We start from the raw sequence: 143,605 nt of genomic DNA, 5'->3' as shown, positions 1-143,605 counted from the left end.
CTTAACATCTATTTCTCCTGCTGCAGAGACCAGAAATGGCCATTGACAACAGCTGGCTGAACTCAGTGTGTTGCTCTTTTCTTGTCCAACTCCTAAGTAAATTTTTGTTGTTTATAAAAATTCTCTGCATTTGCTGTAAGTATGAAATTTGTCTCTTTATTAGGAAGTTTCTTCATTCTGGAGAAAATGTGAAATATTTTTATTAACATTTAATGGAGAATTGAGTTTGATATTGACACTAGGAAATGGACTGTATTATTTCCATACTGCAATATGCAAATATACTCATTGTTATTGCAGATTAGGAGACTGAATTTGCTAATGCTTTTTAATAATGCTTATTATATTTCTCTGACAAAGATACGCATTAAAATACCACTTAAAGAGCATGAAGATTGCAGACATCTGAAATTAATTCTGATTTTTTTCCTAGAAAGCAAGTTTTAAAAATTCAAATCTGCATTTTTCTGTTTTTACAAATAGCCCAGCGAATCAATATTTCAGGAGAGTGAATCAATATTTCAGAACACTCTGATGTAAAATAAAAAAAAATGGTCTATTAAGATCTTTTTATTAGCGTGTCAATTGCAGTGCACAAAATTTGCACATATGGGTAAAGAAATTGTTTCCTGAAAATGTGCAAATTGCTACTTCACTGAATGTAAATGAAGTGCTAATTGCTCTTTGCAAACAATATTTATGCAAATCATGCCCTACCATTACATTGCAGAGTGAAGTTTACATTTACATTTGATGCATTTTTTTCTCCACCCATTTGACAGTCCCTGGACAACAGGACTTGGGATATTATTCACTTTTTTTTTCAAGACATTTTATGGAGACATGAGTGGGTGAAGAATGGTAAAGGACCTGCAGGCAGTAATAAATCATGACCTAGAGGGGCAGAAGATCTAAATCCATTCTGTTATTCTAGTTCATCATTCACTAAGCAAAGTATTTGCAATAAATTATTTATATCAAATTTGCCTTTTATTCTACTTGCCTTTTGACCTATGATACATTTGGAATTTCTCTGCAAAAGTAATTCAAATAAAAATGTCTGCTCTCTAAAACAGGAAATAAAGTAGCTGCTGCTGTCAGATAAAGCATTGAATTCAGAGAGATATGTCTGATCATTGATTATTGATGGGGGGTTATTGATGTTAACTTGGTTTTAATAGCCTGGTTCTTTCTTTTTTTATTTTTTTTCCTGTTAATAAATCTCATTAATTTGGAGAAGTCAACACATCTTGTCTATAAATTCCCAGTCATAAGCAAGGAGAACCTTGAATCAGCTGAAGGACATCTGTTTTGTAATATTCATGAACACCAACTGAAAATTTTCACTTTGAAACCTTTAAAATACCTTATACCCTTATTAATATTGTATTTCCTGAGGTGAAATTCTCCTACATTTGATATTATTAGTTTTCCCACCATCTTCACAGAATCATAGAACAGTTTAGGTGAGAAAGATCTCTAAATTCATGAAGCCCAACCATTAACCCAGCACTGCCAAACCTCTCCTTGGGTTCAGATTAGCCTTTCATAGTTTGGTTTCCTAAAATTTGTCCTCTGCTCTAAAGTCTTCCAATGACCTTAACAGTGTTTAAGTCATTAACTATTTTGGTTTCTCCTCACACCCAATCACTTCTTCCTCTCAGGAGAGATGGGAAACAGGAAACTTCTTCCTTTTTCAGAGAGCTTTCCATGATGGGTTACTTGAATTTTCCTTGAATATTTCTGTCTCTCTCTTGCTGGTAGAGGAGGCTGTGGAATACAGTTCTTTTCAGAGCTACATAAAACCTCTTCCCCCAGCCTTAGAGATTGCTTCTCTGTCTCCTCAGGTGCATTCCAGGGAAATTCTCAAACATTCCTCAAATTTAACCCTTTTCAGCAGCTGGAATTTCTTAGGACTTGGGCACAGAACTAAATTCCTCTGGCTCAGTGAGTTGCCTCACCAAACTAAGCTGCACCAGCCACATCTGTCCAAACCCTTGAAATGCTTAAATTCAAATTTCCTTGAGAGTGCTTTAAGCTGATGGGTTTTACATCAAACACATCTCCCTCCTTTTTCCCAGTGTCTTTGTTACTGATGCTGAATGCAAACTCCTGCACCCTTGCCTGCACCAGGGACCCCAGGTAGGTGCTCACCTCTGAAGCACTGCCCTGACTTCAGTTTTCCCCTGATAACAACAATCTGCCTTCAGTGAGTCAGGCTCTGTTTATGATCACATTTTTAATTACTCCAGGGAACATATGTTAATGCTCATTCATCTTCAGTCTGAGGAACGCTGTAAGTCAGGAGCCATATGGCTCCCATCTAGAGAGAAGGAAAAGGTGTGTCAAATTCCTCACTCCATTAGCTCCCAACAAGATTCAATTTACATCCCAGGCTGGGCACAGCTTTGGTGCCAGCAAGAAGAGGGCTGGAAGCTGCAGCCAGCACAGCATGGGCATCCCTGTGAGCTGCAGGGCTCTCCAGGCATGGCTCAGGGCCACGGGGCACTGCAAGGCCTCCCTGCCACCCCCAGGGCAGAAAGCACAACCTGGATGCCAGCAGGACCTGTTTCAACAAGTTATTAAATTTGAGCATATCATGTCTGAAATGCTCATGAGCTGCTTGAGCAGTCTGTGTAATGGGGTGTCTCAGCCTGTTTTCTGTCGGGGTGTCACAGACATGCTTTATGAAAAATCTTTTCCTTGGGATTTTTTCTCCTGAGAAGCTGAGATGCCTCAGAAAGAAAATATAAACATTTATTTTCTGCTGCTGTGGAATGCAACAGGTGGATCTGTGATTGGTCTTATGTGGTTGTTTCTAATTAACGGCCAATCACAGCCCAGCTGTCCGGACTGTCTCAGTCAGTCACAGGATTTTGTTATCATTCTTTTTCTATTCTTAGCTGTCCTTCTGATTAAATCCTTTCTTCTATTATTTTATTATAGTTTTAATATAATATATATCATAAAATAATTAATCAAGCCTTCTGAAACATGGAGTCAGATCCTCATCTCTTCCCTTTTCCTGAGACCCTTGCAAACACCACCACAGGGGTGTGTGGATATTTTCAATTCAGTCAAAGAAAGAACAGAGATCATTTCTCCCAGGCCAAGCTTGGGAAACTTAGAGAAAAGAATTAAAAGTAATATTATCCCTCTTTCTGCAACCATTGTTGATAGATATGATTCTCCAGAGTGTGCTACTCATAGCTGACCAATAGTATGAGAGGTTTTTACTTTGAGACCAATGAAGTCTCACCTTAGTGAGTCGCATTATAAAAATATGTGCTACTTTTCATTAAAGCTTCTGATTCACCTTCTGAAGACTGGAGTCTTTTGTTGCCATCCCTGACTCAACAGCACCAGGGGTGTCCTTTTGGGGCCAGGAAAGTGGTGTGAGGGGAGAGAATGAGCTGCAGCCTAAGGGAGTGTCACCAGAGTTTGAATTCCTCAGGTTTAAAGCCATGGATTGGAGGCTTCAGAGTTCGTTTCCTCTGCTCCCTGGGTTTAAATGAAAATTGTTGGGAACAGCAACTTTGGCATTTGTCAGTTCAGGTGCACTGAAATGCAAAATTTTTCCCTAAAGACAAAATCAGCACTTTCTCAGCAGGTCAACAACACTGACATAATATTACACCCAGTAACAGTGAGGTATAGCACGTATATCCCCATCCTTTTGATATTGTCTTGCACTTGGTTTTCTTTGGCTGTCGAGGAAGACAAAACACAAGGAGCAATCTGGGTCCTGGCCTTCCTCAGGCACCCAGGACAGAAGTGCTGACAGGATTCCAGCTGAGAGCTGATCACTGCAAATAAAGAGGTTGCAGAGGTGCCACCAAGGGCATGCTTTGATCTTTAGGTTTTTATTGCAGCTGAGGATATGTGAGAAGACAAGGATGTGGTTTGGTCTCAGAACTGAGATTGAATTTCTAGTGTTGGCACTTAGGGAGGAGTAAACTCAAACAAATCCTTGGGAACACAGAGCATCTCATCTGGCAGTCAGAGGAATACAAAGGCATAATGCTATTTTTAAATCAGATTTTCCAAGAACAACTGCTGTTTAAAATACATGTATAAATAGCAATCCCTAAAGGCTGGCAGTGGTTCTCCTCCCAAACCAACAGGTTCCAAACAGTTTGTAGAAGGCATCAGATTCCCTGGTACCTCTCACACTGATGCAAAAAGAATCTCACACACACATTCACAGGCAAAGCAGCTGTTTGGGATTTGTGCCTCACCACTGAGAACAAGCTCTGACCTGCAGTGCCCAAGTGTGAGGGAAATACATCTCTCAAACATGAGAATATTTTATTTATTCCATGACAAGGCCTCCAGCCTCGTCATCCTGGAGCAGGGAGGATGCTGCCAGCTCCCCTCCCAGAGCTGGCTGCCAGTGCCCCAGCACATGCCAGCTCTCAGCACCATCACCCCTCTGCTGCCAGGATGGAGGCAGGAAACTCTGAAGTGATAAAGCATAAAACAGGCCCAGCTCAGTGGATATTTGATGACACTTTGCCATTAGGATTCTCTAATTCAGCCTCTGAGAGCTCTGTGGGTGAGGATGCTCTCACTGCATGAGTTTCAATCTGCTCCCCACAGTGCACCAGGAAAGCAGCTTCAAACCAAGGCAGCCTCACCTTCCTTCTTGTTTTGCTAAAGTGATTCAGAATTTCGGGTTGTGGATACTTTTTTTGGAAAGAAACCAAGAGAGGGACCTAAAGGAGCAATGTTCAGCGATCCAGGCACTGTGAGGGAGGTGTGGGATGCCCAGCCAGCAGTGGCATTGCCTGCTCCATGGCAGGGGCTGTGCTGCCTCTGAGGAGGGAGCAATGGGATGCCTGAAAGCTGAGAGCATTGAATTTTTTGAGCTGTTTGAGCTAATGACAACACCCTGCACTTCGTTGCTCTTGTGTCAATTCCTGACCACTGGGAGAAGAATTACATGGCATGGCAAACACCTCCCACCTCCTCAAAGGTATTTTTCTAAATGGACACTGTGAGTACTGCAGAGATTGTTCCCATTGCCTTTCTTTCTCCTGCCATGCTGCATTTTTACTGCTTTGTTTGACTTTGCACCAGAAATTAACAAAAATATGATGCTGGTAATGTTGTTTTGCTGATGTGACTCAGGGTCTTCAATCTAGTGATAACTTTTCAAGTGTAGTTTATAATTTGGAGGCCAACCCTGTCAAAACCTAGCACAAAAAAATTTACAAGATATTATGTAATTAATGTAATTTATTCAAATGTCACATTAGACCACAGGGGTTTATTTATTCCAGTAAAATCTGCATCTTTTCTCCATTTCCATTTGTGAGCTGAAATCCTGGAGATGTTTTAAAACAAATACATAACCTACTCATCACTGCTGGCAAACAGCCACCAAAATCCAAATTTAGTCTTGGAACAAACATACAAATGACCCATTCCCAAAGGATGGTGTAGCTTTAATTAGCCCAAATTTTTAGTATTTAACAGGACATCATTTTCCAAAAGCCACTGTCTGTCTTGTAACCTTTTAATTTCCAGGCAATGATCATAGGCTAGAAGCCATTTGCCTGAGCTCAGAAACTTCGACTTTCCCCGTCACAGATGTCTTTTATGGAAAATCCTTTCCTTAGGATTTTTCCTCCTGACAAGCTGAGAGGCCTCAGGAACAAAATGTAAACAATGGTTATCTGCTGCTGTGGAATGCAACAGGTGCATCTGTGATTGGTCTCATAGGGTTGTTTCTAATTAACGGCCAATCACAGTCAGCTGGCTCGAGACAGAGAGCTGAGCCACAAACCTTTGTGGCTATTCATTGCTATTCTATTCTTAGCTAGCCTTCTGATGAAGCCTTTTTTCTATTCTTTTAGTACAGTTTTAATGTAATATATATCATAAAATAATAAATCATGCCTTCTGAAACTTGGAGTCAGATCCTCGTCTCTTTCCTCTTCCAAGAGCCCCTGGGAACACGGTCACATTTCCCCAGTGTACCCAGTGAAGACTGGGCAGATTGATCCCATACAGCTCCTTTAGGGCACAGTTTGTTCTTCCCTTCCAGGCACTTCCAGGAGAGATTCACCAGGACTGGAAAGGGCCACAAGGCTCAGTAAAGTCTCTTCTCCCAGTGCATTTCCTTGGCCATCAAAACAACTCCACCACAAGGCTGCCCCCAGCATCCCAAAAGTTCTGTTCTCAACTAAACTGCTCAGAGGTCACTTTTTCTCCTCCCCAGAGGGGAAGAAATTGGAAGGAGAGAAAAATATATAAGCTACAAGGACTGTCAGTGGCTAAGGGGCAACTTGCTGAGATGTGTAATGGAAAATTTGCCTCATAAAATCATATTGGCCATATAGAGAAGCTATAAAACCTTGCTAGGCTTCCCCCAGCATCCTGCCTCACTGTGTTTTTATTTTCTCCATAACAGTACATGGCTGCACTTCAGCCCCACATATGAAGCATTTAAAATAATGTTGTGATGATTTCTGCTAGCTGAGGTTTGTGTTTTATAAGTTTTTTAATCTCCACAGTCAACTGCTTGTGTTGACTTTACTCAAACCACATAAGGATGCATTAAATTTAGAATATTCCCAATTGACATATATGGGGTTTTGTTTGTTTTACATAAGGCAATCCAGGCAGGTTCCAGTCTATTTAGCTGTTTTTCTACTCTTCTTTTCTTTGTATAAATCTTCCATACTCTGTAGGATGCAGGGCACAAATACAAAACCTTTCATGCAAAGTAAGACAGCCTGGAAGGTTTTTTCCACCCCAGATACCCCAGCAGTGGCAGCAGGGAGACAGAGGAGGGGAAGAGATGTGAACAAGAGGATGGCACTTCCAGAATCCCTCCCACCTTCCCCATTTTCAGTGAAAAATTCAGGGTATTTGTTACCCACTCTCAAAACAGAAATGTCATGGATGACAGCAAGTAGATTTTCCAACCTGCTCTAATAAGCAGCACAGAGGTAACTACCTTTGCTAGCTGGGGACTGAGTTCCTAAAGTGTCTCCCTGTACTCCTGGCAAAGAAACAATTTTGCTGTCATTGTTCCTGCAGCAGAGCTCAAAAGAAAAATGCTCTGCAAGCTTCCTCAGCGTGAGTTGGATTTTTGTACTTTTTATGATGCTGTCTTCATTTCAAATAAAAAACATTTTAGCTGAAAACATGGAGCTGTTCTTTGTGTCTAGAAAACATAATGCTACAGCACTTTCTTTGACTATAATGTACACCTATAAATACCTTTACCAGGCACTCAGCACAGGCTATTGTTTCTCCCACAGCAGCAGAAACTGCCTCAGATTTGAACCTTGGAAGCCAGGGAAATGTGAAGTGGATACAGAAAAGCAACATATTTCTCCCCAGCTGACAACTCAAGGTTATTTCTGAAGTAAATAACGTGTTGCTAAAGAGATTTCGTTCTGTTTTCTGATAATAAAGTTGCAGCATGCTGAATTTGACTGCTTCTCATTCCAGCAGAGCTGCACAGGTCAGAGGGTGGGCAGGTTCAATTTGTTGTTTTGCAGTGTGATGCCAAAGAGCTTCTTCCAGCTCTGCTGAGAGTTAAACCCTCAACCCCCCCAGTGCAGACCACACAGGGCCCCTTTGGCAGGAGAAAGGTGAATTCTGCAAGCCTCCCTTCACACAGAATATCCCCTCATTTCCATGGGTTATGAAAGTTGGAAAAAAGGACTGAAGATCAAAATTTCAAAGCTCTGGGAGCCTTTCCAGCTGTAAAGGATGAAGAGAAGCACTCAGAGTCAGTGTTATCTCTGCTGCAACAGGAGAGCTGTGACAGACTCTTCAAGCATAGCTGAGAGACCCCAGGTCCTGTTCTGAGCATTGGGCAGCACCTGACTGACTGACACACATCCTTTACTGATGTCCAGAGCCATTGAATGATTTTTCTTTTGCACCCTACAGGCTTTTCCTGTAAAAGGAGGAATATATAACCCTTCAGGTTGTGGTGTTGTGTTCAGGTTGAGGGAAGAGACTTTCCAAATTTTCTCGGGGTCACTCTGACCAGGCAGAGATCCCCACACCCCACCAGGGGAAAAGGCAGAACTGCCCTATTCTGAGAAAGCAATGAGGTTTTCTGTGTAATGCAGGGCTGATGTTCATCTGGGAGTTGCCATCTGGGGAAGAGGGCCAGGGGACAGAGCAGCCACGAGGCCACCCCAGCCCTGCAGTGTGGCTGCTGCCACAGCCCTGGCCAGGGTCACCAGGACAGGCTGCTGACACCTGGGCTCCCTCCCTGCCCCAGGGCTGAGCTCCAGCACTGCGGGGGCTGAAGGACTCTGCTGTCAGTAAAAGGTCAGATCAGGAAGGGCTATTAAATTTACAGATAACAATGAAATGGAGAAAGGCAGGATCACTGGAGGTCAAAGATGTGGAATGAGCAATTCCTTACTGAATCTTTTTAGAGCATTCCTAGGCTGCATGGAAAAAAACAATTATGTGGTCTACCTCCAGTATCTAATGTTTTAAGTTTGCTTTAATAGTCCTTTAGATCATTATGATCAGTGCTGCAAGTGCATAAATATCCCCATCTTTTCAACATTTTCTTCTTGACAGGTTAGTTTTCTACCCACAGAGATATTGATGAGACACTTTTGTGCTCCAGATATGTGCATTTTTCTGCATTTTCAAACAGGAACCACCATTATCTTTTTGCAAGCTGAATATTTTTTATACATCATTTACTGGTGACTAATGTGTGCTTCAGCCATGGGCTCCAAGGACTGTCATTTATCTTCCATAATGACCACAAGTTCTTAAAAAACCAGCAACACACTGGCTGCAAAAGATGATCATAGAAGACTCTTAGAGCCCATGAAAACAGAGCAAAATGAATATTTTGCTTTGAAAACAACAAAGAAAGCTCTTATTTCTCTTGTATAAAATGCAATACAAAATAAAAGAAGGTTTCGAATAATGCCAAAAATTTAAAGAGCTTTTTTTTTCTGTTCCTAAAGTCAGCTTGTCATCTGAAAACGCCCCAGTGTAACCCTAGTGAAAATCAAAAGCAGCCTATAACACTCAACTTTCCAGTACACTGACTACCTGGGATTTCTTACTGCCACTGAATACTTTCTATATCAATTTTCTCAGCAGCTGAGTTTGTGTGTTATACTCAGGAAAAAACCACTGCAGCCACAGGACACAAAGTGCTTATGCTGAGCCAGTGCTTCCACATGAAAGCAAAGTGGATTCAGTTTTCTTCAGCAGAAGATGCATCCTTTAAAGCAGCCAGATTAGCCATAGAGTCCTCCAGTGCCGTGCATTGCAGCAGCTGGCCAGGGCTGTGCCAGAGCATGCTGCCAATCTCCTGGATGGAGAGTAATGGGCAGGGAAATCTCCCCTTGGGCTAAACATGAGCAAGAGTGACACTACTGCAGGCACAGCTCACCCTTCAGGCCACACAAGCTGAATTTTGGGAACTCTGCCCCAGCTATGACAATCAGAATGCTCAAGAAATAAATCCTGGGCAGTTCCATGGGTGGCAGAAAGCTTTCGGGTCCTTACAAATGTGATTACCACAACAAACAGGTTGTACTTCCAGTTGTTGTCTGAGTCATTCCAGTGACAATATGACCTGTTCTTTCACTTATTTCTAATGATTTCAAATGCTCTATTTGACCTTGATTTTCATGGGAAGGAAGCTCAGTGCTTGTTTGGATCCCTTCTTATAAGCATTTCCTCTTCTGCAGTTTTACTGGCAGCTCAACAAACATTTTCCCTAGTGCCAAATAAGTTCCAGCTACGCAACAATTTTTCCACATGCTTTCAGCTGCTATAAAACAGCTTTATCTCCATTCTGTGTCTTGGGGTTGAGTTATTTTTTAGTATCTTACCTCCTATTAATAAAAAGCAATGGAGTGATAAATGTGTGTTTTACTCAATACACATCACTGTGCATGTGTCTTGCTGCTTCCAAGGGCTCAGCCAGCTCCTGCTTCATGCAGGCTCCACTCAGCCTCCTCCTGTCAGCAGGAAAACCTGCTGGAAGCATAACCCCAAAACCCCTTTGTCAGTGCCATCACCTGCTGAAGGGGCAGGGTCTCTACAGGGAGAGACCACAGCCAAATTAACAGAAATCATTCACTTCTTTGAAGATGTTACCCTTTGGTAATATTCACAGAAAGGCAGCAAAGCTTTCCCTGTCAGCTGTGCCTATAATCAGTAGCGTTAAAAATAATATTCACATCAGATTGTTACAAAAATGGTCACACTTTACCTCTGTAAACTTGGCCAATTTCTGGTTTCAAGTACCTCACAGTTTGATTGCTGATATCCCTAAATTCTCACCCTCTCCAGCTTTCCAAGCCTGTCCACTGGAGCAATGTGTCTGATCAAGACTCTTTTTGTCCTACCTACACAGACACCTACCTACACATTCATTGCCTCTTGGTGCAGAGATCCACAGTAGTAGATTAGGATGGACATTTCCTAAGCTGATTTGCAATTCTGTATGATTCATTTATGGATTATATACCCACAATACCTATAAGAGATCAAAGAGATCTGATTTTTAGAGCCTGAGAATTTGGAAAGTGGAAAATCATGGCAATTCAGTGTCCCTGAAATAAACTTTTCCCATCTTTAAAAGTTACTGATTGGAAAATGTAATTGCAGTGAGGCATGTGTTCATATCAGAGCTCGTGAGTGTGTTTGCCCAGGTGTGCTCCTCCCAAATACAGTCACTGATAAAGATGGATGACTTCTGACAGGGAACATCAGTCATTTTCAGAAATCTGATGAGGCAACTGTGTGCTCAAATGGCTTTGCAAGAGCCCAACAAATGCTGAGCTTGGAGAATATCCTTGTCTCCTTGTGCATTTTGTAACATCAGTAACACGTGCCTTGGGAGCATTTAATCTATAGTATCAACTGTATTTATGGTGTCTGGAGTTTTACATGGCTAAAGTAATTACTATGATAAATGCCAGCAATATTTTAAAATTAACATTGAAGTTTCTTTCCATTTAGAAGCAGAAGACATTTAATTGGCAAAGATGGGATTAGAGTAAATTCTTTTGCTGTTTAGGGTCTGGTTTTGCATAGATGATGCACAGAGGGAAATATGCTTGAATTCAGTTGGTTTTATTGATTTCTGGAGTGCTGTAGTGGCCAAAAGATCAGGTTTGGTGACTGTTTTCCTTGTTCTCCTCCTCAGTGATTTCAGCCTACTCTTTTCCTCGTGGTGGGAGAGTCAAGAAGTCCTCTTTGCTTCAGAGTGTAGCCTACAGCTTAGCTGCCAGATGGACAGAGAAATCCCACTCCAGCCACTCCTCCTCTCCTGTAACACCACCCAAGCAACAGCAGAGAAACCCAAAGATGGTCCCCAGTTTCCTCCAAGCCACTTCCAAAGCACTTGAGTGTAGCCCTAACTCAAAGCAAAGAGGATTCTCATCACCCAGAGGTCACCAGAGGACTGGGACAGTTCCCTGGCATCTTGGAAGGTATCACCACCATCAATGAGAGAGCATGACTGACAAAGGAGCAGGCTCAGCCTCTGCCAGGACTGCTCTGGTGTTCCAACAGATCATTTGCAATCCGGGAGAGTTTTTCCAGATAAAATGTTATAGTACCTCAGTCTGATTCTATTGGTCATTGCATCCTGTCTCCTTTTTCCCATTCTCCCAGCTATGTGTTCCTCTTCTTTGTGACTGGGGTGGTTTTCCTTGTTGGACTGAGTGAATTCACCATCCTGGCAGAAATGAATGCAGCAAAAAAGCTGCACTGGCTCATGCAAGGGTCAGGCTGGCAGACCAGGTCTGCTGCTGGGCTGCAGGTAGGGGTGAGGAGAAAACGAAAAGAGGGAGAAAGGAAGGAGGGAGAGGTCTCCTATTAGTGAAAATTAATAATTGGGTCAGCTTGATGCGATGTGTGACCATGCCTTCCTTTGGGGAAGGGAAATTTCTGTTTCGGAGAACAGCCAAGGAGTGGAAAGTCTTTTCCAGCTTCATGATTTCAAATCTACTGTGAAGTCAAATGAGCTAAGAACTGTGTTTTAGCAGTAAGATAATTTTGGGGAATACTCTATTATTTCTGCAAAAGGTACAGATATTAAAGGCAGAACAGGGAACTCTTCACTGCTCTTAGTTCATCTCTTCCCAGGAAGATCTACAGCTGCTTAAAATCTGGGGAAAAAAAAAAGAAAAAAATTGGTTTCTTGATTTTGTCAAACATTTGATCCTGCCTATAGTACATCCCTGTCCCATCCTTTAGGGTCACAGGCTGTAGGCACAAAATCCCTTGAAATCAAGGGATTATTGCTGACATAAAACCTGCATTATAAAGTGGATATTAAATTGTATAGAGGGATAATTTTCATTATCCCCTCTCTACCAACAGTGAGTAAAAGGAGCCCATCTTTCACAAGTTTGTCAAAGGCTATAGTTCATGCCCGGGAGAAAATTACAGGCCAGTTTTTATAGCAATTCAGGAAAGGGATCCTCACGATGCAAACAAAACACAGCACATCCATGCAACACTTAATGAGAGCCTCAGCTCCTGCAGAGTCATCAACATGCTCCAGGTCTCCTGGAGGTTTCTACCTGGAAAAACCTCAGCCCATGGGAGAAGGCAGGCTGAAAAAAGAGGGAGAAAACATGAAATGGACCTGATATCTGCCATGTCCATTCCCTGACCCCGCTCTCTGTGCTGCCTGAGCTCAACCAAGAGCATTAAACATGAGCTGGCCAAGTTACAGATTGTGCTTTCTACTCAGTGTCCTCCATCCCTGAGCCCTGCTCACAGCCCCTGGTATTGTTAACCAAGATCTGTCTGTGCTGTTTCAAAATGAGTGAAACTTCAGGTATTGAATGGAGTCAGCAGACACCTGATATACATTCAGCTACAAGGTCTTCATTTAACCTGAACAGAAACTGCTGGGCCTTTTCCCCTCTTCCTCAGAAATTACTCCTGTTTTGCATTCCAGAACACTTGTCACTCTGGTGAATATTAATTAAAACTTGTAATTAATTAAAATGTCAATAAATTCCTTTATTTTATTCTTCAGGGTAATCTTGCATTCTGTGCAAGAGAGAGCATTGAGTTTAACAGAATGAAATAGAACAAATTTCAGTGTAAGTGCTGCTCTGTGGATTCTGGAAGAACTGATTGTCTGGCCAGGGGGAGAGAGAGGTTTAGAGAGTGCATCCATGACAGCAGACAGACCAGCACATTGCAACAGTCTGGGGACCACCTATGGCCAATTTAGGGATTCCAGCTCTGATTTTATGAGCACTCTGTGCATTCATGAGCTGGGATGATCATTTGTTGGAGGCTCACATCTTATCCTGGAGGGATGAGATTGCAACTCGATGCCCATCTCTGAAACAGGAGGTGGTCAGGACCATGAAAACCCTGATGCAGCAGAGCAACATCTGTTTGTGGCCTCAGCAAAACTATTTTTCCAGTCCTAAATCTACCAGGGTAGAAACCAAGCAGGAAATCACCATTTTGGCCACAGTAATCACAAGGCAGGAAGGGGGTAGAAACTGAAACTACAGATTTTTTGTTTTCCACTTGAGCTGAAAACTTTTTGAATCAAGGAAAACATGAATGAATGTGGGGGGAAAACTGCAAGAGTCAGCAGAAGTGCAGTAGTTACACCAAAAAGCAAAGGAGCTCATTTTGGGGTAGCCAACAGCTTTGCTCTGTGGTATAGGCTTATCCCAGGTGCTGCTGAAACAAAAATAATCATGAAGATATGTTTGCACATGGAAATTGAAAAGAAATTAACTTTCTATCCAGACTATCACCATGAGAATCATATTTTTGTATTTAATATGGGAATTCTGATCAATGCCTTCCACAGACACTACAGCTAATCTACCTTGATTTGAAAGGAGAAAACAAATCACAGCATTAGCTGTGGGACCTTAATAACATACACATGAAAATTCCCATATATATGTAAAATCAACATATTGACATTTTGTTTACCAAGAACTGTTGAGCCTTCTACTCTGTTATTGTTTAATTTCCTTGCAAAGTTTCTCAGAAACCATAGTTATTGTGTCTTGCTTCCTCCTCTTCCTCTCCAGGGACAGGTCTTTGCAGATCAAGGCAAACAATTAATTTGCACAGTATCCTCACCAGACACAATGAAAACATGATGAAATGCTGCTCTGTAAACCTTTCCTGTCAGCTCACACAGATGATTCTTTTGAGAGACCTGAACTGCTTTTCAAAACATGCATCTGCCTTTAATAATAACTGACCACAAAATGCAGTTCAATATAAACACAGCCTTTCCTTCTCTGTTTTGTGCTTTGCTACAATATTTTTCTAAATCCAGTCACATCATCACCACAAACAGGATTGTTCTTGCCAAAGAAAGTCAGCAATGTGAATGTTGTATCTAAGCAAGTAACCTTGACTCTGTCTACAGGCACAAAAACATTTTTAAGACATCACTCATCTTGTTCTGAAAGAGATTATATGAACATTTGTCTTCAAGATCTTCTTTCCATTCACTGTGGCTTTGCATGAGGAGCTCTGAGGAAGACTCAGGCATTACAGGCCAGGTGTCAGGGAACCTTTTCGAGGAGTCTTTACTGGACAGAGAAAATCCAGGAACCAGCTTCATTTTCGTTTCTGATTTCGCATCTGTCATGTCAGTTCTCTAATGCTGGGTTTCCCACAATACAGGACATTAATTTGAGTAAAAATCCATAACTACTTTTCTTTCTGCTCATTTTGGCTTTTATTCAAAAATGAGGACATAAAAATAATCTGAGGTTTCTAAGGTGGTTTGTTCTCAAATTCAGACTGTCCAATGCTGTGGTTACAGGTCAGCAAGCAGAAATTGTGTTGGGTTTGTCCATGTACAATTTCAATCAGGAAATTCATCTCACAGAAAAACAAAGGGGCATCATGTCCAAGGGGGCATTAGTCCCAAAGAACACTTGTGAGTTTCTCTCATCAAGGCCAGCTCTGTATATTTCCAGACAGGAAGGAGAGAAATTGCCCTTACAAATGGTGACTTTTTAACTTTCAAAGCTGTGGTGGTTTGACCAGGAAGGAGTGGGAATTCTGGGATGCTGTGGTCAAACCAATGAATGTTCTGAGTTTGATACTGACACCTGGTGTAGCCAGTGGGGTTTGGACACACCTCCGAGAATACACAGGGGTTAAAAAGCAGGGCTCTGCCCCTGGCAGGCTCTCTTGGGACGTCGAGGCGAAGAGGTCAGATCTCCCCCCCGTCCAGCCGCTGCTGCTGGGCGGGGGAGGGGCAGCCACGTGGTAGGCCCTGGGCCTGGACAGAGATGGGAGGTGAGGAGGCCCTCGAGGATGGAAGGGTGGAAGATCCCAGGGAGTCAGCCCTCGGGCAGCCATCCCCCCCCAGGAGGGAGAGAGAGAGCCGGCGACACCGAATGTGATAGCAGCCGGCCCAGGAGGAGCAAGGGGGGGGAAGAGTGCCCGGCCGGAGCGGCAGCGTGTGTGGGAGTGCCGCAGCTCCGGGACAGAGACTGAAAGTTTTAACCCCTTTCTTTCATGATTGGGGCCTTGCAAAAATGCTAATCCTCCTCGAAGCTGAATAAGAAGGGAGATAAGAGATGAGATGAGACAAGGACCTGGCCCGAAGAACGTGGAGATGATTGAATGGGGAGAGATGATTTGGAGTGGCCTTTTGGCTGGACTTTTCTTGTGGCCATGGACTCAGTTGTTCCTGTGACACAGAGACTGCACTTAGGGGGAAGCAGTGGCTCAGAACCAGGAGGGTTCATCATGAGGACCCCCCGGCCCCAGGGGGTTGGAAAAATATGGGGGGACAGATGTCCCAAAGCAGAGACTGTGCCTTTTTGGAGTGAGACAAGGCATCCTTAAAAGACAACCCTAAAAGCAGCTCTGGTCCATGTGCAGTGGTGAGAGCACTGGGCATGGAAGGAAGATGTCACAAGCGGCAAAAGGACTTTTTTTTCCGGGCGGTGCCGAAGTGACAGGGAAGCACACGAGGTTTCAGTGTGTTTCCAGGGGAAGCCTATGGAACAAGAAGGACTCCTTTCCTCTTCATGAACTGAAGTTTGAGTATACTAAAGTGTGGTGCCAAGCTGGGCAGTTGGTGTTTTTGGGAGAATGTATCGGATTGAGAAAGTCAGGTAGTGGGGAGGAGGAAAGTGGTTTTTTTGTAAGGTTTTCAATATTTTTTTCTTTTCCTTATAGTTTTTCCCTATTTTCCTGTAGTTTAGGTAATAAAGTGTTCTTTATGTTTAAGGTAAAGCCTGTTTTGCTTATTCCTGGTCACATCTCACAGCAGACACCAGGGTGAGGGCATTTTCATGGGGGGCACCGGCTCTGTGCCAGGCTCAAACCATGACAAAAGCCTGGATTGGGAGATCTGGTCCAACCAGCACAGCTGCTGAGAAAGCCACATAAAACTGGACTATATTAGGTGCTGCTTCTGAGTCTGAGTTTTAGTGGCTGAGCATTCATAGTTGCTGTATGTAAAATTCCAGCTGGGATGCCAAAGGATCTCAGGAGCAGCTAGCCCTGTGGATTGGCTGGCAGATCCTTTCTCATATAACTAAAAGCATAATGCACATACAAAAATATGGTATTTGCAAGTTATGCCACAATTCACACCAATCTCCCAGCAAGCTGGAGGCCCAGGTAGCTGGAGATTTCTGGAGTGCAGTTCAGGCTGTGTGTTCCTTTTGCTGTCACCTCTAAGCAGCCTCTGTCTCCCCCCCAAGGTTTCTTTCCTGCTCTTTTGAGGCAATCCACCCTGACAATGCCCAGGGAGTAGTGGGAAAGCAAAGCGTGGATTGTCTTGACAGAACTCTTTAAATAGAGTCAATTGACTGGAAAAGTGAGTATCTGCCTCAGGCTCCTCACTCTGGAAGGACCCAGGCAACTTTGATGCACATTCTTATCACAGCATTTGTCCAAGCTTCCTCCTGTGATAGCAAAAACCGACTGTAATTGGGGAGGGCAGAGCAGCAGATTAGCCCAGAGCACACTGAACAACATCCCAGCATCTGCTGCCACAGACTTGCTGACAGCTGTTTCTGCAGAGTAGCTGGAAATCTGATAATCCTAAACGTGACATTTCTTTTTATCTGTGCAAGGGCAAGTGCCAGCCTCTAACATGACCCTAAAGGACAATCTGCAGTTTTGGGCAAATGCTGCCAGCTACACCTGGGCATCTCCTTTAGCACCTCCCTGAGAGCACACAGCTGGACACATCTGCACCAGGGCTGCCTCCTACAAGGTGACACTTCTAGCAGCCTTCCCATATCTACAGAGGCTAAAAAACAACCAAAGACAGACTTTTGGCAAGGACATGGACTAAAAGGACAAGAGGTAATTGTTTTAAACTTAAAGAGTTTAGATTTGACAGTAGGAAAAAGTTCTTTGCTGTAAGGGTGGTGAGAAAGTGGCAGATTTTTCCTAGAGAAGCTTTGGATGCCCCATCCCTGAAAATACTCAAGGTCAGGCTGGATGGGGCTTTGAGGAACCTGGTCAGGTATGAGGTGTCCCTGGACATGGCAGAGTGGGCTGGAATTAAAATCTTCAACCTCCCTTCCAACCTACACCATTTTAAGATCCTAGGATATATGGAGAGGCACTCTTGGTCCCCAAGGGAGTTTTTTTTCACACTCCACAGTTTTATCCTACTGGAAGCTTCAGAGAGGATCCAGGTCAAAGGCTTCTGCCAAAGTGAACCCAGGAAAGACATGATTGATATGGAGAATCCATAAAAACCTCTGGAATATTCACAAAATCTTTCCTTTCACTGAGTCCTGGGTACCATGGGTGGGAATAAGTCAACTGCTCTGTCCTCAATGAACCCATGCCCAGACTGTAAGGGACAGTGTAATTAAGCACAAACTACAGCCAGATTTATTTTGCAGTGAAGACCCACTGTTGCAGGCACTCAGAGGGTGCATGAGGCAAGGTTGGAAACCAGACACAGATTGAATTCTGCTCCCCCAGCCCAGGTTTAGCAGAGATGTGCTCATGGAGTTTAGCAGGGCATTAGTACTGTCAAACATTTGCTTTCTCATTAACCCAGTCCTGTGCTGAAACCTGGTATATAAACTGGTGTATTTAACTTATTTTAACTTCAGGGGTGAAGAATGAGAGCAGGAAAAAACTCTGAAGCTTTTCCCTTAATTGGCATTTTAAAATGCCAATTAAAATGCCTGCTCTTACTGTAAATGTATTTTTACAAACACGAATAATAGCAAGAGCCAATCCTGACAACAACTGGGCACCTTTGCAAATCACAGTTCCCTGCATGGCAGCCCACAATCAGCAGCAGCCCCAGACACTGTGAAATCCTGACTGCAGGCATTTCTGAACAGGCCCATTAAACACAATTCTCATTCTTGGTTTCACAGATTGGTGAGTAGCTGCCATGCCCAGATGCCATTTTATAGCCAGGTAACACCAAGGGAAAAGCACAAGTTCCCCCTGTGGTGGATGAACTGGGCCCTGACAGCTGAGATCATGTGTGACACTTAAAACCACAAAAATTTATAGAAAAAAGTTTAATATCCATGAAGAGCAGTGTTAAAAATTACCAAGCACTGTTGCAGTAGGTCTGTCAGAGGGCAGACAATGGAATTAATTCTGCTCTTGATGTTTTGCCAGTTAAGGCCACACTCCTGTAGAGCTGCCTATTTCCGCAGTGATGTAAATTTTGGATTTTTTACTGGGGAACCACAGGGATATTGCTCCAAATGCAATTTTAACAAACAGGTTGATGCCACAGGCACTTCTAAGTGTGGTTTTAAAGACAGGATTTGCATGTTACAGATCCAATTTATGTTTCTTCAGGACACACCTCTTGAAAGGAGATGGCCAGTGCCCTGTCAGCTGGTGTCTTTGTTTCCCCAAACACATCAGCTCCTGTCAGCAAGGTAAATCTGACTCTGCCTGGCTGCATTATCAGTGAAAACTGCTGTCCTCATTACATTTATAACATCCAGTGCATGCAGAAGAGACAACAAGCATAATATTTTGTTGCTCCAACAGGTGCCAATTTCAGAAGTCTGAATACTGATTTTTAAAACTCAAATGCATGAGACTGATGTAGTAAAGCCTGTTTTTCACAGACAAAAAAAAAAAGCAAAACAAAACAAACAATTACAATAACAACAACAAACACAAACTAACAAAAAGCAAAATAAACCAAAAAACCCAAACAAATAAAAGCATTTCAGCACCCTGTCGTTGCATACACAGGCATATTTCTCATTCCCTCCTTTTGCCAACTCTCCAGCCTTTGCAGGGGTATGAGACGTGGAACAAAACAGCTCACATAGGTGTCCCCTTCACAAAACAAAGGACTAAAAGACAGAAGGAAACTGCATTTCATGGTTCCTGTATAGAAATCATCATTGTCTCCAACACACCTGAATACTTCCCATTCGAGTTCACATTATAGCAGTGGCAGCACTGACCAACTCACAAGCTCCACACGGCTGCTACAGGAGAAGGTCCTTGCAAGGCGGATGGTGGCTCTCTGCATGGAGCTCCTCCTGTGGCCTTACAGTGACAGAGATGGCACCTGCAACATGTGCCACAAGTGACTTGGGGAATGGTCCCACATGGTGCCCCATGGTCATTGTCACTGCAGAGCTTGGACCCACATCCACAGCACAGGGCCCAGATCCACATCCACAGCACATGGCTCACTTCAAGAACACAACAGAAGAGGATGAGACAGCTGGGAGTGTTGGAGTGGTGATGCAGAATCACAGAATCACAGGCTGGATCAGGTTGTAGGGGACTACAGGAGGTGATCTGGTCCAGCCTCTGCTCAAGCAGGGTCATCCCAGAGCACATGGCACAGGATTGTGCACATTTCTGGGGTCTCTCCAGTGAAGGAGGCTCCCCACCCTCTTTGGGCAGTCTGTTCCCATCCACAGCCACCTGCACAGCAAAGTTCTTCCTCATATTCAGTGGGAGCTCCTGTGCATCAGTTTCTTCCTCTTGCCCTGTTGCTGGGCACCACAAAGCAGAGCCTGGTCCATGCTCTGGCAGCTCCCTTCAGGCACTGACAGACATCAATGAAGTCCCCTCTCAGCCATCTCCTCTCCCAGCTCACTCAGCCTTTTCCCATAAGAGAAATGCTCCAGTCCCTTCAGCATCTTTACTGCCTTCCATTGGATCCCCTCCCCACACAACAGGAGACTTTCCATGTAGTCTCCGATTTTCCCAGGTCTGGCTCACTGCAAACAGAATCATAAAGTCCTAAAACTTTAGAATATCCTGAGATGGAAGGGATCCACAGGGACCACTGAAGTCCAATCCACCTGGGCTGATATCCCCCAGCAGTGGAGGATTTCACATTTCACACAGACAAATAAAATTGTAGGAAGCGTTATGCAAACAAGGAGTTTTTTATTCCTCATACAATTAAGATCTGACCTCAGAAGCAGAGCAGTACAGCAGAAGTCATCATTACCATCCCATACCTCGCACTGTAATTAGTCCCCCCACACAGGTTAATGTTTGGATTTCTCAACTTCTTTAATTTCAGCAAAACATATTTCACTTCACTAGTTTATTACAGTAATTATTTTTGTTATTTCACATTTTTAGTGATTTTTAATTAACTCAGGAGCTGTGAAAGAGTGTAACTTACAGCACAGCACCTCATGCTTGTGAGTTCTTAACTGGGAGCCTGAAGACCAAGTGCCACTGAGTGTGGGAACTATGAATTTATTGGGCTTTGAATGATACCCTTGTGTGTCTTATTGAGAAGATAAACCAGCTCACAAAGCAGAACTTTTCAGCACTAAGGATAAAAACCTGCACTGATCCCTGGACTGAACTCTGGAGCACAAAGAGTCAGAAGGCATTAAAAGGATACTGCTGCTTCCTTGCTGCCCCAGAAGCATTATCACAAACTCCTGATTTATGCTTTTTTTCAGTGGTATACCCAAAATACTCTACGGAAGTAAAGTCATGAAGTTTCAACATTCCAGAATTTATTTATTGAGCTCTCTGTTTTTCTATCAGAAACTGAGTGGCCCTGGCCATCCATCTGGGAGGAATATGGTGACAATATTTCCAGCTGTGAAGTTAGACTGATTTTCTAATCACAGTCTCACAGACCTGACAGAAACCAAAGGAAATGTAATTTTAAGGCACATGGACAGTTAAATCCCATTTAAGGTTTAAGTGTCTGAGCCTCCCCAGCCTCACTGGCAGTTTGGGCTCAGATCCTGACAGTGACCATCACTTTATGTGTTCCCCTTAACTTATGCAGCCAGGGGTTTGTTTAGCCATATTAATAAAAGGTATACTTTATCCCATTGATCTAGGATGATTCTCAGTTTCCAAATCAAATCAGTGCTTAGTACTTCAGCTTGATGACTTTGCAAAGGTTAGAAGTAAAGCAAACTGACCCTCTGTGTGCTTTAACCCATTTCTCATGTGAGATACAATCAGACACCTAATATATCCTTCAGGGGGACCTGTGTTCATATATTTTATTTGAGATTTGTCCCAGTTAAGAGCATGGACACACTCAGACAGACCCTGGATTCCCATGGTCCCAGCAATATCCTTTCCACACCCCTGACTATCCAAACCACAGCTTGGAAATGAGGCTAAGCCTCCTGGCTGAGCTAAGAAGAAATCATTATATTGCTCTGAATGAAATGAAAAATAACATTGGAAAGGGGATGGGATGGGATGGGAGATCAACTCCTCTGAAGTTTTGGCTGCTTGTGTAAATATGAAGTAAAATTTTAGCACTTTGTGATTAACTGCAAATTTTGCTGCAAAGGTCAGCAGCATCTGGGAGCAGCATCTCCGTCAGCCACACAGGCAGTGCAGGGATCCCCAGGATCCCTTCCAAGCAAACAGCCTCACCCATGTGCAGAGCTGGAAGGACCCTCCTCCCCATCTCTAGGTAATTTCAGCCTTGCCTTGACAAAACCCAAGACAAAACCAAGAAAAAACCCCGAAATTAAACCCAGGTCTTGCCCCTTCACTGCGTCTCAGCAAGTGGCTGTCAACACTCCCCACCACAGAGCTGCCTTTGTGGCTTTGGGAAACAAACACCTCATTTATGCTCTTATGAAGTATCCCTGTTTTATATATGATGCATTCAGACCAATCAATCTTCCATCTTGGTGGCCTGCTCAGAGACTTAGGGAGCTGGCATTGATTAAATGCCTATAATAGAGAGCATTAATTCACCCGTCAGTGGAAAAATCACCATTGTAAATTGTCCCAGTCGGTTTGTACATCACCAAAGGATGTGCAGCATGTTCTGGGTGTGAGCTGAACTGCTCCTGCACATAAAGCACGTTCAATTAGCAGCACCAGCATTGCTTCAGCAGCACCAGCGCTCCTTACCCTGGCCATAGGCAAAGGTCTGGGTTTGATTCTGCTGCCCTCTTTAGGATTTGTGCCTGGGACTCCACAGTTTAATAATAGATTAAGTGCAAGATCACTCAGTGTCTCAAGACCCATAGGGAGACTATAGCATCCCATGGGACTGGAGAAAAAATCAGCATATTCCATCCTTTTTCTTATCATGCTGCACCGTTTGTAACAGTAATGTAGAGAAAAAGATTCTGTGGTTTTGGAACTGCTGGAGGTCCCTTCATCTGTTGAGTTCATGGTCACAGCTGAAATATCACATATTATGCCCTTGGAGCATGAGGAAGCAGATCACAGTGCTGTAAGGGGAGGTAGGAACGAGTTTTCTCTTGAGCAGTGAGGCAACATTAGATTTGCATTGCCCTAATAAAAATATGTTCAGACTCAGACTGTAGGTAGCTATCTCAAGAGAAGGTATCCAGATCCTTATTGTGGCTGTACAGGAGGGCATGAGGGTGAGACAGGAATCAGCTGAGTAAGGAATAACTGCTTTTGACAGAAGGAAAACCAAGGAATTGCCCTGTATAGGTGACCCCCAGGTCACTGAGGACAGAGATGCTCAGAAGCAGTGTTGGGGGACAGGTGAGGAGAATGAATGAACCATGGCAGAAAGAAAGAGGTGATGAGCAAAGGAAAAGTTCCAGCTGCTCAAAACTCTCACCCTGAGCCTCTGTCCAGGAAGGTTCATGCCCCCTGTGGCACTTGTGACACTCTCCAGCTGCTGCAGTCTGACTCCCTCCTCCCCAGCCACAGCAGCCCCTGGATTGCAAACCTCCATCTCTCAAATAGGTAAATATCAAACAAAACAGGTCAAATTCACCCTGCCTTTATTTTCCAAACACCCACAGAAGGAAGGGATATTCTTCCTGTAAGCAAATGGATTGTTCCTGTCTCAGTGTTCCCTTTACAAACACAATGACTCCTAACCCAGCTCTGTTTCTCTTCCCAGCCTGACAGCACAAGTGGTGCTTCCCCAAGCCCACCAGCACTTCCCACCCTCAGGCATGCAGGAGCTGTGTGGGCTTGAGGTTTTGGGATTGCAGAAGTAAAGTTGGTTCATCCAGCCCTTCCCTCACTCAATCTCCTGGCGCAGGAGCTGAGATGTGATCTTTCTGTCAGCCCAGCAAAATTAATCAAAGAGATGAAAATCCCCCCTGCCATTCATCACTGCTGATAAAGGTCCTGCCACCAGCACTGAGCTCCCAGTTTTGCTGCTGATGCATGAGTGAGGAGTGACCCAGCACACTCTTGCAGAGCCACTGTGACCCTGTCCCACAGTGCCACACACACACAGTTCTGCATGCACAGACACAGCTTCCACCCCACAGACCTGCCAGGACTGCCTGGGCTATGCAGAAGGCAGCGTCCTTTCAGAGATTAGGTCAAGGCTTTGAAAAACAGCTCATGACTTCAAGTGGGTCCCTGCCTGGGTGAGCAGTTAAACAATTTTTAAAGGCTTGTATTTTCACAGAGAACCTGAAGGTTTTGGTAGGTTCTGGAAGGAAGATCTTTCCAAAGCAGAGGAAATCTTTGGGTACAAAAACTATTAAGCTCCACCACTCTCAGCAGGTTGGTGTAAGTCCAGCCTGAGGCTTGGGAGCTACTGCACATCACTGGGTGCTGGGAAGCAAAGGGGATGGCCCAGCATTGGACCAGCACTGGACCATCCTGTTACAGAATATGCCTGGAACAGCTTCCAGGCTAGGGCTGGTCCCTTCCCACCAGCTCTGCCCTCTCAGCTTGTGGTGGTGTTCACAGGGCTCCCAGGAAGAGGGAAGAGACGAGGATCCATGTTTCAGAAGGCTTGATTTATTATTTTATTATATATATTACATTAAAACTATACTAAAAGAATAGAATAAAGGATTTCAACAGAAGGCTTGAAATGAAAGAAAGGAATTGGAATCATAACAAAACCTTGTGTCTGACCAAGAGTCTGAGACAGCTGGGCTGTGATTGGCCATTAATTAGAAACAACCACATGGGCCAACCACAGATCCACCTCTTGCATTCCACAGCAGCAGATAATCAATGTTTACATGTTGTCCTGAGGCCTTTCAGCTTCTCAGGAGAAAAAATCCTAAGGAAAGGATTTTTCATAAAACATGTCTGTGACATCAGGACGCTGGGTCTGGCTGGGGAAAAGATGAATATCTGAAGCTCGAATTGTGCAGTATCTACCCTTGGGCTTCCACAAACCCAGCCCAAAACTTGAGAAGCCTCACAGAGGTGCCAAGCATCTGCTTCACACTCACCTCAGTTCTTGTTCAAAAGGTTAATTTTACTTGCAGAGCTCCCTGCTATGCACAAGTAAATCCCAGTGCCAATTTACCAGCATGATTTATAAACCAGGTTGAGAAAACTCTGGTCTCTGAAGTGTGTTGTCAGAGTTAATGGAGCAAGAATATAAACTGCAGCATCTTAGGGTTACAGTCACCTCTCAATAGTGACCTCTGACAGTTCCAGACCCAGATCTCTTCTGCTTTTTTCCAGGCTGCAGTCATATCCCCAGCTGTGACGTGGAATTGCCTTTCCTTGGGGACTGCCAGGCCAAGGTGGGGCAGAGAGTTATTCTTGAACTTTCCACCAAAAGGCTGAATCACCAGCAGCAACCTGTTTTATCTTGCAGAAATTAAGAGGAGATATTTAGTCTATGAACTGCACATTCTTACCCAAAGTGAAGGAATGGAGATGACAGGCATGGAAAGGGGAAGAAAGTGGTGTTTTTAATTGCCATGCCTTGTTTGTACCCATGGAGAGCAGCATGGCTGCTGCCAGGCCTCCCAGGCAAGGCTCCCACCTAACAAGAGCAAATGCTCCTAGAAGAAGGCACTCCTGCTATATCTGCACTTGAGGGTGCCTTAAAGAACCTCACAGAAACCCACCTAGACAAGATTGTTTCATCAGCTGACAAATTCCCAGAGGTACTAAAGGATCTTATGCCTTCTTGATAAAGGTTTCCATAATAAAGAAAAAAAAAAATGAAACAAAAGCGCTCTATTTAAAAGAAAAGCAGAGATAAACTGAATATTTTGTATTATCCTCCAACTTTACTCTCTATCCCCAAGAAGCACAAACAAGATGTAAGCAGACAAAATGAAGATATAAGACAAAATCAAACAAGCATCAAAAAGCCACCTGAGTACCAAGAATGAAAACCAAAATTCTGGCTAATAATTAAGTCATTAATATGTCATTTTCTGAATAATCCAGGAGGAGAAAGGATGAGAAATGTGCCAGTTTGCACATTGTGGTCCATGTTGGGGAGCAGGGGCAGGGTCTCCAGCATCTCTTGATAGTGCTCTCCCTTTCTTGTGAGGATCAGGAAGCTGACCATGTCCTGGACTTTAAAATCTATTCAGTCCCCAGCCAGCAGCAGTAATAAAATGAGTACATAATGCCACCTCCTGGATGTAGTCGAGGACACCATAAAAGTGCTGGCAGAAAGATAGTGTTGTGTCCCTCCCACACTCGGGTGGATGATATATATCACTTGCTTGTGGAAGTCAAATTTCTTTTGCTGACTTAATCCCAGAGCCAAAATTAATCAGACATCCTAGCTAACAGGATCAGAAAATGCCATAAATTATGCTGCCTGCAACCTAACAACAACATTAACAGCACGAAGAAGGTGGAGGCTTTTTTTTGATTAATCACTGTTTAAGTTGCCTAAAGGACCTATGAAACCTCCTGCTGGCTGACACAATGAGCAACATTTTATATTAACCCATATAAGGGAACATCTATAAGAGTGATGGATTATGCAGATGTAAGATGGGGCTGTGTGATGTGGTTACCCAAGGGCTGCAAGCGGCGTGACAGGCTCTGCTCTGCTGCTCCCAGCCCTCCCCATCATCTCCAGCCAACCCCAGAGACAACACTTGTCACCCCAGCACCCCCAGAAAGAGCCCCACAGCACAATGGATTGGATGAGTTGGCTCCAAGAAGAGCTGGGGAGTTTATGCAACCATCAGCAAATTTTGGTGCTTTTAAAAAATTTTTTTGCACAAAACGGCAAGCTCAGTACCTAGGGGAGGGATAAGAAAGGGACATTTCATCTGTGGCTCCTCTGGCACCCTGCAGGGCAGTGCCACTCTTTTTTGTGCATGGGCATGCTGAGAAGTCCATCAGCTCCCCTGAGCCCCAGCTGGTGCACACAGAGGGAACCTGAATGGGCATCACAATGCAGCCCCAAGGAAATCAACATCCCTTTCTGGAGCCATAAATCCAGCATCCCTCAGCAAACCTGCTCCTGTCTCTATTCTGCAGGAGTGTCTATACCGGACAGACCCTGGTCCCTGCTGCTACAGGGGGTGTGTTGATATTCCCACCTTTGGTCAGGACTTTTCAGAGCACCAGACACCAGTTCACTCCACTCCCACTGAAATGAGCTGCCTTCCATCCACCACTCCTCCTGTTTGTTCTCCTGAGAGGTCTCAGCCCTTAGAAAACACACTTCTATTTTCATTCTCTTACTTAAAGAGATCCACTTATTGGGGTGATGGGTTTTCAGAGCATTCTTCACCGTGCTGATTGCACACCATCATTTTAAATCTACATGAAATGGGTGACTCGAGCTTCTCAGGTGGGAAAAGATGCATTTTACACTCTGTTTGCTCTGGTGCTATCAAACATAATGTACACAAAACGCAGTCACAGAATCAAGACAAACAGTTATTGTCGCCAAAAGCCCACTGTCAGATGAGATCATGGGTGGACAGACTCATCAGGGATCTGCAAAACTTTAGGTGCACACTGATCAATACTGGCAACCAGTTTTCTCATTCCTCTTTACTGGTGAGCATTTCTACACAGGCTGAAATTTTCCACCAACATGATCTTTTTATGGTAATTTGTCCAAAGTGACAGAGTGAGAGTTTCACAGAAGAGGTAGAAATCACCAGTGGACTTGAACTCTGAAAAATATTTTCAAAGGACTTCTAGTTGAACTTCATGATCCAGGGATAAAGAAATTGTCTTGGTTTCCCTCCTAACCTCCCAGTCTCATCTTCCCTTCCCCTCTGGACACAAGACAAGGCTAACACCTTAATCTCTGATTCAATTCCTTTTCCATGTAGGCAGGGGTTCTGAAAGACACATTCCTGTATTTGCCACTTTTCTGGTATGATTTCCTGACAATTATCTGCTCCTCGATGCCAAGAGTGCCCCTGCTGTGTCTGGGCAGCTCTGTCTGACAGGCAGCCCCTCAAACAGCCCCTGCTTCCCCCCTGGCTCTTCCAGCCATCCTGACCCCTGCACCAAGCTCCCACCCATCCTGCCTTTGGGACCAGCTTCAAACGCCTCTGGCAGATTTTTGCACACCCCAGAGAGGAGAATATAATTACACAACATTCCCAGGCTGTCTGGGAGCTTGCTGAAGGTGCAGGCTCAGACCTGTAAAGCAACCAGACCTTCCTCCTTTCACTTAAGGCAACAGCTCTGGGTGCAGCCAGAAGGATCATGACAGATCCACAGCAGGAATTATTTTTATCCTGTGAAGAAAGTGAAGCGGCAAGGAAATATGTCACTTGGAGCCTGACTGAGAACATCTCCACAGGAACACAACGTGCCTGAAAGGATGTGCACCTGTTTCAGACCTGACTCATCTTCACTTTGCTGAGCACTGACAAACCCCAGAGGCTGCATCCTCCACAGAGAAGTATCTGCTTCCTTTTTGTTGTGGGTGGAATCAGGCACTTTCAGGAGAGGAGCAAAAACGCATTTTATTGATATAAATAAAGTTCAATGGTAAATGCAACAGGGGTTTAACAAAATTTGATGGCAAGGTACAGTTGATCATTTGCTGCCTAGGGGACAGGGTCAGACAAAGCTGTCATGTATGTACTCCCATCACATCATGAGGTTCAGAAAGGATCCCCTTGTGCTGCAAACAGCTTCTCAAATGAGAGTTTGTGTGCAGATCCATGCTTTGTCAACACTTATGTCTAAAGCATTATATAAGCACAATCAATGCTTTGTATCATTTCACACTTTCACTGCACATATTCACAATTCATTTAATGACTATCTGATGTGACAAGGAACCTCTCAGCCTCAAGAAAGCACCTTGAAAGATGTTCCTACTGAAGGGAAATCCTGGTACACACTCTGCCCCAGTGCAGGAGAGCTCAACAGGGCTGTCACTATTTGTGGAGTAAGATAATGGAGTCATAGTCATATTTGCATGCAGACTGCAGATGTTAGTTTCTTCCAAGCTTGGCTTGAGTTGCACTTAGACCAGCACTATAAGTAGGTGGATGCATTGCTCAGAATAGTCCTTGGCTATTGGGTTCTTATCAGTCTCCCCCAAACTCACTTTGAGCCAGATGCAGCCATCACAACCAGACACAACCTTTAGGACCACCACTGGGGGTTAGCACTTGAACAGGTTGGGAAATAAAGGTCAGATTGAGAGGTAGAGGGAAATATGTCATTATTTGAGGCTTGGAATACCCCAAGTCTTCCAAAAAGGCAAAGAAAATAAATCAGTGATACAACCTGCACTTGCATTAACGTTGTGGAGGAAAGGGAAGTGCATTTTGTTTAAAAGACTGACCTCTCCCTTCTGGAGCCTTGGTTTACAAATCCCATATTTCACACTGTGCACATTCCCCAGCTTTAGGAGAGCCTTTCCAGAGCTCATGGCCAAGGCCTGCACGGAGCTCTCCTGCTCCCAGGGCAGCAGTGGGGAAGCAGAAGATGAGCTGTGCCTCTCCTCCTGGGACTTTGGGTCATTTGTGTTTGCCCTGTCCCCAGAGAGGCTGAGGGTGCCCATGTCAGCTGCCCTCCTCCCTGGTCCTGCCAATTAAACCAGACAGCCCAATGCCGCTGTCTTTGCTAATTGATGCAGCACACAGTAATTAAAGGACTCCCTGTGGCTTTGCAGCCCTGCCTGGCTGTTTGTGCAGGTGCTGCCCCACCAGGGCTTGCCTCTCACTGGGTACCTGCCTTTCCAGCTGCCAGTCCTGAGCATCACCCCTGTGCCAGGCTGGGGATGATGAAGGGATGAATTCTCTCCCCCCTGCCCTGCAACCAAGAGCAGGAGCTCAGATCCCCTCCCCTCTGTGACAGTGTTCACAGGAGTCTTAGGGTGAGGGAAGAGATGAGGATCTGATCCCATGTTTCAGAAGGCTTGATTTATTATTTTATGATATATATTATATTAAAACTATACTAAAAGAAGAGAAGACAGGATTTCATCAGAAGGCTAGCTAAGAATAGAAAAAGAAAGAATGGTAACAAAGGCTTGTGGCTCAGACTCTCTGTCTGAGACAGCTGACTGTGATTGGCCATTAATTAGAAACAACCCTATGAGACCAATCACAGATGCACCTGTTGCATTCCACAGCAGCAGATAACCATTGTTTACATTTTGTTCCTGAGGCCTCTCAGCTTGTCAGGAGGAAAAATCCTAAGGAAAGGATTTTTCATAAAAGACATCTGTGACACCCCTCCTCACCTCTGATCCCGCAGATGGAACCCTCGGGGTCTTTGCCCTGACCTACTTCTCCCTTTCTGTCTGCCAGTGACTCTCTGGGGTGTCTGACTCACCACAGATGTGGGGATGCTGCCCACATACATCTCCTCTCTCCTGGTGGCAAATTAACCCTTCATTTGAGCTGCGGGGGTGGCCTGCAGCTATTTCCCCTGCCAAGCTGGGATCCCTTCCTCTCTGAAGCCAATAAATACCTGAAACAATTGCCCTCAGACCACCTACAGCATGCTGCTGATGGCTCTCCCATGCTTCTCCACAGGGTGGTAACCTCGGGACAAACAGGATGCATTGTCTGGGAAGACTGCTGGCTGAGGAATCCCAGAGTTTGGTCATCCTTCCAATATCCGATTTACAGGAGGGATGAATTTGGATGGAAGCGTCTCTCACACCCTTCAAGACCATTTGGTATCCTGGAGGGTGTCACTGAGGTGCAGGGGACACTGCAGACAGCTGTGGTGTCAGATCCAGACTGGTCCAAGGCAGTGCAGAGCAGAGGTCCCAGGGCAAGCCTGGGGCACTGCAGAGGAGCTCCAGCTGGGGATTCCAGCAGGCTGGCACCACCACAGGGAGCCTGGGCCAAGCCATCAGCCCAGGCTACAGCTGTGGGAACACTGAGACACATGGCTGGGCTTTTTCTGAGGCTACCAGAGAGGTCACCCATCATCCATCCTGCTGTGGCACCTACAGGAGCCCAGGCATCCCCTACAGCCAGCAGAGAGAGGGGCAGGAAGCAGAGAGGTGCCACCAACCTCTGCACAGCTCTGCTTTGGCTAGCAACCAGCCATACAGAGCCTGCACTGAGCTCACCAGCTGCATTTAGATGGCAAGGGGAAGTGCTGGAGGAAGGAAGTCATTCTTATGCTTTTCTGGCTGTCTTTGATCTATGCCACACAGTTATTTTGGGCAGCTGTGGACCTGAGGTGCTGCTGCTGTGCCTCACTCTCCGCCCCACAGGGCTGTACTGTGTCTGGACATGGCCTTAGAGGACACTGTGCTGGGTGGCCTCTGAGCTGGGTGTGCTGCAGGATCCATGGAAATCCTCTTCTCCTTGCAGACTCCACCATACCAGGGGCTGTTCCCAGCAGCAGATTTGGATTCTCTATAAAGAGAGGTGGGAGGGCAGGGGGAGGGGAGGCAAGGATGAGATCTCTCTCCAAGCCCATTGGATTAAAAGGCGATAGGAATGTGTCCTAGGGTGACATTATGATGCTTGTATCCCCATTTGTGTGCTCTGTTTATGCTGAAATATTATATTCTGTACCTTCAAGACTGGCTATGAAGAGTGAAAGTTTTGTTTTGGTTTTGTTATCAGCCGCTCCCCCATGGCTGGTGGAACACACAGACAGAGCAGTGCATGGTGCTGCTTTTGCTTTTTGCTGGGCTTTTTGCTTTGCTCTCGCTTCTGCTTTGCTTCTGCTTGCTCTTGCTTCTGCTCATTAGCTAGTTTAGCTAAACAGTCCAAATTTCCAAATTTCTTCCTGGACTGTTTTACCTTTCCTTTTTTTTGGAACTACTCGAACCTTCACCGGGCTGGGCCCTGGCAAACCCCAAGAGTTTGCACCTTGAGGCCCAGCGGGGCCTACTCTGGGCAGCAGCTGCCCCAGCGCCGGAGGGACTGAGAACAGAGCGAGCACCCCCAGAGAGACTTTCTGAATTTGTCATCTTTTTCAGTGTTGTCACCCAGTATTGTTCATTTTGTGTTGTGGGGATGCTGTGCCTGTTAAATGAACAGGTTCTTTCCACTTTTCTCCAGGGAATCCTTCCCAGACCGGTTGGGGGAAGGGGCCGTGTGGGTTTGCTTTCTGGAGGGGCCCCTTTGGAGATTCTCTACCAAATTTGCCCTAAACCAGGACAAAATGCCTTGTATTAAAAGGCTTTGAAATGCTGCCTGGTGATATATCCTAACACAGAGAGAATCCATCGAGATGGTTTTACCATCTCTCAGTATTTACCAGTCATTTTAGCACACATTTTACCAGTCTCTGAGTGTTTGCACCACTGCCATTAAGGGTGGACACTGACACATGAGCTGAGCTGCAGGCACTGAGCCAAGTCTCTGAAGGATTCATGCAGGTCTGGGCTTCATTTCCTCTTGCTGAGAAGTGCTTGTGTTGGGTCTCAGCACAGACACATTTAACAGGAGAGCAACCAGGCACTCCAAGGCATAATGCATAGTGCACAGGGAAACCAAGTGAGAAGAATTCTGATTAATTGCCATGTATTCATTTGCTTCTGCAGTGGATGGAATATTTGCTTCAAGCTTTTCAGAGACAGACGGCACAGAAATGCTTCACATAGCTCACCAGCCTCACAGTCCAGCCTATTTGCTGCTGGTTTACTTTCAGCCCCACATTAGTGAATGAGCAGGACAAGTAAAAACATCTTTTCACCTCCTAAGGCAGCAAAGCTTGATGGTCAGGCATAAAAAGAAGTGAACTGTAACATTGGCTAGTTTAGATAGACTCACAGAATGTACAATCCCCTTTTAAAAGCTTCTCTATTGCACAAATCCCCGTTTTGTGCCTTTTTATTTTTCCCAAGGAACATTCTTATATTTATACCCAAACTGTCTAATCAGAGATGGTGTCAGGTGTCAATAAGGAAGCACAGGAGCCTAAACTGAGCCCAGACAGATATGTTGAAACAAACACTTTCATCTTGTCAGGAGTGGTTTGTTTGTGTCTCACACAGAACTGCGAGGAACCATAACCACAAATACTTCACATGGTACTTTGAATTTAATAGCTCACATGGGCTACTGTCTGAATTACTGCCTTTTATTTTATGACTAAATTAATATTATATACACAGGAGCACATTTAAAATACCCAACAGTGTGAAAGAAATGATTGCTGTGTTGAAAAATATAAATTTTTATGCACAGAAGTTATTAGTAAAGCCACATTCCCCAGTCCATTAATGTGCACACATTTAAATTTTCCTCTTTTTTTCTTCCTTTTGACCTTTCTTTTCAGATACTATAGCATGTTATCTTAAAGCTTTAATAAAACACTAATTCACTCATGCTTTTTATGGCCTACTAATTTGTCTGTTGTGCCATATATTTCGTTTCATAACTTTTATATGCAAATCAATAAAAACTCCTTTGATATTTCATTTAAATCATTGAATAATTAACACATCCCAGCCCCCAAGTTAGCTGTACTGTAAAATAGAGAACTAGCACTCACAAAACTTCAAGTAAAATGGAGTAAAACTAAAGATATGGATAAATCCATACTATTTTAAAATATCATAAGAGAAACTGCACGTCTAAAAAGAAAAAGAGGGGAGAAAAAACTCATACCAGGGGGAAAAATTACCCCTGAATATGTATCATATTGGAGATGGGGGGAAAAAAAGGAAATGGAAGTGAACAAAAATATTGGTATGAACCTCTTTGAATATGTTATCTGAGTTCTAAGAAACGGAAAATGAAGTAGAGTGTTCATGGTTTGGGATTTTCCAGCCCCACTCCGCACATCAGAGCTGTGTCTGGGCTTTGCTTCTCCCAGTGCAGCCCCAGCTCACAGCAGGGCACAAATCCAGGCTCCAGCATGTGGCTCTCTCCAGACGTCAACAATCCTCCGTGCGAAAGCAAAACTGTGACTGACTCCTCTAGGGATCACTGTGCTCCTGAGCTCCTTTTTAGCCTGGTTTCTCACAGAATCAGGGCAACTACAATCCTACCACTGCATATGGGTCTTCTGGTAGCTTCTAAACCCAGGAGCCAAGTTTACATTTCAGAGATCTCAAAAAAGAATGCAAGTTCCTGCAATTGTCATGCAAAATACAAGGAGAAGCAAAGGCAAGAGAGGTGATGTGTCCCACAGGCAAGAGCTGAAGTCTGAGTGTGTCAGTGTTTGTGGGTCCCCAGGATGAGGGAAGAGATGAGAATCTTGACTCCATGTTTCAGAAGGCTGATATGATGTTACGTTATGTTATGTTAATATATTAAAACTATACTAAAGAAAGAGAAAGGAGAAATCAGAAGGCTAGAAAGGAATGAATAGTAAAAACACATGACTGCTCAGAGCCTCAACACAGCTGGACCATGATTGGACATCAAGTAAAAACAATTCACATGAGACCAATCAAAGATGCACCTGTTGGTAAACCATCTCCACATTCCACAGCCATCAGATAATTATTATTTACATTTCTTTTCTGAGGCTTCTCAGCTTCTAAGGAGAAAAATCCTAGCAAAGGGATTTTCATAAATTGTGTCAGTGACATCTGAGCTCATGGAGAAGCCACATAACCCATGTGAGGGCAGGAATCTGGTTCAGGCATGACTGGGTGCTGGAGTCACGGCAATCAGCTTTCAGCCTTGCTCCACAGAGCTGTAATAAACCCCCATCTCCTGGCTAGTGACACCCCACTAATTCTGAAGACAACTCTGGGAATGTGCAGCCTGTGTAAAAGTGTCCTTGAGGCATGCCAGAGTTTGCAAACAGCCTGGATCCCAAATGTCAGGAGCTGACTCTTGGGTATGCTCCATGCTCAGGTGTTGTGCTGCCTGCACAGCTACACACCTAGACAGGATCTAGGTGTGTGTCTATATTTTTATTAGAGAGATCTCATGGATGTTAAGCCTCAGCCACTTGGGAATCTCCGTCTGAGCAAGGGACAAAACTTCTTTCACACTGCACAAAGCGACTGAAAGATGCTCCCACCCTGTGCTCCCTGGACCCCCTGTGTCAGCCAGAGCCAACTACCCCTCAAGCAGGCAGGGAAGGAGGCAGCAGAAGCTGGCAGTGCTGCCATTGCTCTGAGCCTTGCTGGGAATCACACAGCAAAAAGAGAGAGCCTTAATCCCACTGCCTGAAGGACTGAGGGTCTGTGAGCACCAGCTGCCAGCTGGCCTGGCTGCACAGGCACCAGCTTGGCCATCAGTGCCAAGCACCTTCATTTCTTGTCTGTTCAAAGGTCCTTGTTGGGTTCTGCCAGTCCAAACCTGCCTGAGGAGCCCAAAATCCAGCACAAGACACCAAAATATTTTGAATTTTGCACACCAGAATCGGTGTAGTCTCCTGATTTTTACCTGCTGTAGCTGCAGAAAGAAGAGTTAACTGAGAAGAAATTAAGGACAGGCTTTGTCTTGTTTAAATAACGAATATTTGTTTAATGAACATCTGCAACATCCCATTAAAAGGGGAGCACCATACTGAAATAAACATTTGATCAATGAAGAATGCATGGCAATGCCACAACATCTTGCATTTGTTGATGTCAACCACTGACAGAGAAATCCATTTTCCAAAGGAGCAGGGCCTTACTCAGGGGATGCTGATTGAATTCTCTGTCCATCAGGAATTTTGCCATGGTCTCAGAGGAGCTGAGATGGAGCCAGCCCCATGTTGGCCTGTCATTCCATCACCTAACAGTGAGGTCAAGGACAAGACAAAAAAACCCTGATCTAAACAGGCTGCTCCATGCATTAGTGAATGCTAATATTGCCCATAGAGAGCTGGGACAGGAGGCTAATGGTTAAGCAGATGCATTCAAGGTTGAGGGTGCACTGTAAAAGCTGCCTGGTTTTACATGAGCATTAGAAGAGTGCTTGACTGTTCCCCTCACTCTCTTGGAATAATTTTATGTTAATTCTTTAAATGTCAATTATTTAGATGTTTCTTTGCTGCACTTCTAACTCCCAAGTAATTTCCTTTAAATTGTTGCATACACCATTTAACAGGTTCTGTGATAAAGGTCCCATTTTTTAAATATTGATTTTCTTTTCTATCTTTGCAGTACAGAATTAGCCAGGGCTTCAGTTTGGACTCCTATCACTGGTTTGTCTTTATTACTTCTGGTACATTTTCAGTGTTTTACATTTAAATTTGTGCACTTTGTTTTATTGTGCTTGTAACCAGCTTAATTTATTTCCTATCTCTGTTTCTTCCTTCCACTTAAAATGGACATGTTCAATGGCCATTCCACTATTATTGACCCAAACACAGGATCCAGGAGAGTTCACTGGGGAGGTACCTGGGGCTGTTGCACAGAACCCTGAGTCATGTACTTGTCTTTTCAGACCTTAGAGATTGCTAATTTCAGAAAGTTGGGTGAAACCTGGCTGGGTTTAATCAACTCATGGCTTTGTATGCTCCATCAATCTCAAAGTGGGTAAGAAAATTGCTTAATAAATTCTTTAACCAGTAGTGTCCCTGTAATTAAATGAGGCCAAATTAAAAAGCACTGCAATAAATGTTTTATCTGCTCTCCATCCTTATTAAAGCCCTGAGCCTTCAAAAGATTTTCCAGGTATGTCCCAGGGAGCACTGGGTCTCACTTTTTTATTTCCTTACCTACCGCACACCATGGGCTGGTGAATCACAGTGGGATAGAACTGGGAGGCAGACCCTGACTCCCCACCAGGGTGAAGCTGATTAATTTGCTTTACTCCAGGTTTGTATCGTGAGCTTAAGTCCATAGTTACTGGCTTAAAAGAAGAAAGCTGCAAAGCCCAAATCCAAACCCAAACCACAGGGCAGCTGCACCTCCCTGACTGCCCCAGAGCAGGGATGCACCACAGGCAGGAGCACAGCTCTTTGCATGAGATTACACAGCAGTGGTCCCATTTTGGCTGGAATATTTTCTTTTTCCTTTAGAAATTCATAGATACCTATAAACCTCCTTTTACCCATTGGTGTGTTCAGTTCCCAGAGTCTCTTTGGACAATTTACCCCACAGATGTTTGTGGCACCACATGGAATTTTCACCTCATGTCACACCACCCGAGGTCAAGTGCTGCTGAAGCCACAGCTCAGCAAAACCACCCCTTTCCAGCTGTACCACCAGCCAAGCTCTTTAGTCTCAGGTCTCTGACATTCACATTTCCTTCACCTGCCTGCCTCACCTGAGCCTGAGCCACAGCCCAGGTGCCCCAAACCATGGCAAGGCATCAACAAGAGCCACATGGGAACCAGGAGGGTTTCAGCCAGCCTGGATCAGAGGGAACAGCTCAACCACAAACCCTCAAAGTTCCCCAGTAGGACAACACACAGAGGAAACAGCAGAACTGGAGCAAGCAGTGAAGCAGTGTGAGAAAACGCAGGGCAGCCCCAGATCTGAGCCATGGCACTGCCAGGACTCACCAGCTTTCCATCCTCCCTTGTTTTGCAGAAAAAAAGGAAAGTTCATCCCAGAGAACTTCCTTCCCAGGTGGCTTTAGCAACGTGCATCAAAAAGTGATACACAGGGACATTGATGCAAAATGACCCACAGTAACCTGCAAAAGCAGCAATTGCAGGGGAGCCTTTGGGCTGCCAGGAGACACATGAACGGAAAAGTACCACCACAGGCCAGACAATCAGCTGCTCTAAATGAGGACAGCCACTGCAGGCTGATGGCTGAGAAGCCATCCTCCTCCTCCTCCTCCTCTTTGTATTGGAAATCTGTCAAATATGTAGCAGGGATGCACAACTGGGAGTCCAGCAATGCCCCTGTTTTGCTGAGGGCTCTTTTTAAATTTGTTATCATCTCCTCGTGGGATGTAAAAAAAAAAAAAATAATTAATTCATCCTCTCTTTGAGCAATTGCAATCAAAGGGAAAAGCATGATTAATCCAGGTTGTCCCCTGCTCTAAAATTGTATTCTTGTCACTGCTTGACCAAAGTCACAAACAAACCTAATTGTCCAAACAAATAATGATGGCTTCAATACACACATTTAGCAAATACAGGGGTTTTGCTTTGCTATTAAAATTTAATTAGTAATTAATATTTATGCAGCCATTGGCTGGAATTCTGCAAGTTACATAAATAAATATTAACTTGTGGATGATTTAAAAAAAAAATCCTTGCATCTGTAATTTATTTGTGTGACTCTCTATTACTTATTCATTAATTCATGTATAATTCCAACTCCTCTTCATTCCAGATGGAGTGGGAGGGAAGAAGGAAACTCCCTTGGGACTGATGTGCATGGTTTTAATTCTCAATTTAGTCTCCATCACTACAAATTAAACGTTTAAAAATCCTAAACAGAGTGTTTAGCAATGCTGGCATGTTCAAATCCATCAGTCTGCAAGAAGCAGCATTTCTTTAGTTATGTAATGGTACAAGTTGAGAGCAATATGTAGCACCTGAGCAGAAAAATCACGTTTATATTGTTCTTTTGGCCAGTGAAGGAGGTCCTGCATCCACCCTCACACTGAGGTCAGGGGTGCTTCACTTGCTCCAATGAATGGGTTAGAGGAAAATTCAAGGACTGAGGCCACACCAAGCTTCTGAATTCCAAGCAACAAAAACACCAAAGGAGCACCTTCATAGGGGTTAGTTTGCTATTAATTTCTGGCAAGCCATCAAAAAATTCAAGGCCTTCTCATCCCAGAAAGACCTGACTGGGAAATTCAGGCTGCTGAGAACAGCTCATCATCCCAAGTGCCCCCATGTGCTGCAGCCCAGCCTCAGCCACTGCACAGGGAGGCATTGCTTCCGGTTGTGGGACTTTGGCTGTCCTCTCTCCACCCTCCTGCTGCCTCTGGCTGGACAGGTTTTGGCAAACAGCTCTTGCTGTGCTTGGCCTGACAGCTGTGACAGCTGAGAGAAGGTGCATGCACCGGTCCCGGCATCGCTGGAGAGAGGGAGAGGAGCACCAGCTAAAAACACAATCACAAACCAGCTCCAGGGTCATAGACCAGCTCCAGTGTCTCTCCTTCAGTATTTAAAAGCAGGCATTTGGGGCTGGTTTATTGCCCTGCTTGCCTGGGTCATTACCAAAGCCCACACATGATTCCTGTCCCCAGGGTCCCCATAACACTGTGATGTGTGACAGCTCTCAGGAGCCCCTGATTCCTACAGGGTAAATATCAGCTGAAAGAGAACAAATGGTAGATGGTTCATTACTGAGGGGACTAATTAAACAGTTAGAGAACAGTCCTTGGGAACAAATAACGATGCAAGGGATGTACAAGTGCCCCAGTGACACTGCTGACCTCATCCCACAGCACCAGGACCATGTGAGGAGCAGAGGAGAGGAGCAGTGCCATGGCACGTACATCTGACGTACATCTGGACAGCAGGGATGTTGCTCAACAGCAGGGCAGCACAAAAAGGCTTGGACAAGAGGTCTGGAGCCAATATCTGGGAGAAAATTTCTGCACATGTGTGCATTTCCTCCCTCCGTGCTGGATTTGGGATTGAAGAACTGCTGAAGCCTGGCTCTATGGGACTGGGATGCGAGGAAATCTTAGGGTCAAAGATGCACCAATGTCAGGCAAGAAGGCAAAACCCTTTAGGTACTGAAAACCACAGATTTGGCTTCCCTCAGCATGGATATCTGGCCATGACTATTATGGCAGCTGTTTAGAGCCAGACAAGTGGAGTGAACACAACTCAACCCTCAAAATAGCAGAGGAAGCAATGGGGCTACATACATCTTAAGTTTTTCCAGCTGACCTGTGTGACAGTGTTCACAGGGGTCTTAGGATGAGGGAAGAGATGAGGATCTGACCCCATGTTTCAGAAGCCTTGATTTATTATTATATGACATATATTATATTAAAACTATACTAAAAGAATAGAAGAAAAAATTTCATCAGAAGGCTAGCTAAGAATAGAAAAAGAAAGAATGATAAAAAAAGTTTGTGGCTCGGACTCTCTGTCCGAACCAGCTGACTGTGATTGGCCATTAATTAGCAACAACCAACATGGGCTGATCACAGATCCACCTGTTGCATTCCACAGCAGCAGATAACCATTGTTTACATTTTGTTCTTGAGGCTTCTCAGCTTCTCAAAAGCAAAAATCCTAAAGAAAGGATTTTTCATAAAAGATGTCTGTGACAGTCATGCTTCAAGCATTGTCTCCTTTAAGCATCTCCTTGCTGTCCTTCCTGAGCTAAATTTCTAAGCTAAATGCAGTAATTTCCAAGCAGTCACCAAAGAGCTGGCTTATGCACATAGGCTTGTGTGACTTTAAGACTCCAATAATTGGGGGCTATAAATTGCTAAGAAACAGAGGTTTTTCCAGTTTAACCTACACTGCATAAGCTGCCAAATAATAACACAGCACCATGGGGTACAACATTAGGAAGGAGGGATGGTGGCATTAAGAGATTATATTGGTAAGCCTTTAGGGCAGATTTTGCACATCCAGATCAAGATCCCAGCAGCTACAATGATGCATCTCTGCTCCTAGAGGAACTGAAATAAATTGAGGTGCTGGCTTATACCCACAGCAATCCCCAAGGCACTGACAGCACTCACTTCATTCTTAACCCAGACAGAGAGGAGTTCCTAAAAATATCAGTACACTATCCACATTTTCTTGTGATCACTTGCAGTTTGTCTCTGTGGTTGAAGAGGATTTATGTCTCCTGGCTTGGGAGACTCACAGAGGCAGGGTTGGGGTTGCAGCACAGAACTGTTTATTTCAATCACAAGGCTGCTGCCAGGCACAGCCAGCTCCTATCTCTGTGCTGCTGCTCTCAGGAGCTGTGTGGATCCAGACACAGCTCTATTTCCTGATTTTTCCATCCCATTTCATCACAGCAGTGATGGCTGGAAACACTTGTTAGCAGCACAATTTCAGTCCCACACTACCTGAATTCTGCTGATAAGATTAAGCTACAGTCCAAGGCCTTATTGGTTTATATTTCACACCTACCAGGCATGTCCTAGAAAGCAGCATCAGTGCTATATGAATTCCATCTATTACAACTGGGTTGCCAATAAAAATGCAAAGGTACCTTAAAACAATGCAATTTGAGGAAATGTCGAACAAATTCCATCTGGACCCATGAAAGAGTTTATATATTATGGTGTAGGAGATAGCAGAGCTGTAGTGTTATTGAGCCATTTAAAATAATGTCTCCATTACTGCAGAGAGCCCACATTTCTCTGGGATTTCTGTGGGCTGACAATGGTTCCAGCTTCCCCCATCTCACACCAGCAGCATGCTCCAATGACAGGGGCTGCTCCAGCTGCAGCAGCATGCACCTGCTGGATGCAGCTTTGGAGCAGCTGCAAAACTCTTCCTAAAGGACAGGGGAGAAGGCAGAAAGCAGCAAGGCACCTTGTTCCTGCCTGAGTCCAAAGCCAGCTCTACAAGGCTGTGATTTCTCAGTTGTGCTGTGGTTTTAATCAGCAGCTACTGCCTTTTTGCTACTACTTATATTTTTTTTCCTTTCTTTTTTCTTTTTTTTTGCCTTCTTTTTTTTTTTTTTTTTTTTTTTTTTCCCCTCTCTCTATCTCTGTCTGGAAACAGCATGCTGGAAATCTCCTCTGTCTCAGAACTTGCCTCCCACCAAGATGGGAATTTCAAAAACTGTACATAAGGATGTTAATATTGCGTTTCCCCGGCTGGTGAAAGTCCCGCGTTCCTGATGCTTGGCACTGGAGACAGAGGCAGTTCATGCCTGAAAAATCAGCCACATCCTCCCATCACACTCCCTGCGCTGCTGCTGCCGCTGGTTTGTGCCTTAGGAGATAGCGGAGCCCCAGCCCGTGGCCAGGCTTGCGTCTCCCTCTGCTGCCACGAGCCGGCTACTGCTGCTGTCACTGCTGCCACCACTGCTGCTGTCACTGCTGCTGTCACTGCTGTCACCGCTGCTGCTGTCACTGCTGCCACCACTGCTGTCACCGCTGCTGCCACCACTGCCACTGCTGTCACTGCTACTGCCACTGCTGCTGCTGCTGCCACCATTGACAGTGCTATCACTGCTGTCACTTCTGTCACTGCTGCCACCACTGCCACTGCTGCCAGTGCTGCCACTGCTGTCACTACTGCCACCACTGCTACCACAGCTGTCACTGCACCCAGGACAGAGACCGCAGCGACCCAAGTGACAGACTTAGAGAGCCACATTCCCACCAGAAAACTCTTCCCAAGGGCTGGAAACAAAGGGGAATAAAAATCCCCACATCTTGGATCATTGCCCACAAATTTCTCAGGAGGATGAGGAGAACACAAACAGGGTCAGTGTTCAATCCAGCACACAGAGCTGTGATGTCCCCCTGTGTGGACCTGCTCCACCTGCTCCACCTGCTCCACCTGCCCACAGTGCTGGGACAGCATGGTCTCACCCTGGAGAAGCAGAGCTCATCTGCAAGAGCATGTTCAGTCCCACCCCAGTGCCAGCTCTTCCCATGCCTGACTCCCACAAGGTTGGAATTCACTTATTTCCTTTCTGAGCAGCAGCAGTTCCCAGTTCCTGCAGAGCTGGGACAGCCCAGGCCCTCCTCTGGAAGAACAACTCTGCCCTCTCTTTGCTGTGGAGTAGAAACCAGACCCACTTACTCACCAATTAGAAAGGAAATACAGCTCCTCTCCATTTATTCTACAAACTGCAAACAAAAGTGGAATGAAAACTGATCAGCTTAATGCCCTCACCTTAGAAAAGGACATCCTCACCGGAAAAAAAGGCACAGAAAAAAATCTGCTGCATACACACAACCTGCAGAGTTTCAGGGACTTCAGAGCCGCAGCTCTGGGCAAGGTCATTTGTGAAATGTGGATAAAACTTCTCATATCACTTAGAAAGCACAGAGATGTCTCTCAAGAACCACTTCACAAAGCGTTTTCCTGCAGGGTGTGCAGCTCTTCTGGAATGACATAGGAGACACTTGTGGGGCAAAGCCTGCAGAGCTGTACGATTTCTGCATGGAAGTAATTACAAAAACTTCGGAATTTAATCTAAAAAAAATTTAAATCTACTTGAGACATTTTTTTGATCCATTGAGTCTGAGAGTGCCCTTCTGCTTTCACTGTGCCCATGCCCTCAGCATTCCTGGAGGCAAAAGAAGCACTGCTATCTCTTTGTGCTCCACAGAGAACTGGGAGACAGAGGATGTAAGACCAGGCTTCTCAGAAGTGTCTGCCAATTCTGAGTCCTGTACTTAGGCTATACTACTTTAGAGAGCCCTACTTGCAGAGCTGAGGTTAGCAGCTTTGGCTTGAATCTGGTTTAGTTGCCCAAAGCTAAACAATCAAACATGAAGGTGCTTTATAAAAGAATAAAAATTCACCAGACACTGTTGAAATGTTGACCCAAGTTACTTGCCCCAAGTTATACAGGAGAGATTGGGATGGGGCCAAGTAGAGTGAATTACCTCCTGAAATGCTGAGTAGCATCCAAAAAGCACAAATTCCATGCTTTGGAACACTGGCTGCCCCCACAGGATGTCAGCTCTCGAGTCTTGCATGGCTTCCTGACAAAGCACCTTGTGTGGGGTTGCAGGGCTTGCTCAGCACCCAGGTGGCAAAAATATTTTCTAATTTTCTGCTAAAAACAGGGCTACTCTGGGAGCAGAGAGAGATACCATGAACTTCAAAACTCCCTTCTTCCTTCTCTCTTCCTATTCCCTGAACAAAGGTTTGCATTTAGGCTCCAGCAACGTGCTGCCCACCACTGTCTGACACTCACCTGTTGTTATTGAAATGCCTTTGCTGTGTCATCCAGAGCTGACCTTGGGAAAGAGATCTTATATATTCATAACTCCATTTAATTTCATCATTAGTTCTTCGGTGTACCTAATTTATCTCCATAACCATGTCAAAGAGGGAAGCCTGCAATTTCCTTGCCAATATAATGCTGGTGTAGTAAGAAGACATCAGCAGAGCAGTTACTAATCTGCTGTTCTGCCTTCCTGACTTGCCACCTGGGGATAGCTCCAGGAGGCAGCTTTCCTTTCCCTGCCATGCTGCTCTGTTAAACTGTTAAATTGAATGAAGCTGTTGCTGCACCAATTACTCTGTTTATATCTTAAACACATGAATAATGGTGGATTTGAAGCGGAATACTTCGCTAAAGTATCTATTAAAAAATTAAAAAGGTGTTGAGAGCATCAGAGAGCATAAATCACAATTTGGATGTGACAGCATTTCAGCAAGAAACTGATGGATATACTCCCAGTTGGTTCCAAGAGCATCTGGATCAGTGGTTAGCTTAGGGTTAGCCCTGCTGAGGGAAACACTGATGAAAGAATAAGGTTTATCTTTTGTACAGGTGTCAATTTGACAATTTTAAAATATACCACTAAAAACAACCAAAAAAAAAAAAAAAAAACAAAAAAGAAAACACAAAATCCCCATGTAATGGACAGAGACATTTCAGTGTGGGGAGCACAGTGACCAGACCAAGGACACTGAGCAAGGTGCCAGCAGGGCTGAGCCCAGGTCCCATCACACACCATAGCACAGCTCCCATCACCTGCAGAGTGACCAGTGCCTTGCAGACTCCCCTGCAGCCCTGACTGCACATCTCAGCAGCTCTGCAGCCACCATTGTTTCACAGTCCCTCTCCAGCAGTGCAGCCCTGCTCCCAGCAGCATCCTGGTGCTCTGGAGAGCTCCCTGCTCCTCCCCAGCCATCCCTGCTCTCTCCTGGGGCCAGTGCCCAAAGCTGCTGCTCCTTGCAGTCACGTCCAGGAGGAGGAGGAGGAGGGGCAGCAGCTGCCAGCTGCGTGTGCCTACGTGCACAGGGACACTGCAGCTCCTCTGCTCACACACACAGCCAGCACCCCATGGGAGCACCCCTGGGTAAGGCAGGGGCTCCACCACAGCCAGGGCAAATGCAGTCACCTGCTTCAGAGGGTCACTTGTTTGGGATCTGTGGGCTCAGAGCAGAGGGGAAAGAGCCTGTCCTTGGCAGGCAGCAGCAAGGAGATTCAGTGGGTTATGGATTATTTATTGGTGATCCAGGGGGTTATGGATTATTTATTGGTGATCCAGTGGCTTATGGATTGATTTATTGGTGATCCAATGGGTTATGGATTATTTATTGGCGATCCAGTGGTTTATGGATTATTTATGAGTGATCTAGTGGGTTATGGATTATTTATTGGTGATCCAGTGGCATATGGATTGATTTATTGGCGATCCAGTGGGTTGTGGATTATTTATTGGTAATCCAGGGGCTTATGGATTGATTTATTGGTGATCCAATGGGTTACAGATTATTTATTGGTGATCCAGTGCATTATGGATTGATTTATTCGTGGTCCAATGGGTTATGGATTGATTTATTTGTGATCCGCTGGCTTATGGATTGATTTATTGGCGATCCAGTGAGTTATGGATTGATTTATGGGTGATCCAGTGGGTTATGGATTATTTATTGGTAATCCAGTGGGTTATGGATTGATTTATTTGTGATCCAGTGGATTATGGGTTATTTGTTGGTGATCCAGTGGCTTATGGATTATAACAGGTACAGCACCAAGGTGCCAGGGCAGGGTCCAGAAATGCCCAAGGGAGCTCTGTTTGCCACACAAGAGCTGGAAATGTGCACAGGTAGGATTAAGAAGACACTTTCCAAAGCCAGCCTGTGTGAAATGGACCCAGAGCTGCTTTGCTAAAGAGGCCTGGAAAGGCCCAGAAACACATGGAAAAACAGCACCAGAATTTATTTACAAGGAAATGCAGAGGAGGACAAAGGACAAAGCAGAGGAGGAAAATCTGGTGGAAAAAATGCACTGCAAATGTTTTACTTCTGAATGGTGAAGGGCAGGGTTTATCAGCAAATGACACACAGGTCAACAACAGTAAATACTGCAAGAGAAATAATTATGTTAAAGCTTCAAGAAAGAGAGGGGGAAAAGGTAGTACTAATTTGAAGTGATATTAATCCAGAAGAAAGCAGAAAGCAAACAGGCACAGGGACTGATGGTAAGCAGGGTGAGTTCCCAGATATTTCACAGCACCACACAGAAAACAAACCAAACCTGCAATTAAGCAAAGCAAAATTAAAGCTTGGCAGGATGCAAATACCCCCGAGGAGATTCTAAATTACACACAAGATGTTCAGGCCTTCTAAAGGTGCCTCCTTTGGCAGCATGTGACACAGCTGGGTATGTCCCCAGGGGTGAGAGGGGTCTGGAGAGGTGGCAGGACACAGCTGCCACCAGAGCACTCTGCCCAGCTGAGCCCCAGATCTGGGACTGACAATCCTGAGACAGGAAGGAGAGGCAATGGGGCTGCCACCAGTGTTGGATACAACAGCTTCAGTAAAATTGTGTAATTCTGCAATCCATGTGAGACCAGACCTGGGATGAAATATTCATATGGTGAAAACATGAGCAGATTAAAGCCTGAAACCAAAGCAGACTACATCTCCAATCCCCTCACATCCCTGCTGCTGAAATACTCCAGTTTTCAGGCACATGAGCAGTCAGCAGGTACCTCCTGTATGTGTATGCAGCATGTAAAGAGAAAATATAGCAAAAGCAGCACAACAAATACCAAAGGCAGTTCAAGGCAGCCTCCAACCATTGCACATTTATCAGGGCAGTAGACAAGCTGCACTTGAACAGATCCAAGCAAGCTAAATGGGGCACTGAGCACACTTCCATCCAGGTGTCTACCACCAAAGAAACCTTGCCTGCCTTGGCAAAAGGGAAACAAGGGCATTGCCAGTGTTGGATGGCAATATTGAAGATTGGCATAAGCTCCTAGGCAAGGAAAGTGGACTTCTTGCCTTGTTAGGAGTACCAGGATCCAAGTGCAGATGGCTGAGACTGTCATTTGGGATCAAAAGTAGAGATGCTGCCAGCAAGACACACTAACAAGGCTCTCAGGGATGCATGTCACTGCTGATGACATTGAGGGGTAGAGATGAACAGACAGCTTGCTGGAAGCTGTGACAGTGGCAGGGTACAACTGCCTTTGTCAGCCAAAATAACAGGAAAGCAATTGGGCCCATTTGACAATACCAAGCTGAAATTGTGTTGCTGCACTCTTCACTTGGTGATCTTCCAATGGCAGCCTGGGAGAAGTTCAAACCAGGGCAAAACATTCAAGATGAAACCACTGCTGGATGGCACCAAACACCCTCAGCACTTGCCACTCAAGGGGTCACATGGAGCAGAAACTTGTCTGGATCAGTCTTGTGAGTTATCCCTGCCGAAGCCAAGCCTGACACAAATGTGCCTTTGCCACCCTTCCCAGGAATATTGCATCAGCCCTGTCTTTTGGCAGTCCTGAGCCCTCTCCCCCAGCTGGCAGCTCTGGCACAGCAGCCTGGTTTCAGCACTGGTTTCAGCACCAGCCTTGCCTGTGCACCATGGGCTGCCTGGCCCCAAGGAAAGGCTTCACCCCACACCCAGCTGAGGCTCTGCCAGTGCCACGGATGCTCAGGAGCTCACCAGCACCCTGTGAGTGCTGATCAGTGCAAAGCCAGCCCTGGCAGGGCAGTCCTGGAGATTTCTGTGTGCCACATCAGCAGTGAGGCACCCTCTCCTAAAGGAGGGGACAGCCACCTGAAGAGGTGGTTTTGGCAGCAGCAGCAAAGCAGCTGAACATTGACCCCTCCTTAGGGCTGGTCCTCATGGAAGTACAGGGATTTTTCCCCTGTGGGCAGAAAAACGCCTTTAAAGAAAGAAAGCAGAGTCCTCCACGGGGCGTTGTTGGTCCTCTATCCTATATCCTCCCAAACTCACCTGCTGTTGTTTTCCAAGCCTGCAAGTGGAAAACAATGTAAAGTGGCAGGAGTCACAGCAGAGCTCAGGGGAGATTGTAAAAGCAGCCTGAGGAAGGGGGGATCTCCCAGCCCCGCATCTCAGAAGGGAAAAGGGGGGTAGGGGTCGGCAAAGCTCCCTGAGCATCCCAGCAGAAGGGGAAGCTGCCGAGTGGCAGAGAATGGAGAAACCCGTCTGCTTCCCTCCTTCCCCACAGCGTGGAGCTGCGCTGCTGCTTTCAGGCAGCTCTGCAGCTCCGGGTGCAGCTCCCCAGGGCTGTGCCCCAGCTCTCAGCAGTGCCAATGGCACCTGCAGCAGCCAGGGCCATCCAACAGTCCCACCTGGCCATAAAGCACTGGTCAGACTCTGGGCTGGTTGGTTTTGCAGCTCTAGGAAGGCAGGTGACAGCCAACGTGCCACAAAGCTCATCAGGGCAGTGCTGCTCCAGCAGTGCCTTCAGTGCACACTGGGACAACAGAGGGAGTTTGGGCAGCAATATTAACTTTGGGCCATAGGATTTGGTACTTTTGTTCTGGTGCTGGGAACCCTTAAGCTGGATTTATGTATCATCAAATCACAGTACACAAGAGGTCTGAAGAACTGGTAAGTACCTGTGTCCCTGTTGGGAAGGTAGGTTTGTTTCCAACAAATTACAGCTAAACCCCTGCTAAAGTAGAGATTCTCCTAAACTGTATTTGCACTTCTAAACCTCTAGCAGGAAATTGCACCTTGGCAATGTATTCCCATTAAAACTCCTTATTTAAAGCACTGATTGCATTATCCTAAAATAAATCTCAGCGTTCGTGGCTGTTTAATGTCAGGGTTGGGTTCAGATCCAAGCTGTGCTCGTGTGACTGCAGCAGCCTCACCAGGGCTGCTCCTGCTCCTCACCCACACAGTGCAGGCAGCAATCTGCATCCCAGCACAGCTGCAACCAGCACTCTGTGCTGGGGCTCTGACACCACCCTGACAAGGCTTTCTGGGGATGCTGCTGCTCAGCTGAAACCACAGTGCCCACAGCAGTGCAACTTCTGAGGTCACACTCTGATATTTATAGCTGAGCTAGTACAGCAAAGCAAACACATGGACACCTGGACCACCTCTGAGCACTGTCAGGGGTGGAGGAGCCCGGTGACATGGGACCTCCCAGAATGGCATCGCTGCCACCAGGGTGGCTCTGCCTGGTGAAGAGCTTCTTCTTCCTTCTTTGAACAGGGACACTGATGTGACACCGATAACAGAGATGTAGATTGTAACAGACAGGTGAAACGCAGCCACTGACCTGCCTGACTCAGTGCTCCAGCTGAATACTGATATAATTTCTTTTTATTCTGGAAAAAGAAGCCTTTGTGGAGCTAAAAAATGGGGAAAACTAAAGGCAGCACTTCAACGAAACCCCACAGACATATCAACCAAAAAAACCAAACTTTAATCTTTTTTTTCAGAAACCAGACATTCAAAAAACACCCATTTTGTACAAAACACAATTTCTCTTTGCAAAATCAAAAATGCTTGCTGGGGCCCCAGCACCTTGTCCATGGAAGCAACAAACACCAGACATGCAGGAAACTCTTGCTTTATTTAACTAATTGTATTTATTTCCTTTTCCTTCCATATTCTCCAAGGGACAATGTGCATGTGATAGGCTGCAAAGCCACAGGCATGTCCTATCTGTGAAACTGGGGTCTCCAGGCTTCCTGCCTGGCAGTGTTGTCTCTCTGCACTCTGGGATCTTCTGTACAACTCAAGTCTCTTGATCTCATGTGGAAAGGGACCTGTGCTGCCTCTGCTCTTGCTAAAGCAGCCAACCATGGTTTGGTAGCTCCTCTCCATCCTCTTCCCAAAGATACTTCTGTTGTGAGACAACACTACTGGGAGAAAAAAAAATTATTTCCTTTCAGTAAGTGCTCATATTCTTCTAAGGGCAGGCAGACCAAGACAGACTGGCAAAGAAAATCCTTTTGATATCTTGGCATCCATTGGTGAGCAGCCAGCCCGTGCCCAGAACAGTGGAGAAGCAGTTTCTGCCTAATTTCTCTGCCTGCCCACAAGACATTGAATTAAAAACTTACCAACAACAAGGCCTGATCCAACAGGACATTGAATTAAAAACTTACCAACAACAACGCCTGACCCAAAGCAGTAAGCCCATCCACATCACTGAGGGATGGATACTTGTTTGAGTCCTCACTAAGAGTCAGGATGAGCCCAGGTTGTCCTCTTTCAGCATCTTGTTTGCAATAGCCAGTCTGTTGAACTGGGGTTCTGGCAGCTCTGAGCATCAATAATGCAGATATCTACCCATGGAGTGTTAAAAAATATACCAAAAGTGAAATCCTATATTTTTGGGTTTGCCTCAAATCTGCATTTACATGCCATCAGCCAGGAGTGCTGCATCCTCCTAGACCCCACAGGAGTCAGGGGCTCAGCACCACCAGCCATGCTTATTTTGATATTTAAGCTTTTTCTTCAGCTACAAAAATGTTCTTTCCTAGTCTTAGGTACACACTGTGTGGCATTTGGAACAAATACCTGCAGATGCCTTTTTGATTTTTTCCCTCTTCTCCTTTTCCCAGTAACATTATGTTCTCCTAGGGAGAAAAAACATTAGCTTGGTGCTTGGGATGATTCAATTACTCAGCAATAGGTCAGAGAAAAAACAAACATTGGATGCTGCTTCTTGCATCCTCTAAGCAAGAGCCTTGCTGGAGCACATGTGAGGTAGAATTTCAGACAGCATCTGAGTTCAAAACTACTGAAATAATTTGTACTCTTCTTCAAAATGCTTGGTTAAAAAAAATATTTATCTACAACCAGTGGCTATACATTCACCTTTTTAAAAAACATCTGGGTTCATTACTTATTATCAGGTCTAAATATTTTTCCTCACTACTTGGAAGGAGCTGTGAAATGCAGTTAACACATACAAATCCTGAATTTCATTAATAATGATGTCTGCTTTTAGAGAGTCCCATTCTCCTAGCAGATGTTCAGATAAACTAGAGCCAGATAGAGACATCTCCCACAATCTTCTTCTTATTTTGTTCGAATGAAGACTGTGTGGAAGAATTTGCTACCCCAGCTCTTCACTTTCCATGGATGTTGGCACACATGAAGATTGCAGGAGTTGGTGAGAATTTATATTCACAGAAACATTCACACCAGAAGAACTCATGCTGTCATCACACTGGAATAGGAGAGGACAAAGTGGGAGGTCCCAAACAAGGAACAAAAAAATGCCCAGACAGTCAGACAAATAATTAAATAAAAAATGCACTCCTAAGAAGCGTGAAAGCACCGATGTGAAAGCACCAATGTGAAAACACCTTGAAGTAAGGGCAGGGAGCAGCTCTGTGACCAAGAATGAGGAATTGATGCAACAAAGAATTTAAGCCAAATTTTGGTACAAAGCCAAAGACACAGTTCAAAAAAGCCTTCTTTTAGCTTTTACATAAGCACAGAAACCCCCAGACTTTCCTCTTTGGCACTGGAAGGCACCAGCACAGCCTCAGTGCCTGGGCCTGCCAGGACTGAGCCCAGCTCCTCCCTCAGCTCTGCCAGGTCAGGCTCAGCTGCAGAGCAGCCATGTCGCAGACATCTTTTATGAAAAATCCTTTCCTTTGGATTTTTCCTCCTGAGAAGCTGAGAGGCCTCAGGAACAAAATGTAAACACTGATTATCTGTTGCTATGGAATGCAACAGGTGCATCTGTGATTGGTCTCATGTGGTTGTTTGTAACTAATGGCCAATCACAGTCCAGCTAGCTCAGCTCTCTGTCCCAGCCACAAACCTTTGTTATTCTTTTCTATTCTTAGCTAGCCTTCTGAGGAGAATATTTTCTCCTATTCCTTTAGTAAAGTTTTATTGTAATATATATCATAAAATAATAAATCAAGCCTTCTGAAAAATGCAGTCAGATCTACATCTCTTCCCTCAACCTGAGACCCCTGTGAACACAGTCACACACAGCCAGGCACAGCACCTGCCTTCCTAGGCTGTGCACAGCTGCCTGAGAGCTGCCCAAGAGCAATTTGGGTATTTACAGCAGCCCAGCACTCACAGTGGGCAGCCAAGGAGTAAAGGGAACCTTCTCCTCACATTTTGGTGCCAGCACAACCCACCAGTTGTGCTGGTCCACTCCAGCTCCCTGCCCTGAAATGCTTCTGTGCTGCAGAAGTGAGCAGGTCACAGGGCAGGATGTGGTCACCAAAAAACCCCTTTTGCTCAGGTGTGCCTCCAAAATGCACTTTGGGAATAGTCTGAGCAAAATCACTCCTGCCTTAAGTTTCTCCAGGAGGATGACTTAGGTATTTTTATAAACTCCTGGACAGTTATAGGAAATATCACCCTGAAATGTTCTTTTCCTGGTTGTGTTTGGAAGGTGCACAGTGAATGTGGCTGTGTTGGTTCAATTCCAGGGCAGAGGCAGTAAATGGGCTTGGATATGTACTTTTATGATAAAGCCAGCCTGAGTTATCTGGGAGCTCCCAGATGGCACACACTTCCCAGTTTGCTATCAGAGGGATGTGGGCATGTGCCAGCCCTTCCCTCCCTCTGCCAACACACCCCGCTTCCACAAAAAACAAAAAAGTGCCAGCAAGTATGACAAATTCTGCAAAGGAGGGCAAGTGTGGACAAGTGCACAAGACCCTGCAGCAATGAAACAGAGGGGCAGACTCAGACACCTCTCAGAGAGAGGGACACACAAATACTGTGGGTGTACACTGATTCTTGGGCTATTTTGCTTGATTTTCTGTGTGGGGCCTGGATCAAACATCATTCAGAGGAATATAAATATTTTTGGAGATTTCAGTGGGAGGCTGAGTCAACTTCAAAAAACTTTGTTAACAACAGACATGCAGAGACTAACAGAGAGATGATGTATTTTATGGAGATTCTACTTCCTTGGTTTTAGTTTTTGAGGAGGTGATTTCTTAGAAATATGCACATCTTTTCATGTTTCCTCTACTCAAGAATCACAGCAGAGTGATAATACATGGAATTTCCCAACTCCAGTGGCCTATTTTTCTGTTGTCATGTCTTAAATCATAAGGGATAAGAACACAAAGAACAAGATTGCCTGAGAACTGAGATAAATCTCCTCTGGTTCACTGTGTGCTTAGCAGGATTTGCAGATATAGACTATCTAATCACATAAATTCAGTGCTGGCTGCCCATAGGAACACCAGAGACAGCAGCAGGCAGCATTTTGCTATGGAATTATCAGTTTGGCAGGATTGGTTTGAAAAAGGTTTGATTTACCTTGGTTTTCTACCCTATAAATTGTATAATTTCAAATATCTATCATTTTGGCTGAAATTTTATCCACTGTGTACACATTCAGAAATTCATCTCTTTCCAGCAGGGCTAAGGGGGAGGACACCATGTTTTGCCCATGCAAAACCCAAAATTTCCTTTTTCTTCTGTCATTTAGGGACAAGACCTTGAACTAAGCAGTGAAATAAATTCTGTGTGATGGATATGGGTTTTCCCAGACCCATGAAAACCTGCCCAGAGTTCACAGTTACCTCCTGGCTTGGCTGCTGCTTGAAGAGGGACATACAGACTGCAGGGGAAGAGAGAGAATTTCAGCCCAAATTAAGCTCTCAGATTTACAAGATGACCATGGAGTGGCCTGGGTTATGAGAGGAAAATCAGCAAGAACAGGATCCCTGGGCTGATGTTGCAGTGTAATGCCTTTGTATTGTATTGTCCTGCCTCTCAGTGGGATTCTTCCTTCCCTGGGAAAAACCTCAAAATCATTGGCCTTTTCCCAGCACTGCTATTTTCTTACCCTTAGAGCTTCCTCAACCTCAACTGAAGCTGCAGATACTGCTGAGTGTATGAAATCAAAGTTTCCAGAAAGAAAAAAAAAAAAAAAAAGAGGTTAAAGACTTGAAACTTCTGAGATATCAATATATTATCAATATATAGGAGCAATTTCTGTTCAAAGGTAAGCCATGGCAGAGAGATGGGGAAATGTTATTACTGTGGGCAAGGAGGAGAAATGGAATTAATTGCTCAAGCACTAATGATGAGCTGCCACCCTCAGCTAAAACAGCTCTGGGAGGTTTGGGGTGCCCAAGAAGCAAAGAGAGAGGGAGGTGTCACTACAAAGTGGGGGTCATTAGCCACAACAGAGTGACCAGAACTTTTCTTGTCTCCCTTCAGTTTATTTGCCAAAATAATCTCCATTTCTGAATAAAAAATTAGCTCCCTAAGTAACTCAAAGCTTCGTTTTCCCAAGGTGGGCACATAAGACAATGTTTCATTAGGAATCTAAACCAACAGCTGAATAAATGCCTTATTGCTGTCAAACAGGTCTGGGTAGAAAGGCTAGAAATGTAAAGAGGTCTACATGTATAAAATCCTGAAGCACAAATACTTGTTACATTAAGGGTACAGGCACCTAAATGGGGAGAGTACTGCATTTGTCTGCCTGACTCACCAGCAACACCCAAGGCAAGCAGCCCATGCCAAGGTGCCAGAAGTCTGGAGGATGTGTGTGGGTAACATTGGGAGGTTTGATCCATCTCTAATGGTTTTACTTCCTCTTTCTGAATTCACAGCACTGCAGAACAATCTGATTCTGATCCATTTTGAATCACTACCCATTGCCCCCAGTGCGGTCTGCACAGGAACAGCAGGTATCACTTCTCTAAAATCCTGTATCTCATAAAAGGGCATTGAACGAGACACACTATCCTCGAAAAACAAAAACAACAAAACAAAACCAAAACCTTAAAAATCTCATGAAACCAGAACTATGTAATATGAAAGGGTCATCTTGTCACCAGGCTGACCCCCAGCAAAGGCTGGACACTAAACTCACTCACAAAAGTCCCAGAGCAGAACCCAGCACGTCTCCTTCTCCTTCACCTATGTCAAGGATTGTCAATGCCTCATCAGAAAATAGTCTGAACTTCTCCTTCTCCTTCACCTATGTCAAGGATTGTCAATGCCTCATCAGAAAATAGTCTGAACTTGAGCCACAAGAAGTGAGGACTCTTTGGAAAAACCTAATATGCCTCTCCTCATATTCTAGGGGGGAAATCTTATTTTCCAAAGGCCCACATAGTCAATGTATATTCATTTAACATTTCTGCATAAATGCAAAATTTTCAGCACTCTCCCTGTAATCTCACTGCTCTGGTTGTCCCCAGAAAGCCCATCCTTTGCATCTTCTAAGCCTTGCTCCTACAGCCTTCCCTGAAAGCTTGGTCTTCTGCCAGTGCAAACATTCTTCAGCCTTTTTCATGTCCCTTCAGGGAACTTGGTCTGGTGAAATCCAGCAACAAGATGGAGCACAGGAAAGGTAGACACAGACACCAATGGTCAGAGAAAGCAGTGTGATGGAGCACTGCTCTGGTCATTAGGATGACTTTAGGTCTTTCATGGTTGTGGTGAAGTCACTGGCAACAAAACTATCTGAGAAGAGGCAGAATTAGTGTTCCAATCCTTGCTCAAAACAAATTTCACTCTCAGTGGAGGATGCAGACCATGTAAAGGAAAGAAACATAGGCAGGTAAAGCTTGTCCAACACTCATAAATGACCCCTGCAAGCCAGGCTAGCAATGGTTAGAACCTCATAACTGTACCTGCTTGAAATTCAAACAAAGCCAAAAAGAGGTGGTCAGAGCAGGATGATGCAGCTTCCCACAGGGTTGTTTCACAGACAGGATGATCTGGGACAGAGATGTGCCCACAAAGCTCCACTGCCTCATTTCCCTGCAAAATGCAAAGAGCACATGGCAACTGGAAATGTAAGCCAATTATAAAGCAGACAACCAAATAGCATCTGGTGTGATCAGTGTCAATCACTCCCCATTTGCAATCCCAGTGCAAAATATAGAGATGGTAAAGGGCTGTTAAATGATAATCTCATTTGGAAAATGTCATGTTCAGATTTTAAGAAGGGAAGAGGTCATCCCCACATCCTCTCCCGCACCCTGGGAAAGGGCTTGGAGCTGGGGGACATACTTGGTTCCACTTTTATCTGAAGCAGTTTTAGTACTCAGCCCACTCAACCTAGAAAGTTTGGGATGCTCATAGAGCCTCAAAATCTAAGGAAGCACTTGTGGTCTGAAATTAACACTATGTCCATCATAAGAGCAGCCTGGGTAAGTACCCAGACCTCCATTCACATCCTCAACAGAGCTGTTTTTAACAGGGCTGTGCCAATCCTGAGGAACTCCACACTTCAGCTGAGCAAACACGTTTCAGGCAGAACCTGAATGAGCCTCTCTCTCTGACAGATCAGGCACTTGCTGTTTAATTACACAGATGAGTAACAGCAATGAAGGGCTGCTTTTCCTTCGGAGTTTGTTACGGGGGGATGGATGCGAATGAGGCTGTAAAACAAAACAACTGTGGTGTAAACAGTGTAATTGCTGTCTCCTCATCTGTGGCAATCAATGAGCTGTTAAGGCATTTTACATGGCTGCCATGAGCCACTCCACCATCCTGCAGTGTCTGGCAATAAATAACTCCTTTGCAAATGAGAGAGGGAGATGCACTCCAGTGTGAGCCCCACAGCTGCATTGCACCAGCAGGGACAGAGGCACTGGGGAGCATGGTGCAGGCTCTCACTTGTTGACCCCAAGAAGGGATGGACAAGTTGAGGCACACTTCATTTGGGCATGTCCTCATTTGACAGCTTTACCCAGGAAAGTCCCCAGAAGGGACATTTATTGGAGGTCACAATTTGTACTCAAGGGACATTTATTGAAGGTCACATTTTGTACCACAGAACCTCTATGTGCTCAAATAGCAAGTGAGGGGGATTTACACAGTGATTTCATGACCTCTGTAGTCCAGTATTCATCCTGAGCACTATCACAGGGAACATCCTCCTTTTCTTTGGGTCAGGCAGCTCAGTGGTGAGTGTGGTTGGGTCTCTCCTCCCACAACATTGCAGGTGTTAGGGAAGAAAGTCAAACCAAAACCCCCGCCTGGTCTGCAGAGAACTTCCCCAGCAGGGCAGAGGCAGAGAAAAAAAAAGGGCTTTTTCAGCTCTTGTCCCAGGGTCAGAGACCTCATTTTGTCTGTTCTCAGAAAATTGAGAAATTGAACAGGGCTGTCACTGGTTTGTCATGTTTTGCCCCAGGGTGACCGTAATGACTCAGAGCAGAAAGAGGAATGAAGACCTCAAAGGCCCAGGTTTTCTTCTTACCCAGCTGAATGCCTGAGCCTCTCCCTCTCCATGTAGATTGAAATCTGACACTCAAAAATTTGATAATTGTTTTCCTGCTGCCAAGAACAATTTCACAGAATCACAGATCGGTTTGGGTTGGAAGGAACCTTAAATTTTGTCTCATTCCAACCCCCCTGCCATGGACAGGGACACTTTCCACCAGACCAGGCTGCTCAGAGCCCCCTCCTGCCTGGCCTTGAACACTTCCAGGGATGGAGTATCTACAAGTTCTCTGGGCAATGTGTTCCAGCCCCTCACCACCCTCACTGACAGGAATTTCTTCTTAATATCTAATTTAAATCTCTCCTCTTTCAAATTAAAGCTATTAAGCCTTGTTCCATCAGTGTATGCCCTCATTAAAAGTGCCTCTCCAGCTCTCTTGTTACTCCCTTATATAATGGAATGTGCTGTAAGTCCTCACCAGAACCTTCTCCTCTCCAGGCTGAGCACCCCCATCTCTCTCAGCCTGTCTTCTTAGGAGAGGAGCTCCAGCCCTTCTGATCATTTCCATGGCACTCCTCTGTGCTTATTAACATAATTAATAATTATGTCACCCCATGTGACATAATTTTAATGAGAAAACCAACACACATTTCTCCCCAAGCCACACAGAAGGGGCTGTCCTGCTGCCAGCATCACAGGCAGGTGTTCGTAGGAAGAGTTTTCACCCAAAAATGAGAGTCAGGGCTCAAAGCCCTTCTCAGCACCTGCCTAAGCACAGCCTCCTCCTGCAGCCCTGGCTCCAGATGCCCTCCCTGAACAGCAGTTGGAGCTTGTGAGAGCAGCCACAGCCCCCAGCAAGGGCAGCCCTGCTGAGAAATCAAACCAGAGATGCAAAAATGGGGAGTAGAGACAAAGCCCTCAGTCTGTGGTCACTGCAGAGCAGGTGGGGATGAGAGTGGGGAGTGAGCACCTGCACATCTCTGCCTGGAGGTTTCTCCACCTGGAACCAGGTTTACTGTGCTGAACAAGAGCCCTGAGTGTGCTGTGCCAGCCCATACAAACAACTGAGAAACCTTACCTCCAGCTCAGCCTCATTTAGATCCAGAGCCAAAAATGACATATGAATGTACCAGGAGAGAACAAAATCATTTTACCGTGTTCATTGAGCAGAAAAACTATAAGGGGCTTTTTTTCCTCTAAATCAGCACAATTGCAGGCACAATAAGCACGTGCTTGAATCTTGGGTAGAAACTGACAAGGTCTCTGGTGTCGAGATGACCCCAAAGTGTTAGAAAGTCTCTTTTTCCCAGCTCTGAGACCGAAGAAGAAGACAGAATTCCTTGGCTCTCATTCTCAAGGTTGTTTAGTTGCTCTTATCTAATACATTGTCTTTCTGACCTGCTGAGATCTGTCCAGCAGGTCCGGTTGAGGCATACTGACCAGCCTTTTTATACTAAGAACTACATATGCTTTATTTACAATAATTTTCCAATACCTATCACCTATGTTAGACAGTTTGTCTCTACTCTAAATTAATCAAAAAGTATCATCACAGCAGAAGATGGAGGACAAGAAGAAGAGGGAGAAAGACAGAACACACCCAGATTTCTCCACTTTGCCTCTTAAACCCCCATTCTAAAACCCCAAAATTCTACTTTTTCACCCAGTGATAAATTCACTATCATTCTACTCAAACTCTTGTGGCTTTTAAATCTTCGCACAAAGTTGGTAATTTTTTCCATGGACTAAAATCCAAGGCACAGCTGTTTTTGACTTTGTGCCAAGGTCTCTGAGCCCCTTGCCAGGGTCTCAAATCACCCAGGGCAGCCAGAGGAATGTCCTGGGTTCCAACAAGAAACAATGGCCCAGGTCTGTCACTTCACTTTTCCATTTGTGGCATGAATTCCCACCTGATCTGTGCCATTATGGCTGGAGTTACTGCCACTTTTAGGCTGATCCTCAGAGAAGGATTTAGCTGTATGTGCTGATTCCACCAACTCCATATCTGACCTGCATAGAGAAGAAGCTGAAGGCATGGCTCAAGCTCTCCTCAGCTAGTATTTACTAATGTGAGCAACCCCAAAAAATGATAAATAACTTGTGCAGGCATTCTCTCAGGCCTCCTGATACCATCTGATAGCTGTTCATTTTGTGACTGCCAGCAGCCCTTTTATGTCTTCCTTCAAGCAACAGTCATTTGTCCAAAGTTCATCACCCTCTCTATGTTTCCATCAGTGCCCAGTTTGGCAGATATGGATTGCCCAGTTTGGCAGGTAGGGATGTCCAGATCCTGCCAGGGCTGGTGGTGGCTGGAGCAGAGTGAGCACAGTCTGTGAACTGTCCCTTGCATGTCCCACAACATGGGATCACAACATGGGATCACAACACTAAACTTACCAGCTCAGCAGCTTTCAAAGCTCTTAACACAGGCAAATCAGGTGTATCTGTCCAATGGAAGGACACAGGGACAAAGATAAACATCTCCAAAGGCCTCTGGACACTTAATGGGTTCTGCAAATGGAGTCACACCCCTCTCCAGAAGTTTGGCCAGATGTTGGCCCTCCTGGTTGCCCCCATCATTCCCCAGTGGATGCTCCACACCAATACCTGCTACAGCAAGGGAGTGTGACAGGGCTTCCTTCATGCAAGCTGAAAACTTCTCTGCTTTTTATCAATATCAGCATCCCCCTGCACCCTCCTGGAGAGCACCAGAGCTGACTGGCAGGGGTCCAGATGCACTGTATAGCTGAACCTTCCTTTGCATCAGTCCTTGACCACTGGTACTCTGTGATTCTCTGTCTTTAATCAGATCCCAGACCTCCTCTCTGCTATACTGATTTGTGATTCTAAAAGTGGCCAACATTCACAGCTTCCTTTTTGGCTTCTCGGGGGTGTAATCTCATGCACAGCAGAGAAATCTAATAAACTTCATTCACTTCAGTGCAAGGACACTGCCTTTGGCCAGATGCAACTCCTCAACTGGCCACTCATTTCACACCACATTTAGACACTTCAGCACATATCTTTGCTTCTGCTTCCTTTTCTCATTTGACCCAAATTACTTCTCCTTTCTATATTCTATTCACATAAAACCTGCATTTCAACCAGAAAAAAAAATTTAAATTAATTCTTTTTTTGGTCTGAAGAAGGCAAGAAGGACTGAGGCTCTCAATCCCACCTCTGAGCTGAAAATTGGAGCACTCTACAATTCCCCTGTCCCTGACATGGCAGTGAAGCCTCCTACACTCCCTCCTGCCCCTCCCAGGCAGTGCTCAGCCTTTATCTGCCCCCTCCCATTCCAAGTGCCTGACTCCTCTGGCATTTCTGCTCCACTCCCACATTACAGGCGACCCAGACCTTTCCATGCTGTCCTCATTTGCTCCCTCCAGTCCCAATGGACTGCAACTGCCCAAGCTGGGGAGCTCCAGGGCACAAGTGACACTGCCTGCTTGAAAGTTGGTGCTGGGCACTCTGGGCATCTAGAGCACACAGCCCTGCTGAGCATCTCTGACTAAAAGGCATTTGCCTTTCCTCCCTTCTCCCTCCTCTGACCATCAGAGGATAAAACAAAAAAGACCCTCCAAGAACCTAACTGGTGTGACGGTGTTCACAGTGGTTTTAGGATGAGGGAAGAGACAAAGATCTGACTCCATGTTTCAGAAAGCTTGATTTATTATTTTATAATATGTATTACATTAAAACTATACTAAAAGAATAGAAGAAAAGGTTTCATCAGAAGGCTAGCTAAGAATAGAATAGGAATGAATGATAAAGGTTTGTGGCTTGGGCTCTGTGTCGGAGCCAGCTGACTGTGATTGGCCATTAATTAGAAACAACCAACATGGGCCGATCACAGATGCACCTGTTGCATTCCACAGCAGCAGATAACCATTGTTTACATTTTGTTCTTGAGGCCTCTCAGCTTCTCAGGAGGAAAAGTCCAAAGGAAAGGATTTTTCATAAAAGATTTCTGAGACAAACTGGAGTTCATCCTTGGGAAACACCAGGTGAGACACCAGTGCAGAGAGCTGTGACAGCTTTAACCCAGCTGTTTGAGGGAGCAGCTCACCCACCAGATCACACCTTTCACCTGGCTTGTGCTCTGTGGAGAGCAGCCCCCTGTGCCCTTATCACACTGCTCAGTGATAAGGGACAGCCAGAGCACACAGGATATTTGCACAATGCTGCATCCAGGGTGGCTCTCCATGGATCCAAGGCAGTTCCCTGGCTGGGGGAAGGCTCCAGCTGCCCCACTGAGCAAAGGATCAGAGCATGTCCCCAGTGAAGTGCAAACCTGCTGGCTGCCCTGGGCTGCTCTGCCCTGGGCTGCACTCAGCTGTGCGCACAGAGCATCTTCCAGCCCTCCAGAGCAGAAGTGCTGCACTAATGAGCTCTGTGTGGGTATGTCCAGCTGTGGCTATCTGGGAAACATCAGCTCTGCCCTGCCAGAGGGCTGAAGGCAGCCATCCCTGCCCTGCTCGTTATCAAGCTCCTTCAGTGCAAAGAGACTGGAGTAGCTGCACGTTGCTGAGCACAGTGCAGGAGCAGATTCTGCATCTTATGAGTAATGCAAGTTTGAACCTAGCTCTCAAAATACATCTCACCAGCTAGGAACTGCTAGACTCTAGTTATTCTTAGCCCCCAAGTTACTGTGGTAAGAAACTAAATGGAAATGATTCCCAACAAAAGACATACTGAAATCAAAATATTTATCATGCTGCTTCTGTAAATGGGAAAAGGCTCTTCATTTCCAGGGAAGACAACATGCTGTTTTTATAAGAAACCACTTCATGGCTGGTGTTAACTCATCTGGAGTTTCTGGAGGGAAAATGAGTGCAAGGTGCTTTAGGGACCCTGCCTGCGTGCTCCCATCTGAGATTGACTCTGTGTGTTTGATGAGGAATCCACAGACCAAGCAAAGCAACTGCTCCAGACACAGGGGATCCCAACAGAGAAAAACTACCACACTACAGCAGTGCCTGTGAACACACTGCCTCCACAGGGAGGGAATGGAAAGAAGAAGTCAAATGAGTCAATCCTATGCCCAGTGTCTGAGATGGAACAAATCTGCTGTTGTGACTTGGCATTGTCCTGCACCAGCTTAATTACCTCTGGTATGGTGAGCTCAGTGGAGAAACTGGTCCCTTCCTGCAGAGGTGGTGATGCAGGTGTGAGACATGAGCTATCCATTCCCCATTCATTTACAGCTTCATTCATGGAGTTGGAAAACAGAGCTCAGCGCCCACACACCTCCGCAGCTTTTATTTTACAAGCTCATCAGATAATGGTAAGCTGAAGCTTTTGTGCTTGTCTTTTAAAAGCTGATGACAGCTTTAAAGACCAGTTTTCCTAAGCCCTGCACAGATTTCTTAATAAATAAAAGAAAACTGGAGTCAGTATAACAAAAGATCTCCCTCCCTGTGTGTCTCATGTGGGTTCCATCCTCAGGGCGTCACAGCAACAGGCAATTCTTGGCTGCATGAATATTCAAGGTTCTCAACAACTTTCAGCAGCACCTACAGAATTTGGTCTGACTTCCTACAGAATGGCCTTTGGAATTCAGGTCTTCCTCTGCTCTGGAAAGAGTTACAGATCTGCAGCCAAGTGCAGCCAGCAGTGCTGTAGATCCAGCAGGATCTGTGCCGCTGGGAGACACAACATGGACTACTCATCCTTCAGCTCTGGCAGGCTGCAATGAGCCATCTTTACCTGATTGCCTCAGTCACAAGAAGCCCTGAAAGCAGATTCCAGTGCTGTGAAGCCACCTGCAATCCCCCAGTGGTTCCTCTGAAACCTGTGTGAGACCCAAGTGTGGAAAGACAGCACTGGAAATGCCCTTCCAGATTTCCCTCTCCTGCCAGCTTCTGCTGCCTGTGAGGCAAGAACCAACCTCTGCAGCCAAGCTTCTCCCTCCTGTGTTTGCCCAGCCTCAGCTCCCCTCTGGTCTCTCTCTGCAGACACGTAGGGGACAGGGAGCAGTTAAAATTTTACAAAGAACAGGTAGAGAGGACCAGACACAGATGAATTTCTCAGTGCACACAAGCACCCACGCTGCTTTGGCTTTGCAGCTGCTGACAAAAGCCCCCTGCATTGGCCCATCCTTCATTCCAAGCCTGGCCTTGGGGGAGAGAACAGATTTGTCCAGCCTGAAGCAATTGACTGTACAATACCAAGGGCAGGAACATGATTTTCACTCTTTATCAAAACAGTCAGTCCAAGGGCAAGGCAATACAGTGCAAATGAAACCAGCACGAGGCAGCACAGGCTGGTAATAGCAAGGAAAGAAGAACCAGGCAGTGATTTGAAGGTCTCCATCAAGTAAGGGGTATTTCCTGCCCTACCCTAATATAACCCTTTCAAGTCTCATGACTCACATTCACCGAGAATCACCACTTCCTTTTTGTTTTCCTCCTTCAACTGAAAGAAGCACTTTCTGCTGGCCCATGGCAATGTTAAATAACAGCCTTTCTCATGCTGGCTCAGCTGCCTGGCCCCAGAGGCACAGGGTGGGGAGGTGATGAGCTCCACACAAAGCTCACCTGTTGTAGGAGGGCACACATCAGCCCGTCTGCATCCAGAAACACACAGGCAGGTCCCCTGAGCAGGCTACAGGACTAAAAACACTGCTTCTGGGGTTAACCTGAATCCCTGGGGCTCAGTGCAGCTCTGGTGGGGCTGGAAGGAGAAAGGGTTTATTATGAAAAGTGAAGCTTCCACCAGTGAAATGAGGAAAGCTGTCAGTCCTCCTTACCCCACGCTATTACTAACCCCAGCTCTGAGTCTCTGCCCCAGCTCCACTGTTCAGGTATTAATCAAATTCAGCTCAAAATTATTCTTCAAGCAGTTTTCTGATGAGTAACCAAGGCACATTAGTGGCTGACTCATAAGGAAGCAAACCTTTGTGCAGCAAGAGCAAGCTATGGAAACTCTGTCACATCAGCCTTGTGAGTGCCTTCAGATGTTTCCAAAAAAGCAGCTTCTCTGTACCACAGTTAGCTCAAAACCTGTCAGTGGCAGGGGATAAATGTTTTGAAAATGTTGGCAAATGATTAAATGGTGCCTTAATTGCAAAAAACAGAGGCAGAACTGCACATTCATAGGCAGGCTGGCTTGTCCCATGGTGCATGATCCCATGGGAACACAGGAGATTTGAGTGCTCTTGCAGACTCTGTTGCCATCTTCCTCTGTAACCCTGGAAAAATCAGAGCTTCAAAGTCTAGCCCCAGTCTGAAGGTCAGTTTTTAAGAGAAGTTTGGCACCAAATTTGCTGAGCTCTTTACAGCTCTGGGGGAGAAGGCAGGAACCCTTGCTGTGGGACCTGTGTCCCATGTTTGGGACCACAGCAGTGGTCTTGGATAGCAGTGAGCACTTGGGCAATAAGGTCATGGCACTCAATCCAAACACTCTTCTAATCCATGTGCAGCTTTTGCACTTGCTGATCCACACTAGACCTTTGTGATTAATGGCCTCAATGGACTTTTCTCCCTTGAATTTCTCTAGCCACTTTTTGAAGAATTTTATTCTTGAGTATGTACAGTGAACTCCAGAGTTTAAAGCCTGACCTTGTAAAGAACAGGAGTTTAGTTTAAAACCTGTTAGTGAAGAAATCAGTTAATCTTAGGACCCCAAGCTCTCATTTGACAAGGAAAAAGGTGGATAATTTTGTTCACTATTGCACCTTCTCTATTGCACTTATGCACAACTTCAACCACAGACCCTTTCAATCACCCCTCTTCCTACTCAGTAAAGTCTTCTTATGAAAAGAGGTCCTTCCTATTACTATTCCTGTTGCTTTCCCCACATTTTTTCTACTTTATTTTGGGGTTTTTTTCAGCAAGAAAGTTAAGAACAGCTCTATGCAGCTTCCCAGCTGTCAGTGCAAAACATTTTCTATAGTAGCTTGTTATGTTTCTCCTTTTTTGTGCACTTTTCCTGTTTGAACAATACCTAACATCTGGTTTACCATTTTCTAATTGCTGAGCATTGAATTGACATTTTCATGGGGTTATACATGATGAGCTGAAGTTCTTCTTCCTGAGTGGCAATAGCTAATTTTAGACCTGTGCATGGCTAGGATTGTCTTGTTTTCCTTAAGTAAATGAATTGCATCTGCTATTCTCCCATTCATCCAATAACCTTTGTGAGATCCTTCTGTAAGTCTTTACTGTCAGTTTTCATTTTTCTTATCCTCAGCCAACCCTGTATCATCCGGAGCTGCTGTCACTTCTTTATTCACTGCTCTTGTAGATCACTTGTGAATATGTAAGAAAAGCAACACAAGATAAATCTCTATAGCAGTCTGCTAGAAACCCAGAATATCCTGAGCTGGAAGGAACCCACTTGGATCATCAAATCCAACTCTTGGTCCTGCACAGACACCCCAAAAATCACACCATATGCCTGAGAGCATTGTCCAAATTCTTCTTGAGCTCTCCCCTCAGTCTCCTCTTCTCCAGGCTGAACCAGATGTAAGTCCATTCCTCCTCAGCTGTGAAATTTTTTTTACTACATATGCCTTAACCAGTCATTAATCCATGGAAGTGGCTTCATAATTACCCCTTTGACTACTAGTTTAATCCTGTTTTTCCTTTTCTACCAATTTTTCAAGGAAAATCTGAAGTTTCCTCACATAGTCTTCCTGTACTCTTCTGACATTAAGATCTCCAGAAAATCTGCCCTTTCATCACTATGTGTCTTAAAATATTTGATGAATGGAAATAATAAATGCTAAAAAAAACCAGGTCAGTTTATAGGAACGTGACAAATTGTCAGGGTAATTGCTGATGATAATCAAGTGCTTTTGTATTTAGAGGCAATTCCATGTACTGAGTCATACATTTCATCAGCTCTTCTGCTGAAACAGATCTCTGTGTTCCTGGCCTAAATATTAAAGCATATTCAAAGACTTTGACATTATTAGAAAATTGCTGTTGTATGTTGTTACATGTGATGTTATGCCATAGGAGCCATTCATGCCAGGCTCTGACAACTGTTGCTGCACAAACTTTTGCCTAATGCTAATCAATGAGCCAAGTGGAATAAAAATGTGCAAGTAAAAATTGTTTCATCCAGTAAAACAACTGATGATTAGGCAAGACTCTCACTATGGTTGCTTTGTTTTCCAGTTACAGACAATTATACAAACAAGGGCACAAATGTTTACATTGCAAACACACTGTTTCTTAGGCCAGTGGTTTGCTATGTTTCCAGAGCAACAGCCCAAATTTTCCTTGCATTATAACCACAAAAAGTGCTGGGAAAATGTGTTTCATTCCCAACAAACTTTGTGGACAATTTATAAAATCTACCACTAATCTGCATACTACCACTGCTTTATGTGCTTGAGCAGGAGACATTCCTCTGTTGTACGAGTACCTCAGGCATCCAAGGATGGGCTTTGTGAGTTGAATCTTCCTCCTTTTTACATATGAGGAACAGAAGTAGAGAGTTAGTCTAAATATAAAACAATTTACCACAGCATGGGCCTCAAGTTACCTGGAAAACCCAAGTTCTCCTTGGCCTACTTGTTTGTTGGCCATGAATTCAGCCAAGAAAAGGTCCTTAAAAAAACCCAGAAGTTACAGGGATTAGAGAAAGAAGTGATGAACCAATTTGCCACCCATAAAATGGTGGCAAAACATTTTGTGTCTTTGTTACTGGGCTTTAAACTGAGACCTTTTGTCACTGGTGGCAAGATGGACATCCCTCAGCCAAGAGAAGGCAGAGAGACAAAATCAGCATTTCCTTGAAACCAGAGGGGTAAGGGGAACAGGCTGACTTTATCCTCATGGCTCTATTTATTTACAGCCAGGCATGATGTATGCATGTAAAATCAAATCAAATATCCCAAGCTATTGTTGAGTAGAGATTATGGGGTCAGCCTTTGTCCTGCTGCATGTACCAGCCTTGAAAGAGAGCCTTTGTGGAAGAAAATGGCCTGCTGTTCATATCAGTGTCCCTCCCCAAAATGAATTCTGCATTTCTCCCCAAGACATACACTAGGCCTAAGTCTTGCTCTCACAAAGGGGCTTTGTCTGGGTGCCTTTGCTTAGAACACAGATTTTATTTATCAAAACTGGGCATGAAACTTGGAGCCACATCGATACTTAACATGCAGAACATGCTGCTTCTCTGGAAGCAAGGGCAGTGAAAACAGGGATCTTGGAGGAGAAGGAACCGTGCCTTGTCCTGCCATGGTAATTCCATCCATCCACCATCCCAGGCTGAATCACTGCTAGCACTAAGCTGTCTCTGGAAACAAAACCCCATGCCCTGTTCAAACCCAGAACAAAGACCTTCTGGGGAAGATCTGACAGCTTTTTGCAGCTATCATACTTTTAATCAGTCTATTTCTAAGCACCTTAGCTAAAACTTTCACAGGCATTGGATCAAAGAGTGGGCAGTGAACCAGGCTCTGCAGGTGGTGGAGAGCTGCCTCTTCCTGTGAGGAGCAGGCTGGAAGAAAGCACAAAATATAAGACAAGCTCTAATGGGCCACACCAAAGCTTCCATCCAACTAGACCCACATTTATAGTCTGTAAGTGGCCAAACAAGATGCTTCATAGTTGCTAGTCCAGTCTAACAGTTAATAATACCAAGCTAAGAACAAATAATTATGCTATAATTAATTACAGCATATAGTCATATCCACCCATAACTCCTCCTCCATCTCCAACATTTTGCACCTTAGGAACTTCCAGAGCCAAAAATATTATCTCCATAGCCCTCAGTCTTCCACAAATTGGTCTCCACTGATTTTTACTGTGGATAACATCCTGCAGCAGGGAGTTTCTCAACTTATATCACCTGGTGTGAGGAAACATCTCTTGTTATTTGCCTCGAAGTTATCTTCTGCTAGTTGGATGAGGTTCTTTTTTCTGAAGTTCTAAATCTTTACTGGACAAGGCACAAAATAGCTGGATTCTGTTCTGCTGGATCAAATCACAGGGCCCAAGTGCTTGCAAAAATCCTTTCCCAGAAATGTGGCATTATTTTTTTGCCATATCTGCATGTCCAATATTCTGGGAAGGGTAAAGAGGCAGGAGCTGTGCCATTAATGAAGTAATTTTGTTATAACCATTTACACACATCTTAAGCTGCTTGGTCCTTCTTTCTGTGGCAGTGGATTGGTCATCCAAAAGCTGATGGAAGGAGTTTCCATTACAAGATTCAGGAAAACCTACAGAGAAACTCCTGCCTCAAAGTGTACAAAACACTGCAGGCATCCAGGAAGCAAAAGGAGAAGGGAAACCAACAGTGAACCAGAACCACAACCAAGAGATGTAGGCTGAGCCTGACATGAGTATGTGAGGAACAAGGAGGGAGCCAAAGGAGGGCTGACCTATCTCAAAGCACCCCCATGTTGTGAGAGCAGCTGTCCTAAATAACTAGCCAAAATTAGAGGGCAAACTATGTACCACGGCCTTTCTCCATCCCTTCGAGCTATAAACAGATGCTTAAAGTAAAAGGAAAGGAGAATTTAGGATCAAACCCCTTTGTGGTCACTGAAATTGGCATCTGCTGTTGCAGACAAATCCTTCTTCAATGACTTTTCATAAAGAAATGAAGCTCCCTTTTAACTCAGCCCAGAATTCTGGCCTTTCATCCCCTGACAGAGATAACACTTTTCTGACCATTAAAACCCTTTTTCTCTTCCCCAGTGTAAATGGGTTTATTTCTCATTAATAGCCATTTGTTCTTGTGCTAGCACAGTTCACACATTTGAATAACCAGGGGGTATTTTGCTCCTGCCTTGCACTGACACCTCTCCTGAGATTTTCAGAGATGATCATATGCCCTCTCAACCCTCAATTTGTTATGTTTTATCAGCCAAAAGTCTTTTAATCTCATGCTGTAAAACCCCACTAGCATCTCCCTTCTCAGCATCTGTCCCACTTTAAATTCACCATTCTGGACATTATCAAGAATTACACACAGGATTTCAAAGGATGCTCCTAGGTGAGTTATTAGCAATGGGAACCTGAACTCCAGCAACTTGGGCATAAAAGCAGAAAGCTTTCCTGAATTGGAAACATTTCAAAGCTCTGGAAGACTTAGAAATTTTTACATCACCTGGATAAGAGGTAGGATCAGGGAGCCACACATCTCCTGTCCACCCAGTCTGATTGACAGATGTGTATCCCACAGTGAATGGGATACCTGGATAAATACTGTCTCCTGAGTTTGTAACCAATTCCCTCATCCATAGCAAGTGACAGCAAGCATGTCTTTGCTGGGCACCTGGAAGAATACCAGGAAGAGCAAGGAGCAAGAGATTTATAAGAAAACCAGGGCACTGAATCAGTACAAAATTACATCCTGTTAGTCTGTGCCTTGAGTGTGTCTGAATAATCAGTGCCAAAATCACAGTGCTTTAAAAATCCATTATGTGGGAAATACAGCCATTAATCCTAAATTGCAATGAAGGGAAGAAGACTTCAGTCTGTGCTGTGGACTCTCGTTCTGAAAGCCTTTAATCTCTATGAAGTCATGTTTGCGATGCAGTTGCTGTTGCTGGGGAAATAAACATGATGGCACACGAAATAAAAAAACCCTGTCAAGTGGGGAGGAGGCAAGAGCAGCAGATGAGCCCTGATGAAACAAAGGACTCTCACTCTCCAAGTGTAGCCTCTAACAAAACAAAACATGAGGCAAAGTGACTGAAAACATCCTAGAAAAATTGACTGTGCTTAGGAGCATTACATAGTAGGACATCTCTAAGTCTTTATCTAAATTACACAATCTGAGGCATTTCATCCACTCAGTGTCTCTAGGCTTCTTAAATGAGAGGAGAGGTTTATCTTCCTCCCATTACAACTGCAAATATGTGTCTAAATCCTCGTGTGTGTAAGCACCATTACTGACTTACAAATTCCACATTGCTGCTCAGCGTTGTTACTCAATCTCCTGTGGTTCAGGGAACACTAAAACACAAAGATTATTTTGCACTTGGTATTATAGATAATATCTTTATCTTTAAGGTTCTCAACTCTCTTGGGGCCTCTCCCTCAGGAAAATTCAACTCTTTGACAACTGCTTTGCGACTGAAAACCAAAAAACACTTTTCTTCTGTGCTCTGACCTTCGCTGTAAGCATTGCAAAGGCCTTAAGTGAAGAAACAAAAGATCAGGAATCCTTCTGTGCAGTACATGCTCTTAACCTTCACCACCACTGGAAACAAGTCCCACTTTAATCTGAACGGGGACAAACACAAAACCGACTCTCGTCATCAGACCTTGGGACAACAATTCCTGCAGCTGTGCAGAAATGACATTCTCAGCATGGCAGATCTCTGTCTAAAACCCTGCTGCTAAGAAGGAAAAGGAATGTCTGCAAAAACACTCACGTCTCTGCATTCCTGAGCTCTACTCTAGCCCTGCCTTCATGTCAAAAACACCAAATAAATGTTTCAGCTCTCCTGAAGGGCAGGGCACAACTGCAGGTAAAATATCAGGAACCTGACAGAGGTCTGTGGACAGCAAGAAAAAAACAAAGAGGTCAGAAGAAAAAAAACTTTGATTCATATTTTTGGCAATTAGATTAGATAGTCATTGTAGGTCCCTTCAAACTGAAAATTTTCTATTCTCTTCTATTTAATAAAGTGTAGGCAGTGAGAAGACAAAGCAATACATGCTAAGAATGACTTGGAAGTAGCTTGGTCTACTGAAAAATTTGCTTTTCAGGACCTCAATCCAGCCAGGGCAACAATTCCCCTGAGCTTCAAAGCCCCATCTTCCAGCTGCTGTTGTATTTCTTTCCAGCCCTTTCACTGTGGGACTGAGCAGCCAAGCATGGGGATGCTGTTGAATAAAAATGAATTTGCTATCAGCCCTTTTTCCCAAACCAAAAAAAAAAAAAAAAATGGCCAGCTGGAGATTAAAAGAGCAAATAGTGGCTCATGGTGTAACCAAAGAAGAATTTGGTCCATGTGGTAGAGTTCTATGTACACATTTCTGACCTAATTGGCAGTGATTACACCAAATAGAAATGGCAATTCAGACCATCAACAACAAACTCAGTGATCACAGCCCCTCCAGGCAGGCAGATGGAGAGCCCAGGGAGAGTTCAGCCTGATTTTTGTGGGTGCAAGGTTCCAAAGTGCAAAGCACTCTGCAGATATAGGTCTGGGGAAGCAAACCAGCATCTGCACCCCCTCAGCCCCAGCACATGTGCACCCAGCTCTGGACATGGATGCACAGCGTGGCTGCATCCCAACAAAGGAGCACTTGTGTGTTCACTGCTCACCCCCACAGTCATATCTGCTTGGGTCAAAAGGGATCTGGGTGAAAATGAGGGGCATTTACACAGAGTTCCATTTTTTTTCTCTTTGCCTTATGTTTTCTGAGCTTTACCCCTCATTCCTACACGATGAGAGCCCTTATGGGCCAGCAGTTATAAATTTGTCCTCCATAAGAAACTTTTACAGTGTGTACTGTCCTTCTACATCCAAGCAGGACAGACAAGTACCAAGCATTAGAGTAATGAATAAAGCGAAATAAAGTGAAACACAGAGGAGGAAGAGAGTTCCCTTGCTCCTCTCCCTGTCTCTCAGCTGCCCTGTGAGCTGCAGGTCTCCTGTGTGTGACCCAGCTGCCCCATGGCCACAGTCCCTGCTGCCCCATGCTCCTGTAGACATAAGAGGAAAGTGGATTAAAGGATCTACAGTCCAACTGTCCCAACACTCACAGTCACCACGAGGGACAGAGGGCACAAACCTGGTGCTGAAAATGCCTGAAATGAGTGTATGAATGAGGCAGCAGGAAGGGAAGCCCCGTGGGCCACATCAAGGCGTCCTACCTGTCTGACTTCCATATGGCAGGACTACTCCAGAATACAAAGGCAGCAGACAAACACAAAGAAGAAGAAAAATGCTCTCAAGCAGGAAAGATTTGGGTTCTCTGTTCTTCTTCATATACCAAAGCAGCAAAAACTTGCAGAGAATGGAAAAAAGGCTAAAGTAAGAACAGCAGCAGCAGGCAAAGACAAGTACTATTTCCTAAAAAATAAATAGTTCTTTCAAAAACCCTTTAGAGAAAGACTGCAGGGGACACATCCATTTTTCCCACTGTGTGGATTTGTAAAGCTAAGTATGTATTGCATAAGATGCCAATTAGAAACATTTGTTTTGGGCAAAAGAAGAAGCGATGAGCCACTCTGGTTAACTGCCATCTCTGAGAGAGGCAGTCTTTTTCCATTTGTCTTCTCTTCCACTAAAAACAGAGGAGTGTTTTATGAGCAAACAGTGAAAGCTCAGGTCTCATTTTCCAATTTGAAGTCTCAGAAGCACTCAGCCCTGTGTTCTCACCCTGTAACTATCCTCCAGTCACCTGTAATCATACTCAGTGGTCCCAGCTCGGCTCTCAGCAGCTTGCAGCAGTCCTTTGCAAAAACACTTCATCAGTTTATTTCCCCCCTCCATGATTTTCCCTGCCAGGTTTTCTCTGGATGGCAAAGCTGAGTGGCTGTGCCTGAAATCAGAACTGACTCATGCCCCTAATGCCTGTAGGAGACAGCACTTCTGACCCACAAAGGGGGTCTCTTTTCCACCAAATTCTCTCCTCTTGGCTGTCAATATTTAGCTTAACCCCTCTGTTTTGTTGCCCATCTCTAGAGCTGGTGTGTTTTACTAATGGAAAAGGTATTTCTTCTCTTCTGCTGGGTTGGGTGCCCACTGTGCTCATCTGAAGTACCATGAGATGTTAAACTTGCACTGACTAGATGTTTACATGGTGATACACATATCTGACTAGATGTTTACATGGTGATACACTAAAATCTGTGCAAAATGCTCAAATATTAGCTTTCCTAGCCCAGTGCAAAGTACAAGAATCAAACATTGTAACAGGCTATCCCGGGAGCGGGTTGAGTCACCATCCCTGGCGGTATTTAAAAGACACGTCAATGTGGCACTCGGGGATGTGGTTTAGTGGTGGGCTTGGCAATGATGAGCTAATGCTTGGACTCGATCATCTTAAAGGTATTTTCCAACCGGACTGATGCCATAATTCTGTGTTAAAAGTGAAGTGCTTACACTGCAGGGTGCCGGGTCCCTGGAGGAGGGTGCAGGATCCCTTGGGTCTCTGACCGCCTGGGCAGCCTGTCCTAAGCTTTCGTGATTCCCCTCGGATCCCCCAGCCCCGGGCCGCGGATCCAAACCCCAGGGCTGGACTGAGAGGGTCCCCGGGCCGGGCGGGGGCCGCACCCTCACACCGGGGCCGCTCAGGCTGCCAGACGGCTGGGGCAGCGCTCCCCTCCAGGATGCCCACGGGACACGGGAGGAAGGGGCACACACTGGGGAAGGGCAGTGCTCGCCTCCAGGATGCCCACGGGACACGGGAGGAAGGGGCACACACTGGGGAAGGGCAGTGCTCGCCTCCAGGATGCCCACGGGACGCGAAGGAAGGGGCATACTGGGGAGCCCTTCAGAGCGGGCAGCGCTCGCCCCCAGGATGCCCAGGGGACACAGGAGAAGTGGCACACTGGGGAACCCCCAGAGCGGGCAGCGCTGGCCTGCAGGATGCCCACGGGACACGGGAGGAACGGGAACACTGGGGAGCCCCCCGGGAAGGGCAGCACCCCTCTGCAGCGAGGGTAACACGGCGCTGGCTCCGCGGGGAGCTCTTCCCCCGGGATTGATCCGCCAGGGCGAGACCGGGACACGGCAGCGGGGCTGCTGAGGGAATACACCGGGCAGAACACAGCTCCAGGGCGGCGCGGCGGAATCCTCGCCCGGCAGGGGACAAACTTCCCCGGCAGGGCCCGTCCGGACCCCCGCCCCGCCCGCGCCCCGCCCCGGAACCGGGCGCGGCTCCCGCGGGCGGGCAGAGCCCGGCGGCTGCGGGCGGAGGGGCTGCCGTGAGGGGCTGCCGTGAGGGGCGCTGCCCGCAGCAGGGCCGGGGGCCGTGAGGGGCTGCCCGCAGCAGCGTCGGTGCCTCTGAGGGTCCCCGCCGCAGGAAAGCCGCCGCGGTAAGGCCGAGCTCCGTCGGGAGCGGGGTCCTCTGGGTCGGGAGAAGTTGGGCTAAACCCCCTCCCGCGGCTGGGCATCCCCCGTGCCCCGCTGCAGACCGCTGGGACCGGCCGGTGTCCGCGGGGGAAGGAGCTCGGAGCTGCACCCTCACACCGAGTGAGAGATGCTGAGCGCAGGGGGATGGAGGCGCCACAGCGGCAGGGAGGTGTAGGTGGGACCCAGTTCGGGCTGCAGGTGCGGCAGCATCGCCGGGACGGGCCCCGCTGCCGCTCTGACCGGGAGCCGGTCCGGGCTGAGGGTGCAACAGCGCGGTGTGTTCATAGGCGGGATGGAGCGCACAGGTGGGAGCGGGTCCCAAACGCACCGTGCGAGGGCTCGGGTGTTGGGATTGCCGTGCTGGGTGTTCTTCGGATGGCACTGCCGCCACTCGGGGTATGGGTGCGAGGTGGTCCCGATTGCACGTGTAGGTGCAACGTGGTGCGGGATGCAGGTGTGGTGGCAGCGGGATGTGGTCCTGCTGTGCCTGGGGCTGGCAGAGCATCTCCCAGCGCGAAGCGGATGGATGGCGTTCCTGCGTCTGCGCTGGGCCACTTTCAGGCTTTTATTTTGACGGATTCTGTTCTGTTATCCGGTGGTTTTCAGACAAGATCTCCCAAGTCCTGCCCGGTTTTCCCACATAGTTCTCTCCAACCTCATCCTCCCTTTTGCTCAATAACTCTGCAGTGATTAAATGGCTTCTTGCAACATCAGTTATACAGAGCTGAATTCCAGAGCTCGTGGGCGGGGAAGGAGTGCTCAGACATACTGATTTTAGAAGAAATACCCCAAAACGGTGCTCGTCGTTGTCCCTCCCTGTACCAGATCGGCACTGTGAACTGTACGTTCTTTTTTTGGGATTCTTAAGACTGAAGAATTTCTCCGGGTAAACACAGTGCAAAACACCTCAGGCTCCCTGGTAGACTGCAAGGAAACTTCTGGTTTGAGTTAGTTGAAAAGGAAAGTTGGAGTCAGCAGAGTTACAGTGAGGTTGCCATCGTCCTACTGAACTTGCTCAGAATTTGGGCTGTCTGGCCACTAATCTCGTTTCTCTTCCATCCCCTTAAGCTTATTTTTCCACTAAACAGAGGCTGCCAAAACCAGAGGGCAGGGGGGAAGGGATTGCAGGAATCTGTGAGGATATGAGATTTTTTTTTTGTCCTGTTATAAGTTAATAATCCCATTCTAGGCTGTCATCCAAAAATATTGCTGAAAAAATGCAAGCAGTGTACAAGAACCATTGTATAAAAGATAATCTAAGTGTAGGACAGGAAGAGACCTGGCAGGTCAGCAAATCTAAACACAGAATGATATTATGCCTTATTGCACACGACTAATTCATTTATTGCCAGCCTTGTGGGAAAAGGAAATTTCACACCTTAATAGAACTGATATTATAACCCTTTCACCAATATATGGCTTTCTCTTACTTTATATTTGCACTGTGTCTGCTTCGTTCTCCCTGCCTGGTGCTTTTCTCTTATCAGTGCAGAAATAGGAGTTGCATGCTTTTCTCTTTACTGTGCAATGCCAAGCAAGCTCCAACTCGCTGTCTGCTCTCATGAAGCAGGCTCCAGCTTCTGCTGATCCCTGGCAGTTGTGAGCTGGGCTTCCTAATCCCTGAGTTCCCTATGGATGGGCAGAGCTCCAGGGCTCAGAGCTCTGTCCTGTGCCTCTCGTATTTTTCTGACACCTCACCTAGAAATAAATCCCTCACCAGGTAGGTGCTGCAGTTAACCTCCTCCTCCTCCTCCTCCTCAGGTTCCTCCTGTCCTGTGATGGGGGGTGGGAAGCTGGGATTTTCCTCTCCAGGTGTCCATATGACTTTTGTTTCCTGCTGTCAGCTCTCATGTTCCAGTCATTCTGTTAATCCTGTTTTTATTGCATATCCCCATGTTCTGTGCTGGTTCAGTATTCCCTCAGCTTTCTCCCACTTGCTCTGTGATGAAGGGAGAAGTTAGGTAGGATGGAGTCTCCCTCACTTGCACTCACTCCCTCCCTGCTAGACTCAGACTGACCCCTTCCATTTCATTGTCTGTCTGATCCTTCTAGGTCTGTACCCTGCTTATTAATAAATAAAGATAAATTTTTATCTTCTGTTTGCACACTTCTGATTTCACTGGACTGCACAGCAAATGGCTTCAAATGTGTTGTAAGATGAACTTTATCCCTGTCTTGTGTGCCAGCTATGCTGGATAATTTTCCCAGAGTAGCTGAGCAGAAAATTTTTCTTACCAAAGCAAGCTAAGTTGCATTTTGTCCTCCCTTCCACCCAATTTACTTCCATGGCATTGATTATTAGATGTGGGGCTTTTCTGCAGTGATTATTCTGTTGAGGAGGAGGTTTAATTGTACTGCAGCCAGCTGTGAGTGGAAGATGGGTGTAATTCAGCAGTGGGGAGCAGCACAATGCTGCAGGTTGGGCACTGAACAACATTCATCCAGCTGAAGGAACTTCAGACAAGCTCAGTGCTCATATCTGAGCTCAGGTTAAGCTCCCCCTTGAATATCCTTGCTCTTAATATTTGCAGTAAGGTCTATCAATAATGATTCAGAGAAAATACCACTGAACCAACAGAGTCAGGCCATCGGGTCACACAGTGACACTGAACAAATCCAGCTCTGCTCAGTCCAAAACACTGCAAGTGGTAGGTGCAGATAAACATAAGGAGTTATCCCTGCTCTGTTCATTAACATTGTACATTGCTTTTTATATAACTAGGTGAAAAATACCTAAATATATTGCAGAAGGTAGACTGCAGCATGATACCCCTCGTGTTCAGTGCATGACTACCTGCTTCTGACCTGATATAGTATAATCCCTTTGGCATTATTCACCAAGCTCAGGGTTATTCCAGTGTTTCTCAGCATTGCCTGTGAGCAGTTTATCATAAAGGTTCATGAGCTTGATCTTGCAGAGGCTGCCTTCATCTTCCACTGGCCAGAAAAAGCTCTGAGAGCACCAAGTGCTGCAATAGAGTGAGCAAACAATCTGTATTTTAATTTTACTGAGATTTCTCCAGTCCTGTGCTGCCAGTCAAAATGCTAAGAACAAATTTGGGGAAGGCAACAAGTCACATCAAATTCTGAGTTTTGACTGTCTCCTTCTAACAAAGGGCAGGTGTGGGGTTGTCACACCATTCCAGGGGTTCCAGTTCTGCAGGCATGCTTTAAGGGCTGGAGTGAAGCACAAATTGGGAATACTTAAAGAAAGCATTTGAGTGACTTTTCAGTGCCTCTCAGATTCCTTGTCAAGGGCAGGTATCCTCTGGCTCCTTTTTCCTAGGAAAAAAATAATAATGAGCAACAGCCAAACTTTATGATTGCTACCAGATAATGTCAGTGGTAGATGAGGTGATTTTATGAGACTGAATATGGAAGAAAATAGGGTGTGGGGCTCAAGCATGAGGCCCTGAGTCATTGTCTGGCATCTACAGGAGTGCCCAAAATTAAAAGTTAGTGATTGTGTAATGTGGCAGATGAACATTTGTTGCTGCTTTGTCAGCCAGCCTTTCACATCTGCAGGAAGCATCAGGAGAGCAGGGTGAGTTTTCTGTTTGATGTAATGAACACATATTGTTCATGGATTCAGCTGTTTTCTACTATTTTAATACCTGAGCTGACATTTCAAAGTGCTGGGAATGCTGGAGCCACAGATCAATGAGACTCTTAAGCAAGCAATAGTGTTTGCAAAAAGCTCTGTAGCATTTAATGGTGTATTTCAAGGTCTCTGAAAAACCATCTGAGCTGATGAAGGACACCAGACAAAGCCAGAAAGGACTGAGAGACAGTGGATGAAGTCCTCATTCCAGCATTGGAGTCACTCAGCTGATTCCAAAGTGTTTAATGACCACAAAAGAAACAGCTCACTTCAGAAGGGACATTGCTCCATCACAAGAACAGACAAATGCAGAGCTGCCAAATGCTGCAGTTGGTAAGGCCTGATGTTGAACTTGGCATGGTTGGAGTAATTATCACCAGGTGGTGCTACTTGGCATTGACTTCCCACTAGTTATTTTTACCAGGATCATTATTCAGCTGAGGTGTGAGCAGGATTAATTTTGTGGACTGTTAGAGGCCAGAGGAGGGATTTGCTCTTTGCACTGCTGTTCCAGGGCAGTCTGTGAGCAGGTGTCCTCAGTCACTCCTGGGTGCAGAGAGAACTTCCCCACAAGGTGCACAAGGGAGGTTTCAGCTGATGGTTTGCATTGCTGCTCACATGGTACCTACAGGCTCTCTGACACTGATTTCCCCCCAAACCCAGCTTGCAAAGCCTCTGTTGGCTCTGCTGCTCCCAAGCTGATGGCTAACACTAACTCAGGACATCACTGGTGGCAGCTGGCCACCTTGGAGCCATGTGGGTCTCCACTTTTCCAGATGGGAAAGCTGAGTCACATTTTAACAAGCAAGGACAGCAGAGGAATTTGGAGATCACTCAGGAAAGTGTGGGAAAGGAGGCAACCATAAAACCTCTATATTTAGTTGTACTTTAGGATGGAAAATGTTGGTGATTTTGGCAGTGCAGAGGTCCAGTGATCTCCACTCCTGTTTGCATAGGGAGCCATGGGCACCTGTGCCACCCCTTCACTGTGTTCTCCAGAGGGAGGGACACTCCAGCCCCACACTGTCCCAGGGACTGCAAGGCCAGCCCTTCCCTTGCAGGAGGCACAGCCAGAGGGGATGAAGGGAGGGAAGCAGCAGCAGCAGAGCCCCCTTCCTCTCTCCAGATCAATGATTAAGGCTGGCATCATCTTGATTGATTTATTTATTTATAATTTTGGTGAGCAGCTCTGCTTTTGCCGATGCAGCAAAGGCATAACTGTTACACTGGCTCCGTGGGTTAAGTTGCATTATTTTTAATGAGGCAGCTATCTCCGTGCTGCTTCTGTTCTTCTGCCTTCCCCTTTCTGGGAGCTCTCTGCTCTTTGCTTGTCCTGCTTTTCTGTTAAGTCATTGCTGAGCATGGGCTGGAAGCAGTGAGCTAAGCATTAGCTTTATTTTCTGCCAGAGGCCCCAGCTGGAAACAGAGGTTCCCATAGAACAGGGCAGCAGCTTTTTGTGAGCAGTGCTTTTCTTCCCACAGCCTACCAAGAAGTCAAACTGTGCAAATCAACTCATCCCACCACCTGGCTCAAATCAAGGTACTTCCCCTAAATAAAAGGATGGCCTTACTGCCAAAGGATTTACTGCCAGGAGTGGGTGCAGCCCTCAGGGGCTGGATGTGCCACCCAGGGCTGCAGGACGAGAGGCAGAGCCACACAGCCCTCCTGTCTGATTTTCAGCTGTTTGGATGGCCTGGAAAGGCCCGGGGTGGCCTTGGGGCAGCCCGCGCTTCAAAGGATGAGAAGAGGCTTCAAATCTTTTCTCGGTCTCGGTGTTTATTAATTGTTTATCTAAAAGATTTTCTCTCGGCCCGACAGAGGTCTGCTCAGCAGCCAGCCATGAGCACACTCTCTGCCCTCCGGGCGGTCACCTATCTTTATACCCAAAGTTACGTGTACAATATTTATCATTTTTCCCCAATACCTTTTACCCTTATTAACCAGTGCACTTTTAGTAATGACCAATCCCAAAGTGCCACCATCACCACAGAAGATGGAGGAGAAGAAGAAGAAGAAGGACAGGACACGCCCCAATTCCTCCATCTTACTTCTCTAAACCCCCCTGTACAGAAATCCTAAACCCTGTGTTTCACTCTCTAATTAACTAATCCCTTCACCATTCACTCTGGTGAAATCCTCCTGTCCTCATACAAGTGTCGTCTCCTGTGTAGGATCAAAGTCCAGCCACCAGACACTTCTGGCAACATTCCAGGACTCCCGAGCCCCCCAAGGGTGGTCTCGGGGAATCGGCACCTCAGTCCTGAGGTGCTGAGATCCCACACCCTCCCTGGGCCATTCCTGGGGCTCTGGCTCATCTCTTCCATCAGCACTGCAGTGCTGAGCCCGTTCCCTGTGTCCCAGCAGGTCCCTTGGTGGCACTGGGTGGCTCTGGGGGTTCTGGGGTGCAGCTCCGGGTGCAGCCCTGGGGTTTTGCCCCCCTCTCAGCCCACAGCTGTACGCCCTGGGTGGCTGCATCAGCTGTGTGAGTAAGCCTCCCTCCTGCCCCAGAAACAGCCACAATCTCCTCTGTGTGTTTCTAGCTCAGAAAAGGCTGATTCATTCTCTGAAGCAGATTAATTACTTCTGCTATTTAGAAAAGAGGAAAAAAAAAAAAAAGATAAATCCTTTAGAATTGGTCGGCTTAACTTTCAACTGTGTGCACAATGCAGTGAAGCAAATCTGCTCTGAGCCAGAAAAGAAAAGTTCACACTTCTTACAGTAAGAATGCAATATTTACCTGTCATGTCAGCAGTGGGCTCTGCTGTTTAGAAAGTATTTGTGAATGTGTCGTCTTCTTGACTTATATGACAAATGGTGCAAATGTGAGCCTGCCATGAAGTTGAACCGGGGAACAAATGTTTTTATTCCCTGATACATTTTATAACTTGCTTCCTTTCTGGTTTGTGTCATGCCTATGTGGCAGCAGGCTCCCTGAGTAGCTCTCATCTGAAAACTGGCTGAGCTGCTCCATTTCTCCCTTGGAAGGCTGCTTTCCAAGCCTGCCTGGCTGTGCTCACTTGTTTATGCACTGATGGGCTGTAGTTTCCCATTGCAGAACAAGCTGTCCAATATTCATGAGTTATTTTATATTTACCCAGTCCTGAAGCTTCTTTTATAAGCCTGGGGATAAATTTTGGGTTTTGTTGTTTCCATTACTGGAAATGGACTGAACCTCTGCAAACATTACCAAGCCTTAAATAAGGCCTCTATTTATCTAAAAAGGAAGGGAAAGGACTAACACAAAGCCAAATTGATTTACAAGCCTGTAATTCCCAAACCCCTGATAACACGTGTAAGAAAGCAAGCCATATGTGAAGAGATGAATCACTTAAAAATTATATCCTAATATTCACTGTATATTAACTTATCAGACAAGTATAGTGATTTTCCTCTTGAAGATTAATGACAGCCACATGTTCAGCTGGCATAAAGCACTGCAGCTCTTTGGACTATGCAAACCTGAGGATGTGATTGAACAACTGATTTCTTTGCAAAGAACAAAACAATATCTAAAGTGATAAGGAAAGACTAAAAAAGGTGAAAATTATAATCATCAGATATCCTGCTAGTATAGTAAGGTCATTTTGACCAAGCATGAGATCTTTCCCATGATCCCCAGTTGTCTGGACCATACTAAAATCTCTTCACATTAATACAAAGACTGGGTTGGAACTGGAAAGTTTGTATCTAGGGGGACAATTTTAGGTCCTCTCAAAACAGCTGGAATGAATACTGTAGCAAAATGAAAGGTTAAACCCATTAGTATTTTGGATTACTGTGTTACAAAATAGGCTCTTCAAACTTTTTTACCCAGCAGTAGAGAAAATACTCTAAAGGCATCTTTGGAGTGGATTAATGTTGAAATCATGCTAAGCCAGCCTTCTTCAAGCATTTGTTTTAAACAGCTCAAATGCTTAACTTCTTGAATTAGCAGCTGAGCAGGTTCTCTCATTAGCCTTGGTAATGTTCACATTGACAGAAGCGAGCAGGAAAGTACCTGGCAGCCTCTGGGGCTGGTGTCCCTAATGTGTGCAATACTGCTTCAGCCCTGCCATTAGGAGTCCTGGCTGTGGTCAGCCTTATCTGAACAAAAACACTCAGGATGTTTGCATTTGGGCTGTTCAGCAGATGAGATACCAGCCCCTGTGATTCAGCAGCAGCTGAATGGAAAAGCTGATCTTGGGAGAAGGGAATTGCATTTGCAACCTGTTTGGAGAGCAGCTGGAAAAACACTTCCCCCTCCTGCACCATGTTGGGAGCTCTGTTCAGAGGGGATGTCTGTAAATATGGGTCTGGGTGGCTCTTTGGCTCAGTGATGCCCTCAGCCCTTTCCTCTGTGGACCTCCAGCATCAAACTGGTTTTAGGGAAGAGCTGCTGCCTGCCTGGAGATCCTCACCCTTGTGCAGGGTTTGTGCTTGTGCTGGAGGGATGCAGCTAAACCCTGGGCAGGACCTGCTGCCTCTCTCCTCTGGGGCAGGGCTCAGAAGGTCTTTTTTCTGTAATTACATCTTTTTGCTGCTGCAGCACCAGCATGTGTACCAGGGAGCAGAGTCCAGCTGCAGTGGCACCCTTCATCCTGGCAGAGCCTAAGTTCCCCTGCAGCCTTGGCACAGGTGCACTAGATGTGTGCAGGAAAAATAAACAATAAATATTAGGCTTCTTACCTGTGCTTAGCAGCACATACATCCTTTAGAAACCTGTACATGGCTCTGTGCTCTGGGCAGAGCTGCTGGTGCAGTTTGGGGTTTTGGCAGAGTTTTTTGTCAACACCTTTCCAAATTAAACTCCAAGCTCCTCACATGGTTTAATCTCCTCAGGAGGAAGCACCCTCCCCATGCCTCTTTCTTGCAGAAGCTTTCTACCAAAAGCACTGCAGAGCAAATGTTAAGGATGTTTTAAGCAGATCAACCCCATTAGATATAAAGTTCCCGGAAATATGCTACTGGCAGTAGCAGAATCTTTTATTTTTGTTATCTGAAGTGTTCATCAGATATAGACTACTTCAGAAGGCTTTGTTTTCCCCCTCCTTTTAACATCCTCTAAAGTGAATGCATTCAGCCACAAAGCAATCAGAGAGCTGGTCTGTGACAAGAGAGCTGGAGGGATGTCAGTCTTCAAGGAGAGAAGAGAAATTCAGTAAGAGGCAGCAGCAATCAGCTCTGCAGTTCCTGTCCTGCTCCCGTGGCTTCCTGAGGATGCTCAGATGTCTCTGCTGCCCACAAGGGAGCAAACTGGCTTCTGTCACTGTGCTGTCCCAATACCTGGGAAGGTCATCATTAGTTCACCCCATTTACATCCCAGTAGCTCTTCTGGCATCTCCTGCTGTCCCCAGTGTACAAGGTCATGTTGCTGAGGCCAGAAACCTTGTGGGCAGGGGGAGGATTTGACTCTTCCCTTAAATTTTACTTTGCTCTCTCTCTAAATTTGTATGCCCTCATCTATGCCTAATTCCCCTTCAGTGCCATTTCAGCACTGGTCCTTTTGCTTACCTAACTCAGAGTTCAGTTCTCAGATGAACAGAGAAATTGAATTATGCAAGTTTATTTCCCTAACTTTCTCCCATAGACATGTAGTTGTTATCACTGGCCCCATGGGTGCCAGAGTACCCAACAAAGCCCATCACAGAGATGCAGAGGTGAATATTGCACCTTGGATTCTTGAATAACACCTGTGCTGATGTTTAGTGATATAGAAGGGAGTGATATGAGGCATTTTAGGCAGGATCACCTAGAAAGAGCCATTGCAGCAGGCTCTGGCTGGCACAGGTCTCCCTGCCAGCCCAAAATGAGCTGGGTGTTCCCTTTCCAAAACCCTTGACATGGCTTCCTTGAAAAGACACTGGCATGGAAATGAATTTGTCACAGAAACATAGAGCAGTGAGAAGACACTGATTGCTGTAATTAGGAATAATCTAATTCCTTAAGGCAAATGGGTTGTATTTATGGCCGTTTAATTGGATTCCTGCATTTTGTGGACCGGCCATGTGGGCAGTCAAGCATTGCTCTGTGATTCAGAGGCAGCAGAGTGATACTCAAAAAGTAGAGGGTCTCTGCTGTACTTGACCTAGCATGGGACTAAACTCTTAGTTCTTGATGTCATCTATTTGATTTTGGTGTAGTTACTATTCAGAGGATTACCAAATCCTCTGCTAGAAAACTGGGGTAAAATTGGGCTGATTTGCTGGGGGAAAACCATTTAGCCCTCTCTCTGAGAAACTTGGAAGTTCAATTCCATGTGGCCTGCAGAGGAACAGTGCAGCCTCAGAACTGGTTTTCCTGCTTTTCAGCCCAATTCCTCCACTTCTGCTTTTTTTGCTTTTGGGTTTTTGTGGGGTTTTTTTGTGGGGATTTGTTGGGCGGGGTTTTTTTTGTGTCGGAAATGATGAAACCTTTCTCAAAGGAGAAACATTTCTGTAATTTCTCGGATCCAGGCTTCACATGAAACCCAATGGGCCCTGATTGATAACCTTTTACATTGCTTCCATGGTTTTCAAGGACAGGAATCTGCACCATCACAATCCTTTCTTTGCAGGATTTTTTTTCTCTTAAATTTTATTTTTTCCCCTAAAACCGGCTGTGAGGCTGGTGCTGCTCCCAAGAACCAGATTAGTGACTAATCTTTTGAGGCCTTGGGGATTACCCTTCAGGACTGCATGAAATGTAAAGGGACATTCATTTGCTGCTGTAAAACCCATCCTGAATTAACAATAGTCTTGGATTGTATGGGCACACCCCCAGAGTGTTTCCTATGGCAGGATGGGGAATTGTGCAGAGTCATTTCCTTGGACATTGCATTGTTATGGTGAAACTGCTTTAGTTAGAAAGCAAGTGGGCAGTTTGGGCTCTTAAAGGCCAGCTGAATGTGGACCAAGGGGCAGACAGATCAGTGGATTTCTGATACTGGTGGAGTCGTGCTCAGGTACACAAGGCTTGAGTTTCCCACCCAAGGCAGGAAGACTATTGATGTGGGTTCCAACTTTTGATCTGGGAGATTCAGTTCAGGGTAGAACCTCACAGAGTAAGAAATAAATATTTGAAGCCTAACTGCTACCCCTGAGCCAGGCAGGAGGCTCATGCTGAAATGGGCCATGTTGAAATATTCACAATTTAATAATGACTGGGTTTCAGTTAACACCTCCCAAGGGGCTGAGTGGATGCATTTTGCAGCTGTGGCTCACAAACTAGCTTTCACATTAAATATCAGCCAGAAAGGCACAGAGATGTTTTCTGTAAAAAAAAGCTTTTAATGTCTTCAGAGCCTGCTCAGCCCATAAAAGCTGGGCTGAAGCTCAGCAGGACCTCAGTGGTGCCCAGTGGGAGCAGAATTCTTGTCACTGAGCCCCTGTCCAGGGGACACTGCCTGAGCTCCCAGCCCTTGCTGTCTGGCCCCTCTCCTAGGGTCAGAGACATCCTCAATATTTTAAGCTGTCCTGGTTCTTTCAGCATTGCAAAGACCCCTGAGGCCTTGCACTGTTTGAAGCTCTGCTGCCACAAAGGCAGAAACCCCAGCCCAGCTGATGCAAGGGGCTGTCCCCACCCACAGCTGGGATCTCCATCCCACCCCCTGACCACCCTGCATCCTCTTTTTTCCTTCTCATTGTTTTTCCTTTCCTTTGCCAGATCATTGCCCTGCCTTGCTCATTTCCCTGCTTTGAGTCACCCCATGCCAGGAGTGCTTTCTCATACTGGGACACAGACATGGGGTGGGGGCAAGGCTCCCACCTTCCCAGCCCATGGGGAAGTGACACCAGCCAGCCACCAGCACGGGGTAAATGAGGGTGACAAATGACATGCAAATGCCTTCCCTGGAGGCTGCAGAAAAGTCACTTCCTTGCACCTTTCTGGGGAGTGGTGTTTGCATACTATCAGACACTGACATCCTGTTGAACTTTCTTAGAGTGTGTGAATTATAGAGACACTCCTTGGGGATTTACAGTGTGTTGACTGAAGGTTGCTTGATGAGAGAAGGAGAAAAGGATCTGGCTGGGGAAAGGGAGGCTCACACAACTGGTTGAGAAGTATCCTTCCATGTGGGAGAGACAATGAAATAATTTGGCTTCAGCTCTGAGGTAGGAATTCTTCCCTCTGACAGTTTTCTCTGTCCTCTTGGCATCCTGGGGAGGTTTTTAAAAACATCAGCAACAACAACAAAAAAGGCTATGAAAGGGTTTTGGCTGTCATATCTGCTTGTGTGACAGCTTCCCACAGAGCAGAAGCCAGGAGTCTTAGAAAGTTACCACTGCACTGTCCATGTTGCTGGGTAACAGTTTCTGCTCCTCACATGACCCCAAATGATGATAATAATAAATTGCATCCCAAAATGCAGAATGGTGCTGAAATGGCTGGCAGATGGAGCTGCTGCCCCTGCCTGAGTGTGTGGGCCCTGGAGCAGGGGAATCTCCAGACCCTCCTTGTTCCCATCAGAGTTTCCATGGGACCTGACCTGAGTCCTGTTCCTTTCTGGCTGGAGCCAGGATGCCCCTCTGGCAGCAGTGGGGAAGGACTGGGGTTCAGCACTGGTGGCCCCATTTGGTGCAGAACTGGGGGCCAGAGCTGGGCACCACCTCCATCCCTCCAGCATGGAACCTGTGTGCCTGCCAGGGGCTGTGATGGCACCTGAGGGTGCCCAGGGTTTGTACCCACCTTGGAAATCCTCTGATGCTGGTTTGTCTGACTCACACAGATAAGCCACTTTCCCCCCCACACACACAGTGGCAGTGGCAAGTACAGAAACAAAATCTGACAGCTGCACCAGTCTGGCTTAAACCTGGCTCATCACATTTAGGGAAGTGATTATTATGTCTTCACACTTAGAGTAACAAAGAGTGGTTTCCATCCCATTTGAAGCTGAGCTCGTGGAACCTCTCACATAAATAAGGGTTTAGAGGCCACTGAAGATCCTGACATAAATGTCTTTGAGCTTGATTTGTTTGTGGTCCTGTAGCAGCACAGTGAGAAATGTGTTTATTTACTGAGGAAGAAGGCATTGGCTGTTTTTTTTCCTTTGGTTAAACCTGGTGTAACTCCAGTGCTAGCAGTACATATTGAATGGACACATTTAGCCATTTTGTGAGGCATCACACAATAGTGTAGTCTGTAGCTGCCCAGGAGAGAAAAGCTGTGCTGGCACACAGCATCCTGATGGTGGTGAATGGGACTGAATGAGAACAGCATGTTTTTCCTTTATTTGTGAAAGAATAAGCTATACTGGCAAAATACATACAAATTTATACCAGTATGGCCACCCTTTGTCTGTGCACTGAAGTTCTTTTCTGGGAATTTGCAGAAGCCATTGCCAGCCCAGTGCCAGGCCCAGTCAGTGTGGATGGCACAGTTCCTGCCCACAGCTGCAGCAGGGTCTGTGTCCATGCTCCCTCATTTCCTAAACTCAGAATATTCCCCATAATGGTTTGCAGCACTGCTGAGGCCACAGCTGACTGGGCTGTGTTGTGAGAGCTCCTTTAGGCTGTGCCAAAGCAAAGCACATTGTGCCAGAGACCTTCCTCAGTACTAAAGAGCAAGAGTGGGCACTCATTCCAAAACATATTCATTTTTTGATCATAAATCACACATTCTGGCCTCTGATACAGGTGATCTAGAGAATATGTAGATCTAGAGACTGCTGAGGCTGCTGGCCATGGCAGCAGAAGGATGGAGCAGCACTTGCTGGGGCAAGGTCTGTTGTGCAAACCATGCCTTTGGTTTGCTTGCCTGAATTTCCCACCATGCCCTTATCCCAGCTGCCCTGGGAGACTGAAAATGCTGCTGGCTCCTACAGACACTGATGGGAACACAACAGGGGGGCAGGTTGGTGTCTAAAACAGAGATCTGTGCTTTCCCCCAGCTCATCTTGGTGCATGGGAGGATGGTTTGTTGGCCTTTGTGTGAGTGAGCTCTTCCAACACTGCATAGGAAAACAACAGCACAAATGAAAGCAAAACGAGAGGTGAAGGAAACACGTCACACTTCCAGAAGTGACTTTGGAAAGCACAAAGCCAGGATGTTGTTTCTTTTTAGGGACTGAGTAGTCTGACATGTTGCAAAATACAAAGGCTTGGCGTATTCCAGCAGCAGAGGGAAAACTGGAGCTGCCCAGAAGTGAAACCTGTCATTAGCAGCCAGCCAGGCAGAACAGCTCCTGAGTGCCAGGAACAGCCATGGAAGGGCAGCACAAAGGAGCTTTCCTCACCCTGGCAGCCTTGTGGAGGGGAGCAGAGGGCTGTGAGGGCAGCATGTGGGATTGGGATGCTCCCAGAATTCTTCAAAGGGCAGCGAGGAGCTGCTGTTCCCCCTCACACACAGCAGCCCCAAATTCCTGTTCTTCTGCAGAGGCAGTGGGTCTGCTCCCCCAAAAAAATCAGAATAGTTTTGACCTGCAGTTTTTCTCCCTTTTGTTTTCACTCAATTATACTTAGCTGCCCTGAGAAATCTCTTTTCACATGTCCTCCCCAGTCCTTGCTGTGATCCGTGTCATCCTGGAGGCATGTAATAATTTAGAGTGAAAGCTGTGCTCTGCAGCTCTGTTCTCTGCAGCTTCACAGGATGGAGGGAGTATTGATGTGCCCTGATTTATCTCCCACAGATGTCATCTCCCTAGGAGTGGACTTGAAGGACAGAGAGGCACAGAAAACTGAATCTGGGAAGCGCCTGATTTAGAAAGAAAGGAGGAGAAAATTCTACAGACCAGGTTGGATGGATGCAGGGAACATTATAACTTTGCAAACCCAGTGATCCAAGGAGTTGGCACCATGAATTGTGAACACAAGCTCTCAGGATACCTTTATGTTTCCCAAAGCAATATCCTAAAATTAAGAGTACTTTTACATTGATGCTACTTTAGACCTTATAGCAACCTTCCAATATCTGAAAGGGGCCTAGAGGGAAGCCAGGGAGAGACTCTCCATCAGGAGCTGTAGTGACAGGACAAAGAGTAATGGGTACAGATGGAAAGAGGGGGAATTTTTTTACTATGAGGGTTGCTAGACACTGTCACTGGTTGCCCAGGGAGGTTGTGGATGTTACAGCCCTGGCATCCAGGCCAGGCTGGATGGGGCTTTGAGCAGCCTGGTCTGGTAGGAGATTCCCTGCCCATGGTAGGGGAGATGGGACTAGATGATCTTTAGGGTCCATTCTAACCCCTTAACATTCTGTGACTCCCCATCAGGGCTAACCAGCTCCTGAGGGTGAGAAGATGAGGAGAGGATTGCATTTAGTGCATGTAGCTGTGGCACCTGGGGACATGGTTCAGTGGTGGGCTTGGTGGTGCTGGGTTAATGGTTGGACTTGATGATCTGAAAGGTCTTTAAGCTAAAGGATTCTGTGGCTGTTTGTTGTGTCTGTGAGTGTCCCCACAGCAGCAGGCACAGACACACTCTCAGGCTGTGCCCAAGGGAGCAGCACCCAGCCCCAGGGCTGAGCAGGAGCTGGGGAGGCAGAGCATGGGGGCTGCAGGCATGGTCAGACACAGGGGACATGGGGGACATTGCTTCCACCATCACAGCCCCCTCTCTGCCCTGGGAGACAAAAAGCAAAGCTCCCTGTGGCCTTCTGCTGGCAAAAGGTGAGGTGTATTAGCTGTCCTGTCTGGTTTTGTCAGGGCACTCTCCTTCCCTTGGCCAACACAGTTTAAATGGCCTCTGTGAGGCAGCCAGATAGATGTGTTCCATTTCAGTCCCTGTCTGTCTCACTCTGCTGAGATCATTTACCTGCTAACAAGCTCCTGTGGTCAGAGATAAAAGGCAAAACCAGCAGCCCTTTAAGGATGTATCCGAAAATCTTTGCAACATTTTCCTTCGTGGAAAATATGGGAAGATGTTGCATTCACAATATATCACTCTTATCTGTGTTTGTAAACAGATTTATCACACCATCTGCAGAGTTGTATTGCCATCTCCTCCATATTCATTTCCTTCCCATTTATATAGTACAGCTCCTGTTTATTTTATTCCCTTCTTACAATTAGATACATTAGCTACCTTCATCCTTTCCTGCAAAAAAGGTGCACTCTCTGTGGGGAAGAATATTGAATCAATCCAATTTGTTCATTTTAGTGCATGAAAACACAAGCCAGGGCTGTTTGAAGAGGTGCTGCCCGCTTCTGTTTCTCATCTCTTCACATCTGTGCGGAGCAGGTGGGAGGGAAGGATAATTCAGAGCAAATCTGCTGGTAAACAGGATGCTCTCTCGGTATTTCCTGCCTCCTGTTGCACTGGTGGAGCTTAATTTTCAGGAATCAGCTAAGCCTGAGGTCAATAATGCTGTTGTAATTTCTCTGACTTGATACAATATAATACAAATACAATATAATGAGGCATTCGTACATCTGGGAGCAAAAAGTCAGCCTGCTTCGTTTTCTGGCCGGATAAGAAATGTTTATTCATGTTCAAATGAAAAAAGTGATTTGCTGAGTATAAATGAAGTCACACAGGAGAAGAGGAGCTTGCAGGTGGAGCCAGTTCTGCAGCCCCAGGGGCTGACCAGCACCCAGGTCAGATGGTTCTCAGTACTGCCCCACACTGAAGGTGCAGCTTGACCCAGCACTGGAGAGAGGTGTCTGGGCTCCATGCACAGAGTGGAGGAGGATTTGACTGCAGGTGGGCTCTCCAGCCCATGGCTGTAGATTTGCCATCACCATGGCTGGTGAGAGGTGTAGGGTGCTGCCCCATCCCCAGGACTGTGAAACTTTTACTTCTCTCCCTCCAGTGAGGAAGGATTTCTCCTGTCCTTTGCATCAAGCCTAACCCAAATTCCTTCACTTGAATACAGGGGAGGGACTGGGGTTGACTAATCCCAAAAAGAATTTTACCAGGAGTGAGTAAGGGCTCTGGACTGCAGGGAGTGATGACAAATCTTGGAAACTCAAACCTGTGCTTTGGCAAGGAGGTTTGTTTGGGGATTGGTTGGGTTGGTTTTTTATGGTCCTTTTTATCACTTTTCAGCTGTACAGTGTGTTCTCAGATGGTATATTTGCCACTTCATGTTTTTGGATCGTGACCATCATTTTTTCAGCTAACAGAACAGGGAGCAACTGGGTGCTTGGCCAGCTTCTTTCCCACTGAAGCAAAAGAAAACTCTGCAAGAGGGCTTCTCCAGAGCTCTCTAAATGGATCTTCTGTCACCAAATCCTGCTAACTCTCCCACCCCTCTGACCTCTCAATGCAGATTTTGATGCTGTGAGCTGCCAGAAAGTCCCACCATCACATTTTGTCAGAAATTTTTTAAGTGCCCTACCCCATCACACTTTGCATCTTTCCAAGAGGCATATTTAGGCCTATAATATCATGCCTGTCATTAATCAGTGAGCAAATCTTTTGGCTGTAGATTTGCCAAGGGGAGATTGCCAAAATGACTCTGGGTAAAACAGAAGCCATGCAACTCTGCTGCAGGGAAGGAGCCAGGACCTTTCTCAATGGCACAGTCCCCAGGAAAAATCACAGGGCAGGCTTTAAAATGAGAATTTTTTTCCAACCAGTGTAAAGGGTCCATCCTTTATGTTGGCTTTCTGGAAACAAAACCTTCCAGAGATTACTTAGTTTATATTTTTCAAGCATTTTTTCTAGTCACTATATTTTACCTAGCATGGAACTAAACTCTTAGTTCTTGATGTAATCTGTTTGATTTTGGTGTAGTTACTTTTCAGAGGACCACCAAATCATCTGCTAGAAAACTGGGGGAAAATTGGGCTGATTTGCTGGGGGAAAACCATTTAGCCCTCTCTCTGAGAATCTTGGAAGTTCATGTCCATGTGGCCTGCAGAGGAACAGTGCAGCCTCAGAGCTGGTTTTCCTGCTTTTTAGCCCAATTTCTCCACTTCTGCTTTTTTGCTTTTGGGTTATTTTGGGGTTTTTTTGTGGGATTTTGTTGGGTGGAGGTTTTTTCTTGTCGGAAATGATGGAACCTTTCTCTAGAAAAGGTTCCATTTGGTTTTTTAGAAAGCCTTGTGCTTGAGCTGGGAAGGGAAAACAAGAGTCTCTCATAATCCCCTCAGTCCCCTAAGTGCTGAATTTTGGGACCAAGCAGCCCCAGGTTATTTTGAGCTCTTTGCAGGCTCAGCAGCCCAGGGGAACAGAGGTACTGGTGGTGTGGCAGGATGGGAAGGTAGCATCAATTTTTGTGGGGCAAACTGTCATCTATGAGAGTAATTCAGCTTTAAAGCAGAATCACAGATTCACAGAATATTCTGAGTTGGAAGGGACCCACAAGGATCATCAAATCCAACTCTTAAGTGAAAGGCCCACATGGGGATCAAATCCACATCCTTGGCATTATTAGCATGGTGCTCTGACCAGCTGAGCTAATCTCAGTGGCCAAACCCATTGCATGCAGCCTTGCAAAGGACCTGCATTGTGTGACTTGATCCCTGTCAGTCTGAAAAATAATAATCCTGCCTAAAACCATAAAATCTGGCACCAAGAGTTACACTTGGCTTTGCAGTTTGTGTGTGCTGGATCAGTTCCTGGCCTTCCTTTCTGCTCCTGTCCAGCCAGGCCATGTCCTCCAGGGAGATGGGCCATTGCTCCCCATCTCCAAAATGTGCTCTGCTGCTTTTGTAGCCAGCCTCCTGCTGCTGTACCTGCACTCTCAGCCTGTCAGGTTCTGACATTATCAGGCATAAACACCATGTGTACAAATATATTTGCTATTACAGCAGACAGGAAGAGATTGAGTGTTATAAAATTAACCTCAACATCAGTCAAAAGAAATAAAAGCGAAAAAGGAACAGGGTAATCAGATGCTCTTATGAGCAGGATATGCTCAAAATTATTTCTCCATCCCATTACAAATGCTTAGAAACTGCACAGCCTCTCCAGCACAGTGAGATTTTGAAGTGGTTTAATGGGCATTAGGAGTTCAGAGCTGATAATGCTGCTTCCAACCTTTTCCTTTCACTGCATGAAAACAGGCAGTGGCAATTGAGTGGTGCAAATTGGCTACTTTTAAAGCTGTGTTTGCTGCCTTGGATGTGCTAAAAGTCTCTCCACAGAGTCTTCAGAGCCTGAATGTAATGTGTGTGGGTAAGGTGGGGATATATTGAGTTTCTTCAACAGAAGACTGGTTCCAGTGTATGTGCTACATGCTGGAGAGCTCAGACCTGCTGTAGTAAATTACCAGCTGTAATTTACATCCCAATTACCGATTAAACACTAATTAAATTACTAATTAATTTACTAATTAAAAAGCAGGGCTACTGGATCATTTTTGGTCAGTCCAGACAAACGTCTCACTTTGCCTTTTCTTTTTCTTTCAGAGCAAGCTGTTCACCATGTCAGTCAAAAAGGAAGGTGCCCACAAGAAGTGGGCTGCCCTGAAGGAGAAGCTGGGGCCCCAGGAGACCGACCAGTCAGAGGCCAACCTGGAAAATGCAGAGCCAGAGCTGTGCATCCGCCTCCTGCAAATGCCCTCCGTGGTGAACTACTCGGGGCTGAGGAAGAGGCTGGAGAACAGTGATGATGCCTGGATGGTGCAGTTCCTGGAGCTGTCTGGGCTGGATCTGCTCCTGGAGGCCCTGGACAGGCTTTCAGGGCGAGGAGTGGCCAGGATATCCGATGCCTTGCTTCAGCTCACCTGCATCAGCTGTGTGAGAGCAGTGATGAACTCCCACAAGGGCATAGAATACATTGTGAGCAACGAGGGCTACGTCAGAAAACTCTTCCAAGGTGAGAGGACACCTTCCTGCTTCATCCATCACATTGAGGGGGGCACTTTCCTGTTGCTTCTCCTCCTGCCCTGCACCAGGATAGTTGGAAATTGTTGGTCACAACTGATTCATGAGATTGTTTTCTTCTTTAAAATAAAACTGCTATGAAATCACATTGTCTTTGCCAGCCAGTGCTATTTCCACACAAATATTGTCATAGTTTGCTGAGAAGCTGGGGATAAACCCAGCCTTATCTGTATACAGGCATGAGAAATCTTCAGCCCTTTGGTTGTCAGCAGACATTTGCTGTTCAATCTTTGAGAGCCCCGAGGGCAGAGGAGAGGAACTGAAAGGGCTTGAAGTCTTGTAGCCTGTAAAGAGAAGGGAAAGTGGCATGTTTGGACTCAAGAGAGCCTGCTCTCTGTGCTGCTTACTCTGCTCCTCCTGGAAGGTGGTGGGTAACACCACTTAGATTCTCCTGCCTTTCACTTGGCTCATCATTACCTTTGAGATTCATTAGGGCACCCTGTAGGACTTATTGTACAGCACTTAATGGTGCTGGAAGGATAACTTCTGTTCCCAGAAACTCTTATCAATAGCTTTTTAAAATGCATTTAGTCTGAAAGCTGACTTGCTTCTCTCTTGTGTTTTGAAGTCCCCTTCTTTCCTTTTCACCCTGTGTTTTCTTAGTCTATATAAAATATGGACCTGGCATTTTTGTATTGTGAAAACAGGGGGTTATCCTGGATTTTCAGTGTTGGAGCTTCTTTGTGCTCTAATAGAGGAAAAACAAGACAGCCTAATGCATTCCCTCCCAGCTCCCAGCGCTCACAGAGAAAGAGTAGCACAAAAAGGGAATACATGGGACCCATTGGAACAATTGCTCTAACTCATATGCATATTGAGCTTTTCTGCACAAAAAATAAATGTCATTAATCAAAGCAAATTGTTCATCTGCTGTTCTAGAAAACACCCATGTGTGAAAATGGGAAATAAATTTCGTGAGTGCGGAAAAATCTTGGCTGCTGTTGCAGCATGTCACTGGCACATGGAAAAGAGGAATAACCACAGGCTGCACCAAAGTGCCAAGGGGATACTTGTAGCATTTACTGTTCCCGCTAGAAGTTACCATCACATAATGCTATTGGGATAGGATATCTGTGCATTAAGATATTTCTCTTCCCACCTTCCATTGTACTGGTTCCCCTTCTCCAGTCTCTTTTCTATTACTGCTCATAATTCATGTAGCAGAAGACACTGAGATTCAAAATATTAATGTCATTATAAATTCTGTTTTGTTTTGTTCTGTTTTTCCTACAGCACTTGATACAACTAATGTCATGGTCAAAAAGCAAATATTTGAGCTCCTGGCTGCACTGTGCATTTACTCATCAGATGGTCACTCTTTGGCTCTGGATGCTTTGGACCATTACAAGGCAAGTGTTTGGTTGGAGCAGGAGGAATGGCTCAGCTTTGATCCATGCAGACAGATCCATATACCACAGAAAATGGTGGGAATAAAGTTTAGTTTGTATTGTTTTGGTAAGAGAAGTAGGGGTTTATAAAGTGAAAGCTGTAGGAAGTTTTTTGTGGTCAGTGTAGGTCTGTGGTGCTGTTCTGTGACTTGTGTGGACAGATGACTGCCAACCACAGGGTGCTTTCTGGCAGCAAAAGCACCCCCAGATCAGCAGAATTAGTGGTGCCACATCCACAGGTTTCACTGCCCACAAGCTCAGGTACATTTACCAGAAAGCACAAGGGGATCCAAGAAATGTTTTCAATGACTTTCTGTGCCAACCAGCCCCTACTCCATAATGGAAGAGTGCTGCTTTTACCCTTGTCTTCCTGTCCTGTGCGCAGTGGGACAAACTGAGGATTTCAGATGCTAATTCTATCTGAAAGCCTGCACCCCACTCACAGGCATTTCTGTCTGTACAGCCCATCCTTGTCATAATCTCAGTTGTGATTCCCTCAGAGTGTGAAGAACCAGCAGTACCGGTTCAGCATCATCATGAACGAGCTGTCCAACACAGACAACGTGCCCTACATGGTGACACTGCTGAGTGCCATCAATGCCATCATCCTGGGCAAAGAGGAGCTAAGAACAAGGACACAGATCAGAAATGAGTTCATAGGTAAGGATGCTTGTTACACCTTTCCCTGCAGAAAGTCAGTTACCAAATGGGTTTTTCTCAGATGTGTCCATAAGGTACCTGAAGAGGCTGGGGAGCAAAACTGCAAATATTAATTTTCTTCTTTCTTTTGACCTTTATTCTCAACAGCCTTTCTGTCAACAGATTCTTTTTACTTTGCTGATTTCCCATTGCTTTGATCTTTTCTGGAATCCCATCAGCACTGTATCACTTAAGCTTCTTCGGAGCATTTCTATCACCAACCATCTTATGTGGCCACATTTCCATATATTGGAACTACTTGTAAGAGTTGATCAAGTTTCTTCACTCTGTGTCTACTCAGTTGAGCCACAGAGGCTTTCCCATGGTTCAGAAGTTTCCAACTGCTAGAATCCCAGGCTCTTAGGTACCATTTTTGGGATTCACTTCACATGCTGGGTGCATCTGAGTTGGTGAGCCTGGGCTCCATTTCTCTCCATGGAGATCAAGGAACATTTGACAGTATCAAACTGATTTTAGATATTTAATTTGGACTGAGGTCACTTGTGCCTCAAAAATGCCTGTGTCACTCAATAATCCCAGGGGGATTGTGCAGTGGTTCACACAGGTGCTGCAGATGTGTGCTCTGGTGTCTCATCATTTACCAGATGACTGTACCCACTTTGATAGATCCATCTGAGATATTTTCACTCTTTCTACAAAAATGTTTATGAATGTAACATATATAAAGATCATAACAAATTAGTACCAAGTGGGTCATAATGCAACTATATCTATTTTTTTCACCTGCCAGGGCTTCAGCTGTTGGATGTTTTAGACAAGCTAAGGTAAGGATCTCTACTTTTTTTTTTTTTTTTTTTTTAAATGAGATTCACAGTGAAAAAGCTTTGGAAACTTAATACTTACCCAGCCTTCTGTTGTGTGAAGTGCAGCGTGCTTGGGTGGAGTGGACCATGCTTGTGCACCCATTCCATGGGAGCTAGAGGCATTTGGTCAGTGTTAAGATGCTCTTGCCAACCACAGTGTCACAGGGACAGCTGTTGGCACAGATGGCATGCACAGAGGCTCTGGGCACAGATGGAGTGGCAGTGTCCTCATTGAGGCTGTTTCAGACTGAATCTGAAGCAGGGCTGTGGGCTCACTGAGCAGCTCACTGTGTTCAACACCCCTTCACTGCTGCTGTTAGTCCCAGAGGCTCCAGCTAAAACAATTTATTAATGCATATCTGAATGTAATTTTAAAATTATGTTACATCAGAAACATCTGTGATAAATTCTAGAATGCAGTTTATGTGAGTTGCAGTTATCCATGTAACTGAAATTGCTCCATCCAACACCATAAAAAATTAGGGAAGAGAAGATCTTTTATTAGAGCAGCAACTGTAAAATTCTAACACTGAGTGGTCTTGAGAGTGCTGAAAAAATCAGGTTTCTTAAATTCAGTTTTGAATAACAGAGAAGGAGGTTTTTCAAATAGAAATATCACTGGAATATTTTCAATTAGTCTTGAGTTTAAAAAAATAAAGGAGGTGGCTTTGTTTCAGAAAGGTCAGAATGCCACTCTGTTGTTACAGCTCCAAGGAGAATTCCATAGCAAGCCTGTGCTGGGCCAGGTTATGCCATGAGAAATCCCATTCTTTTGTATTTGTGGGTTGTAGGAAGAGGTACATTCAGTTCAAGAAAGGATGCACTGATGGTATCTCCTCCTTCATAAATCAAGGCAGAGTTGGGTACTTTCAACACCAACTGGCTGAGTCTGAGAGGCAAAGAGATGAAAGCCATTTAACAAAAACAGTAATCTGAAAATTAGTGAAGGGTTCTCCACTGAAAACAAATGCTGTAATATTGCAGAGACATCGAGGAGGAGGATCTGCTTATCCAGTGTGACACATTTGAGGAGTTCAAAATAGAGGATGATGAGGAATTATTAAGGATATGTGATGGCATAAACATGAATGATCATCATGAGGTCTTTTCATCTCTCTTCAACAAAGTAAGTTGCCCCTCACATGGGGTGCCCCTCACACAATGGCAAAGTTAATCCACTTTGCTGGGAGCCAGCCTGGCTGTGACAGAAGCTGCTCGGTCTTCCAGGTGAGCCGCTCTCCAGTCTCTGTCCAGCTGCTGTCCATCCTGCAGAGCCTGCTGCACCTGGAGCCCTCTCATCACTCCAGCCTCCTGCTCTGGGAGTCCTTGGATGCTGTAGTGAACAGAGCCCTTTTACTCGCCAATGACAGTAAGAGTGTCACATCCATCCAGCCTTGCTCACTCCTCTTGTTTCCCTTGTCAAATAAAGCCTTTCCCCAATGTGCAGGAAATAATCTGTGGGACTTGGTGAGAGCTGAACAGAAGTGAGACAAAGCTATACCTTTTGTTTAAGCCTCATCTATGTGGGTGGCCACATTTAGCAGTGGGCTTGGGATTCCCAGTCTTGTTTTAAATGGTTAATCCCTGAGCTTTGGCTCATGGGAGTCAGTGGGAATCTGTCCTCACTGGCATCCTGCCACTGGTGCTGGCCTGTCTTGCTGGCAGGCGTGCTATGGGAAGGAAATTGCCTAGAAGCCAAAAGTGTAGTTGTGTAAAGTGACACCAGGAAATGGACTCTCCATGGCTCCAGATTTACTGCTTGGTGAGGGTTAGAAAGGATGAACTGTGGGCCTTGTTCCCTTCCCTGACCCTGACTCCTTTCTCTAGTCCAAGGGAACACAGTTGAAGAAGTCATTGAGAGGCTGCTGTCTATCAAGAAACATCCCGGCAGGCAGAAGCGAGCTGAGCACCGCCTGTCTGGGAGCGCAGCTGGAGCTGCCCAGGCTGAGCCAGAGCCGTGTGCACGGGCAGCTCGGTGTGCAGTGGGGTCAGCAAACCCCACCAGGGCACCAGCAACCCCCTCAGGGCCACTGGACAACGAAAAGAAGATCTCATCCTGCCAGTTCACAGCCTGCTGTGCCCTGCCAGAGAAATCCAACCCTCCCTCCAACACTGCTCCCAACCCAGCACCTCCAGCCCCACCACTTCCACCCTCTGGCACAGCAGCCATGACCCCCACATCCCCCATGACAAATACACCTCCAGCCCCTCCACTCCCTGGCATCCCTCCCCCTCCACCCCCTCCTCCTCCTCCTCCACCATTGCCTGGCATGGGGGGCATCCCTCCTCCTCCACCTCCATTACCTGGCATGAGTGGTATCCCACCCCCTCCACCTCCACTGCCTGGCATGGTTGGTATCCCACCCCCTCCACCTCCACTGCCTGGTATGGGTGGCATCCCTCCCCCTCCACCTCCATTGCCTGGCATGGTTGGTATCCCTCCTCCTCCACCTCCATTGCCTGGGATGGGTGGCATCCCTCCTCCTCCACCTCCATTACCTGGCATGGGTGGCATCCCTCCCCCTCCACCCCTCCTTCCTGGCATGCCAGGAGATCACGTAGAAGCCGTGGTGGCCTCCCAGTACAGCTGCCCCCTGGGCTTGGGCAGGCCTCCCCACAAGACAGTGAAGACACCAACGCTGAGAATGAAGAAGCTGAACTGGCAGAAGCTGCCCTCCAATGTGGTGAGAGGTGGGTGCTTCTGGCATAAAGTCACTGCTGCTTTTGCTTCCCAGGGGAAGAAATACTATTTTAAAGTTTGTCAGATGTGGTTGACTCTGTTTAGATACAGAACTTCCCTGATTTCCTTTACTTTTGACCTACAGAGTCAAAGTAACATGAAAGTACTAATGTAATAGTAACTATTCCAACTGAATTAGTACTATGGAATAGCTTGTTTATAACTAAAATACTTTGAACTTAAAAGAAGAGAAAGGGATTGGAGTATTTTCCTAATCACTATGACGTGCCTTAGATCAGGCTCTGATCTGAGTTCCCCAGACTTTTATTGCCCAGCTCATCTATGCTTGTATCTGGGTATATTAAAGTCATGAGTAGGAGTGCATGTGAGGATCACATCACATATCTCTTGATTTTTGGGTTACATTTCCCTCTACTAGTGGATTCAAAGTGGAGCATGAAATGTGAGAAGAAGCTTGGAGAAGCTGTGTCAGCTTTGTCCTAGACAAGCAAGGCATCCACTGCATGAAAGTAGGCAGAGGTGAAATCTAAATAAGGCATGTCTTCAATCACAAGAGCAGTAAAATGTTGGGATTATTGCAGTAGAGGCTTCTACAGGCATGTTAGAGTGATGATTTTTTTTTTTAAGATATAAGAAATTGCAGTAGAAATTAATTCAAGCAGTCTTGTAGCCAGCATTATACAAGGAGACTTGAGTATAAAATGAAAAATGGAGAAGGACACAGTCAGAAAATGTTCAAGTTGTGCCCAGTCCCTCTGTTAGGATGCAGGGAAACAAAAATAATATCAACCAGGGGACTAGAAACAAAATGTCTGAGGTCCTTGTCAGGCTGATCCAGCTTTCCCACCATGGAGAACAGAGTTTTGCAGGGAGGGACAGGGCTGCACAGCCTCTGTATGCCCAGTGCTGCCTTCCCTACCAGGTTTCATTGCCCTTCAGCCCCTTTGGATCCCACCTGTGGCACTTGCCCCTCCTCAGTAATGACCATTTGTCCACTAATATGGATAAATATGTCATATTAAGAGAATAGTATGTCTCTTATTTTCATTCACATCCTGAAGAGTGTCCCTTGCTAGCAGCTCACCTTGTCCCAGGTGTCAGGAGCTTTCAGCTGTGCCTGCCGCCAGTCTGAACGCTTTTCCTTTCTTTCAGAGAGCCACTCCATGTGGGCTTCTGTGAGCAGCAGCAGTGAGGAGGTGATAGAGCCCAACTACAGCAGCATTGAGCAGCTGTTCTGCTTCCCACAGCCAACCCCCAAGGAGAAGACAGCAGCACCAGTGAAGGCAGAGCCGAAGGAGGTGAGGAGAGCCCCTCGTTTTTTCGAGTAAAGATCCCTGCAGACAGCTCGTCTAATATGAGATATCTTCTTTTTCTTTAATGAAGATCACATTTTTGGACTCCAAGAAAAGTCTCAATTTGAACATATTTTTGAAGCAATTTAAATGGTAAGATATGGCCAGTTTTCGTGACAGTTGACAGAACTTTGAGCAGGTTTTGCAGTATCTGGAAGGTCTTCACGAAATCTCTTCTAGGCAATGTGATTAGGTGATCCATGCTACTAAATCATCTGAACATTCCCCATTTTGTCCTACACTGTCTTTAAAATACTGAGTTTAGGGGTTTAATTATGTTTTTACATACAACTTCCCCATATGTTGGCAAAGGAGTTAGATCTCTATTTTACAGATAAAGTTGTGGCACAGACTCTTAGGGTGACACAGACTGTGAGACACACCTGGAGGTCAGATCCCTCCTCAAATCAGGGCCAATGGACAAATGAAGAGTTCCATTTTGTTTTAAGATAAAAAAAAAATACTCAGAAACAGGGTCTTAGTTGCAGGATTCCTCTCTATCCTTGAATCATTTGATCAGGGCCAGAAATAAGATTTGGGTCATAGCAGGGATCCAGGTCCTGATTCTAAGTTAATTGTGGGGAGATCCCTTTCCCTTTGGATTATTATGATTCTTTACTAGGGAAAGCACAGAGTGCTTGCACAGATAAATCTCTTGGTAGTGTGGGATAGTTGCAAAGTGGTCTTTGGTTGATGGCTAGCTCTGCTCCTTCTCCCTGCAGCTCCAATGAAGAGGTGACTGCCATGATCCAGAATGGGGACCGGACCAAGTTTGATGTTGAGGTTCTGAAGCAGTTGCTGAAGCTGCTGCCTGAAAAGCATGAGGTCAGGAGGAAAACACCACCCTTGGTTCACAGAGCTGAGCACATAGAGCAGCCCTGCAGTCTTGATTCTTTATTTCTCATTAGATAGAAAACCTGAAGGCCTTCAAAGAAGAGAAATCAAAGCTAGCAAATGCAGATCAGTTCTATCTTCTCCTCCTTCAGATTCCCAGGTAAGGTTTTTAGTCATAAACTTCAGCCCAATCTGTTTCTTGATTTGCCTCTGGGAAGTTTAAGTTTCTTTATAGGAGCCTCACAGACCAACACTGATGGATGTAACTGTTGGATTTCCCCTTCCACCTTGGAGCTATCCCTTTCTCTGTTACCCTTAGATGAAGGGCTCTTCCTGATCCAGCACATCCTCTCCCTCTGAACCAGCTGAAGCTGGCCCAGACTCAGGGTCAGGTCTGCCCAAGGATCTGCCCATAACTTGGTGAAAGGCAGTGCCAAATGCAGTGCCAAGAAGGGGAAACTCTTCTCTTTGCTGATCACAATGCACCAGCAGAATCCACATCCCTGCTGGTCCTCAGGGCCAGCAGCAGCCCCTCTCCTCCCTCCAAGGCCACACCAGTGGTTTGGTGTGGATGTGGTTGGCATGTTGTGGGGTGGCATGGGCTTGCTGGTGATGTGGGAAGGGGCTGCTCTGCTGGCTGGGATCCCAGTGCCTTTAGCTGAGATCCTTCTCCACCCTCAGCTACCAGCTGCGCATTGAGTGTATGCTGATCTGCGAAGAGACCACCGTCGTGCTGGACATGATTCAGCCCAAAGCTGAAGCCATCCACAGAGCCTGTGAAGGTAGGCATGACCTGAGCTTATTCCTGGCTCTGATTTAAGACAGGAAATTTTAACCCCCACAAAACTCCCCTGGAGCTCTGCAGTGTTACCTCCAAAACTCCCCTGGAGCTCTGCAGTATTACTACCCAAACCCCAAAGAACTCCTGTGTGGTCCATTCACTGGTTTGCTGCAAATGGGATGCAACTTTAGGTATCTCCACTGATGGTCAAAGCCTGTAACAGGACCAAAGATTATTTTCTGTCATCCTCATCCCACTTTTTCTGCAGCAGATGTATTCTCCTGAAACACTTTGAATGGTGAAGTGCTGGAAGTTCATCAGCCCTTTCAAAGGAGCTGAATTTAGACAGCAGAGCTGGCCCTGCTGCATCTAATTCATCCATCCAGCATTATTTCCCAAATTAAGAACTTCATAATACAGTAATTTTCTCTACTGCCAGAAAACTTCCCCGAAAAGCAGCTCTGCTTTAGTATTTCCCTGCCTAGAAATGGAACCAGAAGAAAAAGGTTGTTATTTTGGGTTATAAATTGCTGATGCTCCAATATGGTGAGTACACAGAAAGTTTATGCAATAGATTTTGGCTTCCTGTGGCAGAAACCTTTGGTCCCACTCCTCTGAGAGCAGTGTGCTCTTCTTGGCACTGTCAAGTGTTATCTGTCCTACAGGCCAGTTCCCCAACTCCTGCTGGGGGTTTCTCCAGCTGGCATTACAGCTGTTTGCTGGGATAAATCGAAGGTTCCCCCGAAGTGATTTCCCAGCAGCCCAGTTGTTCTTTTGGAGCTGTTCCTGCCTCAAAGCTGAGTGCTTCAGAAAGCACAGCACTGCAGCACCCTTTTGTAAGAGCAAGGACAGGGACTGCACTCTTCATGCCTGGTCAATAATCACCTCTACCATGAGAGACCAGGAAGAGGGTGAGCATGCCTGGTTTTAGCAGCTGGCAGGTGATCACAGTGCAGTCAGAACTGGCTTCACAGCACAGCTAAATGAAGTTGGCAAGATTCAATTTGCAGCCCAGTTACACCCTTGCCTACGCTGGGAAATTTGCAAGGAAGGCTGGATCTTGATTGGTGTTAGTGAGCAGGGTCCCACTGCAGGTTATTTGCCATTAGGAAATGAGAGACCAGATGTAAAGAAAGAAACATAAGTCAACAAAGACTTTGACAACCCATGGAACTGAATCAACATGAAATCATTTTCTCTGCTGGTTGGGCATTGGGCTGCAAAGACAAAATACCAGATTTTATTTAGTGGAATTCCCAATCCCATTTCCAGTTTAGGAAATGTTCTGGTGTAACAGAGGCTTTTGCTTAAAAGTCCCTTATGTTTTCCAGATCTTCTGACCAGTCATCGCCTGCCAGTCTTTTGTCAACTGATTCTCAAAGTTGGAAACTTCCTAAACTACGTAAGGACTTTTTTTGTCTTCTCCTTTCCCCATCACAGTCTGTGACTGATCTCCTTTAGGGTTGTAATTTGGATGGACACAGGAGTTACATGTGCTTTTTTTCTCTCTTGTAGGGAAGTCACACGGGTGATGCCGATGGGTTTAAAATCAGCACTTTACTCAAACTAACAGAAACCAAAGCCAACCAAACCCGCATTACCCTGCTCCACCACATTCTGGAGGTACCACTGCCAAGTCCTGCACATAGGGAAGAGGGGGGGTTTTATCACAGATGAAACATTTCTCCTGCTCTGCTGTTGGCTAATGCCACATGCTCATACTCACATCCTCGCTGGCAAACCCCAGAGTGTCACAAGTCAGGAGGATTTGAATCACTTGGTGACTGGTGGAGGCTGCTTGTGGGCACTACTCCTTATTTTAAGATTTGCTCTGCTTCCCTCCAGCATCTTTTCCCACAGTGTCTGCAACTTCCTTTCATATTTGTGCAATCTGCACATCAGCAGCTGCAAACCACAGAGCACAAATCTGTCCTGGCTCATCTGTACCCATTCAGCCTTTCTGCCTTTCCATGGACTTTCCCTTTTCCTCCAGACTGTGCTCAGGCTTTTCATGCTTCTCTCCAGGCCCCCATGGCTCTCCTATTCCCTGCAATGCTGTTTTTATCATTTTTTCTCCATGCTCTGCTCTGCCACCTCCATTCATCAATGTCCCTTGGTTTCAGTTACTCATGTTCAAGCCCCACTTTAGCTGGCAGTGGCTTCAGCAAGGACAGCTGTGAAAGTAAAGAATGCAAGACTCAAGGCCTTTTAATATCCTTCTGGGACTGTGGGAAGTGTCAGATTGCATCAAACCACAGTCCTGCCTCCCTCTATGCTCAAGAAGAGCTCTGCTTTGCTTTGAACTATGAGTATTTCTGAGGGTTCAGTACTCCTCTGTGTTTTTATAGCCAGGGGAAACGCCTTTCCTCTCTGAATGTGCAAGCTGCAGACAGTGGGGCAGTAGCAGAACACAGCACAGTCATCCTTCCTGGACACTTCTGTCCATGTGTCTTCCCCCCAGCTTCCCCTCGGCTCCTGCCACACACCAAATAACACTTCTTTCTCTCTTCCTCTTCAGGAAGTAGAAAACAGCCACAAGGACCTACTGGAACTGCCAAAGGATCTTGAATATGTTTCAAAAGCAGCAGGGTAAAATTGTGTGTCACTTCCTTTGAATTAAAAACAAAAATAAATCCCATGCACATCAACAATGTACCAGAAATTAGGACACACACAGCTGGTATAGAGATTAACAAGATGGCATCTTGCATAGTTTGAACTGAAAGATTTGGTTGATGAATGTTGAAAGCCCTTTAATATGTAATAATTCTACTACAGCTGGCAACACTTAGGACTGGAATTTGCAGAGCAGTCAGTTAAAGCTGCCTCCCAGACCTTTCTGAAGTGTGCACTGCCTTTGTGGCGGCAGGAGCTGGTGAGGGTCAGCTACCCAGACATTTCTGAAGTCCCTCCAGGCAGGGGAAGTGAGCTAATGCTGAGCATGGTGGGTGGAGAACAGCCTTTTGAAGGGGTGGGCTTTTTTTGGCACTCATCTACCCAATACACAGAACTGTAGGTAGGCCTGGCAGCCTTTCCATAAGTACTGTGGGGGGAAGCTGTTTTCCCTGAGCTTGGTCTGTATAGAGAGTTCAGAGCACAGGGTTCAGCTCAGGGAAGTGGTGGGAAACAAAGGGGTGACCAAAGCACCAGTTCAGACTTGTCCACTCCTTGCTCAGCTCAAGATGCTGGAGTGTCAGCTAATGGCAGGGTTCTGTGTGATTTCAGAATTAACCTTGACATTATACGCACCGAGTCCGGTACCAATTTAAAGAAGTTGCTGGAGCTTCAGCGGAAAGTCTTATCATCAAATGAGGATGTGAAACAGCAGTATGAGAAACCCATCCAGGTCAGTAACAGAGCTGCCTTGGATCTCTCCCATTACACACAGAGAGGTGCTGCATGGTACATCTGCAGCTCAGGAGCCTCATGAGAGGGGAGAAAATATTGCCACAAGACATGCTCTCAGATTTGGAAATAAGATGCAATGCTGTACAACCCAAATATGCAGTGGCCAGCTGCACCCCAAACTTAGATACTTTTGGGGAGGCCATTTCTTAGGATGCTGCCCCAACTGCTCTGTCCATGCTGCTGTGTGACTCCTCACTGTAAGAAAAAATGGTCACCTTCTGTGTGGATCACCAGAGTGAAGCCCTTTGCTTGCGATTAAGCTTTGCATGGACCTTTCCATGTCTTGCTCAAGCCAGACTGCCCTGTAAATTGGCACAGCACAGTTGCCAAGAGTGAAGACCATCTGCAAATCTTAATTTCTTCCCACCTGCTTTCCAAAAGCTGCAGTTAAAATCTGGGACACAGAGTCCTGCTCTAAGCTCTAATCCCTTCTCTGTGGGTGCACTTCACTCGTTGTCCTCTGGATGGTGTTTTGCAGTGTGCATTTAATGTCTTTCAGGACAGCATTGATGCCTCCAGAAAGCTGGAAGAAGAATTTGAAACCATTGAAAAGAAGAGAGAAGAACTTGCAAATTATCTCTGTGAAGATCCAAGCAAGCTGTCCTTAGAGGACATATTTAGCATCATGAAGACCTTCAGAGACCTCTTCATCCGAGCCCTGAAGGTTGGCACCTGCACACAGGATCCTGAGCATCCCTTCCTGGAAGATGGAAGCTGCTCCAATGGACAGGGGTGGGATGGGCACACCAATCCAGGGGGGAACCGGGTTACCGCCTCCTCCTTTTGGCACCTGGCATCAGGTCTCCCACTGAAGTGGTGTCTGACCCCTTCTCCACTACATCCTCATGGATGGAGGTTCTGGTGCTGCTGGGCCTGGCCCAAACACCAGGGATTTGTGATTTTGTTGCAACTTCAGCTGCAGAGCCAATCACAAAGATGCTTTTAGGCCAAGTGTGCAAGTTGTGGAGAAAGGGGCTTAAAAACTTCACCCCGTTGCTCCAACCTGAGCAAACAGGCTCAGAAGGGGGATATGTTGTAAAAAAGCCACCTTGTGGAAAAAACTGTGGCTTCAGTGTCTCCCACTTTCACCTCAGCTCAAGGTCAGGCAGGTGAGCACACTGCAGGTAGCTGTGTGAGGCAAAGCACCACTGCCACCTCCAGCTGGGACGTGGCAGAGTCCTGGCCAAGTCAGCAGTCCACCAGTCCTCTCTCACCATTTTTGGCCCTTATTCCCAATGCCCTTTTTAATTATTGCACAGGACAAAGCCAGAATTTCTCTTCCTTCATCTACAGATCTCCTTTCTCTTCATCAGCTTCTTTACCCCACTTTCTCATGCCATTGTTACCTCCCTGCAGGAAAACAAGGACAGAAAAGAGCAAGCTGCCAAAGCAGAGAAGAGGAAAAAACAGCTAGAAGAGGAAGAGGGCAAGAGACAGAAGGGAGAAAATGGAAAAGTCAGTGAGTATCTGAAATGGCTTCAAAAAATAGAGATGGAGCCATAGGGGCTCTTTGGTGGTCCTGCTTTAATGGACCAGTAGTGGTAATTTATTTTGTAGGTTTCTAGGTGCTGGCTGACTAAAGGCTTTTAGGTGTCTTACAGCCCTAGCTAAGAATTGACTTTCCACAGTTGCAGCTGGGCAGAGAAGTTAATTTTAGGTTTGCTGACTGAACAGCAAAGGAGAAAGAAAATAACCACAAATTAAATATTTCAGTTAACTTTTCCAGTTTCTAAACATAACTTTTGAATCCCAAATCTAAAAAGAAACATTTGACTTATCCACCATCCAAGGTCCTTGTATACACTTGAATAGTCTCTCTTCACCACAGTTGTCCCAAAAATCTTGCATATTGCTTAAATATGCCTTCTGCTGGATGAAAATGAAAGACTAAAAAAATGCAATTGGATGAAGCAGAGAGGAAAGAAAAATCAGAATTATTTTTCCTCCCAAAAAAAAAAGGTTCCCACCAACATTGATAACAAATGGAATATTTCACGGTCATGGGACAACCAGGGATGTGTCCAGGCAGAGCTGGTGCCAGGCTGTAGCACCAAGACTTGGGAGCAAATCCTTTGTGTTCAGCCAGGATGGGCTGCTGTGGGGTCATGGAGCAGAGCTGTGGGATTATGGGCACTGCTGTGGGGTCATGGAACAGAGCTGTGGGATTATGGGCACTGCTGTGGGATTGTGGAGCACTGCTGTGGGATCGTGGGCACTGCTGTGGGATCATGGAGCAGGGCTGTGGGATCATGGAACACTGCTATGGGATCATGGAGCACTGCTGTGGGATCATAGGGCACTGCTGTGGGATCATGGGCACTGCTGTGGGATCGTGGGCACTGCTGTGGGATCATGGAGCACTGCTGTGGGATCACGGGGCACTGCTGTGGGATTGTGGAGCACTGCTGTGGGATCATGGGCACTGTTGTGGGATCATGGAGCTGCTCCCAGGTCTGCTGTGGGTGCCTTGCTCCTGCCCAGTGGCTGCTTGTGCTCGGGCAGCAGGAGGCACCTCCAGCAGTGGCATCCCTGCAGCTCCTGCTGGCCTGTCTCAGGGACAGGGGTAACTCCCATCCCATCTCTCTCCCAGTCAGGAAGGGGCTGATGAAGCAGGAGGAGGTGTGTGTCATCGACGCCCTGCTCGCCGACATCAGGAAAGGCTTCACGCTGAGGAAGACAAAGAACAGACACGAGTCAGAGGCAGCTCCTAAACCCCTCTCTGCAGAGAGCCTGGAGGAGAGCCAGTCTGGTAAGGACACAGACCTGACTGTACCTGCAGCTCTTCATTCCCATCTGCCTCTGAGCCAAGCATGCACCAGTGAGAAGCCTTTGTGTTTGCATTTGGGGCATTTTATTTAAGGAGGTTTTGCAGCCAGTGCCAAGGAGAAGAGGAGCAGAGAACCTTGAGCTGTTGCTAGCCAGGTCTGTCCCAAAATTAGCAGGAATTTGGAGCAGCATGGGCCTGCATCTGTGTTGATAAACCCTCTGAGGTGCTTGACCCGTGTGTCAGCCATGGCACCATGCTGATGGGGCACTGCTGTTATCCCTGCATGCTGTCAAGTCTCAGTAGCACAGCGTGTTCCTGTCTTAGAGACTGCTGCATCCCATCTTAGTCTACACTTGGGAGACTGAAGAAACCCTTTAAAAAAAGCTAAGAAACCCTGTTTGCAGAAGTACCAAGCTTCTGAGGAGACAGCCTCATGGGTTTAGGTTTTCTTTGATCTCTTGACCTCAGTGTCAGTGCAGTTAGGCAAATCCAAGGACATTGGTCTGTCCATGGCTCTCCTAGGCCTGCTCTGCAAGGGCAGGTTAAGGCTGGCTAATGGGCAGCCTTGAAGTCCTCACGCACCAAGCCAGCAGTCCAGCCTGGTCCAGGACCTCGCAGGCAGGGTCTCTCTTCTGCTGTAGACTGTAAGGTTTCCTTGCAAGTCCTGGAGCCTCCATGGAAATCAGCCATTTTGTAGCAGAGACACATTAACACCTGCTGAAAACAAATCAGGGTCTTTGCTGAGCTGGAGCCTGCCGTCCAGCCAGGGTGACCACACAGATATAATGAGGGGAGGTACAGGGAGGATAAATTGGTGCTGCCGCTGCATTGGAGCTGCTGTAGGGTCAGAGCTCCCTCCACAGGCAGCTGCTGACCTGTAACCTCTGCAGGGTAGGTCCATCTTGGCTGATTCCTGGTGAAACTGCAGCTGTGGCTGATTGTGTGTTTTCTGTTTAAAGGACAAAGCAGGAAGGACCCACAAGCAGCAGGGAAGCAGATTGATGACAAGACTGAGCAAAACAAGGATGATCATCCCTCAGAAAGCACTCCTCCCTCAACCACTGCCCCGATGGAGACAGGTGGAGGTGTTACAAATGCTTCAGCTTCAGGCCAGGCATTATCTACAAACAGTGCTGGAGGAAGTCTGCCACTGGAGTCCCAGACCAAAAGCCCCTCAGAGACCGTGGTGGGAGCTGATGGAGCCACTCAGACCACGCTGGGCCCCGGGATGGAGCAGGCAAACAACGTGGAAAGCCTCCAGCCCAGCACAGAGAGAGGCTCCCTTGGCTTCTCTGTGGCTGACATAGGCTCAGGGATCAGCTTTGTGAGCAGCAGTTCAGCCCCTGCTCTGCCAGACCAACTCAGCTGGACTAACGGGGCCATGTCAGGAGGCCAGGACAAGGAGTGCCCAGCTGATGGCTCAGACAGTGCTCAGCCTGCCCCCTGCCATGAGGCTCAGCAGGCAGAGTCTAAAGAAATGACAAAGGAGAATGAAGATCCTGGTACAGACTCACTGTTGGACACCTCTCAAGACAAGTCCTTCTCAGAGGAGCCGGCCACTGACTCCTCTTGCTCAGCAACACTTCCCCCAGAGCAACCTCACAGTGACAGGGAAAAGCAGAGGCCATCAGGGAAAAGGAAGAAGAAGAAGAGGCACAGCAAAAGCTACTCAGGTAGGTTATTTTATAAATAGCTCTCAGGAGCTGACTTAAATGTGGGAACCTTCCTGATATATTTGTACACACCTGTTTCTTTCCACTTCAAGGCCCAGTGCCCCCTGCCCCTGGAGTCACACTGTTTTGTGCAGCTATTATATTTTTCAAACCTGAAAGTGCTTTAAAAAGAAAAACACAAGCATAGTTCATTCTAGTGACATGTATAAGTAGTTTATAAAGGAGTAATGATGAATCAATAATTCAAAAGCCCATTACAATATGCAGTAAAGATGGCAATAAGCACATCTGTCAAGTGGGCTAAAGACAGCTACAGGCACGGTTATGTGCAAACAAGAGCTCCATTAGACTCCAGAGCAGTGATTAAGAGCAGTTAATACTCAGTACTTAATCAGCAATCACCCCTCTGAACTACTTATAAACACATAAAAGCAGCAGAATCGATGCTGCCTTGGGCTTGTTTGGTTTTTCCTCTTATTGCAGCAGCACTTTTGGCTGACAGCCTGCCCCAGGGGTGCTTTAGGTGCTTCTAAACATCAGGCCCTCAAACCATCTCTGCAGAGGGAGGGGAAAGGTCAGTCACTGGAAAAGAGCATCTTGCTGGTGCTTCCACCAAGGATCCATCCTCCATTGGGCTGCCCTGCTGGGCTGGGAGGGAGCTCAGCTCCTGGAGCCACACAGGCCCCCCTCTCCTTAGCAAAATCTTCAGCCAGTCCCAAACCTGGGAAGAGTGTCCAGGTCCTTTAGATCCTGCCACCCTTGGGTGGGTACCTTAATCCCAAATTGGAGATGCCTCATAGGGAAGACAGATGGGTCTGTCAGCCTTTAAAACTTACAATATCCTTTCCAAAGCCTGTTTCCTGCAAGATCCTGAAGTCAAACAAATGGGCAGGAAAATGGGAAATACCAATAGGTATTGGTATATACCAATACTTGATTTTTTTCCCTTTCAAGGAGAAAGGAAAGGAGGGTTTGAATACCTATTGCTGAGAAAGACAGCATAGGTTGAGCAGCTACCACAGAGGGACTTACCCTTTTAATGCAGCATGCCCCAGGGTTGTGGTAATTTACATTTCTAAACATGCTACTGGTTAAAAACAAGCCACAAATGAGAAGTTACTTCCTGTAATGTTGGTTCTGAACTTGCTTCATCTGAGGAGCAGAAGCTGCAGCAATGGGAGCATCCCATGCTCCCAGGCCTGGCAATGCTTCCTGACACCTGAAATTAGGACTTCTGGCTTAAGAACTGACCCCAGCCTGCAAAAGCCACAGAGCTCCCTGGGCATCCAGGGATGGCATCAAGAGGGTTGGAACAGGATGATCTTTAAGGTCCCTTCCAACCCAAACCATTCAAAGATTCTGTGTTCTTAGGGACCTCTCTGCTACTAGACAGTGTTTTCATCATGAAAAGTTCCCTGTTGTTACCTTGGCCTTGCCATGATCAGATATATTTGGTGTCTCTCTTTTGTTCAAAAGCAGAGGTTGAGACTGATTCTGGAGATAATAAAACAAAAAAAGATTGTGTGGCACAATGAGGTATGTAAACTCACAAAGATTTTTTTTTTTGTGAACTAACCACAGCACTGGGACTTCACAGACCTAATCAGTATTCAGCATATCACCTGAGCTTTTTGTCTTTGTGTCTAATCACAAACACATGTGAAATGAATTTGTTACTCTGATTTTTACTCTCCAGGGTGTTGATCTTGTGTTGAGTGGAGTCAGTGCTGATCTCCACTCGACACAGGGTCACAGCCCACATGTTTGTCCTCTGTGTCAGCAGCAGCCAAACTGCTTCTCCCTGCAGATAATTAAAAGCCATTATTCTAACCAAACAATCAGACTTCATGTGATGAACAAAGTCCTTGCTTTGATCACATTATTTTCTCAAAAACTGTAAAAATGCAATTTCAGTACCTACCTCCAGCAAAGAACATTTGGTTTGCTTGTGGGTAGCCACTTTCTATAGCACTGTTTAAATATGGATATCTGGAAAAGGGAATAAAACACTGGACCCAGGGGCAAATACTAGCTGGGACAAGATACCAGATCCCACTCAAAGCTAAATTCAACTCCAGAGTTGCACACAAGTTCCCTGCATCCTTCACTGATGCTGGCAACATACAATTGCCCCTCAAAAGGAGTTTTAGGATGAGGCTTCCATTTGCAAAACTTCTCCTGTTTTTACAGCAAGTGGAAAGAAAAGCAAGAAAAATAAACAAGTGAAACCCCCACTGTACTGAAATTGCATAGTTACACATTGTCCTTTCCATGCTGATGAGCATCTCTTATGAACTAAATCAATATCATCAAATCTCTTTGTCTTGTTTCCTGAAAGGAATGTATTTATTGTCCAGCATCCCCAGTTCCCTGGGGCTGGGACCCAGCTGGGAGCCCTGCTCCTGCACAGACACAGGAGGAATCTGTGCAGGATTTCCCCACAGGGCTGCTTTTGTTCCTGCACCTGGAGCGTGACTGCTAGCAAGAGAAAATGGGATATACATTGGGTACAGTCCTCACTACTCCTGCCCTCCTTTTGGCCCTTTCCTTGCCACAGGAGTACATGAAGTGCAAGTAGCTCTGTTGGTTTAAAAATCCTAAGGAAGATTTCCTGCAGGAACAGAAAGTGTTAGCAATGGAGCATAGGGGAGAAGTACCAGGACCAGAACACATGCTGCATTGGAAGGGCAGCTGGAACCATGAGTTAAGCTTAACTCAAATTTTTTTTTAAGCATACAGGCTTGAAAAAAAGTCATGTTTGAAAAAAATGTATGAAACATAGTTTTGTTTTGTCCTGGGAAGACATAGAAATGCAGCACAGACAAATGCATGGGCATACAGGCAGAAGTATGAAGTCAGGCAGAAGTTTCACTGCATCCTTGGAATGCAGTGCCTGGCATTGCACCAGCAGAGCCTACCTGGGCTTTGATGCCAGGAGGGCAGCACTGAGCTGCACCTTGAAACCTGCACTTCTCTTTTTCCTCTTCTTCTCCTGTATGTCACACAGCAAGGGCAGCAGAAGCAAAAACCCATTTGCCTGTCTTAGTCTCCTGCAGAGAGCTTCCTCTCCCAAATGCAGCTCCTGTCTTGATGAGACAGATAAGACAGAACTTCTTGATAAGACACATTCAACAAGCCTGGAGTGTTAGCAATCAATACTTTTTCCTAGGATCTTCCACCTGATTTTTTTTTATTTATTTTCTGGTTTTTCCCAAGCATACATGGTCTGTTCAGGTCCCCTCTAGTTCTCTTTTGGTACAGGATATTTCTGTCTCTGGTGGATTTGCTGATATGGAAGTTAATGGGTCTCATGAAGCCACAGAAATCTTCTTCCTTCTTGTGCAAATCCAGCTGCAGGGATCAAGACTCAAACACCTTATGAGTTTTTAGAGCTTCCCTGACAGCAGCAGAGGGCAGGAACAGCCTGAGACTCTGTGATAATATTTCAGAGCACTCAAAGACTGCAATGAGCTCCTGAACTCTTGCCTCACTTTGACCATATCTTGTTATGCAGCAATTTCTGTAATAATGTCTTTAAATGTCAGCTCTCACATCTAAAGAGCTGTATTTCACATTATCTTCATGTTCTTGAAAGAAATGGTTTAGCTGTTTTTCCTCTGGAATCAAGGCACTGGTGGCCACACTGTTTGTGTGCACCTTGGTAACATCTCAGCTCATTTCCAGCCAAGTCCAGAAAGAGCTTAAAGAATCATTTTATAAAGGTGACAGTACAAGAGAGGAGACACTGTACAAACACCTGAAGTCAAGAGAGCTGCTCTTTGAGTGTACCTGCCTTAAACCCTAGAGAATTCCTAGAGACAAATGTTCATGTCTGTTTGTGCAGCTCCCCTTTTCCTCCCCTGTGTATGTCACTTGTGTCATTTGGAATGGTTAGGGGAGAGAAAAGCCTTGAAAGCTCAAGTCCATGAGCAACTGGGCTTTAGCAATTTCCCTGCTCACAAATCTACTTGATGTATTCCCTAGAAAATAAAAGGAAAGCCAAACCAGGAGTAGAGACCACAGCCTGGCAAGGAGGGAGGGAAAAGGCAGAACGGCAGCTGTGACATGCACATGGCACAGTGGCACATCAACCTGCAAAGACACAGAAGGGATTGAGATTCCATGTTTTCCTTTCATTCTTGAGGGACAGATGCTTCACCTTCCCTTCTCCAGACCCATATTGTCTGTGGGCAGTTTTTAAATAGACTGTGAGAATGTCATCAATCTAATGCTCATCTCCCTGCTAGCCCCCTTTGCCTCCATGTCTGCCTTCAGAAATGGTATTTGACTCAGTTATGGAGTGAGACAGGCTGCAGTGTGCTGCCCCATCCTTCTGACAGTCCTGCTCAATCCTCTAGATTTAGTTACCTCAGCAATTTAATACCTAGAAGGATATATGTTATTGAACTAAACTTAAAAGCAAAGTTGCCTAAATTCTGGAGTTTCAAGATTGGTTCTGGAAACATGAGGTTTTTATTAAGTCCATCAAACTACCTGTTTTTAGGTTATCTGAGGAACAGATGAAACTGATTTCCCTAGTAGCACCTCAAGCATTACATACACATGCATGCAAAACTACACCACTGTTATTCATAGTTGCAAATAATTTACATTTCCCTCTCTTCCTGCAGGTGTCATGGCAAGGCAGAAGGTATGAGAGAACCTCTCATGTGTCCCTGGAGTGCTGCCAGCTTCTGAGACTCCAGGTTCTGCATCAACGAAACGCCACCATGGACAACTTCTGCCCCGTGAAGACCCACAGCCTCTCCTCATGCAGCCTTTCACTCCCCTCCCAGGACCTAAAGAGCCTCCCCAGAGACCTTGGACCCCTCAGGCTGTGCCCTGGGCACCTGTGGGGACAGGGGATGGCTCTGTGCATAGTGGTGGTGGAAGGGTCAGACCTGTCACCCACTGTCCTGGAAGCCAAGGCTTTCAACCTGCTCTTGGGCCAAACTCCTCTTGAAGTGACAGCTGAGTGTGGCCCAAGAACAGACTGCAGTGGCTAGCCCTTGAAGAACTGTTAAAAACAGCAGTGCCTCAACTAAATTAAGGGTATAAATTAAGCAGTGGCTGTACCATCACAAGTGGAGGTGTGTTAAATCCCTCTTCTCCTTGCCCACTGATGACTTATATTGGACCAGGTCCAAGACCCAGATTAGACAAATGTATTTTCACTCTCAATCACTTAAAGCAAGGGAAATTGGTTATGGGGGGAAAAAGCAAGTAAAAGAAAATGTATTTTCTATTTTACTAAGCATATGGCCATATAAGCAGTGTCTGGTTCCTACATGATGCTTATGTGCAATTAAGTTGAAGTGCATCAGTAGTCTTAAGTAGTCTTGTCACACCTGCTGATGCAACCATCAATATTTGGAGAGCCAGGGCTCTGGTTTCTCTTACTAAAGCAAAAGGAAGAGGTTTTCCAGTGTTCTATTGGACACATTTTCATTTTATCCTGTAGTAAATCTCTGGGTTTGATTTCCATTGTCAGCTGCTTGTACTCGAGAGTCTGTGTCCAAGCTGCAGAACGTGTGGAATCATGTTACTTTGGCTTTAAAACTGGGACTGTGCAGTACTGTGTTTTCAAAATTCAGAGCTTTATTTCTCAAGTTTTGTAATAACACTGTATAATAATTTTGTACATAGCTGTCCATTTAAAATGATCTATGTTTGTTGAATCTATGGTGTGATATGTGCTGAAACATAAATCCAGTGGAAGAGCTGGGTACATTTCAGAACTGTTCATTTATATGGTAACTCACTGTGGCTAAACTAATGTGCAGGCTAAAGCTTATTTTGATCTGCTTAATAGGACTTGTAATGTCCTTGTAATACTGAAAACTTAGAAGTGAAACCAAGAATTAAATCACTGGTTTGCTTTAACCAAGGCACTATGAACATATTGAGAACTGGTTAACAGAAGGAGAGATGAGAACAGACACGTGGGCAGGATCAGTGCAGGAGACACTGCAGAGTAACACAGCCCTGTTGCAACAGAAAACCCATTCCTGCTGGCAGAATTCCCTGGAGAACCCCCAGCATTCCCTGGAGAGCCATGCACCCAGGTTTGATTTGCAGGACTGTCTCTATCACATCTACAGGCATCTCCCCTTTTGCCCCCTCTTTCCCAGTCTCAGAGCACATCACCCAAGCACCATATTTTTACTCCTCAGTCTAGCTCTGCTGCTCTCAGATTAGACTCCAAACTGCAAAAACCTGAGTATTAAAGACATTATTTCCAGCTCTGTGCAGCCCAGGCTGGCAGTGCACAGCCAGCGTCCTCCTCTCCACCCCACTGTTTGATCAATAGGAACATCATCATTTGGAGCTGCAGGAGTGGGGAGCAAACAGGTTCTCGGGGTGTTACCTAAGGTACCTTTCCTGTGAAACCCCACTGGCTGCTCACTCCAGATGCTACAGCATGTGTCCTCTTCTCCATCTGGGTCTTTCAGCTTCCCTCATTTCCACCCAGAGGGAGCAGCTCATTTCCACAGCCAGAGCTTTTATTACTCTGTGTGCTTACCTTGGCCTTAAAAGAGAGGGTTTTGGCATTATCTTTCCCCTGCTTTCAAGAGTTTACAAAGAAATGGGTTATTTTGAGCCACCAGAGGCTCTTTGTTCAATAGTCATCTGTAAATTATCTATTCAATCACATCCCTCAAGCACAACATTTATAATTTATTGCTCCAGAGCAGCTCTGCTTCCATTACCGTGATTATTTCAGAAGAAAAGAATCGGAGCAGGTCAAAGACTGAAATTCAACTGGGATATGCAGTTTTGTTCCATTTATGAGCTTGAAATAAAGCTCATGACCCCGAAGATTTTTCAGTGGTTGCAAGACCAAATTAATTGTTGGTGAAAAGAATATAATGGCCAACTCAACAGAGCTTTGGTCTTTTGAGTCAACCACAAGTACAGACCTCAAAATAGAATTCTTGTGGTGTATTACAGCAACTGCACATGGAGTCGGGTATGTAAACCAGGCTGTGACCACCACAAGCTTCTTGCTGCCAAATAAATGCATTTTCTGTAATTAAGCATTGGCTATATGATAAAATGAAAGTACAGGAGAAATCAGCAGAAGTCTTTTCCAAATATTCCACATCAAAAATCAGGTTTGTTTAATGAGATGGATTTTCAGGGTTAGTTTTTGGGGAGTTTTGGTGGGGCTTGTTTGGGTTTTTTTTTTCCCCAGGACTGAAAATATTTCAAAGTTTAGAATAAAAATAAATACTTGGTGAGTTTCCTTTCTCTGGTGGGAATGGGGAAGACCATAATTCACAAGAGTTCATCCATCAAAGTCCTATATTTTCCACATAGTATATAAAGCACCTAAGCACAATTGTCATACATGCAAGTAATTGTCATATATGCTTAGTAATAATTAGAAATTGTTTTGCTCTTCCAGTTCCCTCAGTACCCTTGTGTGTTGTCTTATAGTGCAAGAGTTCTATTACATTACATTGCAAGGGTTCCACATTGCTAGAGTTTTGTACCTCCTTGATACTTCTGGTAGGCAGCTCCTCTAGGCACTGACTCATCCTCACAGCAGCCAACCAATCCACTCTTTTATAACACTCTTCTTATTGGCTACAGGTGTGGCCTGGTAAAATCAGGCCTACTCCTAACCCTTAGTAATTGGCTCAGCTGCAACTCTTTAGGGGATAAGATTACTTTCTATACTACCTTTATTCACTTACATTCTATCCCCCTACACTTGGGTGAATCCCATCCAGCCCCGTGGATTTGTGAGTCTGATTGGTCCCCCTGGATTGTGTGGACTTATTCTGCTCTCTGTCCCTGAATGCCAGCTCAGGGGGCTGGTTGCCCTGAGGATAATTATTCTTACTGTTAAAGAGTGAGGCAAAGAAGGCAGCTTTTCTTCATCTGTGGTGATAATGTTTCCCTCCACATCCCACAAAGGATGGAGGTTTTCCTTGTCCCTCTTTTGTTGGGGGTATATTTACAAAAACACTTTTTATTACCTTTAACAGCAGTGGCCAGATTGAATTCTAGCTGAACTTCTGCCTTCCTAATTTTCTCTCTGCACAACATTTCACCATCCCTATAAATGTTCAAGAAACTACTTGATGTGACACTTAGGGCTGTGGTTTAATTGGCACAGAGGTGTTTGGTCAAATGTTGGACCTGATGATCTTGGAAGTCCCTCTCCATTGTTAATGATTCTGTGAAAAGAAGGAGAGATATAAGTGGAGCTATATCTAGTTCATGAGCACCACACAGCTTTGCACTCTCCTTGGAGCATGGCTGAAATCTCAAAGCTGTGCCTGGATCTCTTGGCTGTATTATTTGGTCCTCTCCTACATTCCATACAGCCATGGGGGCTGAGAAATACCTTCTGTTCCAGTTAGAAAGAGGCAGGATAAATTTAAATAAAAGAAAAAAAATGCATAAGCCTGTTTTAGGAAAATTAACCACTTTCCATTCCATCTAAATGTAAAGCCTGGATCTATGGCTTCATATTTCTGGTACACATTGATCAAACAAGTACAACATGCAAGCCTACCAATGCTGAACATCAGCACTGTAGGAACCCTGGCTCATTCTGTCATGAAATCCAGGTGAACATGTTAGACATTGGGTTATGTCCCCATGTCAATGTGGCTGAAAGCAAATACAGTCTTGAACCAGCTCCCTCAGAAACCACATTTTGTTTGGTCACCTCACAATCAAAACTGGGCAGGATATGATAAACAGCTTTCCCATTACTAGAAGTGTGACTACAGAGGGTTAAAAATGGGGCAATGATAGTGACAGGACCACTCGAGATGTTTGCAATTACTGCATGATGTCAATCTTACAAAATAACCACATGATTTGCAGGATTTGCAACAGAAATGAGGCCCATAGTAAAAAAAAATGTTTCCAATTCCTTAGTACAGAGCAGGTACTAGACCTTAAATACCAGGGGAGAATTTGATCACTGCAAGTTAATCAGCATATTCAGTCAGCTCTGTGAGTAACTCACCCCTTCATCCACGCTGTGCTAGCACTTAATTCACATTAGGAACTCTCTAATGCTCTCTTTGCTGCAGCATAAACAACTCGTGCAAGAGCTGTGTGTGACAATCCACACAGAGCCAGGTGTCTGCAGGAATTAGCAGGAGCCCTGTGCTTCCCTAATGGAGATTTTAGGCAGGCTCAGCTTGCATTACTCAAAGTCAGAAGACAAGAATCACCCTGTGGCAGTCAGCTCCTATCAAGTCAGTTTAGATACACTCCCAAGCCTGTCAAAGTGGGTTTTTTCTAAGATCAGCAGTCTTTGCTGATGACACCTGCATTATTATGGTCATGGTTGGTTTGCCCTGCTCAGGGCATGCAGAACCTGATGTGTTTGTCTGGCACTTATGTGCCTTCATACGGCATAATCTGCTGTAAGTTTAGTCATGAATTAGTGACAATTAATGACCAAATCCATCAGTCAGAATATGTGAAGAAAGAGAAGCAGAATCAGCACAAGCAAAAAGGGTAACAGGTCTATGAAATCGGGTCCTGTAATCCTTTGAAACCCACAACTTGATTTTGTAATCTAAATGAAACCTCAGCAGCCCACAGTTCCCAGGACTCATCCTTTCAGATCAACAGGTTTTTCTACACACTCTGCCATGTTTTGTACCTGCATTTGTTCAGATTTTCACAGCTCAGACAAAACCACAGCAGCGATGAAGATCCTCTGAAAGGGAGCTTGGACAAAACCACTTCCAGGGTCCTTTCCAAACAATGTTTTTATGATTCTCAGTTCAGCAAGAAGCAGATAGAAGTAGAAAAGTTAGGAGTAATAAGAATCCAGAAACACTTTCAGATGTGTGTGTTAATCCTCTTTGGTGAACCAGTGTTATACACAGAAGAACATGCCCCAGGGGTAGTGACTGCATTCACCATACCAACAGTCTACAAACCCATCCTGAATCACAGACAATGGTTTGTTTTTCTAAAACCTCCTGAATTGGAGAGACAACAACACAAGAAGGAGATTTTCTCCCTCCAAATATTTTCAACTGCTCTACCTTGCTAGAGGTCTAGAGGACAGAGAAGAGACCCTGATCTCCATACGGTGTGTTCTGTGACACAGCTGCCTGCCCAGCTCTGGGTGCAAACCACAGCATAGCTACATGTAGATCAAATGAGAAAACACAGCAATCTCTTCAAACCATGACCTATCTCAAACCTAGCAAATATCCAAAGATTAAAGCTATTATGTGTTGTCTTTAATCCCTTTAGCTGTACAAGGCCCAGTTGAAGTAACTGTTGACATTTCTTTCAGTTTTGAAGACTTCATCCCGATTCTCTACAAATTCTTCTGCTGATCCTATAACACATCTTCTCCCAGCCTTCTGCTTCTCAGAGTCTGTCCCCATACTCTACAGATGCCTTTCCATAGTTCCTTGGAGGGCCCCATCACTGCTGCAGGGCCCAGAGACCAGCAAAATTATCTTAGCAGCAGTGCCTCCCAACATCTGCCACCCACAGCTGCTGCTGCTGGCCCAGGCTCCTTGTGCAGCGCATCCCAGGGCTCCTGCCTTACCTCCAGCTGCCAAAAAGTGGAGCCAGCTCCCTGAGAGGAGTTTTCCATTAACTCCATCCCTGGGCAGAGTCCACAGGCTTTGAGCACACATACTTCACAGCCACATTCCTGCCAGCAGCAGGGGCAGTTACAGAGGGAAAAGTGAACGCTTTCACTTTGTTTCCAACTTTTTCCAACTGCTTCCGGTTTCCAACAGCTTCCAGCTTTTTGATAAGAGCAAATGGAGGCACAGCAGCAGCTGGATCATAGTGAGAGGTGGACTGCAAAGACTAAAGAGGGTTTTGACAGACAGAGCACTTAAATGAAATTTCAGCATTACTCATTTTTTGCCACTGGCTCCCCAGGAGGCTGTGGGCAAGCAGAGAGCCTGTGCCTCAGTTTCCCCATCTCTAAAATGGGGGTCAGGGCTTAATTTGAAACACTTTGACAAACATTGATGAAAAATACCACAACAGAAATATTGTTAGCAATGAGAAAAGGAAAATTCCCTTTTTCTCTTTACTGTTTGCAGCCATACTAGAATCAAAACAAAAGGAAGAGGGGAACATGCAAGGAATTACTATTCTCCAAAGGCCTCTCTGACCCTAGGTTGCAGAAATAACTTGAAAACCCCTAGGAATTTATCTGAAAGGAAAGGAGTGAATCTTACAGTGAGAAGATTGCTTGTGCAATAAAAGATTAAGATTTCTATTTTCTCCTGCTTCTTATTTTTATTCTTGTAAGAATCATAATCATCACTAATAAATTACACAAGTTGCAAAGTCAACAGTGAGGAATATTACACCAGGAGCATCTTAATGCAAGTCAGTGCCTGAATCCAAAGCAGAGCAAGCAGAGCCCATTGGGAGCTAATGAACAACAGCTTTGTTCTAGTTAGGGAGCAGCTGTCTGCATAAACAAGTGACTAACCCCGGCCCCAATTGGGTTGTGCCTCCTGCTGCTCAACTCCAGCCATTAGGTAAGAATACATCTTCATATCCTCAAAACTATCTCATGCTGCAGGTGTTGTCTCTGTGCTGACACTTTTGGTGGTTACCTTGAACGTGTGTGGGGTACAGTTTTTAAACAGCTTCCCCCTCAAGAGAAACCTTTTAGGTATTTATAGTATTCAAGGGGAAATATCAGGTTTCTTCATTGACACCTCTGCTTGTAGTATAATAGTGACCAATGAATGAAATTCCCGTTACAAAGAAAATCAGGTTTTACAAAACAAGGTAGCCCCATACCGGTCCATTAACAACACAAGGAGTGAAAAATTGGGAGTGCTTACATGACCCAAATTACAGAGTTAAGATATTTTTTTAATCTGACTTAAAATTCTAAACCCTATGTTTTCAAAATACAGTTTATCTTTCAAGGCTAATGAGATGTGTGCCTACTTTTAGCATGTTAATAGTCAGATAAAGAAGTGGAAAGGAAAGCCTGTACTGTTGTGGTCCTCAAGCATCATCAGCTTTCCCCGTAAAACAAAAGGTGGAGTAGTAGAGCACTGAAAATAGCTTCACAGTTAATTGCAAGTTAACTGATTAGACAGGATCATGACAATTGGGCTGATGTATTGAGTCCATCTCTGTCCCCTGTCCTGGCTAAGTGGTGCCAGTGCAAGTGCTGGTCTGGCTGCACTGAGATGTGTGTTTATTTATGTATGCAGTCCACCAGCAAGGGGAGGCTGCACTTTCCAAGGGGAAATTTCACACAGAGATTTCTTTTTAATACATACCCACAAGCTCATTTGAACATTATCAGCAATGTAAGTTACAGCTGCCTTGAAGTTAAACCAAAGCTTTAATCCTTTTAAAGCATGGGGTTTTTTACATAGTCTCTAAAGTATAATCTTTGGAGATACATTATTATAAGCCTATTTATCATTCAAAGCATATTAGCCATTTCTTGTACAGTACTACTTGTTAGTAGGATTTTTAAAAATAAGACTTTTCTTTACACAAAGCCTGTAGCAATTTAGATGAGCACTCTGATTAAAAGAAAAAGAGCTTCCTAATTAATAGTCTTGCTGATTCTCCCTATAGCTTAATTAAAATAAACAAGCAGCAGAATTTTAACATGAGCATTTCTAATAAGTTTTTTTTTTTAATCAGCTCATTTTACTCCTAATACTTCTAGCAAAAATTGGCTTATTTCTCATTAGGCTTTCCCATTTCTCATTAGGCTTTTTCATAGGGCTGAATCCTTCACTTGTCCTGTTAGGGTAATTACACACATATGTACAAGTTTACCACAAAGATTGTGAAGTCCTAAAGGGTATACATTAAGTTGTTTACTTAAATTAAATGTAAGCCTGATTTACCTTTGGGGAAACTGCTTATTTGTGCAAAAAGAAATATGGAAACCAACAACAAATTAATTCAAGTAAACTGCAAATGTGGTTAATATTAATTTTCTATTACAGGCCTTTGACTTAGTTATTTTAACTGGTACCATTTAGTAGGTAAATCAAATGTTATTTACTGGCTGATTTAACATTTAATGTTTCTAATGTAAGCTATTCTTACTAAATTAAGATTGAAAAAAATATATCAAAATTTTATTGCTTTCTTTTGCCTTAGATGCATTGGTTCACAATTTTACTGGGACTGTAGGAGCTGAGACTGTCATCACTATGAGCTGCTAGGTTTCAAAGATAAACTGTTCCAAATTATAGGAGATGCTTTACAGGTATACTGTGGACTAGAGATCCATCAATTGCAGGTTTTAATGCAGCTCCCTTAATGAGTTTTTTTCTGTGTTAGTAACTGCCCCAAATTGCTGTGTCAGGAGGAAAATGGTTCATAAGTATTATGATAGATCATAATATATCATCATTCATGGATATTAACCTAGCTCTTTGAGAACATAAATGTGGTGTATGTACCAAAAAAATCTCTTGTGCTGCACTGGAAATGAAAGTCCCCACCTAGTTAGAACTGCTGATGCTATTAATGTGTGTTTTCCTCAAGAATGTGATGACAGGGGGCTTTGTTTCTGCCCACATACAGTCCCTAAAAATGCTGCACCTACTGTGTCATTTCTGCAGCACTGATATTTTGCTCCCCTTTTAGCACGTGCTGCTCCTGCCATTTTTGATGGTCATGGTAGAGGTTGTAAAGAGAGAAATCACACAGCAGCTCCAGCTGCTGAGATTAAGTGTCCCAGGACATTGCTCATCCACAAGAAATGCAATTGTTTGCAAAGGTTTGCTCAGTCAAGCAAACAAAGCAAAGTCCTGAGCCAGCAAAATCTTTATTAAATTATGTAGGACTGTCTCCATGATAAAAACTGGGCATACATACAAGATAGGGACTTTGCAGTCTTTTCCAAGAAGCTCTGAGAGAAACTGTATAGTCTAAAGATAAAGATTTTCCCTAGAACAAAATTTGGTTTAAGGGCAAAATAGGAAAGGTAATCTTATTTACTGAAATGCTTACAAGTAATTTCCATGTGTAGTCACAAGTACCTAAGCAGCTCAACCTGAATCCTCCTCCTCCTCAGCTGTACCTTGTTTACTTTATTAGGCTCTTTTGAGAGTTTCTCATTAAATGCCCTGCACCCTCCTGCGCTCAAGGTAAATTGTGGCAACGTGGTTTTGCAGGGTTGACTGTGTCCCTGCTGTTTGAGATGTCCCCTCTATAGAACAACTGTACTAAGTTCTCCAGGAGGCATCTCTTCAGCCCTTCATTCATCCCACCAAACAGCTGTCAACAGGGGGAAAAAAAACAGGTAAGGCTTTGCTATGCTCATAGCATTTGCTCTCTTTTTTTTTTATGCATTACAACAAGAATGTAGAAGGATCAAGAGAAGTCAAAAATGAACCTTATGGCCAGAAGGACTGTCTTGCTCCTGAAGCTGCTATGAACTATCACTTGTAAAGCAGTTAGAAATATTCCTGTTGCTTACCTTAATGCGAAGGCCACTGTTATTTCTGTGTCTCTGTAGGAATTACAAGTAGAGAGCAGTCATGAGGAGCTTTGCTAATCCATGCACCTGCTTGTTGTCTTGCAGAGCAGGAAAATGGGACCGGGGCAAACCATGGAGAGCCTGCTATCAAGCATGCACTGCTCAAACCCCCCCAAAACAGTGCCTAGAAGATCTGTTCCAAAGGTGAACAAGTGCACTCAGGTTAACATGGACTTGGAAGAGAAGAAGTCCAGTGCAGACCTGAGCTTTTCTAGGAAGTCAGAGCACTCTCCAGGGAGCACATCACCCACCCAGAAAGATTCCTCTTCCTCCCCAGAACAGTCTGTCATGCCAGCTCTGCCACCACAGCTGCCCCCACCTCCACCCCTCCCTCCTGGGGGCAAGGTGCCTCTTCCCCCTGTTTCCACGCCTGGCATGAATGCCCCATCACTGCCATCTCCTCAGCCATGCAGCAGTCCTGGGTGCAGCCATCCTGCCTGTGGCTGTGGGGAGCAGCCCCAGGCTAGGAAGACACCGACACTGAGGATGAAGGTGCTTCACTGGCAGAAGCTGCCCTGTGATGTGGTGAGACGTACGTGCCTGTTTGTAGCACTGGGCTGATGGGTTCCTGCACTTTGCAGCCAGAGGAAAGCACTGATGGGGGAATTAACCTTCACTCATGAGTCAAGTCATACATTTGGTCCCATTGCTTGCTCTCAATCATAATCACAAAATGAATATGGAAAGGCAGTCCTCTGCCAATTAGTGGAGGAAACGGTAGTTTGGGAGAAGCTCTGGGCTGAGGCTCTGTGGCTGCTGAAGTTACCTTCTCTTAACCTCAATCTCTGTTATTTGTTAAAGGGATGTTGTGAGTCTGCACTGACTGAGGTTTGCAAAATGCTCTGAGTGTGTGGAGTGGAAAGGTCCTCATGTTCTGTGGTTCTTCTTAATGAATTGCTGGTGCATCACCAGTGAGTGAACTCTCAGCTGAGAGCTGGTTTTACGTTGCTTTTTATGTTCTTGCACGGCCAAAAGGTGCATCAGCCAAGATCTGAGGGTGAAAACTCTTGTTGGTAGGGCTGAGGAATGTGTACCCTCAGGGTAGCCCCCAGTTTCGTTACAGGGATGTAATTTGTGTGGTGTTTCACACACGTACACACAAAATAACCCTAAGAGTCTGTGGTTAGCATGTGCCAAAGGGGCTTGAAGGTCTTGTTTGACTTTAGCAAAGAGGCTGGAAACACATCTCCAGTTTTGCTGCTGTTTTTAATATTCAGTTCACACAAGACAGATCTCAGTTGCTTTTCCTTGCTTATCTCCAGGACAAGGGGTCATAAGGGGCAAGAACTTGCTGCTATGATAAAATATATAAACACAGATATAAAAAAACTGAGCCATGGACCGCTTTCCTTGTGCAGAGACACAAACTGAGACTCATCCCCACTGCACTCAGTGTCACTGTTGTAATCTCTCCTAAACCAAAAGGAGGTGAGATCCTGTCTTAAAGGTTCCCATGTTGTACAAAATCATGTTTGGAAGTTCTTTTTGGTTTTTTTTTGGATAGGTCCCAATGATTCTGGTGATAATGTTGGTCTTGGGAGTCTTTATCTCTTGCAAAAAGAGATGTTTACCTAATTGGATGCAGCATCCCCTGTTTTGGTACCACAGTCAATGGGTCAGCAATAGCAAAAACACTTTGGAGCAGCCCATTAAGTTCATCTGCTGCCTTCAGCTCAGTGAATTGAATGTGGCAGTAATCTTCCAGGTTTAATTAGGCTTCAAACCTTTGGGATGCTCTCTGTGGGAGCTGTCACTCTTAAATAATTCACATTTGTCCAGGGCTAATGAGCATCATATTTCATTCATCCTCAAAAGTGTTTTCCCTTTTACAAATCACACTACCTTGAGACTCCTCCTCAACCTTTGTGATCCATCTTGAGCTTTTATTCTCTTCCAGAAAGCCACTCCATATGGGCTGTGATGCCAAGCAGCAGCAAGGAGCTTGTGGAACCTGACTATGCAAGCTTGGAGCTCCTTTTCTCTGTCCCATCAAGAATCCCTATGGAGAAAACAGTGCCAAAAATAAAGAAAACAAAAGAGGTATTTGGGCTGCCCACTTTTTGTAGAAAATTGCAAAGTTCTTGGAAGTGAAAAGCTTATTCATTCTTTATTGTTGTCAATAATTTATGACAAGAAAGTTTGAAATATTTTGAGATCCACTGCCTGAGGCTGCCTTAAAACAAAAGGCACAGGGGAGGTTTAGAATGGAACAAGCTGAAGTAACTCTGCTGAGGGATAGGTCTTCATCTGAGGCAGGGAGGACATGAGAATTTCAATAATAATTATTATGAACTGGAATAAGCAACTTGATTTCCTTCTTTATGCCTTTGCCTCTTTCTAAAATATATCTAATAGCCTGTATTGTTGTCATTGGGATTTGATCAATGAAGGTTATTGATTATATTATTATCAAAAAAGAATAAATCTCAACCAATAAAGAAACATAACCTATGGAAAACCTGTGAAATCCAAAGTAAATGTATTTCTAGCTGATTTTTTTCTTTTTACAGATCACATTCATAGGTCCAAAGAAAAGCCTCCTTCTGAGTATATTTCTGAAGCAATTTAAGTGGTAAGATTTGGAGAATAACATCTGAACTACTGATTTGATGTGTCTATGCATTTATTCAGATATTAAATGAAATTAATTTAGCAGAAATACTTTGCAAGTACTATCTTTCTTTAACAAGAAGTCAACTTTTTTCTTTTTTTTTTTTTTAATAATGATAGGTGACAGTCTCTTTTCAGACAATTAATATCATTTTTCAAACTGGTATTAAATCTAGAATGGACTACAGATTCCTAAAGAAACAATATTCATAAATAACAGTACAGTTATGTAGGAACATGTTTTTCTTTGGTATTATTGTCATAAATATCAAACTCTGGCAGGAACTGTTAGTGAAGATTGTTGAATGGAAGTTTCAAGTCACTTCATTGCTTTTAAAGAGGCTTTTCCAGGGGTTCAGTTTCAAAATCATACATGATTTTTATGTGCAGTTTTTCTATAAATAGGAAACTGTTTGAATAACTAAACAAATGGAAAATTACCAAGTCACAGCCCTTATGGAGGGGTGGGGGAGGAAAGGAATTTGTACTAGTTTTTGGGAAAATATCTTTACTCTCAGATTCCCTGAAACTATGGCAGGATGATGATGGATGTTCTGCTCTCTCTCTGCCCTTGTGTCATGGCCCATGTTAAAAGGGTTTCAAGAAGAAACTCAGCCAAGAAATCCCTTTTCATTAAGAACAAATCAGAGTCAGTCAGAGGGATGTTTTTAATTATTATTATTCCTTTTCCATGACAAACTGCTTCTCAGTGGGGGAGAATGGTGCATAGCCTAATGCAGATGCTATTTCCTCTCCCTGCCTGATTCCCTGGGCAGTGCTTGAGCTCTCCTGGGAGCAGCTGGGATCAAAGAGCTGAGTCCCTCTGCCCTTGGGAGGGATGAGGCTGCTCTGGAGCCGGGTGCTGCCCCTGTTAGCCCTGGTGGCTGAGGCAGCCCAGCTCTCCAGAGCCCAAACCTCAGCACCCTGGAAGCTTTCCAAACACTTGCTGCCTGCCAAAGTTTCAGGCAAGGATTTGAGTTAAAACCTTCAGTGAGCCACTGGTTTTATCCTTGCCTTTGCTGCAAATGGTGGAGGAATTCAAATGTAAATACGTTCTCAGTCGCAGTGGATACTCACAGTAAAAGCAGAGCTTTGGGGTTTGTTGTGTAAATATGAACAAAGGCAAAAAAGCACATCTAAATTATAAGAAATATTGTTTAGGTTTAAAAGAAACACATATCCTTATCTCCACTGTACTTTTGATGAGGATTAAGATCCAAATTATAATGGCAGGCAAGCATAGTAAGATTTCAGTTCTCCTGGAATGCCAGCAGAGAGATTGAGGTGTTTTTTTCCATGTTACTCCCCCAGTGCTCACCATCATTTCTCTCCTTCTTGCAGCTCCAATGAAGAGATTGCTGCCATGATTCAGAAAGGGGACAGATCCAAACTGGATGCTGAGATCCTGAGACAGCTGCTTAAACTGCTGCCTGAAGACCAGGAGGTATCTATTAATGTGTCATTCTGGTGGAGTTCAGCTTGAAATATTTGTGCTGCTAAAGCAAGAAGCTATGACTGGACCCCACACCCTTCTGCAGCCTGTAGGTCAATGAAAATCCAAGGCAGAGTGGTGGGAAGTCCATCCCAGCATCAGTCTGGCCTCTTCACACAAAGAGTGAGCAAGAACATGTTGGGAGATTCAACACAGGTGCAGACAAAGTGCTGCTCTCTGTCGTGTTATTTTAATTAAGTGGATGAAGCACAGTAGGATTTGTAGACTTAGGTGAATAGAGGGCATTTCAGAGGAAGTTTCAAAAAGGAGGAAGGGAAAGGAACCATCTTTTTAAAGGGTTTCTGGGTTTCTGTGCATTATAGCTTCCTGAATCTCTGCCTACAGGTCCTAGGAGATGCTGTACAAAGGTAAAAGACCTTCCAGTCAAAACAAAACCTACATGTTTGCCCTTGCAAACCAGTTCATATGTAGAATTTTTTGTTCATCTGCTTTATTCCCATTGCCTGTGCACACAGCAAGTTTAGAAAAGCCAGTTTCATGCCTACAAGAAGAAAATGGCACCAGAAATGTTTGTGTGGTTATTTTCATTGTTAAATTAAAATTGTTATTTTGCTCTTTTATTCCCTGTTAGATAAATAGCCTGAAATCTTACAAAAAAGAAAAATCACAGCTGGCAAATGCAGATCAGTTTTACCTCCATCTTTTGGAAGTTCCCAGGTAAGCAAAATCCTCCTTATCTCTTTCCATGAGTGTGGTTCTTACAAGACTTGTCCATAAAAATTAAGGCCTCTGCTTCTTGTGCTAGAGGGATCTTCCTGACATCCAGTCTTCAGGATAAATCATCTGACTGCTATTTGTAGACCTTGTATGAGAATTTTTTTTTCTTTCCCAAAAGCCAGAGAAACTTTCAGACACCTTTGGCAAACCACAGTTAAAATAACCTTGGTATGAAAAAGCCCTTGGCTGTTGAGCAGCTATTCCTGCGTGGCATGGAGCTGCAGACTGAATCCTGTCACCAGGTTGCTGATTCACTCCACCCCTGGGCTACAGATCCCAGTTCACCCACTGGGGAGCCCACAGAGCCAAGAGTGAATCACAGCAGTGCCTGTGCTCTCACCACCTCCCCAGCTTTTACCAAGTCAAATGAGGTGCACACAGAGAACTCTTTCTGCTGCTCACAAAAAGATGGTGATATATTATAATTAATAGCAGTAGCCCTCCATAAATATGAACAGTTGCCATGACACAACCAGAGATGCTTTTTTGAAAATATGGTGGTGAAAATGGGGCTTTTCATTTTCTCAAACTTCTAGCTAGATTTAAAACTACTTTATAAAATGTTTTTCTTCCACAATATTAATCTGTGATGAAGCATAAATGTTATTAAAGGACATCACTGCCAAAATATTTCAAATTTGTTTTGTGAAGTTAAAAAGAATTGTGAAGTTAAAAATCCTGGCTAGTGTTGCCCAGGAATTGTAAAAAATTATGGTCTCATTATGCAAGGTAGTCACTGCCAGATGTCAGTCCAGCATTGCTTTCTGAAAGAGGAGATGATAATAGTTTCTAGGACATCTTTGGAAATATCTGTGTTTGATTTATTTATAATCCAGTTCTCATGTCAGAGCATTAAGGAGACCATAAGAATGTCAGTGCTGTGCTTTGCCTAAAATGGATGATGCTCTTACTGAACACAAGTCAATTAATCAGGCCCATGGGGTTTGTTTTTGGTGGTGTTTGTTGTGGTTTTTTCCACTGATCTCTTTTTAGCTACCAGTTGAGGATTGAATGTATGCTGATTTGTGAGGAAACAAAAATTCTGCTGGAGTGTCTGTGGCCAAAAGCACAAGCCATCAGGACAGCCTGTGAAAGTAAGTACATCAGTGCTGCACCAGTGCCCAGGTTCAGCCACTTTCTTCTACTTGATTAGCATCAGTGGTAGTCTATGCTATAATCTAATCAAAATTAACCTTTTCATTGCTGAATGTGTAGCGAACATCAAAATCATTCTGCAAATTCCTGCTCCTAGAATACATTCTGAAGAATTACAGTTTGTGCTGTTCTGCTCTGAAGGAGTAGTTCTGAAGAGAAATAGGGAAATTTCCTTCATCAGAGAATCACAGAATGGTTTGAGTTGGAAATGGCCTTAAAGATGATCCCATTCCAACCTCCCTGCCATGGGCAGGAACACCTTACACTAGACCAGCTTGCTCAGAGCCCTGCTCAACCTGGCCTTGAACACTTCCAGGGTTCACAGAATCATTTAGATTGGAAAAGATCTCTAAGATCACTGGGCCCAACCTTTGACCCATCAACACCTTATCAACTAAACCTTAACACTGAGTGCCAAGTTGTTTCTTGAACACCTTCAGGAATGGTGACTGCCTCCCTGGGCAGTTCGTTCCACTGCCTAACCACTCTTTCTGTAAATAATTCCTCCTGATGTCCAACCTGAACCTCACCTGGTGCAGCTTGAATTCTCTCATCCTGGCAGTGGGAGAAGAGGCTGAACTCCCTCTGACAGCAACTTTTCAGCAGTAAGGTCTCTCCTGAAATGGTGGTGTCAGTGCCAGATCCTGTATAAGTTACATTTTTGGGTGCTGAGGAGATTTTTGTCCATAACAATGGATCCATTTCAGTTTTTCCTGTAGTGTGCACTGATGCAGTCCAGCTGAGCTCTGTGGTGGAGCAGGACACAGTGACATACCAGAATCTGATGTGGCTGCCAGAAAAAGGCATCCCAGGTGATGTTCACCAATATTTCAGGAGTCTCCTCCACCCAAAATTAGCCTTGGTTTTAGTTTTGTCTCTTTATTGAAGATGCTCTTGCATTCCAGATTCAGTTCAATGGTTTCAGAGAGTCATTGATCACCTGTTAAACACTTAAACTGAAAAATTTTATCTTCACACACAAAACAGGGCTATACCTGGATGTCTGATGTCATTGCTGTGGTTACTCTTTGTTGGGGTGCAATCAACAGCTCTCTGTAGTCCCACCCTGACATCCCTGCTCCTCCTCCATCCCATGGTGAGGGTCAGAGTTTCTGTTCTAATTCTGCCAAAAGTTTTACTCCTACCCCAGATTCTCCTGTGAAAATGTGCATCTTTTCATTATCATTCTCACTAACAATGATAACGAGGCACAAAGCCCTTTGCTCTTATTAACTAGAATAATATGTGCTGGGAATGAGGGCTATAGACTTTGACAAGTTTATACACTTTCTTGTATGTGGTTCTCCTTCATAAGGCAGCTGCAGGGTTGGCACATCTATACTCCAAACTTAATGGAAAAACTAGTTTTCCATCTACTTGTAAAGAAAAGATCACAATAGGAAGTTACTCATTTGACTTTCATTCAGCTGATTTATTTCTGTACTGGTATTTTTTCCAAATCCATAATAATGGCTTGACATAATCTTGGATGAAAATTTTGTTACCATCACTGTCAAACCTAATAAAAATTCTATTTCATATAATTTAATTTAATTTATTGAAAATGTCTCTCTTCTTATTTTTTAGCAATTCTTACCAGTCACCGACTGCCAGTGTTTTGCCAATTGATTCTTAAAGTTGGAAACTTTCTGAACTATGTAAGTAAAATTGTTTCTTTACTTGTTGTGTTCTAAAGATAACAGAAAATAATGCAAGACTTGAAAACTGAAAGAAGGAACTTTTTTCTGTGTCTTCCAGGGGCGTCACACTGGAGATGCTGGAGGTTTTAAAATTAGTGCCTTGCTCAAACTAACAGAAACAAAAGCAAACCAAAACAACATTACTCTGCTTCACCATATTTTGGAGGTACAACAAAACTGAGAAATTAATCTTGTGTGCATTATTCTCAAATATTAATTCCCCAGAAGCTAAGGGGCTTTTACCTCAGTAATACCCAGCTATAGGTACCTGGAGGGTGAACCTCTGTGCTGGGATTACCATGGAAACTTTTCCACAGCTCTCTGTGCAGATGAGATCAATCCATACACAGTAATATTTAGGGTGGAAACACTAGGTTTTCTTCCTCAAGTTCACTTGACAAGTCTGCTTGCTGGTTTCTTTCTCTTCTTCAACTGCTCCCTTGTGTTGACACATATCCCAAATGCATCTGTCAAATAAAATTTATTTTTGTGGTATGAAGACAAAATCTCAGGTCAGCCTGCACACTGTGGCAGCCCATGGGATGTCAGCCTGAGCACTTTAAATGAGTCTCTTCCTTTCTTTTTAACTCCCTGTGGATGCCAACATGAGAAAAAGAATGAACAAGACTAAATTTATCCCTACACTTATAAGAACTAAAATGAAGTGCTAAGTTTTCAGTCCTGATGTTGTCCAGCTGAAAACATTTCATGCTCTTTGACAGTCTGTATAAGATAATAATTTTTTTCTCTTCAATTTTAGGAGGTTGAAAAAAAACACAGAGATCTCCTGCAGCTTCCCAGAGATCTTGACTTTGTTTCCAAGGCAGTGGGGTAGGACATTATTGTTTGTTTTTGTCATGTATGAATTGCCAAGCTCTTTAAAGCCAGCAAGGAGCTGACTCATTTTATGGTGCTGTAATAAGGTCACAGGATTTCTCTGCTGTAGGAGACAGTGGTTCCCTTCAACACCAAAGTGTTGAAATTTTCATAGTTCAGCCTGGTTAAGACTTTTAGGTGGGGCTCAGTGTGATTTTTCTTTCTGTGGATCCAGTACTACTTTAGAGGAAAACCCTGTAGATAGTGAATTTCCCTCATTTTCAAGGACCAGATTCTTCTTCTACTTCTTCTTCTTCTATTGCAATAGAAACATATCTTCCCTGAGGTTTCTCAGTCAGTTCAAGAAGTGCTTGGGCAATATTTTTGGGACACAATGTGACTCTTGGGGATGGTCCTGTGCAGGGCCAGGAGTTGGACTTGTTATTCTCCCTTCCAATTCAGCACATTCTGTCAGTTTTAGGTGAAATCTCATCTGAAGGTACAAAGCTTATGTAAGAAGAGAACAATTGGGGTGGTTTACTGGGAGCTGGGGGGGACCTGAGGACTCCCAGAGTTGACTATCAGCACGTGTTTCTAATACACATGGGTAGAAAGTCAAAAGTCTCCAGAAACAGGTTTTTTCTTTCTCCTGTGTGCCAGAAAGCCTCATGAGTCCATTGCCAACTCTTTCTCTTTAACTCAAAGGAATCACATGGAGATAGGTTCAGTTACACCAATCAGAATCCACATTTATAGCACCAGGATTAACATTTTTTATCCTGTTATGAATTCAGAGGATTCATAGGAACCTTGTAGTGATTTAGATTTCATTGTAACTCAAAGGAGTAACTTTTAAATCTGCCAGTGGATTGACATTTATTATGTAGCTGCTACATAAATTTTGAAAGTATTTTAATTCCATAATTTAATTCCTGTGGGTTTTGTGAATTAGCTTTGCAGAAGATTAACTGAATGTTGTTTTCAATCATGAATTTCTTTTTGGATTGTGTCATAACAGAAATGCATTTCTTGACGGAAACTAGATCTTGCTGGCCAATTACATAAATGTACTTTTTGTATAGAGTAATGGCTGTCTACTTCAGTCAAACTCTCAAACTTACAAAATTGATTTGCTAATCAACCTGTGGAGAACCGTGCATGGTGCAAATCCTGCAAGGGGCTCTCCTAATGCTGCTCATATATGGATGTACTGTGAAACACTAAGCCAGGTTTTGCTGATTCAGTAAATTTTGTCTGGCCCAGAGAGTAGCTCAGAACTCCAGAAAATGTTGGTTTGGCAGTGGTTGTGTTTGGATCTCCACACAAGCTGAATTAACACAGAGAGGAGATACAATTTTGGACCATAAATAGACTGGGGAGAAAAGGCAAGGAGAGAAAAGAACCAGCTACATAAGGACAGTGTTGGCACAGGGGAGATGAGCTGGTGTTGCCTATGAATAAAAATAGGCTGGAATTTTTTTTGAGTTTTTTGAATGCTAGGACAGTGAGGTTCTTCCACAGTCCATCCAGGGAGGTAGTGAGGGCAAAAGCAGAGAGTCTTTCTTAGATGAGGGTTTGTGCACATGAAAAAGCATTTATACAGAAAAGAGCTATCTGCAAAAGCTGGGCTGGAGAATTAATTCTATATTCCTTTGCAGAGATGATAATGTTTATAATAACCTTTTAAGTTAATGCAAACAAAAGACTTACCCCTTCAATGTCCTGTCCCTTTTGTGGACCTTTCAGAATCCACTTTGATGCCATGCAGGCCGAGGCTGGTGCCAATTTGAAGAAACTGCTGGAAATAGAGAAACGTTTACTTTTGTCGACGGATGATTTAAAAATACAGCATGGAAAATCTGTGCAAGTAGGTAATGTGAGTGTGACACATTTCCCATCTTTCTTCCTAAGCACTCTCTTCTTAAAGGCGGTGTAATTCAGGTTACAACTGGACATAAAGCCCTGTGGGAAAGGGGTCATTACTACCCTCCCACTGTGCCCCAATAGAAGGAGTATCCCAGATTTTCCTCAATTATTTTAATGTGGTACTGGGATATGGAAACAGCTGAGGACCAGACAGATTTTTCTGTGAGTAAAAGAAAGGAAGGCCCTAAAATGAAATGTAGGCTGCAACTATAAATGTGTACAGTGCAGCACAGAAACATGTTTTGTCTCACTGTGCTTTGTGGGGGGAAAAAAAGAGGACAGATTTTCAATATGCTTTTCCCTCCTCTCCACCAAAACTATATTTCCTAACATCCTAGATTTTCATATACTCAGAATGGGTCACTTAACTAAAGCTGTAAGGTAGAAATCCTGGTGCTGCATGTCCCTTGCTCAGTCATCCCAGGTTCTGCCACATTTCCACATGGTTGTATGATGAAATGAGGGAAAATGCAGATTATTCAATTCAGAAATAAATATCACACATTGTGGACCAATCTTAGTTCTTAGTTTTTTAAAAACTGACTGCTCTCTGTTAAGTGGCTGAAATCTTCTGGGCAGCTCAGAATATGCTACTTTTTAATATGCATAAATTATATTAAAAAATGTGTCTCAGGGCAGCCTCAATGCTTCAAAGGACCTGCAGAAGGAATTTGCCACCATTGAAAAGAAGAAGGAAGAACTTGCAGATTATCTTTGTGAAGACCGAAAAAAACTGTCTTTGGAAGATGTATTCAACACAATGAAAACATTCAGAGAGATCTTCCTCAAGACCTTACAGGTAGTTTGCCCTGTGGCTGTTTAGAATTAGGTTGAGAACTTTTTATTTATTAAGTCAAGCAATAATTTCTATTTTTTCTACTCTAAGCTGGGCTATGTAACCCTGGTTGCAGAAGTAAATGAAGGTAAATTTATGTGCTTGCAAACTGCAGCAGAAAATGAGTCTGTGGGCACATATAAAATCTGGGGCTTTTTTGGTTTTTTGTGGTGTTTAGTTTTGTTGGCTGGTTGCTAGTTGCTTTGTTTGTTTTGGTTAGGTTTTTTTTTTTTTTGGGGGGGGGCAGGTGGAGATTTTTTGCTGTTGAGAACAGTTTAAGTCATTTCTCCCACTAACAATTATTAACCAGACCTCAATGTAATAGGATCTTTGTGGCATGTGAAAGAATGAGCAACCTGACATGCTTTATAGACTTTGGTGATAGCCAAAAGGTAAATTTTCCAATAGGCAGAAGGTGTGTTTATGTGCTGGTATTTCATTGTACCTAGTTAGCTCCCAAGAGTGTGTTTTGTGTTCCAAAAAACCCTTCCAAATCTCCCAATGGATTCTATTTCTTAACTTATAGGACTTCGCTCCTTGCAATGAGGAGTAAGAGAACAGCAACTTCACCATAAAAATTGTGTAGAGCACCTTCCAATTTGCAAACTCTCTAGTAAAGCTCTATTTCATTTCCCTTATTACACACTTCACACCTGGACTAATGTCCTTCCTTTTTCTTAATGCCAGTGGCTTCACATTCATACATATTTAACAGCAAGAATCACCAGATCCTGTGCTGACTCCAGGAGAGCCCCAGCCTGGATAAACCTTCTGTAGAGAGAGCCATCTGCATTGCAAGAAGAACTGCAAGAACACAGACAGCTCTGCTGCCAAGAGAGAGCTTCAGGGCAGATCATGGATCCAGATGAAAACAATCAAGTTTCTGAGGAAGTTACAGAAGATGAAAGGCAAAAATTATATCCTCTACTGTTCCCACTACTTGCTTCTCCATCAAAGCACTGAGCTGAAATTTTCCAAGCAATGCAGTTACCTGGGCTCTGAAAAGATGAGATACTGCCACAAACAGTCTGGAAAATTAACCCTATGAAGCACAGATGTTTTGGCAATAGGCTTGATCCTTCAAGTTCCTAAAATTCTAGGTATGAAGAAAAGAACTAAGAGAGCCAAGAACATAATGGGTCAGTATCTGTGGAGAGCTATACTGGAAATTTACTTTGAAGGGAATTTCAGCAATGGCAGTTCTTTCAAGAAACAGTCCCAGTAAAGGTTATGGAGTGTCCTAGTACAGCTGCAGGAGACTCAGACTATATTTCTGGGTGCTTTTTGCTCACACCCAGGTCAGAGCAACTAGAAAGAAGCTTCTTTTTATATCCCAAAATGAAAACTCCTTTTCATCTTTTTTTGAGTTCCATTTCTCAGCAGCACCTCACCTCAAAGGTACCACAGCTATCAGCCATGTTGTCTGCACCTCTCTTCCACTGCAGACCTAGAATTAATCTCCTCTTCTCTTGCTTGCTTTCTCACTATCACCTCAAAAAAGATATTATTTGCAGTATCTTTTTGTACTTGAAAACAGCCACATGCTGAAAAGCTGAAGGTTTTAATTTTTAAAGCATCTTTTTATTCTGTGATTTTGATTTTTACACTAGAATTAGCCACAGGCATCATCTCTTCCCAGTGCCATTTATTTTAAGCTTTACTGCTAAGGTGTAACTTTTATTTTGAGATGAGTCTTCTGTGTAAAGCAGGTCTCTTAGCACTGCCAAAATGGTTAGTGCTATCTTTCCATTCCCACATCAAATAAGAAAGGAAATAGTTTCGATAAATAGTGATTCTTGATGTTTCCTAAGCTTATCTACAGAGATTTGGGGTTTGTTACTTTGTTCAAACAAAATCTTTCTCCCTTCCCTGAGGGTTCTTTCTCATCCCTTATCCTTCAGGTAACAAAAAATTGAGTTACACAAGTGGAATTACTTTAATAAGATTCTGCCATCTTTCTCTCCATCTACCTGGAGGAAAAAAGCCCAAATCAACAAAGCCTTTCCAAATACCCAAATGATATCCAAAAGTGACACAGTGCAAGGAAGCAAGGGAGCTGGTTTGTCACCCAGGGCTGATGACTGTTTCACCAGTTATCAAAAAATAAAAGAAGCAGATGGCAGGAGGAAGGAGACAGGGAGAAAATAGCTCCTTAGCTCAAAGACAAAAAATCAGAAATGGAGTTTTGCTGAGAACTGAGTGGTAAAATTGTGGGGAAAATAATCACTGTGTGATTATAGGGGATTGTGGGAAACATTTGATTTCCCTCAGCATTTGCAGCTGTCCATAGAAGGGAACTCCCAGCAAAGAGACGGTCTAATCTCAGGAAAAGGAGAAAAATGTTCCACAGAATCTTCTCTAGGAAGCATTCAGTTGATGGCAGAGGTTATACAGACAGCTCTGCACAGGGATAGTTCCTCTGTGTCCTCCCATAGGACAGCCACACTGGAGCAGCTGCATATGGTGTTGGAACAGGATGTGCTTTAGGTAGTGTGGGGATAAGCAGGTGTCCTGGAGCATCTTTTAATTCAAAATTTAAGCAAGTATCTAGCATCCCACAAAGTGCCAATCCAAAGTGACTCCCTGTTTCACCAAATCTCATCCCTGCAGCTGTCTTCACTAAACCAGGAAGGTGGAGAAGGGATTGTGAGTATTCATTCCTCTGCACTACTACCGCTGAACCTTTTGGGGCTTTCTTGTGTTGAAGGAACTTTGCTAAGTGTGTTTACATTGAATTGTTATGTTGTTTGGGCATTTTTTTACAATTTTTCTGAAGAAAAATTTGGTTCAGGTTTGCTCAATTTATCAATTTATTCCTAATGTGTTTTAGCTTGTTGTCACTACTGTGTGTGCTGTTCAATAAGCAGAACAACATATCCCTGAATTCACCTCCTTTATTCCTTATGGCAACACATCTCTGAATCCACCTCCTTTATTTCTTAGGGCATATTACATAGAGATATTCTCCCAGGGCCCACAAATCTGCAAGTCTCCCAGCAGCCATAGTATCTCAAAGATGTTTTGCTAAGACAGCAGGAATTCATCAGGCAAGCACATAGGAGCCCTATACTGATGGAATCTTCTAGCCTCTCATAAAACTTCACTCATTCTTTCAGAAGCACCCTCTATTTGGGGCTAATGAATCATTTTCTTTCTCTGTCAAGAGTACACAGATATTTTCCTTTTCAAGGCACCCAGTGACAGTTTCCACAACCTTGAGCTTCTAATGCTCCTATATTTCAAGCAGATTAACTCTGTTACTGCTTACAAGTTTTCTTTATTTCTTTGATCCTAGATTTTTACTTACTATAAAGGCTGGTTCTATAAACTTGTGCACATTTTCTTGGACTTGTTCAGCTCATCTTATGGAAATAGTGGCAGATGATCCATAGCAATCAAACAGATTTATCACTATTGTGGGAAATTGTATTTTCTGCTTCAAACTCTCTGCAAAGCAGACCACATATGTCTCATCCAAAATCTTATCTGCACCAAATCATCAGCATCTTCCTGGATGTTATTAGGTTTTGTCATATGACACAGCAGCCTATTAAGTACTGATCTACCTGCAATGTGTAGATTAACTACTCACTGGTTGCAATCAAAAGCAGGCAAGCTTCCAGGTGGGATGGCAATGTTCTCGTGACAAATGCAACTTTGGAACAAGAACTGCAAGAGCATTTAAGAAAATGGCTTTTATCATCTTTATGTTATGCTACAGTTATCTCAGTTGTTCAGAACTACCTTCTCCCACTGTTGTGCTAGTTATCAAAAGCCAGGAATACTCTTCCACTGAATAATCATCTTCTTTTGCTAGCAGTAATCATTCCAATCCTTTTTCTTCCTCCATTAATTTTATTATTCTGGTACCAGCAGCTCTGTGGAAACCAGAATCCTGCCTATCTACATAAATCCCAACAGGATTTATGCCATTCTGGCAATTGTGTGAGTGGTACCAATAAACATCCAGCCTGGACTCTGGCCCTGAACTGCAGTGCAGAAATACTACTGGCAAATTTAATGAGAGCCTGAAGAGAAACTGTGAATTGCTGTTTAACACAGCTGAACAGCTCCTGAAAATTCTGGTAGAAATCCCTGAATACAAACAAGGTTGCTATGGGATAAATCTCTAGAATGCTAATTAAGTTAAACTAATGTTCTCTATTGTGGACAAAGGGACTAATTAAGAAGAATGCATTTCAGTCCATAGCTGAAAGTTGCAGTTAAAGCTGATGAAATAGTTTGCTGGTAACATCATCACATGGAGAAGGCCAAAGGGATTGACCATGAAGCTCTCTTCTGCTGTTTACCCCCAAACCCCAGCAGCTGAGAGTTTTAAATGCACACAGAGCATGTTCAGAATACCTATTCATTGCAAACTGACAGTTTCTTAACAAGCTTTTCCTTCAGAAGCTCTTATTTGTTGTTTAATTTGTCATTCTGTCTGAATGCAGGAAAATCAAGAAAGGAAGGAGCAAGCTGCAAAATCCGAGAAAAGGAAGAAATGGTTTAAAGGAGAAGATGCAAAGAGGCTAAAGGGAGAGTATGGAAAGTGTCATACATTTAGCAATTAATTTTTTTTTATTAGCTAATATTTTGTTAATTAGAAGGAATTTATCTGTTAGCTCTGGCAGATCTGATGCAATGAGAGTGACTTAGATGAAGTAGTTATCAAGCAGATGCATAGTGAGACATCAATTACCAATTTTCAAGTGCAAGTGAATGCTTGGAAGAAATCATGATAGGGATGTTAGAAAAAAAATATCACTCCCAATGAGCAAGTTTCTCCTACTTTGCTCAGAAGTGGAGGATATCCTGCTATTGTTCTGAATAGTTCTTGGGAGACTTTTAGGACTCTAGAAAGCTGCACACACTTGAACTCCATGCAGCACAGTAGACAAATTGTGTCTGGTGTATTATTATTATTATCACATTTGCTTTCTTCTGATCAGAGATCTAATTCCTTGAAGGAGGTATGTCAGATCTTAAAGAAGTGTCTATGCTGATTGATGCAGGAAAGCACTTGCTGTGCTGGGCCTCCTTGGGTGTGAAGCAGTGCTAACATTGGCATGTGTATATTTTAAATTCTTATTTTGGCAAATACTTGGCATCCACTTTTATTGAAGGTTTCTGCCAATAAAATTTGGTTACAATTCTTGGTTCTTCAGAGCACCACTGCAAAAAAGCCTTCAGAAGCCACTCCATCTGAGTGGAGTTCATGTAAATTTTGTGCTAGATCCTCAACCCTTGGAAGACTGTTGTTTTTCTTGTATCTGGTGTGTAAATAGATGGCCTCCTTTTAGATCCTCTTTCACAGTTATTCACTTTTAGAAATACATTTTTAAGATACATAAAATCCATTGAAAACTGACCTAAACAAAATTTTCAATATTGTCTTGTCAAGTTCTACCACAAATATGTTTTACATACTTTGCAATCATAACACACTTAATGTAAAGTTGCAGGTTAAAATAAAAAAAAACCCTTTTTGCTATAAATACAAAAGAGTAACGTAGTATATGATAAAATAAAATCAGGAAGCAACCTTTATCAGCTGTAAGAATTAAAGGTGTGCTTCAGCCCTGTGAAGAAAAGGAGCACCAAACCAGAAGAACCTTCTGTATTTCCAGGAGATAGTTCCACCCAAACTATCATTTTTTTTGTTCCTTTGTAATAACAAAGGTGAGGTGAATTTAATTCTTGGGGAGTATAAACTTGTACATAAAGAGCATTTTGAGTTATTTTTCAGTACTTATTTTAGAGAACTGTGCATAGCAGTGGTAACAAAGACAATCAGGAACTTTTAAAATCTATTTTAATCTCAATCAGGGTATGGTGACAAAACAACAAAGGGTATCAGATTTGATGTGGCAGGATGCTAAAGGTCATCTTAACATTCTTCATACAATGTAAAATGGGACTTTGGGGTTTTTCTAATCATTACTGTCTTTTCATTCCCATTCTGAAGAAGGGAATGAAAAGACAGTAAATCTGGTGAACGCCTATCAGCCTGTGCTTAAAGGATTGTCAAGGCCTGGTTCCACAAAGAATGAAATAACCCTTTAACTTTGCAGGGATCTCCCTTAATGCCAGTGCCACACAGCACACAGGGCAATCCTGTGCAGGGATCTTTAAAGGTCCCAGTCCTGCAGTCTCTGAATCTCTGACCTTCAGTGCAGTCACATGCTCTGTCAGTGTGAATATCTGGTTTGTCCAGTTGTCTGAGGATCATTTCTCTGCAGCTGACAGATCTGCCAGGGACAGCACACAGCAGCAATGTCCCTCAGGGCCAGCAATAATCTTGCTCTCTGGGTTTCAAACAGGAGAGTAAAGTCAGAAGCACCCATTGCTGATGTATTTAGAGATTACAAGTGAGGACTTGAGCTGCTGAGAATGAAACTGAGTCAAAAACTGCTACCAAAATCCAAGTGGAGGGTACTATTTAGACAACTGAGCAATATCTTACTTGATTCCATATATTGAAAACAGCTTTTCTGTGAATAAGATTTAAGATAAGATTTCCAAAGTAATTTGGTGACAGGCTTACACTGATTCCAGGGACTCAGACATTCTAGGGTTGGGTTGTGTTTTTTTTTTTAACTCATTTGGACATGTTTATATATGTATGTATGTTGATTTTTTTTTTTTCCCCCCATGCTTCATAGTGAATTAAGCAAGCTCCCCTGCTTTATTTCCTTCAGCTTCTATTGCAGCAGCTTTCATTACTTGACATTTAAATTCTTCTACACAATTCTATCAGATAATTGCAAGGACTATATTATATATGTTATTTCAAGAAAAATAACATATATTATATATATGCTACTACATGAGAAATAACATCTGGAGATTTCTTTAGCTACTAACCAAGTGGAAAAATTATCTGTTTCTAATGGAAATTTGGGGATACAGCTAATGACCAGAGTAAGAAACAGAACAAGAACACTTAAGAATAAAATATGGAAATATTAATTTCAAGACCTGGCGAGATTTTATATATGCCACTAAAAAACTGTAACTGCAGCAGAAGATGAAATATTGTTAAAAGATAAAGAACAGGTAAATTTTTGATGAACAGTACAGAAGTTCCAGAACATAACTGCTATCATTACACATAGAAAGAAACTGCAAAAGCAGACTCCTAATCCAATCCATATATTGATATATCCAGAGTCAAATACAAGAGCTTTCCTCTGGTAAAATTCTTATTGTCTGTTTTTACACAGGACTTACTTGCTTGGCTGTAAGTAACAAGCTGATATATGATAAAATGTCACCAACACAAATTGTTCTTGCAATAGTAAAAGCACCTAGTCTTCAAGATATGGGGAAATCAGCTGATATTCTACTGCTAAAATCTTACTGGGTCACTGTTCTATTGCTTGCTTTGGCTTTTATAAAGCATGTATTAATGATTTAGAAACTGTGTATGAAGGATAAGCACAACTTTCAGAGCAGAGTTTACTTACAACTGCATTGTATTCTAGTATGTGTTTATAACCAGGGTGTATTTTACTTTTGTATATCTTCATTTTAGTAAACAGAGCTAAACAAAAGTACCTGAATTTGTGAGGCTTATTAGCTGCAGATTTAAATCACATACTAGCAAGTGCGATCCTGAGCAAGTGCTTTTCTTGTGCTGGTAGTGAATGCAGTAATGGTATTTTTATTTTATTTATTTTTAAGTGCAAATGACAGGACAGATTATCTGGATCCTAATCTCCTAAAAAGATGGTGAATAAATGAGAAAAAAAAAAGCTTCTTAATTGCATCTGGCAATATAAAACTGCTGAGCAGTTAAATCCATTCTCCATGAGAGCTAGAAAACTCCAAAAAATTCTTTAAAAAAAAATCTTGACCCTGTACCTGTAATCTTGTACCCTCTTGGGTACCACCCTGTACCCCAGAGTTCAATGAGTTTGCCACAGTTTTTTTGTCAAGAGCCTGGCAGACTTCAGGCCATGCTTTCACAGGCATAAATGAGCATAACCAATTGCAATGCTCCTTTAATCTCTTTTTAAATATACATCGCCCTGCATAATCTCCACCTCTTTATTGGCTGGAAAGATTCAAGTTGAACTCATTTCATTGAAATGCACCTTTAAATCTTTCAACAGGCTTTATGAAATCTTATTTCTGTGTGTAACATTTACTCAAATAGCTGAAATGACGTAAAGAAACCTCCAGTTTGGGTACCAGCTTGATTATTTGTTGGGCAGAGAGAAAGAAGTCATGGATATCCAATCCCTGGGAGTGTTCAAGGCCAGGCAGGATGGGGCTTGGAGGAATCTGGTCTGGCAGCAGGTGTTCCTGCTCATGGCAGAGGGGTTGGAATGACGTGATCTCTAAGGGCCCTTCCAACCCAAACCATTCACCTATTCAAGGTTTCAGTCTAGGATGCCACAGACTAAAATAATGTTCACATTTCTAGTCAGCAAAAAGAGATCTAAAGCAGCAATGTCGGTCACATCCCACCTGAAACCATTAAATCCTCAGGCAATCTGGAGAGACAGCCCAAATACAATTTTGTGGGGTACTTGCTGTGGTTTATGCATTCAGTGTTCACAAGGGAGGGATTTGGTAGCAAAGCCACCTGATGTGAGCTCATGGCTGAGTGGGGAGCACACTCACAGACATGGAAGTGATTGCAGGTCTAGGTGGCAGCTAAATAACTCCTTAAATGTTGCTTAACTGTTTGACCTGGGC

General features: G+C 44.6%; 2 protein-coding genes across 8 annotated transcripts; both read left to right on the top strand.

Annotated features, from left to right (window-relative positions):
• The first annotated feature begins 73,208 nt into the window (after positions 1–73,208).
• Positions 73,209–115,018, top strand: LOC135448047 (inverted formin-2-like). Of its 6 annotated transcripts, XM_064713458.1 has the most exons (24): positions 73,209–73,340; positions 87,562–87,666; positions 92,227–92,635; positions 93,937–94,052; positions 94,592–94,751; positions 95,542–95,575; positions 96,599–96,740; positions 96,842–96,983; positions 97,442–98,305; positions 99,468–99,613; positions 99,699–99,760; positions 100,390–100,492; positions 100,576–100,661; positions 101,183–101,283; positions 102,614–102,684; positions 102,798–102,905; positions 103,801–103,871; positions 104,508–104,628; positions 105,190–105,354; positions 106,047–106,149; positions 107,281–107,439; positions 108,417–109,130; positions 110,607–110,666; positions 113,762–115,018. In XM_064713458.1, the coding sequence occupies exons 3-23, from the start codon at positions 92,242–92,244 to the stop codon at positions 110,663–110,665; spliced, it is 3,921 nt and encodes a 1,306-aa protein (XP_064569528.1). In that variant the 5' UTR covers positions 73,209–73,340; positions 87,562–87,666; positions 92,227–92,241; the 3' UTR covers position 110,666; positions 113,762–115,018. The 6 variants fall into 6 exon arrangements, with proteins under 6 accessions (XP_064569528.1, XP_064569529.1, XP_064569527.1 ...); XM_064713459.1 differs by lacking the exon at positions 87,562–87,666 and having other exon boundaries at positions 110,610–110,666; XM_064713457.1 differs by lacking the exon at positions 87,562–87,666.
• Positions 115,019–120,526: 5,508 nt separating this feature from the next.
• On the top strand, positions 120,527–140,066 carry LOC135448393 (inverted formin-2-like). Of its 2 annotated transcripts, XM_064714408.1 has the most exons (14): positions 120,527–120,634; positions 123,263–123,390; positions 123,673–124,159; positions 125,525–125,667; positions 126,138–126,199; positions 127,579–127,681; positions 128,322–128,407; positions 129,461–129,561; positions 131,210–131,280; positions 131,381–131,488; positions 132,083–132,153; positions 133,885–134,014; positions 134,699–134,863; positions 139,354–140,050. In XM_064714408.1, exons 3-14 carry the CDS (start codon positions 123,682–123,684, stop codon positions 139,471–139,473), a joined length of 1,638 nt encoding a protein of 545 aa, XP_064570478.1. In that variant the 5' UTR covers positions 120,527–120,634; positions 123,263–123,390; positions 123,673–123,681; the 3' UTR covers positions 139,474–140,050. The 2 variants fall into 2 exon arrangements, with proteins under 2 accessions (XP_064570478.1, XP_064570479.1); XM_064714409.1 differs by lacking the exon at positions 120,527–120,634 and having other exon boundaries at positions 123,238–123,390; positions 133,885–134,005; positions 139,354–140,066.
• Positions 140,067–143,605: the final 3,539 nt, after the last annotated feature.

This window comes from Zonotrichia leucophrys, chromosome 5 (assembly GCF_028769735.1).
Source record: "Zonotrichia leucophrys gambelii isolate GWCS_2022_RI chromosome 5, RI_Zleu_2.0, whole genome shotgun sequence".
In the NCBI taxonomy this organism is placed as follows: Eukaryota; Metazoa; Chordata; class Aves; order Passeriformes; family Passerellidae; genus Zonotrichia; species Zonotrichia leucophrys.
This window is presented reverse-complemented; position numbering and strand designations above follow the sequence as displayed.

Excerpts from the sequence above, each read along its gene's own strand:
- LOC135448393 (XM_064714408.1), top strand. The coding sequence starts at position 123,682 with ATGGGACCGGGGCAAACCATGGAGAGCCTGCTATCAAGCATGCACTGC. Across the intron at positions 126,200-127,578 it reads TTTCTGAAGCAATTTAAGTG|CTCCAATGAAGAGATTGCTG; the intron begins GTAAGATTTGGA and ends TCCTTCTTGCAG. Across the intron at positions 134,864-139,353 it reads TCTTCCTCAAGACCTTACAG|GAAAATCAAGAAAGGAAGGA; the intron begins GTAGTTTGCCCT and ends GTCTGAATGCAG.
- LOC135448047 (XM_064713457.1), top strand. The coding sequence starts at position 92,242 with ATGTCAGTCAAAAAGGAAGGTGCCCACAAGAAGTGGGCTGCCCTGAAG. Across the intron at positions 94,752-95,541 it reads GATCAGAAATGAGTTCATAG|GGCTTCAGCTGTTGGATGTT; the intron begins GTAAGGATGCTT and ends TTCACCTGCCAG. Across the intron at positions 107,440-108,416 it reads CCTGGAGGAGAGCCAGTCTG|GACAAAGCAGGAAGGACCCA; the intron begins GTAAGGACACAG and ends TTCTGTTTAAAG.